Source organism: Staurois parvus, unplaced genomic scaffold (assembly GCF_062004578.1).
Source record: "Staurois parvus isolate SC_StPar_1 unplaced genomic scaffold, SC_StPar_1.0 ptg000195l, whole genome shotgun sequence".
In the NCBI taxonomy this organism is placed as follows: domain Eukaryota; kingdom Metazoa; phylum Chordata; class Amphibia; order Anura; family Ranidae; genus Staurois; species Staurois parvus.
In genome coordinates this window covers 2,066,529-2,195,332 of record NW_028317991.1, presented here as the reverse complement: position 1 = coordinate 2,195,332, position 128,804 = coordinate 2,066,529, and the positions used below count along the sequence as shown (strand labels likewise).

At 42.2% G+C, this 128,804-nt stretch overlaps 1 protein-coding gene across 4 annotated transcripts; it reads right to left on the bottom strand.

Annotated features, from left to right (window-relative positions):
* Window positions 1–7,840: 7,840 nt before the first annotated feature.
* Window positions 7,841–88,319, bottom strand: LOC149461656 (beta-1,3-galactosyltransferase 5-like). 4 transcript variants are annotated; one of them, XM_089677888.1, is made up of 3 exons: window positions 88,133–88,319; window positions 12,247–12,404; window positions 7,841–9,199 (listed from the first exon to the last, which is right to left on the bottom strand). In XM_089677888.1, the coding sequence occupies exons 1-3, from the start codon at window positions 88,197–88,199 to the stop codon at window positions 8,252–8,254; spliced, it is 1,173 nt and encodes a 390-aa protein (XP_089534014.1). In that variant the 5' UTR covers window positions 88,200–88,319; the 3' UTR covers window positions 7,841–8,251. The 4 variants fall into 4 exon arrangements, with proteins under 4 accessions (XP_089534014.1, XP_089534015.1, XP_089534017.1 ...); XM_089677889.1 differs by lacking the exon at window positions 88,133–88,319 and adding an exon at window positions 61,852–62,092; XM_089677891.1 differs by lacking the exon at window positions 12,247–12,404 and having other exon boundaries at window positions 88,133–88,267.
* Window positions 88,320–128,804: the final 40,485 nt, after the last annotated feature.

The window sequence follows — 128,804 nt, the reverse complement described above, 5'->3', positions numbered from 1 at the left end:
GTCTACAATTGGTTAATCCAGCCTGTCAGTATTGTGCAAGTGTGGAGCCTGTGATAAGTACATGGCAGGGCCCCATTCTGCTGGGAATGGTAGTGGAAAATGCTAGACAGGTGGTTGTGGGCAAGGCTCAGTGTGTCTCTCCTAATTGCAAATTACAGTGGGAAGATGTACATTTACACGGGGACATGAGAGTTAACTGGAGACAAGTTGTGCACGTGTACACTGTGAACATTCATCTCTGAGAGCAGAGGCCAGGCTTAAGGTTGAGTATTCCCTTGTTCCAGGGCATTGATGAAAATGGCACAAGAGTAAAGGTACCCCGTATGTGTAGTAGAGATCCTGTTACATGTGCCTAGCGTAGCTCATAAGAACCCGCACACTAGGGCAGCCCTGTTATGAGGAAGAGGGCATGCCCTCGAAATGCGTAAGCTAGCACGGATTCCCGGACGGCATTCACCTGGCGTATATACCTATCTCACCCACCATTACAATTGTTGATTAAACATTTTCAAATTAACTCAACACACAGCCATTAATGTTTAAACCGCTGGCAACAAAAATGAGTATACCCCTAAGTGAAAATGTCCAAATTGGGCCAAAAGTGTCAATATTTTGTGTGCCCACCATTATTTTCCAGCACTGCCTTAACCCTCTTAGGCATGGAGTTCACCAGAGCTTTACAGGTTGCCACTGGAGTCCTCTTCCACTCCTCCATGATGACATCATGGAGCTGGTGGATGTTAGAGACCTCTTCCATTTGAGGATGCCCCACAGATGCTCAATAGGGTTTAGGTCTGGAGACATTCTTGGCCAGTCCATCACCTTTACCCTCAGCTTCTTTAGTAAGGCAGTGGTCGTCTTGGAGGTGTGTTTGGGGTCATTATCATGTTGGAATACTGCCCTGCGGCCCAGTCTCCGAAGGGAGGGGATCATGCTCTGTTTCAATATGTCACAGTACATGTTGGCATTCATGGTTCCCTCAATGAACTGTAGCTCCCCAGTGCCGGCAGCACTCATGCAGCCCCAGACCATGACACTACCACCACCATGCTTGACTGTAGGCAAGACACACTTGTCTTTGTACTCCTCACCTGGTTGCCGACACACACGCTTGACACCATCTGAACCAAATCAGTTTAACTTGGTCCCATCAGACCACAGGACATGGTTCCAGCAATCCATGTCCTTAGTCTGCTTGTCTTCAGCAAACTGTTTGTTGGCTTTCTTGTGCATCATCTTTAGAAGAGGCTTCCTTCTGGGACAACAGCCATGCAGACCAATTTGATGCAGTGTGCGGCGTATGGTCTGAGCACTGACAGGCTGACCCCCCCACCCCTTCAACCTCTGCAGCAATGCTGGCAGCACTCATACGTCTATTTCCCAAAGCCAACCTCTGGATATGACGCTGAGCACGTGCACTCAACTTCTTTGGTCGACCAAGGCGAGGACTGTTCTAAGTGGAATCTGTCCTGTTAAACCGCTCTATAGTGTTGGCCACCATGCTGCAGCTCAGTTTCAGGGTCTTGACAATCTTCTTATAGCTTAGGCTATCTTTATGTAGAGCAACAATTCTTTTTTTCAGATCCTCAGAGAGTTCTTTGCCATGAGGTGCCATGTTGAACTTCCAGTGACCAGTATGAGAGAGTGAGAGCGATGACACCAAATTTAACACACCTGCTCCCCATTCACACCTGAGACCTTGTAACACTAACGAGTCATATGACACCAGGGAGGGAAAATGGCTAATTGGGCCCAATTTGGACATTTTCACTTAGGGGTGTACTCACTTTTGTTGCCAGCGGTTTAGACATCAATGGCTGTGTGCTGAGTTATTTTGAGGGGACAGCAAATTTACATGTTATACAAGCTGGACACTGAGTATGTCACATTGTAGCAAAGTGTCATTTCTTCAGTGTTGTCACATGAAAAGATAAGATAAATATTTACAAAAATGTGAGGGGCAGGAGCAAACTGACCATCTGGAAACTCAGGCACTGCCCAAGGGCCCGGGGTCAGTAGGGGGCCCCATGAGATGTCCCTGGTACCTTTTTCATAGGCTTTTTTGAGTTTGGGCAAGGACACAGGGGCCCCATGATCCCCTATTGCCTGGGGGCCCCATGAGTCGTCAGTCTGCCCCTGGTGAGGGGTGTCCTCACTTCCGGGAGATACTGTGTTTATATATATATATATATGTGTGTGTATGTATGTATGTGTGTGTGTATATATATATATATATATATATATATATATATATATACTGTATTCTTTTGGGCAGAGATCACTCTGCCAGATATTACAGGCTTTATTTTAGTGGCAGGTACTGGAATGGAGGCATTCTAGCACCCAGCAAGTTCAGGGCCACTTCACCACTATGACAGAGGTGTGCCTTCAAAATGATTCAAACCTGAATAAGAACCATCATTAACGCTATGGATAAATCTAAATTACAGTTCAGTAAAGGAAACACATTTTTGTTTTAATGCTTTACCATAATTGGCCACAAGGAGGCTATGAAACTGCAGTCTCGGATGTCTGTATCAAAGCTGTAAATGTAATTTCTGAACAATTCTTGCCAAATGTGCACATGTTCAGCAAACAAAAATAACTGTTTCCCTAACCTAGGGTGTACATGGGCTTTTTTGGGACAGTCAAGGACTGTTCAGTTTTTGCTTCACTTTTACTCCTCCATAAAAGTCAATGAGAATGCATAGTAAATACATAATAAATGCATTCTAAGTACCAATGTACTCTAATCCTTAAAGTGAATCTTGCACCTCAGTGACAAGGTTTGGCTATTTAAGGTGCCCCCTTCCCCTCTGTAAAACGCTTGATGAAAGTGCAAAAGAAAAAAAAGGAACATAGGGAATAGGGAAGAAAAAAGTTACTTAGCGAAGAGGAGGACCACATTGAAGGCCCAAAGTGTAAGGTTTGCTTTATGATTGCCACAAGTCATAGGGAGCAATAGCAGGTCTGAGTCCCCCCTGCCATTGACAGCTATGAGATGCTGAGTGGCCACACAGTAAGAGAAGGTCTCTGTTACATTGCAGCATGGAGGGCTCTCCAGACTCACTCAAGGGGATTTGGATTTTCATGCAAGCACATTTGGGAGTATCAATGATTTGAAGCAGAACTATGGATTATTCAAATATTAAACTTGGGTCAGTAGTGTTTATGGATGGTTAAATAAAAAGTAACAGAAGGGCAAAAATATTTACCTTTGCTGGAGAATATGCTGCTCAAGGCTCCCTCCAGTGCTGGTGACATGACCAAAACATTTGGCCGTTGGTCACATGTTCTCTGCTGCGGTCAGATTGGCTAACTCTCCCCACACACATTCACAGTGCAGGGAGGAAAAAGTATGTGAACCTTTGGACTTAATAACTGGTTGACCCTCCTTTGGCAGCAATAACCTCAACCAAATGTTTCCTGTAGTTGCAGATCAGACCTGCACAACGATCTGGAGTAATTTTGGACCACTCCTCTTCACAAAACAAAACTGTTTCAGTGTAGCAATATTCTTGGGATGTCTGGTGTGAATCGCTCTCTTAAGGTCATGCCACAGCATTTCAATCGGGTTGAGGTCAGGACTCTGACTGGGGTTCACATACTTTTTCTTGCAACTGTATGACCAGCATTAGAAGGAGCATGGATGGTTAAATAAAAAGTAACAGAAGGGCTAAAATATTTACCTTTTCTGAAGAATATGCTGCTCAGGGCTCCTTCCAGTGCTGGTGACATGACCAAATCCCTTGGTTGTTGGTCACATGTTCTCTGCTGCAGTCAGATTGGCTAATTCTCCCCTGCAGCAGAGATCACATAACCGAGCACCTAGGCCTTCGCACCTATGACCAGCAATAGAAGGAGCATGGATCAGCATTTCCTCCAGGAAAGGTGTTTACAACCTTCAGCTACCACATAAGTACCCAACAAAATTGTTAACATAGTAATTTCTCAGGCCCGCTCTAAAATGTTGACAGGTTTGCTGTAGGACTGAATCATTTGCTTTAAATGTTTGGAAAGGTTTTTGAAACAAAAAATGTTTAGTTTCGTGTCTCATGGCTTTGTCACAGCAGCCTTTTTGGGATGCAAAATGCATTTAGAAGAGCCTTCCTCTAAAGAGTTTTTATGGACAGAGGAGAGGGCCTTAACTATGTCTGATGGGGTCTCATAGCAAAACCAGACTCCAGTCTTCCATTGCAAAAGTAATTCCTCATAGTAATTGTATAGGGCAGGGGTGTCAAAATCAATTTCATTGAGAGCCAAATCAGCATTATGGATGCTCTCAAAGAGCCAGTTGTATCTGTAAGACTAGATGCCCAGAGCACCCCATCCTCTCCCTTACATCAGATGTCATGAGCCCCCCCCACCATCAGAAGTCAAGAGTTCCCCACCCTCCCTTACATCACAGACACCTTACCATGTGCAGCTGGCAAGTAGAAAGTGCAGGGTCTGGAGGAGGACCAGAGGAGAGCTGGGGTCAGCTGAATGCTGTGACCAGGGGAAGTGGAGACAAAGGGGCACTGTGGCTGCACAGAGAGGTGCAGAATCTGTAGGATAAGTCCTGTCCTGCTCTTTGCTGTCAACTGCTGAAATGGGGGGGGGGGGCAAGGTGGCAGAGATGAGACTTCCTGTGGCTGCATGGAGAACTACAGGATCTGGCAGGGGAGTTCTGTTGTCCTCTGTGCTGCCAACTGCTGAGACAAGATGGGGTTGGTGACGAGGAGGGCGCCGCAGTTGCAGGAGAGGTGCGAGGACCACATGAAATTGCCTGGCAGGCCAGATTTGGCCCATGGGCCTTGTGGTTGACAGGTGGTATATGTATTTGCCAAGTGCTGTTGCTAACTGCATAAATCACCATGTAAGCAGACAGCTCTGGCAGTTGCATGGTCTGCTTTGACATAGCTACGCCCTTGGAACAGGGAATCAAATATTTAAAAAGAGGAATTGCCCAAATCTGCACTAAAGTGCTATCTGAATAAAAAAAATAAAAACAAATTGCACACTATAGAGCAGGGTTTCTCAGCCAGGGATGCATGGAATCCTTGGATTCCTCCAGAGGTTGCTAGAGGTTCCATGAGCAGTTTCTGCCTCTCAGCTAAGTCCCCATTGATACCATTGATCTTTTTAGGGGGTAATTCTTCTCAATGACCACAAGAGTTAGAAACATCCTTCCCACTGACCATCACACTAATGTATCATGGCTTGTAGATATAGTAATTTTTATCAGGGGTTCCCTGAGATTGGAAAAGTATTTCAAGGGTCCCTCTGTGTTGAAAAGGTTGGTCTAGGGCAGGGGTAGGCAACCTGTGGCTCTCCAGCTGTTGCAGGACTACAAGTTCCATCATGCCTCTGCAAGTCATAGCTGTAACTGTCAGTTTTGTAATGTTGCAATGCCTCATGGGAAATGTAGTTCCACAACAGCTAGCGAGCCGCAGGTTGCCTACCCCTGGTCTAGAGTATAGTTTTACAATAACATGTCGGAGTGAGCTGCCTGAAAAATCTCAAAAACAGTCATAACAAAAACAAATGTAAATGCTAAATAAATGTTTCTGCTTTGACCAGAGCCACCAAAATCTCTAAACACTTTTTATACATTCTCTATATTTCCCAGTAGTTCAACAAGTATTTTGGTGTAAAAAGTCCTTTTATTGTCCCAGTAAATAGAAATAACTGCCCCTTGGTTGGACCTTTTATTTTTGTGCAGTAACAGAGGGTATGTCCATACTGCTCTCTTTTAAAACCGACCTTCACCCAAAAATGACATTTATCCCCATATTCCCCATACCCAGCCTGTAACTAAATTGCATTTTTGGGGGGGGGAGCAGGGGCAGCTGAACCGCCATTTTGGGTGCCTGTTGGTCTGCTGTAGGCCATGCCGGATAGCTAGGGCTCCTTTTCCAGACAATTTCTTTCCTAGATGGCTGTGTAACTCTTTCATATTTGTAAATTAATCTATAAATCTATTTGACTTTGGAGTGACCCTGTCTGGCCTTACCTACTGATTTTATGTTTGCTTCTTACACCTTCTTGTCTGGATGGTAATTGTGATGGTGTCTTTCTTGCTGGTATCCCATGTAAGGATACCCTGTACTATGATATAGATAGTTTTCTTCATATTTGTTACCACCGCTTATGCCATCTTATTTTGTGATCAGTTTCTTTACTGGTCATGCATTTGACACACAGTCAACTACCATCCTAAAACAAAGACAGAAAAGTGAAGCTCTTTCTGGGTGAAACGTGTCGATCCACCATGATTTAAAGCCTGTATATGTTTTTGCTGACTGAATGTAATTGAAGGATAATGGATATGGCTTTTATTGTACATAATGTATTAATAAAATTGCGTTTTTATTTATATCATTTTGGTATTTTGGCAAATTAATATAACCATTTTACAGTGTATTCCGTTGGGAAACACTGGGAATATATTTTGTTGCATTGTCCATATTTTAGGGACATTGATACATTGTAACATTGATGTTCTCCACCCACCAAAAGGGCAGGGGCAAGTACGCTTCTTCATGGTAACCGCTCCCACTTCCTCGTTCCTCTCCTTGGCACATCCTTCCCACCACCGCAACCTCCTTGATATAAAGTCACTCACCCGGGGAGGCTACAAGATCAAGTTCATGGCAGTCAACATTCTTGCACCAAGGAGACCAATTCAAAAGGAAGAGGAGAAAAATTTCACCAGCACACCGTGGATCACCAATGTCACACGCCTGGTGAAGGGGTCCTGCAAGCCTCCGAAACATTGCTCTTGCTGTAACAATGTGATCGCTTAATAAAGCTTTGGACCCACATCGGAGATCTATGGTGTGCTGGTGGCATTCTTCTCCTCTGACTGTTCTACAGCACCTGCTTACACATACAGCCATCTTTAAATGCAGGAATGTGAGCGCTGAGATTGTGCATTCAAGTCAAAAGGAAGCCATAACCATCTTCTAAAGCCAAGATGGCAGTGTAGAAGGATCTGAAGCCCTGAGAAGACTACTGGGAAGTCCTGGACTCCATAAACTGCTAAAGATTTCTCAAAAATCAGCAGCTGCAGTATTTATAGCTGCTGACTTTTAATTTTCACAGACCCAAGTGAAGTAGGTTGGCCAGAAATTAAAGTTGAACTATGGGTACAAATTAAAAATCGATACATTGCTGAGCACAAAGAAATTACCCTGTATGTGTATGATAATTTTGTTATTCCCCCACATATCCTACCAAATACCTGTTGATCCTGCCAGAGCTTTCTGTTGTATGTAATTTCCTGTTAGAGGGTAACAATGCTAGGTTGCCTCTTAAGAAACAGCAATGTTGCCTTTACATGAGCTGTGACTACAGCACAACATGCTAACGCTTAGGAGGAGGCATGAACAATACTGATGTCTCCTCTGATGGACAAGCTATTAGCATGTCCACTAGCCACAGGCTTCAACATTTGTTCTGCTCAAGCTGGCTCTGCACACCGTATTCCAAGCTCCCTGGTGCTATGGTTGGTTTCCAATCAGGGGCGGACTGACAACTCATGGGGCCCCCGGGCAATAGGGGATGATGGGGCCCCTGTGTCCTTGCCCAAACTTAAAAAAGCCTATGAAAAAGGTACCAGGGGCATCTCATGGGGCCCCCTACTGACCCCGGGCCCTCGGGCAGTGCCCGAGTTTCCAAATGGTCAGTCCGCCCCTGTTTCTAATAACATGCACCAAATTTGCATAAAGTGCAAGGAGGCTTGGGATTTGTAGTCTATACGTGGCGGAAGCATAAACTTGAATCACTTGTAAGCCACGGGATAGTCTCCTCCATCACTTGCTCTGTTATTGTAAAGAACAGACAGTCTGAAACAATGGATAGTGCAAAAATATGTTTATAGAAAGGCAGTTTTTTTTAACATAGGCAACTCTAAATGGCTTTAAATGTTCCCTAGGCAGTAAAAGATTGAGGACTGTCTGAGGTCCAACCTAAACCCAGCTACTGTAGGTTAACTAAGACTGGCTTTTATGGGAAGCATTGCCGTAGATATTCACCAAACTGAACTGGAACCCTTTTCCATTATCTTCCATAACAATAGGTCTGTCTCTTGACAGCTTATATTAAACAATGGGTCAAAGTTTCACACTACCCTTGACCCTAAGGTCAAAGTTCATGAGCTGCTGTATGTAAATCCTTCAACTGTCCACCTATTTAAATGGAAAGATTTCTCAGTTTTTCAGCAAAACATTTCAAGTATGGAATGTCTGGAAACATCACTGTAGGTTCCTCAACATTGTTCCTCTTGTGCTTTGTGTAATAATTCCCAGTAGAGGACAATTTCCTGCGGCTGGACTTCATGAGATGTCACAAGGTTCCGATAAGTGCACACGGAGAATGATGGTTTAGAAGCAAAAAATGTAGGCTGAGTGTGCAGTTCCTGCAATGAGATCTTCAACTTCTCTAGACACATTCCTATGTACACATCCTCAAGTTTAAAAAATGGTACAGATGATGAGATGTTGAAAATCTTTTGGGCAACATCTACCGAGAGCACGTAGCCTGTACCCGAGCAAAATGGGGGGTATTTATCACCACCATACTCCCTTCTACTTATGTACCACTTGCTAAAGATACTACGAATAGGGGAATCATCTGGCTTTAGGATCCCCGTGAAAAGATTTGAAGTCTGATTTTTACGCAAGAGAAGTTCAACAAGGTAATTCGTATTGACAAACATGTCTGTATCCGTTTTCATGATGTACTGTGTCTGAGGGCAGTGATTCACAATCCAATCTAAACCCAATAAAGTTTTTATGGTCAAGTTGTAATAAGTGTCTATAAAATCTTTTTGAATGATATCTTTGTAGGTGTTAAACTCTTCGGCTAAGCTGTCGGGTTTACCGTAGTTCATGCCAAGAAGAAAGAAGGTCACCACTCGCTTTCCCTGGATGAGTTGCTCTTTCCCCCATGTTTTGCGGATGGCCATACGTGCCGCTATCTGGTTGTGTGCTGTAGTCACCAGGAGCACCAAAAACGGAGGGTTTTGTTTGCAGTTTGACTCAGGCACCTTCATGAAGAGGTTCCTTTTATAGTCGGTTTTAATGGAAAAAAAATTTTCTGGTTTTTGGAAGCAATAAGGGCAAAAGTCAGGATCATAGATCGTGACGAAGAACCCAAACATACCCAAACAAGGAAAAAACAGGAGTGCCACAAAAACCGCTTTTTTCCGAGGCATCTGGAAAAAAAAATGGAAAGTGGTGTCAATAACAAGATTAATTATACAATAAAAAATAATTAATATAGTGTATAAATAAAAATAGAATCCAATACACATAGGGTTCATTTACACTTGCCTAGACATTAACACACATTAACCTCCCTGGAGGTATGATTATTTCAGATTTTTGGTGCTGAAAGCGGTACCATTATTTTGCATGGAAATTTGGCGTTTTATATTATATTATTGTAGGCCTGTAATTTTTAGGAATAACTCACTGAAATATGTCCGAACAAGAGTCTAGTAAACATCCCGGGTATGATAAAACTTGAAACACGAAATCATAAATTATAATTTAACCATTAGCCGCCCGGCCAATAGCCGTTTGGCGGCTTGAAAAGCGCTGCAGCTTTCCGGGTCCACGCCATTTGGCGTGCTCCCGCACATGCGCCGTTTGCGCTATTGCAGAGCGGCGCAGCAGCGGGATCTGTCACCGCCCGTGCACCTCGGACACGGCCGATGACAGATCCGAGTACCGGCTCCCGTTGCCGGTACCATGTGACCTGCCGCGACCAATCACAGCAGGTCACATGACAGTTGTATACAATGGATGGCTTCATTCATGATGCCATCCATTGTATACTAGTGCCTAGCTGTGAATGGTCATAGCTAATCACATGCACATGTCATGTGATTAGCTGTGACCAAATCACAGCTAAGCACAAAAAAAAAAAAAAAAAAAAAAAGCTGAATGAATCGATTTCATTCAGCTAAATGCTTGCTTATAGCAAAGTAATTCTTTGCTATAAGCAAATTGTGTAAAAAAAAAAAAAAAAAAAAATACTGATCACTTCCCCAAAGTAGTACAATGTTACTATGGTAACATTGTACTATTTTGGTCATAGTAAAATATGAAAAAAAATCTTTAAAAAAATAAAAAAAAATGTAATAAAAAATTAAATATAATAAAAAAATAAAAAAAAATTAAAAAAAAATATAATTTTTTTTTTTTTTCATACTGTCACCAGTCAGTGTCCCTGTTCACCGCCATGCCAGTTATATGATGACGCTGTACTGCACTGGTGACAGTATGTAAAAAAAAAAATAGTGAAAATAATATTTTTCATTTTTTCATTTTCGGAAAAATTATGACAAAAAAATACAACTTCAAAAAACTCGCCATGCCTCTTATGAAGTACGTCCGACTGTCTACTCAGCAAAAAGGGGTCATTTGGGGATATCTGTACTATTCTGACATTCTTGGACCTCAAGAAATTAGATTGGCTGTCAGTACTTCAGGATTGATCAATATTCAGATCTATACCATAGTTTGTGAACTCTATAACTTTCCTACAAACTAAATAATACATCCTAATTTGGGTTATTTTCACCAAAGACATGTAGCAGAATACATCTCGTCCTAAATTTATGAAGAACAATTATTTATTTGTAAACTTTTATAACAGAAACAAAGAAAAATGTGTTTTTTTTTCAAAATTTTTGGTCTTTTTTTGTTAATTTAGCAAAAAATAAAAACCCCAGCGGTGATTAAATACCACCAAAAGAAAGCTCTAGTTGTGTGAAGAAAATGATAAAATTTTAGTTTGGGTACAATGTTGTATGACTGCGCAATTGTCATTCAAAGTGTGAGAGCGCTGAAACCTGAAAAATGGCCTGGGCAGGAAGGTGTAAAATTGCACGGTATTGAAACGGTTAATAAATAATCATAAAAAATAATAATATAATAATAAATTTAACTCAATAATATAATCAAACCAAAAACACTGAAATTTGAAATATAGCGCCAAGTTCGCACATCACTGAGCAAAGTCGCAAAATCGCTTTCAGTGTCTGATGAGGAATTTCCCCCACGAATCATTATCACTCAATTCTGCAAGTGGTTCTGATTTACTATCGCTGTTCTCTAGCCGGTCTAAAACCGATTTTGACGTAAAGGGACGCTTTTTGGACGCCATGGACATTTCTCAGTTTCCAGGCAGAAAGAACAGACAAAATGCAGGCAGGGCACAGGACAAAGCACTCGGGACAAAATGTATGTGGAATGGTTTGATACAGTAATGTTTTACTATGTGATTTTAGTGATTTTTGTGAATGTCACTTTTTGTCATTTTCAAATTTCCCGCCGTTCCGTCCCCCGTACGGCCCGACGCTCACAGAGGACGGAACCCAGATGAGAGATGCCAGCATCTGCCAGATTACATTGCCGGGGACACTGCAGGAGGGACATCGCGGGAGCGCAGGACAAGGTAAGTGACCGAGTATTCGCGGAGCAGCACCGAATGGTATTCCCGAGTGTACCTCAGGGTTAACGCTTGTGGCACTGAAACTTTACCCCGAGCTACACTCGGGAATACCACCAGGGAGGCTACAGCGCCTACAACTTCAAAATGCTTTTTTGATGTTTCGTGAGGCTATTTTGAAGCTTTAATGAAGCTTTGCAAATGCCCTGTGTGTGTTGATTTTCTATTTGCTTTAAAGGGGCCCAGTAGAACCCCAGCTCAGTAGTACCACCTCTCAGCAGATCCCCAGCTCATTAGTACCTCTGTTCAGCAGATTCCCAGCTTATTAGTATTCTCATTCAGTGGATCCCCTGCTCAGTAGTACCCCCAGCTCTGCTGATGCCCCACTCAGTAATACCACCAGCTTTGCTGATTTCCCACTCAGTAGTATCCCCCAGCTCTGCTGTTCCTGGTTTACTGATCCTCCTCTCTCCAGGCCCCGCTCACCTCCTGCAATATTGCTCCCACACTATGCACCACATGTGACATCGCTGGTTTCTCCTGCTTCAGTCCCCCAGCTCTGCTGATCCTCTGGTTTACTGATCCTCCTCTCTCCAGGCCCCGCTCACCTCCCACTATATTGCTCCCACGCTACACACCACGTGTGACATTGCTGGTTTGCCCTGCTTCAGTCCCCCAGCTCTGCTGATTCTCTGCCGCTCAGTCCTCTCTCTCTCTGGTTCCCTTTCACCTTCTACTATAGCATTCCCATGTTGAACTCCATGTGTGCCATATGTTAGTTGCTCCACTTCAGACCCCACTCACCTTTCTGCTGCTCCATGCTGCACACCAGATGTGATGACTGAACCAAACACTTTTGCAATATATATACACATATGCATTGGAAATGACTGCTGCTGACATCTTTGCGGTTTGCTTGATGGTTTCCCAGTGCATCCTGGGATATCTCATACCTGCAATACCTGCAAAGCAAAGCAAAGCTAACTCTGAATAAAAGCCCCTCAAAAGCTGCAGGTGCTGTTAGTCAGCTTTATCTTAGACTTCTATGGAGGCTTTGGAGACAATTTGGAGCACCAAAATAGCATCATGGGGTATAATTTTTGAAGCAAAGCAAAACAAATGCAATGTATAAACAGGACAGCAAGCTTACCATTTTATTTAGTGGCAGGTGCTTTGATTGGCATTCAGAGTGGTCTATAAAAAGCGTGTCCAATGCCACATTTTGAAGCAAGTGTAAATGAGCCCTTAAAGTGTAAAGATTCAGCTTCAAATATTAAAAATATAAGTATGATTTTTATAGGTTTATGCCTAAAGCTTATCTAAACCCAAAAAAGAATAAGGAGGCTAAAGGACCAGGAACATGGAGTGTCCAGCACTGAACACCTTCCTCTCCAGTTGGTGGGAAGTCTAAACTCTGCTGTCTTCCAGCAATATACCCTCCAGCAGGGGCGGACTGACCATTTGGAAACTCGGGCACTGCCCGAGGGCCTGGGGTCAGTAGGGGGCCCCATAAGATGCCCCTGGTACCTTTTTCATAGGCTTTTTTGGGTTTGGGCAAGGACACAGGGGCCCCATGATCCCCTATTGCCCGGGGGCCCCATGAGTTGTCAGTCTGCCCCTGACCAGGAGGCAATAAGCCCAGCCTATGCTGATCTGCCTTGCAGCACAAAAAGCAAATAAGTCACTGGTCACACCATTGCAATTTAAAATTGTACGATTTATGTGCAATTTCAGTGTGATTTCTGAAGACTTTATTGCTACTTATGAAGATTTCCAACAATTTCTTGCAATTTGCAGTGCAATTTCCATTATATTCTATGTATGTGAAATCGCAACAAAACTGCTGAAAAACGAATGCATGACGTACTTTAGAAATTGAGCTGCGGCAAATCACAAATGATAAGACACTGACATTCACATTCATTAGATGCGATTCCAATTCGCAAATCGCACCGGTATCATTGGGCACTAAAAAAAATCAAAATACAGGCGTACCTCGGTTTACAAATGTCTTGATTAACGTAATTTTTGGTATACGAATGAAAATCCATTGAAAATAATCCCTCGGTTTACAAATTTTCTTGCAATACGAACAGATTACTTGGTTTTCAATGCCTTTACAAATTTTTTTTTAATCATATCCCTTTATGCTTTTAACCTCCCTGGCGGTATGATTATGTCAGGAATTTTGTACCAAAAGCGGTACCCTTTTTTTGCATGGAAATTTGGTGTTATGTATTGTAGGCCTGCAATTCTTAGTAATTACTTACTTAATAAATACTCATAAAAAATAATAATATAATAATAAATTTAATTCAATAATATAATCAAACCAAAAACCCTGAAATTTGAAATATAGCGCCAAGTTGGCACATCACTGAGCAAAGTCGCAAAATCGTTTTCAGTGTCTGATGATGAATTTCCCCCACGAATCATTATCACTCAATTCTGCAAGTGGTTCTGATTTACTATCGCTGTTCTCTAGCCGGTCTAAAACCGCTTTGGACCTAAAGGGACCCTTTTTGGATGCCATGGACGTTTCTCAGTTTCCAGGCAGAAAGAACAGACAAAATGTAGGCAGGGCACAGGACAAAGCACTCGGGACAAAATATATGTGAAATGCTTTGATACAGGAATGTTTTGCTATGAAATAATCATTTTTAAAAAAATGTCATTTTTTTTAAATTTTCAAATTTGCCGCCGGTTCCGGCACCCGTACGTCAAGACGTCACAGGGACCGGAACACGGAAGCAGGATGCCGGCATCAGCCGGAGGAGATGGCCGGGGACGCTGCAGGTACGCATCGCGGGAGCGAAGGACAAGGTAAGCGCTGTAAGGAATCCCAGAGCAATGCCGCATGATAAGCCCGAGTGTAGCTCGGGGTTACCGCTTTTGGTACTGAAACTTTACCCCGAGCTACACTCGGGAATACCGCTAGAGAGGTTAAAGTGCACTTTATAAAGAGTTTTGAACAGATAAAACTTTTTTTTACTTTTTTCTGACCTCCGGAACGGATTAATTGGTTTTCAATGCATTTCCAAATTAATTTTTAATCATGTCCCTGTACAGTATTTATGCTTTTAAAGTGCACTTTAGAAAGAGTTTTGAACAGATAAAAGACTCTTTTTTTTTTAACTTTTTCCTGACCTCTGGAACGGATTAATTGGTTTTCAATGCATTCCTATGCAAAACCTCTTTTCGGTTTACAAATTTTTCACAATATGAAAACGCATTAAATTCGTAAACCGAGGTACGCCTGTACGTTTTGTTAGCATTTGTGTAAAAGGGAGGGGGGTAGGGACAAAATAAGCAATAGTTGTTTGAGTGAGTTTAGCTCTGCTTTAATGACTATAAGGGATAATGCCCGACACCTCGGGGGCGGGATAAACTAATCAAGGGCTGCTGCATAAAAGGTAGAGGTGTCTCGCACTATTAGACAGTGACACCTAAAGGGGAACCAGGGGAGCTGCACTGACAATGCTTCTGCACTTCTCTACATAAGCATCAATAATGATTTTGTATTCTGATGTTTAATTAGTGATCGTAACTGCTTTAATCAGAACGGGAATTGAGAGTAAATCTCCTAACATAGCCCCAGAATGCAGTAAAATCCTGATAAAAGTTCTAATTTTTCCCCACTCTATTCAAAACAAGAAAACAAGTTTTCGGCTTGGCATGCAGTTTAACCCCTTGACACGGATGTAACACAAATATCTGGCCTCACAGAACTGGACTATTTTCCGTGGGGACGCATATATGCATACCTGTCTTTGCGCTGGGAGCGTGCCGCACAGCGCCCCCCCCCGCAAAAAGACTGCAGTGTCACTGAGAGCACCGGGTCCCGTTCTAATGATCGGGACCCAGGACACCCGATTCCGGGTTACAAGATTGCTGTGATAGCCTCTGATTGGCCCCGCCCCCTTGTTTTTTTCTCTCTCTATGAATGGAGGAGAGAGATATATTGTACATAGAAGGAAAAAAATGTTTGTAAAAAAAAAAAAAAAGATAAAGAAAAATATTACAAAATAAATACAAAAAATAAAGAAAAAATACCTAGGTCAAGGTTTGATCTAGTTCAGTGCCAGGGTTAGTGTTTGGGTCAAGGTCAGGGTCAAAGGTCAGGATTTTTTTTTTTCCAAACAAAATTGGTATCAGTGTCAGTTAGTGTCAATTTTTAGTGTGTTTTAGGTAAAAAAAAAAGACAAAAACAAAATGCACACTATTGTTTCTGGGCTGTACTACGGGTACAAACAACAAATAAAATACACATATATGGTATTGCTGCGATCGTCAAGAGCTGGAGAATTTATTTCGGGTTGTTTTTTGGTGGGCGGTAGCAGGGGCGGACTGACAACTCATGGGGCCCCCGGGCAATAGGGGATCATGGGGCCCCTGTGTCCTTGCCCAAACTCAAAAAAGCCTATGAAAAAGGTACCAGGGGCATATCATGGGGCCCCCTACTGACTCTGGGCCCTCGGGTAGTGCCCAAGTTTCCAAATGGTCAGTTCGCCCCTGGGTGTTAGGCTATGGTAGTAACAAGAAAAACACAGCTAAATGAAAAAAAAGATTTTTTTTTACTATTTTGTGACAGTTTTCCTTTGATAATAAAAAAATCAGGAGATATCCATTACCATTTACCACCAAATGAAAGCCCAATTTGTCCTGAAAAAAACAAGGTATAATTCACCTGGATAAAATAATAAAAGGAAAAAAGCGCCACTTTTAACAACAAACTATGTGTCAGCCGCAATTCCCACCAAAAAAATTAATTTGGCAAAAGTGAACAATTATATCATAAGGGTATGCGCTACTAATAAATTATATAAATATATCTATCACCATATATAAAGTGACCAAAACATAAATAAATAAATAAAATATCCAAAATCCATATAGTGTGTAAAATAAATATAGTGTCCAAAAACAATATATAAATATATCTATTAGTGTCCAAAAATAATTTATTTATTTTTTGGTCACTTTATATATGATGATAGATATATTTATGAAATACTTCACCTGGATGTACAAAGTAGTTGTGATGATATGGACGGTTTTACTAACATATGTCAACGTTGCAAAATTGTGCTTAGGCATTTAGATTTTAATTTAGATTTGATGGGTAATGTAAATTATGACTAGGAAATATAGACACATATAGAATGCTGTGCTTGCGAGAAGACGCTTTACACCCCTGCGGAGAGCTGCATTTCTCTGTAGCACCGAGCAAGAGGAACATTTTCCACTGGGCACCACAGATACTTCAAGAACGAGTGCACTCATGTCAGAGCAGAATACATAGTTTACATCCCCGTCACATCAAGTCGACTTTGAAATCGTGCGACTTACAGTAAAGTCGCATGATTTCAAGGTTAGGGGACGTGCCGATTTCAGGTGCGATTTGCAAGACATCTGAGACAGATGTCTATGCAAATAGCACCAAAAGTAGTTCATGTACTACTTTAGAAATCAGTGTGGACCAAGTCAGAACCGCACCGATATGACCGCTCCAATTGCGGACAATAGGGTATGACTTGGCATGCGATTTGCAAGTCGCAGGGCTTGCAAATCGCATGCCAAGTCACACCGGATGTGACCGGGGTCTTAAGGTCGAGTTCTAGGGTGGACTGACAACTCATGGGGCCCCCGGGCAATAGGGGATCATGGGGCCCCTCTGTCCTTGCCCAAACTCAAAAAGGCCTATGAAAAAGGTACCAGGGGCATCTCATGGGGCCCCCTACTGACCCCGGGCCCACGGGCAGTGCCCGAGTTTCCAAATGGTCAGTACTCCCCTGCTCGAGTTCATACATCAGTGGAGAGCTGCCAGAGTGCTTTAAAGTGTTACTAAACCCACAACAGTACAATCAGTCTGTATATGCAGTAAAGCATGCTTGTTATACTCACTGTGGGACCTAAGGGGTTAATCCTCTGCATTGTGTAAAAAGGCTGTTTGATCCTGACTTCCCTGATCCTCCCCTTCTTCCAGTGTTCCCCTCTTATCTCTTGATAAGACATATCATGTGGACATTTACTCTGATTTACTACCACAGCTAAACGCAGCCGCATGTAAATGCGCGTAATCGCAGATAAACGCAATGTACAAATGTGGGTGATCTCTGTGCCAGGAGTGTTGGAATTTCAAAATTAAAAAAAATGCATTTACAGGCGGCAGAACAGCCGCTTGAAAGAGGCCTAAAAGTTTTACATGAATAAATAAAAGCTGATCATTGTAAGCACTCCTGTTAGTGCTCAATGGGTTGTCTCAACACTCTTAAGTGATATATTTGCAGGGAAGCTTGTTCTGTTTAAAAAACAACAGTCCCAGTGGCTGAATCACCGGATGAAAATAAAGGAAAGAAAGCCTTAAAAAGAAAACTAATGCAGCCATCACATCGAAGAATTAGTAAGGTGCGATGTAATAAATGTTTGTTTTGCGGTTTTACATATTACTGAACCCACAACAGTAAACTCACCCTGTACAGTACAGGGTGACAAGTCTTCTGGTATCAAGGGGGTCATGCTCTGACTCCATCCTTAGCGATCAGTGCCCCTGGAGCAATCTGGACCAAACCCATGGTGCAGACACCTCACAGACCCAGCCGCAGGTACAGGTAAGGCCATTTTACCAAACGGGCACCCCTGGGCGCTTCCCAGAGGCCCCAGGTGCACATGGGGTCCCCTCAGGGCTGGCTCTGTCGCTCCAATGATTTACGGCATGGGTGTCAAACTGCCGGCCCTCCAGCTGTTGCCAAACTACAAGTCCCATGAGGCATTGCAAGATTGACAGTTACAAGCATGACTGCCAAAGGCAGAGGCATGATGGGACTTGTAGTTTCACAACAGCTGGAGGGCCGCCAGTTTGACACCCCTGATCTAGGGGGATGCAGCTGGCCAGCCGTGCTGAGGTCAGGTTCAAGGAAATATGGCAATTGCAGTCTGCACAACTTAGGACCAGGGGCGGACTGACCATTTGGAAACTCAGGCACTGCACGAGGGCCCGGGTCAATAGGGGGCCCCATGACATGCCTCTGGTACCTTTTTCATAGGCTTTTTTGAGTTTGGGCAAGGACACAGGGGCCCCATGATCCCCTATTGCCCGGGGGCCCCATGAGTTGTCAGTCCACCCCTGCTTAGGACTAGCAGTGGGGCTCAGGCTGAGCGGGTACCAGTGACATCTTCTGTTCCACCTGCCATCTCTGGGCTCAACCTGAGCCTCCCTGTGTCATCAATTCCAAATGTTGCCGGCTCCGCCTCCACCCGGTGCTCAGCCGGGACTCCTTGGCCGGGAGCGGCTGTACAGCAGACTGTGCTGTCTATGGCTGCCTGTGCCGATCCTGTCACTCAATATCGCACAAATCCTGCGAGTGAGATAGTGAGAGAGAGGATTCAGAGTGCTGAACAGTCCATCTGATGTAGCCAATCCCTGCTGTCCCTGCGCTTGTAGCCCCCCCCCCCTGATGTAGGCACACACACCGCGGTGCAAGAAGTATGGAAGGTATGTGCAGGGCTGCTGTTAGAAACCATGAGGCCCCATACAGCCAACCTGACAGGGCCCCCCAAAGAAAACAAAGTTTACTATGCTTCAGTTATGAATGAACACAGTGAGTGATCAGTACCAATCACTCATGTGTTCATTCGGGGAAAAATTAGAGGCTGGTAATTATGAGGGAAGCTGGAAGCACTGTGGCGGTGGGGGGCCTGGGCAGCAGGGGGAAAAGTCAGGTGCACAGAGAGGGTGATGGGGGGCAATTACTGGAAACTATCCCCTGTATGGCTCTTTCTACAGCAGCTGAAAGCCAGTGAAGGGAGTGGAGAAAAATCCAGCTCTCATCTGCTGCAGAGAAAGCCATACAGGGGATCGGTTCCAGTAATTTGCACACAGATTGCTCTTCAGAGCTGTTTGACAGGCGGTGAGGAGGTAATATGTCGCCACCCCACCAGCTGATTCAACCTCCTAAATGCAGCATCACTCCCACAACAACCACGTGTATTGCATGCAGTTGTGGGTAAGGTGCAGCACAGACCCATTTATCTGAATAGGTTGTGTTTGGTGAGCAGTAGTGCCTGCAAATGGCGATATAATTCTTGCTGCAGTCACAAAGCAAAGCATCGTAAATGCATCATGTGTACACCCCCACTCTGTGGTGTATTTCGGTTTTGTGCTGCCCTAGGCAAGACTAAAATTGCCCCCCCCCCCCCGCATCTAAATGGGTCCCACCCTTTCATCTGCAAACTCCACCCCTTCCTCTTTAGGCTTTCTATTAGAACTGACGATGGCCTGCTATTCCTCGCACTGACACCAATGATGGGATACTATTCCTCGCATGACACCAATGATGGGGCACTATTCCTTCCACTGACACCAATGATGGGGCACTATTCCTTCCACTGACACCAATGATGGGACACTATTCATCCCACTGATACCAATGAAGGGGCACTATTCATCCCACTGATACCAATGATGGGGCACTATTCATCCCACTGATACCAATGATGGGGCACTATTCCTCTCACTGACACCAATGATGGGGCACTATTTCTCCCACTGATACCAATGATGGGGCACTATTCCTCGCACTGACACCAATGATGAGGCACTATTCCTCCCACTGACACCAATGATTGGGCACTATTCCTCGCACTGACACCAATGATGAGGCACTATTCCTCCCACTGACATCAATGATGGGGCACTATTCCTCGCACTGACACCAATGATGAGGCACTATTCCTCCCACTGACACCAATGATTGGGCACTATTCATCACACTGACACCAATGATGGGACACTATTCCTTCCACTGACACCAATGATGGGGCACGATTCCTCACACTGACACCAATGATGGGGCACTATTCCCCCCACTGATACCAATGATGGGGAACTATTCCTCCCACTGATACCAATGATGGGGCACTATTCCTCCCACTGACACCAATGATGGGACACTATTCCTTCCACTGTCACCAATGATGGGGCACTATTCCTTCTACTGACACCGATGATGGGGCACCCCCCACTGACTCATTGGTGTCAGTGGGCGGTGGAATAGTGCCCCATCGTTGGTTTTAGTGGGGGGGAGGAATAGTGCCCCATTGTTGGTGTCATTGGGGGGAGGAATAGTGCCCCATCGTTAGTGTCAGTGGAGGGAGGAATAGTGCCCCATTCTTGGTGTCAGTGGGGGGAGGAATAGTGCCCCATCGTTGGTGTCAGTGGGAGGAATAATGCCCCATCATTAGTATCAGTGACACCAATGATGGGGCACTATTCCTCCCACTGACACCAATGACACTTAACTTGCTGACCCCTGTTCCAGCCTAGGTGCTGCTGCAGCCATCATACCTGGTTGCAGCAGCACCATATGCACGGCACGCTTACCGGGCGGTCAGCTGTCCTCCTTCATTCACTCCGGCCGCTCCCTCACTCGATGTTCGTGGGGGCGCTCGATTGGACGCCTGTGTGCCTTTCCTGAGCTACAGTTCTTGCGCCCAATCACCGGTGAGGAGGCGGAGCCAAGTGGCAGTGCAAACATCAAGTGAGGGAGCGGCTGGAGTGAATGAAGGAGCAGCGCTTCCTGGACTGGATCGTCGCGGGACTGGGACCAGAGCCAGGTAAGACACAGCAGCCCCATGCCCGCCCCTGTACTTAGTGTCCCTTCCGTTAGAAGGGGGGGGCCGCGGCAACACGCTGCCCCCCTAAAAAGTGCCGCTCTAGGCAAACGCCTTGTTTGCCTCGCGGCAAATACGCCCCTGCCCCCACTGATGCCTTGTCAGCTAAAGTACTCTTCAACACGGAGGCATGGAGGAGCTCAGCTATGAGGAAAGATTAGAGGAACTGAATTTATTCTCTCTTGAGAAGAGGAGATTAAGGGGGGATATGATCAACATGTATAATACATAAGGGGGGATATGATCTCCATGTATAATACATAAGGGGGGATATGATCTCCATGTATAATACATAAGGGGGGATATGATCTCCATGTATAATACATAAGGGGGGATATGATCTCCATGTATAATACATAGGGGGGGATATGATCTCCATGTATAATACATAAGGGGGAATATGATCTCCATGTATAATACATAAGGGGGGATATGATCTCCATGCATAATACATAAGGGGGGATATGATCTCCATGTATAATACATAAGGGGGGATATGATCTCCATGTATAATACATAAGGGGGGATATGATCTCCATGTATAATACATAAGGGGGGGATATTATCTCCATGTATAATACATAAGGGGGGATATGATCTCCATGTATAATACATAAGGGGGATATGATCTCCATGTATAATACATAAGGGGGGATATGATCTCCATGTATAATACATAAGGGGGGGATATGATCTCCATGTATAATACATAAGGGGGGATATGATCTCCATGTATAATACATAAGGGGGGGTATGATCACCATGTATAATACATAAGGGGGATATGATCTCCATGTATAATACATAAGGGGGGATATGATCTCCATGTATAATACATTAGGGGGGGAGGGATATGATCTCCATGTATAATACATAAGGGGGGATATGATCTCCATGTATAATACATAAGGGGGGGATATTATCTCCGTGTATAATACATAAGGGGGGATATGATCTCCATGTATAATACATAAGGGGGGATATGATCTCCATGTATAATACATAAGGGGGATATGATCTCCATGTATAATACATAAGGGGGGATATGATCTCCATGTTTAATACATAAGGGGGGATGTGATCTCCATGTATAATACATAAGGGGGGGATATGATCTCCATGTATAATACATAAGGGGGGGATATGATCTCCATGTATAATACATAAGGGGGGATATGATCACCATGTATAATACATACGGGGGGATATGATCTCCATGTATAATATATAAGGGGGATATGATCTCCATGTATAATACATAAGGGGGGATATGATCTCCATGTATAATACATAAGGGGGGATATGATCTCCATGTATAATACATAAGGGGGGATATGATCTCCATGTATAATACATAAGGGGGGATATGATCTCCATGTATAATACATAAGGGGGGGATATGATCTCCATGTATAATACATAAGGGGGGATATGATCTCCATGTATAATACATAAGGGGGGATATGATCTCCATGTATAAATACATAAGGGGGATATGATCTCCATGTATAATACATAAGGGGGATATGATCCCCATGTATAAATACATCAGTGGTTCATACAGTGAACTCATCACAGAGGACAAGGGGGCACTCTTTACGTCTGGAGGAAAATAAATTTAATCTCCAAACACGGAAAGGTTTCTTCACAGTAAGAGCTGTGAAAATGTGGAATAGACTCCCTCAAGAGTTGGTTCTGGCCAGCTCAGTGGATTGCTTTAAAAAAAGTCCTGGATTCTTTCTTGGATACACGGAATATAATTGGATACTAACATTTATAGGTAAATTTGATCCAGGGAATATCTGATTGTCTCTCGGAGGATCAGGAAGGAATTTTTCCCCCTGCAGGAGCAAATTGTGTTGTGCTTTGCTGGGTTCTTTTGCCTTCCTCTGGATCAACTGTGGGTATCAGATTGAAACTTTTTTTTAATGGTTGAACTGGATGGACTTTTGTCTTTTTTCAGCCAGACTAACTATGTAACTATGTAACCCAGCAGACCAAACGGATGTGTCTGTTTTTCAGGCGGACCCTATCAGACCATCCATTGGCCTCTCTGCAGCAGTGGATGTAAACTTACATGTCCATTTACGAACGCCTGCATCCGATCCGCTAAAAACAGACAGATGGGGGATTCGTTACCCATCCATCTAGCGGATCTGAGCAGATGACAGTTGAATGTAAACGGACAGGCAGTCTGTATACATCCCTCCACCCATACAGGAAAGAGGGCTATGTCCATGTCCTCTCTGCATAAACACTGCGGACACAGACCTGTTATCTGCCTGCTCGGCAAGGATCAGCGCTATCAACTATTTATACTTTAATTCTTGTTCACTTCTAAGTTGGTGTTCCACTCTAGTGTTGAATCACAGAAACGCAGCATTGCCTGGTCCCGGACGTTAGTCAGCGCATACACAAGAGGAGTACCCCCACAAGATCTTCTTGCTAAATTTCTATATCTGGCTGTGAAGTTATTGCCCTGCTCATCTTTGGGTGATCAGCAAACACTGAGTTTGAGCTATTTATTCCAAACTCTTTATCATTTATGAACAAGTTAAACAGGATTGGTCTCGGGACAGAGCCCTGGGTTGCCCCACTTACAACTTCAGTCTATTCTGGGGACATGTTTTGTATCACCACTCTTTGGACATGCCCCTGTAACCAGTTTTCTATTCAGGTACATGCCAACAAACCTTATTTTGTAAATTAGGCGATTCGCTGGGATCTCTTGAGAAACAATGGTCCATGCCAACAAACCTCATTTTGTAAATTAGGCGATTCCCTGGGATCTCTTGAAAAATAATGGTCCATACCAACAAACCTAATTTTGTAAATTAGGCGATTCCCTGGGATCTCTTAAGAAATAATGGTCCATGCCAACAAACCTAATTTTGTAAATTAGGCGATTCCCTGGGATCTCTTGAAAAATAATGGTCCATGCCAACAAACCTAATTTTGTAAATTAGGCGATTCCCTGGGATCTCTATAGAAATACTGGTCCATGCCAACGAACCTCATTTTCTAAATTAGGCAATTCCCTGGGATCTCTAGAGAAATACTGGTCCATGCCAACAAACCTAATTTTGTAAATTAGGCAATTCCCTGGGGTCTCTCAAGAAATAATGGTCCATGCCAACAAACCTAATTTTGTAATTTAGGCGATTCCCTGGGATCTCTAGAGAAATAATGGTCCATGCCAACAGACCTAATTTTGTAAATTAAGCGATTCCCTGGGATCTCTAGAGAAATAATGGTCCATGCCAACAAACCTAATTTTGTAAATTAGGCGATTCCCTGGGATCTCTCAAGAAATAATGGTCCATGCCAACAAACCTAATTTTGTAAATTAGGCGATTCCCTAGGATCTCTCAAGAAATAATGATCCATGCCAACAAACCTAATTTTGTAAATCAGGCGATTCCCTGGGATCTCTTGAAAAATAATGGTCCATGCCAACAAACCTAATTTTGTAAATTAGGCGATTCCCTGGGATCTCTCAAGAAATAATGATCCATGCCAACAAACCTAATTTTTTAAATTAGGCGATTCCCTGGGATCTCTCAAGAAATAATGGTCCATGCCAACAAACCTCATTTTCTAAATTTGGCGATTCCCTGGGATCTCTAGAGAAATACTGGTCCATGCCAACAAACCTCATTTTGTAAATTAGGCGATTCCCTGGGATCTCTCAAGAAATAATGGTCCATGCCAACAAACCTAATTTTGTAAATCAGGCAATTCCCTGGGATCTCTTGAGAAATAATGGTCCATGCCAACAAACCTCATTTTGTAAATTAAGTGATTCCCTGGGATCTCTCAAGAAATAATGGTCCATGCCAACAAACCTAATTTTGTAAATCAGGCAATTCCCTGGGATCTCTTGAGAAATAATGGTCCATGCCAACAAACCTCATTTTCTAAATTAGGCGATTCCAGGGGATCTCTCGAGAAATATTGGTCCATGCCAACAAACCTCATTTTCTAAAGTGGCGATTCCCTGGGATCTCTAGAGAAATAATGGTCCATGCCAACAAACCTCATTTTCTAAATTAGGTGATTCCCTGGGATCTCTGGAGAAATGATGGTCCATGCCAACAAACCTCATTTTCTAAATTAAGAGATTCCCTGGGATCTCTTGAGAAATAATGGTCCATGCCAACAAACCTAATTTTGTAAATTAGGCGATTCCCTGGGATCTCTCAAGAAATAATGATCCATGCCAACAAACCTAATTTTGTAAATTAGGCGATTCCCTGGGATCTCTCAAGAAATAATGGTCCATGCCAACAAACCTCATTTTCTAAATTTGGCGATTCCCTGGGATCTCTAGAGAAATACTGGTCCATGCCAACAAACCTCATTTTGTAAATTAGGCGATTCCTTTGGATCTCTCAAGAAATAATGGTCCATGCCAACAAACCTCATTTTCTAAATTAGGCGATTCCAGGGGATCTCTCGAGAAATATTGGTCCATGCCAACAAACCTCATTTTCTAAAGTGGCGATTCCCTGGGATCTCTAGAGAAATAATGGTCCATGCCAACAAACCTCATTTTCTAAATTAGGTGATTCCCTGGGATCTCTGGAGAAATAATGGTCCATGCCAACAAACCTCATTTTCTAAATTAAGAGATTCCCTGGGATCTCTTGAGAAATAATGGTCCATGCCAACAAACCTAATTTTGTAAATTAGGCGATTCCCTGGGATCTCTCAAGAAATAATGATCCATGCCAACAAACCTAATTTTGTAAATTAGGCGATTCCCTGGGATCTCTCAAGAAATAATGGTCCATGCCAACAAACCTCATTTTCTAAATTTGGCGATTCCCTGGGATCTCTAGAGAAATACTGGTCCATGCCAACAAACCTCATTTTGTAAATTAGGCGATTAATTTGGATCTCTCAAGAAATAATGGTCCATGCCAACAAACCTAATTTTCTAAATTTGGCGATTCCCTGGGATCTCTAGAGAAATACTGGTCCATGCCAACAAACCTCATTTTGTAAATTAGGCGATTCCCTTGGATCTCTCAAGAAATAATGGTCCATGCCAACAAACCTAATTTTGTAAATCAGGCGATTCCCTGGGATCTCTAGAGAAATAATGGTCCATGCCAACAAACCTCATTTTGTAAATTAGGCGATTCACTGGGACCTCTAGAGAAATAATGGTCCATGCCAACAAACCTCATTTTGTAAATTAGGCGATTCCCTGGGATCTCTTGAAAAATAATGGTCCATGCCAACAAACCTAATTTTGTAAATTAGGCGATTCCCTAGGATCTCTCAAGAAATAATGGTTCATGCCAACAAACCTAATTTTGTAAATCAGGCGATTCCCTGGGATCTCTTGAAAAATAATTGTCCATGCCAACAAACCTAATTTTGTAAATTAGGCGATTCTCTGGGATTTCTCAAGAAATAATGATCCATGCCAACAAACCTAATTTTGTAAATTAGGCGATTCCCTGGGATCTCTCAAGAAATAATGGTCCATGCCAACAAACCTCATTTTGTAAATTAGGCGATTCCCTGGGATCTCTCAAGAAATAATGGTCCATGCCAACAAACCTCATTTTGTAAATCAGGCGATTCCCTGGGATCTCTCAAGAAATAATGGTCCATGCCAACAAACCTCATTTTGTAAATTAGGCGATTCCCTGGGATCTCTCAAGAAATAATGGTCCATGCCAACAAACCTAATTTTGTAAATTAGGCGATTCCCTGGGATCTCTCAAGAAATAATGGTCCATGCCAACAAACCTCATTTTGTAAATCTGGCGATTCCCTGGGATCTCTCAAGAAATAACGGTCCATGCCAACAAACCTCATTTTGTAAATTAGGCGATTCCCTGGGATCTCTCAAGAAATAATGGTCCATGCCAACAAACCTAATTTTGTAAATTAGACGATTCCCTGGAATCTCTCAAGAAATAATGGTCCATGCCAACAAACCTAATTTTGTAAATCTGGCGATTCCCTGGGATCTCTCAAGAAATAATGGTCCATGCCAACAAACCTCATTTTCTAAATTAGGCGATTCCGTGGGATCTCTAGAGAAATACTGGTCCATGCCAACAAACCTCATTTTGTAAATTAGGCGCTTCCCTGGGATCTCTCAAGAAATAATGGTCCATGCCAAGAAACCTCATTTTCTAAATTCGGCGATTCCCTGGGATCTCTAGAGAAATAATGGTCCATGCCAACAAACCTCATTTTCTAAATTAGGCGATTCCCTGGGATCTCTAGAGAAATACTGGTCCATGCCACCAAACCTAATTTTGTATAATTAGGCGATTCCCTGGGATCTCTCGAGAAATAATGGTCCATGCCACCAAACCTAATTTTCTAAATTAGGCGTTTCCCTGGAATCTCTCAAGAAATAATGGTGGTGTGATTCTTGCTTGGGCTCCGCAGATAGAAGCCAGGGTAAAGTAAGTATACTAACTTATTTCCACATAGGATTTATTTTTTATTTTACTATAGCAATTTGTGTTGGAGGAAGGGAGTGGGCATGAAACAAAAAAGGTCGACTTTAGAAACATTCTAATAATTGCAAGCAAAATCAAGAGCAGTGCGTGCAAATATTAGGCATGCTCTAACCATCTATAGACAGACATACAGGACTGCGATTCCACTTTTGCTAGTAAATAATTGTTCAGCAGAATAGATTTTGGTCGTTCAGAGCCTTTGGCTCCTAGTCATGGACTGACCACCTACATTCAAAGCTAACCATAACAAACACAAAAAAGATTCTTTTTCTTTTTGTTTGCTCTCCTCGTTATCGTTGGTCGCCGTACCCTTTGTGTTACCATCGTTAATGGACTTTGGCAAGGAACCAGGGGGCAGCCTGTTAAAAATGAATTCATTGTCAGTCCAAGCGCCCCCTCCCCTGTTCCTCTACAGTTCACGTCCTGAATGCCATCAACTTCATTTACATGCAAATCATTTCCATGAAAGATCGTTATGGACAATGATTTGCCAACAGTGAAGTCTATCCTCAGGACACTTGTACAGTTAGAGGACGCTTACGCACATACAAGACCATTTTATATTTAATGTCTAACTAAAGTTCTTTATAAAATTGTGAGCAGGCAGATTATTGTAGAAGAAACACTGGGGTCGACTTACTATAGGCAAATAGGCTGTGCACTTTGCAAGTGCAGTTGCTCCAGAGCTTAGTAAATAAGCAGAAGCTCTGCTGACTTCTATCATCCAATCATGCGCAAGCAAAAATGCTGTTTTTTTTTATTTTCCTTGCACGTGATTGGGTATTCTTTGTACAGTGAAGCTTTACCTCATTTACCAAGCACCATAAGTCTTGCCACATGACTGGTTCTCTCCAATCACAGAGCTCTGTTTGCTGCATTGGGAAGGCAACTCAGGTTACACATTACAGCCTGCATTTTATGAATGAGCTGTCAAATGCCGGGAGCAGTGTGCCTCGCCTAGCAGAATATAACAAAATCCTGCTCTCCGTTATACTTCAACACATTATCCTTTAGGGCGCATTCACACTTTACCCACTTGCCCTCCAGAGGATTTACCCTCCTTCCTGACCAGGACATTTTTTGCGATACGGCGCTGCGTTACTTTAACTGACAATTGCGCAGTCATGCAACGCTGCACTCAAATTAAATTTACATCCTTATTTTCCCCCATGAATAGAGCTTTCTTTCGGTGGTATTTGATCGCCTCTGTGCTTTTTATTTTTTGTGCTATAAACAGACTGACAATTTTGAAAAAAAAACAAAACATATTTTTGACTTTTTGCTATGAACCACTTCCCGTCCAGCCGTTGTATATAAACGGCCGGACGGTGGCAGTGCAGGGTTGGGTGGCCATTTATAAATAGCCTCCCCACCCCCTGCTTGTGTGCGCTCCCTGGGAGCGTGCAGCACCGTGATCCGGTGCCCGCTGTGTCCTCTGGGCACAGTGGAACACCAATCGCTGTACGGGACCTCTGTGCGAGGTCCAGATCATGTGATCACTGATTGGCCAATCAGTGATCACATGAAGAGTAGTAATCCAGATGTCACTTCTGACATCATTGCTTACTACGTGTGAAATCTGTGAATGATCACAACAGCCTTGTACCATGTGACAAGCTGTGACCAATCACAGCTCACACAGTATTTCTCAATGGCTGCAAGAATGCAGCTAGAGAGGAGAAATGATTGATTTTACAGCCTTTATGGGTGTAAAAGCAATCAGTGTAAAAAAAAAAAAAAAAAAAGCTTCATAACCCCCCACAAGTAGTACAGTGTCACCATGGTGACAAGATTATATATTTGCAAAATTTTATAAGAAAAACACTTTTTTTCAAAATTTTTGGACTTTTTCATTTATATAGCAAAAAAAAATAAAAATCCCAATGGTGAATAAATACCACCAAAATAAAGCTGCATCTGTCTCAAAAAATGCTAAAAAATTCATAAGGGTACAGTGTTGCATGACTGCGCAATTGTCATTCAAAGTGTGATAGCGCTGAAAGCTGAAAATTGGCCTGGACAGGAAGGGGGTAAAAGTGTCCAGTGAAAAAATTTCAATAATCAAATTTCGTCATCAATTTAGGCCAAAATGTATTCTGCTCCATGTTTTTTCTAAAAAAAATCCCAATACGTGTAACCTAATTGGTTCACATGAAAGTTCTAGCGTCTACAAATGGCGGTATAGATACTGTTTTTTTTTATACTAGTAATGGCGGTGATCAGTGACTTATAGCGGGACTGCGGTGGGCATTCTGACACTGGGGGGGGGGGGGCTGACTAACTGCCACTGACATCCCCAGTGACACTAATACAGTGATCAGTGCTAATTAAAAGCCCTGACACTGTACTAATGGCACTGGGCAGGAAGGGGTTAACATCTGGGGCAATCAAAGGGTTAACTGTGTGCTGTGTGTGTTTTACTTGGGAAACATGCTGCTGTGTATTTGTCTGCTGTACTTTATCCAGAGCACCGCTTCTTAGTGACAATGAGCTGGATTTGGCCAAACCCAGAAGTTAACTGTCATTTCTTGGCCAATGAGCTATGGCAGGGCATTCTCTGACTTGTAATTGCATGTAAAGAAAGGGGCAGGGATACGTGTGACATCATTAATACTAATATGGCGTCACATGAGCATGAAATCGCACCGGTGTGACAGCTGACTAACCCCCCATTCACATTAAGCCCGACTTTGAAATCTTGCGACTTACAGTAAAGTCGCACGATTTCAAACTCGGGTGACCTGCCGATTTAATTGCAATTTGCAAGACATCAGATGTCTATGCAAATCGCAACAAAAGTAGTGCATGTGCTACTTTTGAAATCGGTGCAGCTCCAACCAAGTCAGAACCGCACCGATATGACCGCTCCAATTGCGGACAATAGGGTGCGACTTGGCATTAGATTTTCAAGTCTCGGGGCATGCAAATCGCTTGCCAAGTCGCACTAATCTGAATGGGATGTTAGTCACCGGTCACACTGCTGCGATTTAAAATTGCGCAATTTGTGCGCAACTTCAGTGTGATTTCAGGTCCAATTTCTGAAGACTTTATTGCTACTTGTGAAGATTTTCAACGATTTCTTGCAATTTGCAGTGCGATCTCCATTCTATTCTATGTATGTGAAATTGCAACAAAACTGCAGAAAAAGTAGTGCAGGACCTACTTTAGAAATTGCGCTGCAGCAAACCGCACATGTTAATGCACTGACATTCAAATTTATTAGATGCGATTTCAGATGCGAGTTAAATTCGCAAATCGCACCGGTGTGACCGATAACTAACCCTCCGTTCACATCAAGCCCAACTTTGAAATCATGCGACTTACAGTGAAGTCGCACGATTTCAAAATCGAGTGACCTGCCAATTTCATTGCGATTTGCAGGACATCTGACACAGATATCTATGCAAATTGCAATAAAAGTAGTGCATGTACTGCTTTTGAAATCGGTGCCAAGTCGGAACCGCAATGATATGACCGGACAATAGGGAGCGACTTGGCATGTGATTCGCAAGTCGCAGGCACCTGAAATCGCACTGGTATGACAGGGCACATTTTCTGCAGTTTTGTTGCGATTTCACATACATAGAATAGAATGGAAATCGCACTGCAAATTGCAAGAGATCATTGAAAAAGTAGCAATAAAGTCTTCAGAAATTGCACCTGGAATCATGCTGAAATTACACACAGATTGCAGGAATTTAAATCGCAGCAATGTGACCGGCGACTTGGGGATCATGAGTCTTACCAACCGCGGAACAAACTGAATGAACCCAGGCTAGATCTCGGGATGGTTCCCTCATTTTCAGAGCTGAGCTCCTCAGTCTATCGCTGGCGGCTTTTGGCTGAGATAGAAGAAACAATGGCTGGTTTTTGGTCCCTGTGGTGGTTCTCCTGATACTGCTCATCCTCAACTCCTAGGTGACAACTCTCTGCACCTGAAATGAACTTTCCATACAAACTCCCAGGAGCCTTTTTCACTATTAACCACTCGCCCTCCAGAGGATTTACCCCCCTTCCTGACCAGGCCATTTTTTGCGATACGGCGCTGCATTACTCTAACTGACAATTGCGCGGTCATGCAATGCTGCACCCAAATGAAGTTTACGTCCTTTTTTTCCCATACAAATAGAGATTTCTTTCCGTGGTATTTGATCACCTCTGTGGTTTTTAATTTGTTTACGCTATAAACAAACACCGACAATTTTGAAAAAAAACCCAATATTTTTGACTTTCCTATTAACATGTCCAGTAAAAAAATGTAAAAAAATCAAATTTCGTAACAAATTTAGGCCAAAATGTATTCTTCAAAATGTCTTTGCTAAAAAAACAAAAAACCAATACGTGTAAATGAATTAGTTTATGTGAAAGTTATAGTGTTTACAAATTGCGGTATAGAAATTGGGATTTTTTTTTTTAATACTATTAATGGCGGCAGTCTGCGAATTATAGCGGGACTGTAGCGTGCAAACTTTCACTTGGGGGGGGGGGGGACTGACTAACTACCACTGACATCCATTTAACTCCTTCCTCCCCAGTGTCAGTACAGTGTCAGTGCTTTTTATTAGCACTGATCACTGTATTAGTGCAGCATCATCAGTGTCCATCAGTGCAGTCTTATCAGTGCCTATCAGTGCAGCCTCATCAGTGCCCATTGGTGCAGCCTATCAGTGCCCATCAGTGCAGCCTCATCAGTGCCCATCAGTGCAGCCTCATCAGTGCCCATTGGTGCAGCCAGGGGCAGACTGACCATTTGGAAACTTGGGCACTGCCCGAGGGCCCGGGGTCAGTATGGGGCCCCATGAGATGCCCCTGGTTCCTTGTTCATAGGCTTTTTTGAGTTTGGGCAAGGACACAGGGGCCCCATGATTCCCTATTGCCCGGGGGTCCCATGAGTTGTCAGTCTGCCCCTGGGTGCAGCCTATCAGTGCCCATCAGTGCAGCCTCATCAGTGCCCATCAGTGCAGCCTCATCAGTGCCTATCAGTGCAGCCTCATCAGTGCCCATCAGCGCAGCCTCATCAGTGCCCATTGGTGCAGCCTATCAGTGCCGATCAGTGCAGCCTCATCAGTGTCTATCAGTGCAGCCTATCAGTGCCCATCAGTGAAGCCTCATCAGTGCCCATCGGTGCAACCTATTAGTGCCCATCGGTGCAGCCTATCAGTGCCCATCAGTGCAGCCTCATCAGTGCCTATCAGTGCAGCCTATCGGTGTCCATCAGTGCAGCCTCATCAGTGCCCATCAGTGCAGCCTATCAGTGCCCATCAGTGAAGCCTCATCAGTGCAGCCTATCAGTGCCCATTGGTGCAGCCTATCAGTACCCATCAGTGCAGCCTCATCAGTGCCCATCAGTGCAGCCTCATCAGTGCCTATCAGTGCAGCCTATCGGTGTCTATCAGTGCAGCCTCATCAGTGCCTATCAGTGCAGCCTATCAGTGCCCATCAGTGAAGCCTCATCAGTGCAGCCTATCAGTGCCCATCGGTGCAGCCTATCAGTGCCCACCGGTGCAGCCTATCAGTGCCCACTGGAGCAACCTCATCAGTGTCTATCAGTGCAGCCTATCAATGCCCATCGGTGCAGCCTATCAGTGTCCACCGGTGCAGCCTCATCAGTGTCTATCAGTGCAGCCTATCAGTGCCCATCGGTGCAGCCTATCAGTGCCCACCGGTGCAGCCTCATCAGTGTCTATCAGTGCAGCCTATCAGTGCCCATCGGTGCAGCCTATCAGTGCCCACCGGTGCAGCCTCATCAGTGTCTATCAGTGCAGCCTATCAGTGCCCACCAGTGCAGCCTCATCAGTGTCTATCAGTGCAGCCTCATCAGTGTCTATCAGTGCAGCCTATCAGTGCCCATTGGTGCAGCCTCATCAGTGTCTATCAGTGCAGCCTATCAGTGCCCATCGGTGCAGCCTCATCAGCGCACATCAGTGAAGAAGAAAAATTATTTATTTGCTAAATATTATAACAGAAATGAGGAAAAGGGGGTGAAGGTGTCCGGCATTGAAGTGGTTAAGTACCTGCAGTAACACCTCCAGAGACCTGTTGATCTCACCAGAAACACTGAGTCCTATCACTGCTGTGTGCTGAACTAAAAGCACAAACAATCTTATCTTGCTTTTGTAAACTACTAATCTCCCCACCCCCCATGTCAGGGAGATGAACAAAGGCAGTCCCAATGAAAGAAATAGCCAGCACTCCTAATACAATATAGGGTGCATAAAAAAAAATCACATTGCTCTGTTTTTAATACATAGGTGTGCATTTGTAAACAGATTACATAGCTGTCCATCCATAGAAACTGGATGTAAATTTGTTCTGTATGAATGAGGTAAAACGGAATGCTCTTGGGCTATATTCCTTGCAGATTGATTGTGTGAATGCAGAAAATACTGCATTATGGCCAGTAGAGGGTGCTAACAATCAGTGGAAATAAGTATGCTCCTCAGCTACATCTAGTGGCCGTAATGCTGAATTTTCAACATTCACACATTCGAACTGAAAAGAATATAGCCTGGGAACATTCGATTTTGCCCATTCTCACAGAACAAATTTCTATGCAGTTTTGAGGAATGAGCAGCAAGGCCTCTGTGTTGGATTGCTCCCTACTCCGATCCAACAAAGACTCCTTCCTGGGACATAAATAGCATTACATAGATTTAGGGCCAGTTCACACTACAAAAATGCACTCCGGATACGTTTTTGCTTACAGTTCACACCACACGCCGTTCCAGTGCAGTTTCGATGAAGTTTGCCATGTTTCAGTATGGTTCTGTGCAGAAAAAATGCAGCAGGTTCTGCTTTTTTTTCTGCACCGGAAACTGACTGGAACTGACTGCACTGGTGTGAACTAGGGCCATTGGAATACATGGAAAACACTGTGCATGCATTTTTGAGGCAGAAAAAAACGCACTGGACTGCATCTAATGTGAACTATCCCTAAAGGTAAGTACGCCTGGAGGTAACTAATTTCCCTTGGAGTCCTGCTTCACACATGTGCGTTATGGGATGCGTTTTGAACTTGCGAATTTGCATGACAATTAGACATGTGTAGAACAAAAAAAAATAGCTTCATTATGCTTTGATTCGTTATTTAAATAATTTTGTTTAGTTAAATTTGTTCATTTATTTTAATTCATTTTCAGAATATGTTTAGTTTCATTTACTCGTTTTCAAATTCGGTCGAATTTGATTCAATTCGACTGAATCAAAAGTTTTGAATCAGCATTCAAAATCAAATTTATTCTATCCAAAATTTAATTTTCAAAGGTGGTTATATTCTTCCTATTTTATTCAATTCTATTCTAGTCTCACATTTTTTTCTATTCTATTCTGTTCTTTTATTTTCTATTCTATTATTTTCTGTGCTAATCTATTGTGTTCTTTTCTATTCTATTCCCTTATTTCTATTCTATTTTATTCTATTTTTTGTATTTTCTATTCTGTTTTGTTTTACTCTATTCCTTTCTATTCTTTTATATTCTATTCCTTTATTTTCTATTGTATTCAATTCTTTTATTTTCTTTTGTTTTATTTTCTATTCCTTTCTATTCGATTCTTTTATATTCTAGACCTTTATTTTCTATTTTATTTTATGCTATTCTTTTATTCTCTATTCTATTATTTCCTCTTTGTTAATCGTACATGTGCCAGTTAGCACAGCTATGACTTGTGTGAGACATCTGGTTCTTGATGTGGTGAATTTTATGTTATTTATGTACACTTTACTGTTTATTTTTTTCCACCAGCAACTTCCTTTGCAGCTGTGTGCATTGACTTTCCTCTGCTAAGCAGTGAAGGAAATAAGTATTTGATCCCCTGCTGATTTTGAATGATTTCCCACTCACAAAGAAATGATCAGTCTAAAAATTGAATGTTCGGTGTATTGTAACACAGAGAGACAGAAAAACAACAAAAAATTCAGCAGAAATGCATGTCTAACAAATGATGCACTGATTTGCATGTTCATGGGTGAAATAAGTATTTGATCCCCTATCATTCAGCAGGATTTCTGGCTACCAGGTGTCTTTCATACAGGTAACAAGCTGAGATTAGAAGCAGTCTCTTAAAGGGAGTGCAGCTAATCTCATTTTGTTACCTGTATAAAAGACACCTGTCCACAGGAGCAATCAAACAATCAGATTCCAAACTCTCCACCATGGCAAAGACCAAAGCGCTGTCCAAGTATGTCAGGGACAAGATTGTAGACCTACACAAGGCTGGACTGGGCTACCAAACTATCACCCAGCAGTTTAGTGAGAAGGTGACAACAGTCAAACATGGTGGTGGAAACATTCTGCTTTGGGGGTGTTTTTCTGCTAAGGGGACATGACAACTGCACCGCATCAAAGGGACAATGGATGGAGAAATGTACCATCAAATCTTGGGTGAGAACCTTCTTCCCTCAGCCAGGGAAATGGGTCGTGGATGGGTGTTCCAGCATGACAATGACCCAAAACACAAGGCCAAGGCAACAAAGGAGTGGCTCAAGAAGAAGCACATTAATGTCCTGGAGTGGCCTAGCCAGTCTCCAGACCTTAATCCGATAGAAAAACTGTGGAGGGAACTCAAAGTTCAAACATCAGCCACCAAACCTTAATGACTTGGAGAGGATCTGCCAAGAGGAGTGGGCCAAAATCCCTCCTGAGATGTGTGCAAACCTGGTGGCCAACTACAGGAAACGTCTGACCTCTGTAATTGCCAACCAGGGATTTGCCACCAAGTACTAAGTCATGTTTTGTGAAGAGGATCAAATACTTATTTCCCTCATGAACATGCAAATCAGAGCATCATTTATTAGACATGCATTTCTGCTGAATGTTTTGTTGCTATTCTGTCTCTCAGTGTTACAATATACCTACCATTCGATTTTTAGACTGATCATTTCATTGTGAGTGGGCAAACATTCAAAATCAGCAGGGGATCAAATACTTATTTCCTTCACTGTAGGTGTGAACAGGAAGCAGGTAGCTATTTAAAGTGATAATAAACCTAAGCCCCAAAATGTCATATACTGGATGTGGTGGCTGCATTAGTTTTCTTTTTTGTAGTCTATTTCAGCCTAGTGCTTGGCTGGACAGTGATAGAAGTCACAAGACAGCTATATACTGCTGATGAGAAAAGGTATTTATCAGTTTATATTTACTAAAATATGTTCACTTCCATGTTCTGTATACCAATGATGGGGCACTATTCCTCCCACTGACACCAATGATGGGGCACTATTCCTCTCACTGACACCAATGATGGGGCACTATTCCTCCTACTGATACCAATTATGGGGCACTATTCCTCTCACCGATACCAATGATGGGGCACTATTCCTCCCACTGACACCAATGATGGGGCACTATTCCTCCTACTGATACCAATTATGGGGCACTATTCCTCTCACCGATACCAATGATGGGGCACTATTCCTCCCACTGACACCAATGATGGGGCACTATTCCTCCCACTGACACCAATGATAGGGCACTATTCCTCCCACTGATACCAATTATGGGGCACTATTCCTCTCACCAATACCAATGATGGGGCACTATTCCTCTCACTGATACTAATGATGGGGAACTATTCCGCCCACTGACACCAATGATGGGGCACTATTCCTCTCACTGATACCAATGATGGGGCACCATTCCTCCCACTGATACCAATGATGGGGCACTATACCTCTCACTGATACCAATGATGGGGCACTATTCCTCCCACTGACACCAATGATGGGGCACTATTCCTCTCACTGATACCAATGATGGGGCACTATTCCTCCCACCGATACCAATGATGGAACACTATTCCTCCCACTAACACCAATGATGGGGCAGTATTCCTCCCACTAATTCCAATGATGGGGCACTATTCCTCCCACTAATACCAATGATGGGGCAGTATTCCTCCCACTGATACCAATGATGGGGCACTATTCCGCCCAATAATTCCAATGATGGGGCACTATTCCTCCTACTGACGCCAATGATGGGGCACTATTACTTCCACTAATACCAATGATGGGGCACTATTCCTCCTACTGACACCAATGATGGGGCACTATTCCTCCCACTAATACCAATGATGTGGCACCATTTTGCCCACTAATACCAATGATGGGGCACTATTCCATCCACTAATACCAATGATGGGGCACTATTCCGCCCACTAATACCAATGATGGGGCACTATTCGTCCTACTGACACCAATGATGGGGCACTATTCCTCCTACTGACATCAATGATGGGACACTATTCCTCCCACTAATACCAATGATGGGACACTATTCCTCCCACTAATACCAATGATGGGACACTCTTCCTCCTACTGACACCAATGATGATGCACTATTCCTCCTACTGACACCAATGATGGGACACTATTCCGCCCACTAATACCAATGATGGGGCACTAATCTGCCCACTAATACCAATCATGGGGCACTATTCCTCCCACTGATACCAATGATGGGGCACTATACCTCTCACTGATACCAATGATGGGGCACTATTCCTCCCACTGACACCAATGATGGGGCACTATTCCTCTCACTGATACCAATGATGGGGCACTATTCCTCCCACCGATACCAATGATGGAACACTATTCCTCCCACTAACACCAATGATGGGGCAGTATTCCTCCCACTAATTCCAATGATGGGGCACTATTCCTCCCACTAATACCAATGATGGGGCAGTATTCCTCCCACTGATACCAATGATGGGGCACTATTCCGCCCAATAATTCCAATGATGGGGCACTATTCCTCCCACTGACACCAATGATGGGGCACTATTCCTCCCACTGACACCAATGATAGGGCACTATTCCTCCCACTGATACCAATTATGGGGCACTATTCCTCTCACCAATACCAATGATGGGGCACTATTCCTCTCACTGATACTAATGATGGGGAACTATTCCGCCCACTGACACCAATGATGGGGCACTATTCCTCTCACTGATACCAATGATGGGGCACCATTCCTCCCACTGATACCAATGATGGGGCACTATACCTCTCACTGATACCAATGATGGGGCACTATTCCTCCCACTGACACCAATGATGGGGCACTATTCCTCTCACTGATACCAATGATGGGGCACTATTCCTCCCACCGATACCAATGATGGAACACTATTCCTCCCACTAACACCAATGATGGGGCAGTATTCCTCCCACTAATTCCAATGATGGGGCACTATTCCTCCCACTAATACCAATGATGGGGCAGTATTCCTCCCACTGATACCAATGATGGGGCACTATTCCGCCCAATAATTCCAATGATGGGGCACTATTCCTCCTACTGACGCCAATGATGGGGCACTATTACTTCCACTAATACCAATGATGGGGCACTATTCCTCCTACTGACACCAATGATGGGGCACTATTCCTCCCACTAATACCAATGATGTGGCACCATTTTGCCCACTAATACCAATGATGGGGCACTATTCCATCCACTAATACCAATGATGGGGCACTATTCCGCCCACTAATACCAATGATGGGGCACTATTCGTCCTACTGACACCAATGATGGGGCACTATTCCTCCTACTGACATCAATGATGGGACACTATTCCTCCCACTAATACCAATGATGGGACACTATTCCTCCCACTAATACCAATGATGGGACACTCTTCCTCCTACTGACACCAATGATGATGCACTATTCCTCCTACTGACACCAATGATGGGACACTATTCCGCCCACTAATACCAATGATGGGGCACTAATCTGCCCACTAATACCAATCATGGGGCACTATTCCTCCCACTGATACCAATGATGGGGCACTATACCTCTCACTGATACCAATGATGGGGCACTATTCCTCCCACTGACACCAATGATGGGGCACTATTCCTCTCACTGATACCAATGATGGGGCACTATTCCTCCCACCGATACCAATGATGGAACACTATTCCTCCCACTAACACCAATGATGGGGCAGTATTCCTCCCACTAATTCCAATGATGGGGCACTATTCCTCCCACTAATACCAATGATGGGGCAGTATTCCTCCCACTGATACCAATGATGGGGCACTATTCCGCCCAATAATTCCAATGATGGGGCACTATTCCTCCTACTGACGCCAATGATGGGGCACTATTACTTCCACTAATACCAATGATGGGGCACTATTCCTCCTACTGACACCAATGATGGGGCACTATTCCTCCCACTAATACCAATGATGTGGCACCATTTTGCCCACTAATACCAATGATGGGGCACTATTCCATCCACTAATACCAATGATGGGGCACTATTCCGCCCACTAATACCAATGATGGGGCACTATTCGTCCTACTGACACCAATGATGGGGCACTATTCCTCCTACTGACATCAATGATGGGACACTATTCCTCCCACTAATACCAATGATGGGACACTATTCCTCCCACTAATACCAATGATGGGACACTCTTCCTCCTACTGACACCAATGATGATGCACTATTCCTCCTACTGACACCAATGATGGGACACTATTCCGCCCACTAATACCAATGATGGGGCACTAATCTGCCCACTAATACCAATCATGGGGCACTATTTCACCAACTAATACCAATGATGGGGCACTATTCATCATACTGACGACAATGATGGGGCACTATTACTCCTACTGACACCAATGATGGGGCACTATTCCGCCCACTACTATCAATGATGGGGCACTATTCCATCCACTAATACCAATGATGGGGCACTATTCCGCCCACTAATACCAATGATGGGGCACTATTCGTCTTACTGACACCAATGATGGGGCACTATTCCTCCTACTGACATCAATGATGGGACACTATTCCTCCCACTAATACCAATGATGGGACACTATTCCTCCCACTAATACCAATGATGGGGCACTATTCCGCCCACTAATACCAATGATGGGGCACTATTCGTCCTACTGACACCAATGATGGGGCACTATTCCTCCTACTGACATCAATGATGGGACACTATTCCTCCCACTAATACCAATGATGGGACACTATTCCTCCTACTGACACCAATGATGGTGCACTATTTCTCCCACTGATACCAATGATGGGGCACTATTCCTCCCACTGACACCAATAATGGGACACTATTCCGCCCACTAATACCAATGATGGGGCACTAATCTGCCCACTAATACCAATGATGGGGCACTATTCGTCCTACTGACACCAATGATGGGGAACTATTCCTCCTACTGACATCAATGATGGGACACTATTCCTCCCACTAATACCAATGATGGGACACTATTCCTCCTACTGACACCAATGATGGTGCACTATTCCTCCCACTGACACCAATAATGGGACACTATTCCGCCCACTAATACCAATGATGGGGCACTAATCTGCCCACTAATACCAATGTCTTTTTAATAAAGATTTTTCATCTACCACTGCAGCCATTTTAGCTTCCTGAAGAACACCAGTGAAGGTCTCCTCCATTTTCCCTTAGATACACATATGCCTGTAAGTTCATTCATTGTGTTTATAAAGTCACATACAGTCATGGCCAAGAACTTTGGCATCCCTGCATTTCTGATAAATAATGCACCACTTCGCCCAGAAATTGTTCCAATTACAAATGTTTAAGCATTCTCATGTTTATTTCTTTTGTTTGTATTGGTAGGACAGAAAAAAGTGGGGAAACAAAATTCCAAATCTGACACATTCCACACAAAACTCCAAAAATGGACTGGACAAAATTATTGGCACCTTCTCAAAATTGTAAGAAATAATTGCATTCCAAGTTTTCATGCGCCTGTAATTTGCAATTAAACTCACCTGTATCAATTAACAGGTGCTGCCAATATAGTAATCACATCGGCAACCAGTTGAAATGGTGAAAAATTTACTCATCCTTTCTGTTGTGTGTCTCTGTGTGCCACATAGAGCGTGGGGAAGAGAAAGAGAAGCAAAGAATTGTCTGAGGATTTGCGAACAAAAATTGTGGAAAAGCACGGACAACCTCAAGGTTACAAGTCCATTTCCAGAGATCTTAATGTTCCTGTGTCCACTGTGCGCAACATTGTCAAGATGTTTACAGCCCATGGCACTGTAGCTAATCTCCCTGGATGTGGATGAAAGAGAAAAATTGATCAAAGATTGCAAGGACTGTTCAAATGGTGGATTAAGAACCTCGATCAACTTCCAGACAAATTCAAGCTGACCTTCAGCACAGGGTACATCTGTGTCAGCTCACACTATACATTGCCATCTGAATGAAAAAGGACGTTATGGTAGGAGACCCAGGAGGACCCCACTGCTGACACAGAAACATAAAAAAGCCAGATTGTAGTTTGCCAAAACTTACCAGAGGAAGCCTAAATCCTTTTGGGAGAAAGTGCTGTGGACAGACGAAACTAAATGACAGCTTTTTGGTAAAGCCCATCATTCTATTGTTTTCAGAAAAAGCAATGAGGCCTTTAAAAAAAGGAATATAGTCCCTACAGTCAAACATTGTGGAGAGTCACTGATGTTTTGGGTTGCTTTGCTGTTTCAAGCACTGGATGTCTTGACCGTGTGCATGGCATTAGGAAATCTGAAGACTACCAAATAATTCTGGGGTGCAATGTAGGACCCAGTGTCAGAAACTTGGGTATCCATCAGGGGTCATGGGTCTTACAGCAGGACAATGACCCAAAGTATAAAAGCACCCAGAAATGGTTTCAGCACTGGAGAGGACTGAACTGGTTAGCAATGAGTCCAGATCTCAATCCCATGGAGCACCTGTGGAGAGACCTCAAAACAGCAGTTGGGAAAAAGAACCCTTCCGATCTGAGAGACCTAGAGCAGTTGGCGAAAGAAGAGCGATCCAAAATTCCAGTAGAGAGGTGGAAGAAACTCATTGATGGTTACAGAAAGTGATTTCAGTTTGATTTCAGTTATTTTTTTCAAGGGATGTGCTACCAAATATTAAATTAAGGGTGCCCATAATTTTGTCCAGTCCATTTTTGGGGTTTTGCATGGAATGTGTCAGATTTGGCTTTTTGTTTCTCCACTTTTTGTGTCATACTAATACAAACAAAAGAAATAAACATGAGAATGCCGAAACATTTGCAATTGAAACAATTTTCTAGGCACAGTGGTGCATTATCGGACAGAAGGGGTGCCAATATTTTTGGCCATGACTCTATATATATATATATATATATATATATATATATATATATATCGCACTTCAATACCTAATGTGATTTGTAGGTGTTCATTGCATGCATTTGTGATAGACATGTCCACAAGCATATTGTAACTTCAGTTTATGTGATTATATTGCAGCTTTACTGAACTATTCATAGAAGTAAATTCAGTTTTGGAATGATACACAACACTGTTTCCGTCAGTTCTGTTAGCTAGCTAGCTGTTGGCTAATCGTTAGTAGAACAGCACAACCACTTAAAGTCATTGCAAACGTGAACGCTTCCGTCCTTTTGAACATAGACTATTCAATGTTGGTATGTACAGACATATCAGATACAGACAAGGTGGGGAGGCAGTAAAGTTATATGAAAAGCTTCACAACACATGATTTTATGTAAAATGGCTTTTTCTGCCCATTTACAATTCACTATAAAAACATAGTGTGAAAAGATTTTTATGACTTTACAAATTTATTTGTGTGTGGCTTCTTAAAAAGTCATATTTAATTTTTTTGTTATTTAGTGCCAATAGTTACTCTGGTTGAAAAAAAATGCAAGTCCATCCAGTCCAAACAACAGAGAAAAAAAACACACACATACAAATAGAAAACCTCCCTATACACTATCCAATACCCACAGTTGTATCCAGAGGAAGGAAACCCCCCTCTCCAGCAAAGCATGATCCAATTTGCTCCAGCGGGGGAAACAAGTTCCTTCCTGATCCTCTGAGAGACAATCGGATATTCCCTGGATTACCTATAAATGTTAGTATCCAGTTATATTCTGTGTATCTAGGAAAGAATCCAGGACTTTTTTTAAAGCAATCCACTGAGCTAACCAACTCTTGAGAGAGTCTATTCCACATTTGCACAGCTTTTACAGTTATGAAGGCTTTCTGTATTAGGAGATTAATTCTCCTTTTCCTCCAGACATAAGGAGTGCCCCCTTGTCCTCTGTGATGACCTCAGGGTGAATAACTACACCGAGTTCACTATATGAAAAACTGATGTATTTATACATGGAGATCATATCCCCCCTTATGTATTATACATGGAGATCATATCCCTCCTTATGTATTATACATGGAGATCATATCCCCCCTTATGTATTATACATGGAGATCATATCCCCCCTTATGTATTATACATGGAGATCATATCCCCCCTTATGTATTATACATGGAGATCATATCCCCCCCTTATGTATTATACATGGAGATCATATCCCCCTTATGTATTATACATGGAGATCATATCCCCCCCTTATGTATTATACATGGAGATCATATCCCCCCTTATGTATTATACATGGAGATCATATCCCCCTTATGTATTATACATGGAGATCATATCCCCCCTTATGTATTATACATGGAGATCATATCCCCCATTATGTATTATACATGGAGATCATATCCCCCCTTATGTATTAAACATGGAGATCATATCCCCCCTTATGTATTATACATGGTGATCATACCCCCCCCTTATGTATTATACATGGAGATCACATCCCCCCTTATGTATTATACATGGAGATCACATCCCCCCTTATGTATTATACATGGTGATCATATCACCCTTATGTATTATACATGGAGATCATATCCCCCCTTATGTATTATACATGGAGATCATATCCCCCCTTATGTATTATACATGGAGATCATATCCCCCTTATGTATTATACATGGAGATCATATCCCCCTTATGTATTATACATGGAGATCATATCCCCCTTATGTATTATACATGGAGATCATATCCCCCCTTATGTATTATACATGGAGATCATATCCCCCCTTATGTATTATACATGGAGATCATATCCCCCCTTATGTATTATACATGGAGATCATATCCCCCTTATGTATTATACATGGAGATCATATCCCCCCTTATGTATTATACATGGAGATCATATCCCCCCTTATGTATTATACATGGAGATCATATCCCCCCTTATGTATTATACATGTTGATCATATCCCCCCTTATGTATTATATATGGAGATCATATCCCCCCTTATGTATTATACATGGAGATCATATCCCCCCTTATGTATTATACATGGTGATCATATCCCCCTTATGTATTATACATGGTGGTCATATCCCCTCTTATGTATTATACATGGAGATCATATCCCCTCTTAATCTCCTCTTGTCAAGAGAGAATGAATTCAGTTCCTCTAATCTTTCCTCATAGCTGAGCTCCTCCATGCCTCTTATCATGTTTGGTTGCCCTTCTCTGTACTTTCTCCAGTTCCCCAATGTTCTTTTTGTGAATTGGTGCCCAAAACTGAACTGCATATTCCAGATGAGGTCTTACTAATGATTTGTACCGGGGAAATGATATCTCTCTCTCTGGAGTCTATACCTCTTTTAATACAAGAGAGGATTTTGCTCGCTTTAGAAACCGCAGCTTGGCATTGCATGTTATTATTAAGCTTGTGATCTACCAGAACCCCCAGATCCTTCTCCACCATTGATTCCCCCAGTTATACCCCCCCTAGTATGTATGATGCATGCATATTCTTAGCTCCCAAGTGCAGAACCTTACATTTATCAACATTAAACCTCATTTGCCACATAGTTGCCCAATTAAACAGAGCATTGAGGTCGGCTTGTAAATTGAAGACATCCTGTAAGGACGTTATTCCACTGCACAGCTTGGTGTCATCTGCAAAGACTGAAATGGCACTTATAATCCCAGTCCCAATATATCAATTATAAATATAATAAAAAAGGTCCCAACACTGAACCTTGGGGTACACCACTGACAACCCTAGACCATTCAAAATATGAATCATTAACCACTACTCTTTGAATACGATCTTTAATCCAGTTTTCTATCCATTTACATACAGATTTTTCCAAGCCTGTAGAGTTTACCTTACACATTAGCCGTGTCTGGGGAACTGTGTCAAAAGCTTTTGTAAAAGCCAAGTATACCACGTCCACAGCCACTCCTTTGTGTAAGGTTTTGCTCACCTCCTCATAAAAAGAAATCAGATTTGTTTGACAACTTCTGTCTTTCATGAATCCACGCTGTTTAAAATGTTTTTTTTTCTACCAAGAACTCATCTATGTGGTCTTTTATTAAACTCTCCAGTATCCTCCCAACTATTGAAGTTAGACTAACAGGTCTATAATTAATTGGTAAAGATTTTGATCCCTCTTTAAATATTGGTACCACATTGGCCTTGCGCCAATCCAGTGTCACTATGCCACTATGCTCCTTTTGTTTGTTTACCTTTTTATCAAAAGATATTTATTTCCGACTCTCTTCTGTCATTCGCCTAGGCCACAGATGTCAAACTGGTGGCCCGCCAGCTGTTGCCAACCTACAAGTCCCATGAGGCGTTGCAAGATTGACAGTTACAAGCATGACTCTCAAAGGAAAAGGCATGAGGGAACTTGTAGTTTAGCAACAGCTGGAGTTTGACACCCCTGGCCTAGGCGAATGAAGTCAGCGCCTCTCAGGATATCCATGTCACATATCACAAGAGGCATCCATTCACTAAAGCAGAAGAAGGTGGGCCTAGTGGCACATCATTGGGAGGTGTGCCTGTGCCTCCCAATGACATCCCAGAAGAGGATGGTGATGTGGGACCCGAGTGCTGGCTACAGAGAAGGGGATCTCAGCAGGACAACAATGGATCCACTGGGTAGGTGAGTATCCTTCCTGTGCAGAAAACTGCATCAGGTAGGCAGGGAAAACATTTTTTTTAGGTGGATAGGGTAAAGTTCCGCTTTCAGGTCCCATTACTCACTCTTAAAGAGCCTCCCCCTTTTGTCCTGGCGAATACAGTAGTTTTCTTATCTTCCTATAACTGCTGTTAAAATCAGTAGCGAATGTAAAATCAAACATCACATAATCAAAATTTTAGTCAGTTAGTGAACTCCTATCCAAACTGGCCACCTTGGCCCTCGCCAAGTCTAAACCGTTCCTATGATAACCTTTCTGTATAAATTGCTTTATAAGAACATCTGTCAGTCTAATCCTAGCCATCTGCCCCTTGGGAAAATCATTGATTGATTTTGGATGGTGACAACTGGAGACGGGTAAAAAAACTATTTCTATCTGTATTTTTAAAGTATGTCTTAGTACAATTTTTGCCCAAATCTTTATAAATCATTAAATCAAACAAATGTATAGACTTCTTATTCCATTCTCCAGAAAATCTATCATCCAAAAAAATGTTTATTGTTCTCGGTGGCCCCCTCCAAATAATGAAAATATCATCAAAGAAATGACAATCAAAAAACTAGATTTGGCCAAATTCCCAAACTAATGCACTTTTTCTCCCACTTGGCCATAAAACATTGGCCACCTTGAGAGCATACTTGGCATACTTAGCAAATTTTAGTCAGTTAGTGAACTCCTATCTAAACTGGCCACCTTGGCCCTCGCCAAGTCTAAACCGTTCCTATGATAACCTTTCTGTATAAATTGCTTTATAAGAACATCTGTCAGTCTAATCCTAGCCATCTGCCCCTTGGGAAAATTATCGATTGATTTTGGATGGTGACAACTTTAGTCTGTAAATACAATGTTTTACAGTACCAATTGTGCGGATAGCGTTCAAGTCAAAAACGGTACAAAGGAGTGGAAACTGCATTTATTTTTCAACATACTCACCTGCTACATTTATACACTTATACTAGCGTTTAACTAATGCCTGGAAAGCTTTGGCATAGAAAGATCTGAACCATCCTAAGACAGCCGGTTTCACTTCATCAACATTGTGTTCACCGTTCCCACAGAAAGAACTTGGCACTTGTATTAGAGGATTTATATGATCACTAGGAAGATTGTTGCAACAAAATAATGTTTTAACGCAAAATGCATTTTTTGTTGGTCAACTGAGTGTGCCATATCCACAGCAAGGTCTGTGTAGGATAGAATTATATTAGAAATGATGTAAAAATAGATTATCAGTGTAATTTAGAATTTGAGCACTAATGCACTGACCAGAATTTTATGTGACAGATGGACACCAGCAGATCATTCTAAGGACCCGTTACTGGGTAATCCTGCCATTTACAGCTGTGTTATTATAAACCTTTAACCCTTTCACTGCCAGACCTACAGTTTGCATTGTTTTGCACTTAAAATGCACATTTTAAGCCTGAAGATTATTTAACCCCCCCTCCCCCTTTCTCCCCGGTCATTATATATTTATTGAAAGCATAAAGAGAGGGAGTTGCTATGTTCTACAATATTAGCTCAATTGTTTCTCAAATGCAAATTTTTCTGTTACAAAAATTATACTATGAACGGTGCACAGGTTTAATTGTATAAGATATTGTAGAGAGGTTTTCTCTTCTCCTGGTGATGTATATTGTATGATACCTACTGTACTGACCACAGGTTTAGTTTCCTTTCTTATGTTAGTTCTATACAAGATTGCAGATTGCGTGTGTTCATGCAGTCGTAATTTTCTGTTCTGTTGTATATATATGAAAATGTACAATAAAAAGACATTTCCAAAATATATAAATAAATAAATTATATACACACACACACACACACATATATATATATATATATATATATATATATACACATAGTAAATTAAATTAAATTAAAACTTTGCGCCAAATAAATAACAATTCATCAAAATAAATGTTGCTGTTAAATAAATGGCTAAACATCAAACAAGACTCATAAAGTGACACGTCGCAAATAATAAAAAAAGTTTGAATTTATAATATATAAGTTTAAAAACAAAGTCCCAAATTAAAGTCCAGTCCCAAAAAATGTGACAAAATACAGTATTATACTTTTGGCATTTTCTTTTATATTTTATATCGCCCTATGTGCAATCGTTTTGGAAGGAGATTCAATAAGAAATCATTAAAGGGATAAAACATCTGGGAAAACTACACTCCACCTCTAAGCCTGTTTTTGACTCTCAAAGCCATATCAGCTTGAGAATCCACATTATCTGGTGAGTGTGGGGGAAATGATTTACCACTGATGATGTGAGCACGCTGGAAATTTTATGAAGCTGTTTTTTATTTCTATTTTGTCACATTTTTTGGGACACTGGACCTTAAATGGGGACTTTGTTTTTGGACATATATATATATATATATATATATATATATTAAAGGTACTTTTGCTACAAACATACATAATATATTACCCATTTTTTGTAACATATACAAAGATGAGGTTGCATCAAGTAAATAGATACCCAACATGTCAATCCTTAAAATAGAGGTAACCATGAATGATGGCTCTAGAATTTGTTTAGTTTCCTACTGCACATGCGCAAATTATGCTCCACTTTGTGAATGGGTCGAAGCCTTTTGGGACCTGTGAAATGTCCCAGAACGCTGCGGGGGGAAGGAGGGGGGGTGAACTTCTGGTTCAGTTTGCCTTGGCAGACCTACACTGGAGGTATGTGCATCCATGTAGGTAGGTATGTGCATCCATGTATATGGGATGCCTGTGTGCAGGTCCAAGGTGGATTCAGATGCAGGTATGTGCATCCATGTATTAGGGGTGCCTGTGTGCAGTTACAAGGTGGATTCAGATGCAAGTATGTGCATCCATGTATATGGGATGCCTGTGCGCAGCTCCAAGGTGGATTCAGATGCAGGTATGTGCATCCATGTATATAGGATGCCTGTGCGCAGCTCCAAGGTGGATTCAGATGCAGGTATGTGCATCCATGTATTTGGGGTGCCTGTGCGCAGTTACAAGGTGGATTCAGATGCAGGTATGTGCATCCATGTATTTGGGGTGCCTGTGCGCAGTTACAAGGTGGATTCAGATGCAGGTATGTGCATCCATGTATTTGGGGTGCCTGTGCGCAGTTACAAGGTGGATTCAGATGCAGGTATGTGCATCCATGTATTTGGGGTGCCTGTGTGCAGTTACAAGGTCGATTCAGATGCAGGTATGTGCATCCATGTACAGTATGTGGGATGCCTGTGTGCAGCTCTAAGGTGAATTCAGATGCAGCAGACAGCATCTGAGATCGGAGGTCGGGCCTGACCACCTGTCTAAATGAGCTCTTAAAGGCCAACCTGTATCAAAGTACAAGTCTGCCTTCTAGACTATTGAACCTCCTGAAGATGTCCAATCAGGACGAAACCGGTTGAGGTGTGGTCTACGAGCTGACATAATTTCTGGCAACGTCATGTCCTGCTGTTGAAGAACACAATGGTTCTCTACACATGCACAGCCACGGGCATCTTTTCCTCCCAATGCAAACCATACATACCCAGTGCTGGTGCTTATAAGCAACTTTTTTACAATACTTCTGTGTGTTTTAATAAAATCAAACTGGTTTATGCTATGAGATCCTCCCTGGTATTTTATTTTCATGCATGACGGCACACCATCTGAGAAGGACCTTTAGGAACAAGCCATTGGAGACTCAGGGGTATATTCCCAAACACAAGCGCTACCGACCTGACTAGCAATAGTAGGTCAACAATTGCGGTAAGATTCTGTCTGTATGGGAACACTGGAGGCATTGAGAACTGGAGAACCTGCTTTGTTTATGCCTACAGGAGCACTTTTTTATCTAGGACTTTTCACTTGGATTTATTCACTGTTTATATGATTACTTAGCTTTAGACTGGGTTCACACTGATGTGGTGTGGGCCACTGTATGTAATTTGCACAGGAATCGCACTGCATTCCTGTGTGAATTGCATGCAATGTCTGTGCGGTGTGATTTGAGCCATATATTTTGGCATTTTGTATACATTTTTGGCATTTTTGTATTTGTACAGAATTTCACATCTATTCTTTGTTCTAACTTGCTGTCTATGATGAAATAGCAGTGGTAACGCACGTGATCAAAATAGTACCAGTTGCACAGCTCTCGATGTACACAGGATGATGTCTTGTGCCACACTGACTTATGAAAGTCGGTGCTCTCTGTGACTGTGAATGCAGCCTTGTGCTGCCATCTGTTGGCATGTTACAAAACTAGTCTTGAAACGTTTTGATATACTACCTCGTATGTGTCAGGGGAGATCTCCCTTAGGCCAGCAAGCACAAAGAGTTGATGCTACTTTTTTCATTTGGATATTATACTCCATTTTTAGGGGTAAGAGAATGTTTTATAATGTATCCTGGATGTTATATCAGAAGTTCTGCTTACCACTATATTGATTATGACTGATCTTTCTAATATTACACAGACAAGGTACTATTTGATATATGTGTATTTTTGAATGTTAGATATTGTTTATGTTTCCCCTTTTCTATATATAGAGTACATTTTATATAACATACACAACTGTTCATCCTCCAAATTAACCATTTGAGCCCTGAAGAAGTGGGACCCGCAAAACGCGTAGACCTATCTTATAGGATACACAATGGATTCAGGAAAGATGATTTTGTATATACCAGTTTTTAATCTTTGTATGTGACCAATAACATAAATACTTTTGTGAGATATATATATATATATATATATATTCACTCTATATTGCCAAACGTATTAGGACGCCTGTCATTAAACGAACATGAGCTTTAATGGCATCCCAGTCTTAAGGTTCAATATTGAGTTGCCCATCCTTTGCAGCCGTAACAGCTTCAACTTTTTTTAAAAGTCTGTCCACAAGGTTTAGGAGTGTGTCTATGGGAAGGTTTGACCATTCTTCCAGAAGCACATTTGTGAGGTCAGGCACTGATGTCGGACGAGAAGGTCTGGCTCGCAGTCTCTTCTCTAATTCATCCCAAAGGTGTTCTATGGGGTTGAGGTCAGGACTCTGTGCAGGCCAGTCACGTTCCTCCACCCCAAACTGGCTCAGCCATGTCTTTATGGACCTTGCTTTGTGCACTGGTGTGCAGTCATGTTGGAACAGGAAGGGGCCATCCCCAAACTGTTCCCACAAAGTTGGGAGCATGAAATTGTCCAAAATGTCTTGGTATGCTGACAACCTAAAAGTTCCCTTCACTGGAACTAAGGGGCCAAGCCCAACCCCTGAAAACCAACCCCACACCATAATCCCCCCTCCACCAAATGTTACACTTGGCAAAATGCAGTCAGGCAAGTAACATTCTCCTGGCAACCGCCAAACCCAGGCACGTCCATTGGATTGCCAGACAGAGAAACGTGAGTAATCACTCCAGATAACATGTCTCCACTGCTCTAGAGTTCAGTGGCGGCGTTCTTTACACCACTGCATCTGACACTTTGCATTGCACTTGGTGATGTAAGGCTTGGATGCAGCTGCTCAGCCATGGAACCCATTCCATGAAGTTCTCTACACACTGTTGTTCTGCTAATCTGAAGGCCACACCAAGTTTGGAGGTCTTTAGCTATTGACTCTGCAGACAGTTGGTGACTTCTGCGCACTGTGTGCTTCAGCATGCATTGACCCCGAACTGTCATTTTACGTGGCCTACCATTTGGTGGCTGAGTTGCTGTTGTTCCCAATTGCTTCCACTTTATTATAATCCCACTAACAGTTGGCCCTGGAATATTTAGTAGCCAGGAAATGTCATGGATGGACTTATTGCACAGGTGGCAACCTATCACGAGACCACGCTTGGAGTCACTGAGCTCCTGAGAGTGACCCATTCTTTCACAAATATTTGTAGAAGCAGTCTGCATGCCTAGGTGCTTAATTTTATACACCTGTGGCCATGGAGGGGATTGGAACACCCAAATCCAATGATTTGAAGGGGTGTCCCAATACTATTGGCAATGTAGTGTGTGTATATATATATATATATATATATATATATATATATATATATATATATATACACACAGGGGCGGACTGACCATTTGGAAACTCGGGCACTGCCCGAGGGCCCAGGGTCAGTAGGGGGCCCCATGAGGTGCCCCTGGTACCTTTTTCATAGGCTTTTTTGAGTTTGGGCAAGGACACAGGGTCCCCATGATCCCCTATTGCCCGGGGGCCCCATGAGTTGTCAGTCCGCCCCTGTATATATATATATATATATACATATATATACATATTTCGTTTATGTTGATTTATTTGTGAACACCAGATGTATATCTAAATTTCCAATCAAAAGTTACACCAAAAATGAAAATAATCTTCAATGTTTTCGGATAAAACCTTTATAGTGTGGTATTCTGAGGGTATTGATCAAGTGTAGCAGCACTTTTTAATGTGTTCACACTAGCTGGGAAGTACTTTTTTAAGGCTTGTTGGTCCACTTTCATTTACAAAGAAAGAAAAAGGCCGACACAAACAATTTCCCTTGAATTTCAATTTCCCCCATAACATGGAAATAAATGATAAACAGCCTCCTGGCTCTCTCTTGCAGTACTACTGCTCATGCCTTCAAGCCTAGGCCTTTGGCCTGGTTCTAAAGACCAGCTCCCAATACCATTTTGTTCTTGTGCAACCTCTGCACCTTACTCTCTGCTCTCGCTGTACTCTCAGCTTCCTGCTGACCTGGCCCACTGCCTAGAACCTCTGCCTGTTCCCTCACAGACTATGCCTGGCCTGTGCCAACATGCACAGCACTGATTGCCCACTTGCAGCCTCACGGACTCCTGCGAGGAGAGGAGGCTTGAACCACTGACATGTCCTTGTCTATATCTGTTGTGCACACCGGCCTGCAGGTCTCCAGTAAGACCTGGATACACAATTAGAGGCCCAAAACTCTTCTGAGCCTCTAGACTCCAGACCCTGATCCAGGAATTACAAAACCCGGAGAAATAAGAAAAAAAAAACTTTTTCTGCTCAGAATCTACATTCTGGATCTCCTCTCTTTGCATAAATGTGTACTTTTTACCTATTTTTACAGCATGTCAGAGCTTAGTACTATCATGATATATATAGATCCATTCATGCTATATTTGCATACTCTATTTCACCTCTAGCAGCAGAACTTCTCACTTCCTTAAAGCAATTCTAAAGGTTAATTTTTTTTTGAGAAAATAACAAATATGTTTATACTTACCTGCTGTGTGTAGTGGTTTTGCACAGAGCAGCCTGGATCCTCCTCTTCTCGGGTCCCCCACAGGCTCTCCTGGCCTCTCCCTCCTGTCGAGTGCCTCCACAGCAAGCAGCTTGCTATGGGGGCTCCCGCTGCTTCCATTAACACACGGAGTCAGGCTTGGTCCCGCCCCCTCTCTCTCCTCATTGGCTGACTGGTTGTGATTGACAGCAGTGGGAGCCTATTGCTGTCTCAGCCAATGAGGAGGCAGAGACCTGGGAGAGCCGAGGCTGTCATGCACATTGCTGGATCTCAATGGGGCTCAGGTAAGTATTGAGGGGGCTGGGGAAGCTGCTGCTCATAGAAAGTTTTTTACCTGCATACATAGAATGCATGCAGGTAAAAAACCTTGAGCCTTTGCAACCTCTTCAAAATGGCTAGATGAACCTGATGACTCACATTTGATACATTCATTGTCGTCAACAAGGGACTAGACACACGCATGTGGGAAATTTTTATTTAGTTTTGACTCAGATGCATTCATTTATTGAAACTTTTTACTTAGTCATACTTGTTATGTTGAGCCACTTCATTTTCAGAATCTGTTTCAAATCTTCGGCATTCGTTTGGTTTGGGTGAGTTTGAAAAATTTTGCAGTTTTTCCAGAATATTGCTATATATTTGACAGACAGATTTGAAACTGAAGGATTCAGTATTTTTAGATGCTGGTCCAACCCACCAAGAGAACTGGCAGGAGCTGGTTGGACAATACCAACTGATATCACGTGCATTCAAATTAATGAATTAAGTGAAATTCGAGTCCATTTGTTATTCAAATCCGAATGATCAAACAAATTTAAAGGTTGAATTCATTTCCCCATAGACCTGAACTACTGTTGCATCATGTGATGTCATCTGAATGAAATGAATGCATTTGTTAACTTTATTATATCTTTTTTCCCCTGTTGGTTGACATTTGTTACAATATCCATTTGGAGATTAATATACAGCCCAATCTCCGAAAATGAAATTTTCGTTTGAAAAAACTAAATGCACATGTCAAGGGAAGTCATAGAAGAAGCATGTGAGTTATCCAGCAAAAACTGTGATCTAAGTTTTGAGTGGCTCGAGCATTTAGAGGAAACACGTATTTTCAGGAACTGAATAATTGGAGTTATTATTGCAGGAATAACTCCAGTAACCTGTTTCCCTTGAAATAGTCAGTACACATATAACTGAGGTTTTGGTGTTTGGCTGGATGTTGCAGTACTGGAACACTTACAGGCTTTTTACGTGGCATCTCTCAGGGATAGCAATGGCCATAATTGCCAGAGTTTATCACTTAAAAGAGCAGTGTGGGCAAATTGTTTTTGCCATACTTTTCTTGTGGGTCACAAGAGTGCACCTACTTTTTCTCTCATGTGACCTAAAATCAGCTGACAGTGAGCTAAAGCCCGCCGCCAGCTGACATCACAGAGTCGCTCCAGGCTCTGGAAGGATCCTGACCATATTGTCAGGATCCACCCAGCTGCCTGATTGACAGCTGCACCCCCTCCCCTTTCCAGCATGGCGCTCCTATAAGGAGTCACTGCTCTCTGTTCTGGAAAAACTGAGAACAAATCAATCAGCGACCACGTGATAATTCAACTCATAGCCGGCGTGGGATAGCTGCAGCATCTGATCGATGCTGCAGCAATAATTTATCATTTTTAAACAAGATATATATATATATATATATATACTGTATATAAAGAGCTACATTTAAGATAAGGACTTTTCTTTTGTTTTGGAGGGCTTGTTCTAATGCAGTGGTCTCCAAACTGAGGCCTGGGGGCTGGGTGCAACCCTGTGTTTGCTTATACCTGACCCTTGGGGCATTATTCCCACCACTGTCAGCAACAGTGGGGCATAGTTCCTGCCAATGACACCGACAATGGGGCAGTGGTCTTCTCACTGATACAAACAATGGGACACTATTCCCCCCTCTGACACCAATGATGGGGCACTATTACCCCACTTATACCAATGATGGGGCACTATTCCTCCCACTGACACCATTGATGGGGCACTATTCCTCCCACTGATTCAAATGATGGGGCATTAATCCTCCCACTGACTCCAATGATCGGGCACTATTCCCCCCACTGACACTGATGATGGGGCACTATTCCTCCCACTGACACAAATGATGGAGCATTAATCCTCCCACTGACACCAATGATGAGGCACTATTCCTTCCACTGACACAAATGATGGAGCATTAATCCTCCCACTGACTCCAATGATGGGGCACTATTCCTCCAACCCAATGATGGGGCACTATAATATTCCTGCCACTGACACCAATGACGGGGCCCTATTGCTCCCACTGACACTAATGATGGGGCACTATTGCTCCCACTGACACCAATGACGGGCCCTATTGCTCCCACTGACACCAATGACGGGGCCCTATTGCTCCCACTGACACTAATGATGGGGCAGTATTCCTCCCACTAATACGAATGATGTCATAACTATTGCTCCCACAGACACCAAGGAACCATTCCTCCTACTGATACCAATGAAGAGGCAACATTTTTTCACATGGACACCAATGATGGAACACTATTCCTCCCACTGACACCAATGGTGAGAACTATTCCTACCACTGACACCAATGGTGGGAACCATTTTTCCTATTGATACCAACAAAGGAGCACTATTACTCCCCCTAATACCAATAATGGGGTATTGTTTACTCCCACTGACACCAGGACACTTTCTTCTCCCACTGGCCACAGTCTGGCCCCCCTAAAGTTTGAAGGACAGTAAACTGGCCCTTTGTTTAGAGAGTTTGGAGACCCCTGTTCTACTGTATCAGCATTGGTACAAAAGTTTCAGATAGTACCCTTGTGAATGTTTTTCATTATTGCAAAATGTTTTGTTCTGAAACTTTTCAGGGTTAATGTAACATTAACTTAGTCAAACCCTGTTTTTTCCCATTGCCAAAGTTGCCAAATCGAATATAATTAGAATTTGTTAATTATTATACAGTACATGTTATTGTATAGATTTCTGTGGCCAATATAAGCAATACTGAATGCTAATGAATCAAAGAATATTCAATCCTAAGAGAAAATACCCTACGAACATTCAATCCTAAAACAATACCCTAATAACATTCAATTCTATCAGAAAATACCATAAGAATAACCAATCAGAAGAGAAACATTCAGTCCTAATGGAGAATACCCTAAGAACATTAATATCAGAAGAGAAAATACCCTACAAACATTCAATCCTAGGAGAGGAGAAAATACCCTAAAACATTTGATCCCAAGAAAAAATAGCCTAAGAACATTCGATCCTAAGAGAACATACTCTAAAGGTATTCTGCCCTATTTACACAACAGCCACAATTTTCTCCTCTATATAAAAAATCCCGAAAACGAATGAGCAATTGCTGGTCAATTCACACAGAACAAATACACATGAAGTTTCCATGGAAAATTAATTTGGCAAATCCAGTTTGTTCCAATGTTGCCAAACTGAATATATTTAGAATGCGTTTATTATTATAGGCCATTGTATGAATTTCACTAGCAAATATAAGCAGTACTGGGTGCAAAATATTCTTAGAACATACCCTATTCTTAGTAAATACACTAAGAACATTCGATCAGAACAGAAAAAACCCTAAGTATAATCAATCAGAAGACAAAAAACCCTAAGAACACTCAACCTTATGACAAGTACTCTAAGAACTTTCACTCCTAGGAAAAAGTACCCTAAGAGCATTTGATCCTAAGAAAATTTTTTTAGTATATTCAATCAGAAGAGAAAACACCCTAAAAACATTCAAGCTCAAGACACAATACCCAAGGAACCTTCAATCCTAATAAAAAGTACCCAAGGAACATTTGATCCTAAGCCAAAATACGCAAAGAACATTAGATCAGAAGGGAAAAAAAACCCAAGTATATTCAATCAGAAGAGACAATACCCTAAGAACATTCAACCCTATGACAAAGTACCCTAAGAAATTTTTATTCTAAGATAAAAAACCTTAATATTTTTCATCAGAAGAGAAAATACTCTAAGAGCATTCAACCCTATGGCAAAGTACCCTAAGAAACTTCAATCCTAATAAAAAAAATACCCTAAGAACATTTTATTCTAAGAGAAAATATGCTAAGAACATTGAAGCCTAAGACACAGTACCCTAAGAACATTCAATTCTAACAAAAATTACCCTTAGAACATTTGAATATACGAGAAAATACACTCAGAACATTCAATCCTATGACAATCCTATGATCTTAAGAGAAAACCCCCTTAGTATATTCGATCAAAAGAGAAAATACCCTAGGAACATTCAACCCTAAGACATAGTACCCTAAGAAACCTCAATCCTAATAAAAAAAATACCATAAGAATATTTGCTCCTAGGAGAAAATACACTCAGAACATTCAATCCTATGACAAAGTACCCTAAGAATCTTCAATCCTAAGAACAAGTACCCTAAGAACATTTGATTCTAAGAAAAAAACCTTAGTATTTTTCATCAGAAGAGAAAATACCCTAAGAACATTCAACCCTAAAACAAAGTACCCTAATAAACTTCAATCCTAATAAAAAAATACCCTAAGAACATTTGATTCTAAGAGAAAATATACTAAGAACATTCAAGCCTAAGACAAAGTACCCTAAGAACTTTCAATCCTAATAAAAGTACCCTAAGAACATTTGATCCTAAGAGAAAATACCCTCAGAACATTCGATCAGAAGAGAAAAAAGTATAAGTATATTCAATCAGAAGAGAAAATACGCTAAGAATATTCACCCCTTTGACAATGTACCCTAAGAACCTTCAATCCCAAGAAAAAGTACCCTAAGAACATATGATCCTAAGAGAAAAACCCCTTAGTGTATTTGGTCAAAAGAGAAAATACGATAGGAACATTCAGTCCTAAGACAAAGTACCGTAAGAAACTTCAATCCTGATAAAAAAAATACCCTAAGAATATTTGATCCTAAGAGAAAATATACTAAGAGCATTCAAGCCTAAGACAATGAACCCTAAGAACCTTCAATCCTAATAAAAAGTACCCTAAGAACATTTGAATCTAAGAGAAAATACACTGAGAACATTCAACCCATTGACAAAGTACCCTAAGAACTTTCAATCGTAAGAAAAAGTACCCTAAGAACATTTGAAAAAAAATATAATTATATTCGATTAGAAGAGAAAATACCCTAAGAACATTCAAGCTCAAGACACAGTACCCAAGGAACCTTCAATCCTAATAAAACGTGCCCTGAGAACATTTGATCCTAAGACAAAATGGGGTTTATTTACTAAAGTTGGAGAGTCCAAAATCAGACTCCCTTCTGCATAGAAACCAATCAGCTTCCAGGTTTCATTGCCAAAGCTTCATTGAACAAGCTGAGGTTAGAAGCTGATTGGTTTCTATGCAGAAGGGAGTCTGATATTGGACTCTCCAGCTTTAGTAAATAAACCCCAATATGTCAACAACATGCAATCAGAAGGGAAAAAAAAACAAGTATTTTTGATCAGAAGAGAAAATGCCCTAAGAATATTCAGCCCTAAGACAAAGTACCCTAAGAAATTTCAATCATAATAAAAAAAACCCCTAAGAACATTTGATCTCTAAGAGAAAATATACTAAGAACATACAAGCCTAAGGCATAGTGTCCTAATAAAAAGTTCCCTAAGAACATTCGATCAGAAGAGAAAAAAAGTATAAGTATATTCAATTAGAAGAGAAAATACCCTAAGAATATTCAACCCTATGACAATGTACCCTAAGAACCAGCAATTCTAAGAAAAAGTACCCTAAGATCCTTCAATCCTAACAAAAAGTACCCTAAGAACCTTCAATCCTAATAAAAAATACCCTAAGAACCTTAAATCCTAATAAAAAGTACCCTAAGAAACTTCAATCCTAAAAAAAGTACCCTAAGGACATTTGATTCTAAGAAAACAAATCTTAGTATATTAGATCAGTAGAGAAAATACCCTAAGAACATTCAAGCCCAAGACACAGTACCCAAGGAACCTTCAATCCTAATAAAAAGTATCCAAGGAACATTTGATCCTAAGACAAAATACGTAATGAACATTCCAAAGGAAAAAAGCCCCAAGTATATTGGATCAGAAGGGAAAATACCGTTCAGCCCTAAGACAAAGTACCCTAAGAAACTTCAATCATAAAAAAAAAAATACCCTAAGAACATTTGATCCTAAGAGAAATTATACTAAGAACCTTCAATCCTAAGGAAAAGTAACCTAAGAAACTTCAATCCTAATAAAAAAAAAGAAAAGAAAATACCCTAAGAACATTTGATCCTAAGAGAAAATATACTAAGAACATACAAGCCTAAGACATAGTACCCTAAGAACCTTCAATCCTAATAAAAAGTACCCTAAGAACATTTGATCCTAAGAGAAAATACCCCATGAACATTCGATCAGAAGAGAAAAAAAGCATAAGTATATTCAATTAGAAGAGTAAATACCCTAAGAATATTCAACCCTATGACAATGTACTCTACAAACCTTCAATCCTAAGAAAATGTACCCTAAGATCCTTCAATCCTAAGAAAAAGTACCCTAAGAACCTTCAATCCTAAGGAAAAGTACCCTAAGAACCTTCAATCCTAAGAAAACGTACCCTAAGATCCTTCAATCCTAAGAAAAAGAATCCTAAGAACCTTCAATCCTAAGAAAACGTACCCTAAGAACCTTCAATCCTAAGAAAAAGTACCCTAAGAACCTTCAATCCTAAGAAAAAGTACCCTAAGAACCTTCAATCCTAAGAAAATGTACCCTAAGAACCTTCAATCTTAAGAAAAAGTAACCTAAGAACATTTGATTCTAAGAAAAAAAATGTTTAGTATATTCAGTCAGAGAACAAACTACCTTAGGAACATGGAACTGTAAGACAAAGTACCCTAAGAACCTTCAATCCTAAGAAAAAGTACCCTAGAAACATTCAATAATAGGAGAAAATAACCTACGAGCGTTTCATCCTAGGAGAATATACACTAAGAACATTAGACCAAAAGAAAAAACAAAGAATATTTGATCCTAAGAGAAAATACCAGGAGAACTTTTGCTCCAGTTCATACCTGAGCAAAGCCTAAACACGGCATATTCCTTGTTTTTTTGAAGAGCGTTTTTCAGGTATATTATCAGTGATTTTGCATGTGTATCAAGCTTCAGGAGGAATTTTTTCCTGGGCTTGGCAATCGGAGAAGAACAGTTCTTTAGGAAGAGAGGAATTCTTCAAGCAGAACAATGAGTACAAAACATGCATACCATGCGTTTACAGAAGTTCCAACTGCGGTCTATGGGATCAAAAACACCTGAATATGCTAAAAAAAGGAGCTTGTGTCCTTTTTTTGAGCATAGGGTTCCTTAGCGTACAAGTGTGAACAAGAATAATTTGAAAGAATGGCTTCTGCGTTTTCAGGTCGAAGTTAAATGTAGGGAAATGACCAGAAAGAGAACATTCAATTTCAGCCACACCTTTATAACAATACAGGTTCATTTACGCAGTACAAACATACATGCAGTTTCAAAGGACGAATAGCTATTTTTTTTGTTTTTTTTTTAATAAATTGAGCCCCTAAAGTTCCCAGGTTCCCCTACCCATCCCAATGGGGTTTTATAGTCATCGCATTATACTTTATTTGTTTCATCAATGTAGCAAGAAGACAGCAGGTCGGGGGATCAAAGTACGGAATGGAAGTAAGACTACAATGAGATCTCAACCACTCTATAGTTTTTCGGATGAAAACTGCTGTTTGGTGAGTTAATGTTCTTCCGTTGTGCTTGCAATGCTCATGTTTCCTCCCATCACTGCATTAAACGGATTCCAACCAACACCAGTATTATGGTGCCTCTGGGCACCATAATACAAATTAAATTGTAAGCGTGTCCAGACAGGGACTCATTTGAATTCTTCGGTGTAAAGCATTGCAGAATATGCCAGTGCCTTATATAAGTGGCAAACAAGTAAAGCAAATATCAGTTTGGATGGATCGAGCATTTTGTCGGTGCTCTATAAATCCTATATAATAATACCATTTAATACCACCTTTACGTCACTGCATGCTGAACACAAAAAAAAGAGAAGAGGATGAATCCAGTGGTATGGCAGCACCTACCTTCCAGCCAGAACGCAGCTTCATTCCCATTGACGCCTGTTCCTTCATGTGTTTGCCATCAACAAATAGCTCAAATCTGCAGACAGTCCTGTCCCTCCGGGGGCACAGTATAGTCTTTAGGCAACTGCTGTGATATCAAGGGAGGCGAGTAAGGGAGTGTGTCTAAACTGCTCCACATTGTGAAAGGCAAGGGAGTGGGAGAGGCATGCTCAAGTGGGCTGATGACAATAGATATATTTCCTGCTGTATGCATTCCCACCATTCAGACGCGTGCAAGAACAGATCTCAGGCTGTGGATTAACCATTTTAATATCAGGGCAAGCCATGGCAGGCTGAACTGGGTAATGGCGTCATTAAAAAATAGAAGAAGCAAGATAAATAAAATAAAAAGACAAACATATAATGAAAAAAATTATATTAAGTAAAAATAATCAAATAATAACATTGATAATAATAAATAACAAAATTAAAATAAAATAATAATAATAACAATAATAATAATAATAATGAGATAAATAGATAAATAAAAATATAATTAAAAAATAAATAAAAATATAATAAAAAAATAAATAATATTAATAATATTAAACAAAATAATAATAATGAGATACATAAAAATTTAAATATACTTAAAAATAAATAAATAATATTAATAATATTAAACAAAGTAATAGTAATAATTATTATTATTATATAAAAATAATAATACATAAAAATAATGATAATAATAATAAGTTTTAAAAAATAATAATAATAATAAAAAAAAAGAATCGTGTTATGGCGTCATTAAAAAAAAGAAGAAGCAAGATAAATAAAAGCTAAATTAAAAAAAGACAAACGTATGATGAAAAAAATAATAAGTAAAAATAATCAAATAATAATATTGATAATAATAAATAATAAAATGAAAATAATAATAATAACAACAATGCAATGTTACATTTTTTGCTTTGGGTTTAATATCACTTTAAATGGTGCCTGCTCACCCAGGTGTATAGGAGTCATTTGTCTGCTGATAAAGAAAAGGCCTTTGATCAGGTGGACTGGCAATTCCTGTGCTCCCCCCTTCCCTACAGTAGGTGGGGCATCACATGGCTGCAATGAGGGTGAATGAAGCCCAATCTGATTATTTCCCCCTGTCCAATTGGAACCAACAGGGATGCCGCTATCCCTAATAATTTTTATCTTCACCCTTGAGCGACTCCTTTGTAAAGTGAGATCTGACCCAAATATTCATGGACTACCCCTGGCTATTACAGAACAAAAGATCGCTGCTTATGCTGACACACTTTTCCATTCTGAGTCCTCCCTGCCACGTCATTAACCTCCCTGGCGGTCTGATTATTTCAGATTTTTGGTGCTGAAATATGTAGTTTTTTTATTGTAGGCCTGTAATTTTTAGGAATAACTCGAACAAGAGTCTAGTAAACATCCCGGGTATGATAAAATTTGAAACATGAAACCATAAATTATAATTTAATAAATAATCATAAAAAATAATAATATAATTATACATTTAATTCAATAATATAATCAAACCAAAAACACTGAAATTTGAAATATAGCGCCAAGTTCGCACATCGCTGAGCAAAGTCGCAAAATCATTTTCAGTGTCTGATGACGAATTTCCCCCACGAATCATTATCACTCAATTCTGCAAGTGGTTCTGATTTACTATCGCTGTTCTCTAGCTGGTCTAAAACCGCTTTTGACCTAAAGGGACACTTTTTGGACGCCATGGACGTTTCTCAGTTTCCAGGCAGAAAGAACAGTAAAAATGCAGGCAGGGCGCCGGACAAAGCACTCGGGACAAAATGTATGTGAAATGGGTTGAAACAGCAATGTTTTGCTATGTAAAATTTTTTTTGAAAAAAATGACATTTTTTAAAATTTTTAAATTTCCCGCCGCCGGTGGCGCCCGTACGTCCCGACGTCACAGGGACCGGAACACAGAAGCCGGATGCCAGCATCGGCCGGAGGAGATGGCCGGGGACGCTGCAGGGGACACATCGTGGGAGCGCAGGACAAGGTAAGCTCTGCAGGGAATCCCTGAGCAACGCCGCATGGTAAGCCCGTGTGTAGCTCGGGGTTACCGCTTTTGGTACAAACATCTTACCCCGAGCTACACTCGGGAATACCGCCAGGGAGGTTAACATTGTTCACTCTGTATGGTGAACTTTCACATTTATCCATTAATTATTTGAGATCGGAGGCCCTGAATATCACTCTTCCGAATGACGGAGTTGGCAGCATAAAATAATCTTCCCCGTTCCATTGGGCCTCCTTGGATTTGAAGGCACTAACATTTTTCCGAACCCATCCACACTGTACGAGGCCACATTTACCCAGCAGAAATCAGACTGGACCTTCAGAAAGTGGCACGTGTGAACACATAGTTCGGCAGGTGCAGCACCAAGATTGCCCCAGATTTTATATTTAATCAAGCGCTGGCCATTCAAATCCATCAATCCCTTTTTTGCCTCTCTGCGCACCTTGCTAACTACCATATTTTTTGCTCTATAAGACGCACCTGACCATAAGATGCACCTAGGTTTTAGAGGAGGAAAACAAGAAAAAAAATATTCTGAACCAATGGACTGCATACATAGTACAGGAAATGACCAGAGACTGCGGACATAGTACAGGAGATGACCAGAGACTGTGGACACAGTACAGCAGATGACCAGAGACTGCGGACACAGTACAGGAGATGACCAGAGACAGCAGACATAGTACAGGAGATGACCAGAGACTGCGGACACAGTACAGGAGATGACCAGAGACTGCGGATATAGTACAGGAGATGACCAGAGACAGCAGACATAGTACAGGAGATGACCAGAGACTGTGGACACAGTACAGGAGATGACCAGAGACTGCGGACACAGTACAGGAGATGACCAGAGACTGCGGACATAGTACATGAGATGACCAGAGACTGCGGACACAGTACAAGAGATGACCAGAGACTGCGGATAGTACAGGGGATGACCAAGAGACTGCGGACACAGTACAGGAGATGACCAGAGACTGCGGACACAGTACAGGAGATGATCAGAGACTGCGGACACTGTACAGGAGATGACCAGAGACTGCGGACACAGTACAGGAGATGACCAGAGACTGCGGACACAGTACAGGAGATGACCAGAGACTGCGGACATAGTACAGGAGATGACCAGAGACTGCGGACATAGTACAAGAGATGACCGTAGACTGCGGACACAGTACAGGAGATGACCAGAGACTGCGGACATAGTACAGGAGATGACCAGAGACTGGGAACATAGTACAGGAGATGACCAGAGACTGCGGACATAGTACAAGAGATGACCATAGACTGCGGACACTGTACAGGAGATGACCAGAGACTGCGGACATAGTACAGGAGATGTTCAGAGACTGCGGACATAGTACAGGAGATGACCAGAGTCTGTAGACACAGTACAGGAGATGACCAGAGACTGCGGATAGTACAGGGGATGACCAAGAGACTGCGGACACAGTACAGGAGATGACCAGAGATTGCGGACATAGTACAGGAGATGACCAGAGACTGTAGACACAGTACAGGAGATGACCAGAGATTGCGGACATAGTACAGGAGATGACCAGAGTCTGTAGACACAGTACAGGAGATGACCAGAGACTGCGGATAGTACAGGGGATGACCAAGAGACTGCGGACACAGTACAGGAGATGACCAGAAACTGGGGACACAGTACAGGAGATGACCAGAGACTGCGGACACAGTACAGGAGATGACCAGAGACTGTGGACACAGTACAGGAGATGACCAGAGACTGCGGACACAGTACAGGAGATGACCAGAGACTGCGGACATAGTACAGGAGATGACCAGAGACTGGGGACATAGTACAGGAGATGACCAGAGACTGCGGACACAGTGCAGGAGATGACCAGAGACTGCGGACACAGTACAGGAGATGGTCAGAGACTGCGGACATAGTACAAGAGATGACCAGAGTCTGTAGACACAGTACAGGAGATGACCAGAGACTGCGGATAGTACAGGGGATGACCAAGAGACTGCGGACACAGTACAGGAGATGACCAGAGTCTGTAGACACAGTACAGGAGATGACCAGAGACTGCGGATAGTACAGGGGATGACCAAGAGACTGCGGACACAGTACAGGAGCTGACCAGAGACTGCGGACACAGTACATGAGATGACCAGAGACTGCGGACACAGTACAGGAGATGACCAGAGACTGCGGACACAGTACAGGAGATGACCAGAGACTGCGGACACAGTGCAGGAGATGACCAGAGACTGCGGACATAGTACAGGAGATGACCAGAGACTGCGGACATAGTACAGGAGATGACATTATCTGTTTTGTCATGAGGCAAACAATCAAGCATCTGGAGTGTTAGCACAAAAACATGGAGACAAGTACAAACTGGTAGGTTACTATTCCCAGCCACTGGACCCTGTCATCTGTGCAGCAGCGCCATGTGTGAAAGCCACGGCTGCTGCAGCAGTGATGGTGGAAAAAACTGCTGAAATAGTGTTGGAAAACACTTTGATTTTAACCTCCCTGGCGGTCTGATTATTTCAGATTTTTGGTGCTGAAAGCGGTACCATTATTTTGCATGGAAATATGTAGTTTTTTTATTGTAGGCTGTAATTTTTAGGAATAACTCACTGAAATCTGTCCAAACAAGAGTCTATTAAACATCCCGAGTATGATAAAATTTGAAACACGAAATCATAAATTATGATTTAATAAATAATCATAAAAAATAATAATATAATAATAATACATTTAATTCAATAATGTAATCAAACCAAAAACACTGAAATTTTAAATATAGCACCAAGTTCGCACATCACTGAGCAAAGTCACAAAATCATTTTCAGTGTCTGATGACGAATTTCCCCACAAATCATTATCACTCAATTCTGCAAGTGGTTCTGATTTACTATCGCTGTTCTCTAGCTGGTCTAAAACCGCTTTTGACCTAAAGGGACACTTTTTGGACCCCATGGACGTTTCTCAGTTTCCAGGCAGAAAGAACAGTCAAAATGCAGACAGGGCACAGGACAAAGCACTCGGGACAAAATGTATGTGAAATGGTTTGAAACAGCAATGTTTTACTATGTAAAATCGTTTTGAAAAAAATGACATTTTTAAAAAATTTTCAAATTTCCCGCCGCCGGCGGCGCCCATACGTCCCGGCGTCACAGGGACCGGAACACAGGAGCCGGATGCTGGCATCAGCCGGAGGAGATGGCCGGGGATGCTGCAGGGGATACATCGCGGGAGCGAAGGACAAGGTAAGCTCTGCAGGGAATCCCTATGCAGCGCCGCATAGTAAGCCCGAGTGTAGCTCGGGGTTACCGCTTTTGGTACAGACATTTTACCCCGAGCTACACTCGGGAATACCGTTAGGGAGGTTAATGGTTGCTCATGCAGTAGAACAAGTGTTGAATCATATCAATACCAAACATCTGTCTGCTGCCAGATTGACCAGGTATGACCTGGCATTACTCACACCAAGTAACATAATAATTAAAAGGAGTAATGTGCTGAATCCGGCAACACTGTTACCTGTCATGCCTGACCCACTAGAGGAGTGGGAGCATGTCAAGGTCCTACCTTTTCCCAGAGGTTATGTTACTCCATGTGCTAGCATCCATCTTGGATTTCTGCTGAGCATGATGGGAATCTTTTATGCCTTCAGGTCTCTGAGGTCCATCCCCCAGAGGGGTGTGGCTGAGTACATATAAGCCTGGGATCTGCACATGCTCTTTGCACTTGTGTCTTGTGTCTTTGTCTTGCTACAGCTCTGTGTATACGCTCGTGACTCTTCTGGTATTCTGACTCGGCTTGTGACTAAGACCATTCTCTGCGTTTCCCTTTGATCTGACCTTCTGTTGCTGAACCCGGCCCGTGACCTGTGATTCTCTGTCTACTGTTCTGTACTGTTTTGTCCCGTTGTTATTGACCCGGCTTGTCTGACTACGCTATTGTCATTCTCACCAACTACACGCCATTGGCGGCGGCCATTACCGCAGCTGGGGTGTCTCGGGGGCCGCGACCTGGTCCCTGGTTGCGTCAAGTCCATCCCCACCATCAGGGGCCCTGGTGAAGGGCAGCCTGGGACTTAGACTCCGCGCCCTGAGGGACTTCAGTCTGTTGGTGGTGGTTGTCGTCAGCCAGTGCGTTACCCTGCCACTAGGCCTACCTGTCCGTTCCACGGCCCTGCCCTGACAGAGCATGACTGTAATAGTGAAACAGAGGCCTACTATGAGTTACCAGGAACAGTGACAGATGTAGCCCTGGAAAACCCAGATATGGAACTTGTTGGTTATGTGTTAGAGAAGACACTGGTAGCAATGAGGCAGAACTCTGACTTTACTTGTGTGGCTTAAGTTGCAAGCATACAAAACACATTTCAGCAGACATCTTGGTTTTAGAAGAGAGGAAGAGAAGAGGAGAGAGAACCAACAAGTTTTACACATATGCACAACTGGTAACCTTAGTGTACAGTGCCATCTACTGGTCAAGTGATATTAACACACAATACTATTTAGTACATGCTGTTGTATCTCCAACAGAACTATGGGTAGATGGTTCCCGATACTATACAGAAAAAGGTTCACCTGTGACAGGAATGGCCAGAGTGGACCAGGAAAAGGTGATATTCCAGGAAGCCTTACCAAACCATTGTTCAGCTCAAGTGGCTGAATTGGAAGCTTTGGTAAAAGCATGCCAATTAGCAGAAGGTAAATCGGTCAACATGTATACTGATTCACGTTATGCTTTTGGAGTAGTCCATGATTATGCAGCATTGTGGAAATGTAGGATTTACTTAACCTCTCAAGGTAAGCCAATTAAAAATGCTGCTCAGGTAATGGCCTTGTTGGAAGCTATCACCTTACCAGTTGCTGTTGCTATAATAAAGGTTCACACAAGGGGAGATGATCCCATCACTATGGGAAACCAGAGAGCAGATAAAGCTGCTAAAGAAGCTGCTCTGGTTCCTTTGAGTGAAAGGAAAAGTGACAGAGTGTGTTTTTTGAAAGACACACCTGATGAGGAAACATTAGGCAAGCTGCAAAATGCAGCATCTCAAAAAGAGATAAGTACAGGTGAAACTCAAAAAATTAGAATATCGTGCAAAAGTTCATTTATTTCAGTAATGCAACTTAAAAGGTGAAACTAATATATGAGATAGACTCATTACATGCAAAGCAAGATAGTTCAAGCCGTGATTTGTCATAATTGTGATGATTATGGCTTACAGCTCATGAAAACCCCAAATCCACAATCTCAGAAAATGAGAATATTGTGAAAAGGTGCAATATTCTCGGCTCAAAGTGTCCCACTCTAAGCAGCTAATTAAGCCATAACATCTGCAAAGGGTTCCTGAGCCTTTAAATGGTCTCTCAGTCTGGTTCAGTAGGAATCACAATCATGGGAAAGACTGCTGACCTGACAGTTGTGCAGAAAACCATCATTGACACCCTCCATAAGGAGGGAAAGCCTCAAAAGGTAATTGCAAAAGAAGTTGGATGTTTCCAAAGCGCTGTATCAAAGCACATTAATAGAAAGTTATGTGGAAGGGAAAAGTGTGGAAGAAAAAGGTGCACAAGCAGCAGGGATGACCGCAGCCTGGAGAGGATTGTCAGGAAAAGGCCATTCAAAAGTGTTGGGGACTTTCACAAGGAGTGTACTGAGGTTGGAGTCAGTGCATCAAGAGCCACCACACACAGACGGATCCTGGACATGGGCTTCAAATGTCGTATTCCTCTTGTCAAGCTGCTCCTGAACAACAAACAACGTCAGAAGCGTCTTACCCGGGCTAAAGAAAAACAGACCTGGTCTGTTGCTCAGTGGTACAAAGTCCTCTCTGATGAAAGCAACTTTTGCATCTCATTTGGAAACCAAGGACCCAGAGTATGGAGGAAGAATGGAGAGGCACACATGGAATGTGCAAGAATGGAGATGCTTGAAGTCCAGTGTGAAGTTTCCACAGTCTGTGTTGATTTGGGGAGCCATGTCATCTGCTGGTGTTGGTCTACTGTACTTCATTAAGTCCAGGGTCAACGCAGCCGTCTACCAGGAGTTTTTGGAGCACTTCATGCTTCCTTCCGCAGACGAGCTTTATGGGGATGCTGACTTCATTTTGCAGCAGGACTTGGCACCTGTCCACACTGCCAAAAGCACCAAAACCTGGTTCAATGACCGTGGGATTACTGTGCTTGACTGGCCAGCAAACTCACCTGACCTCAACCCCAAAGAGAAAGATGAGAGACATGAGACCGAACAATGCAGAAGAGCTGAAGGCCGCTATTGAAGCATCCTGGTCTTCCATAACACCTCAGCAGTGCCACAGGCTGATAGCTTCCATGCCACGCCGCATTAAGTTAGTAATTGCTGCAAAAGGGGCCCAAACCAAGTACTGAGTACATATGCATGCTTATACTTTTCAGAGGTCCAATATTGTTCTATGTACAATCCTTTTTTTATTGATTGCCTGTAATATTCTAATTTTCTGAGATTGTGGATTTGGGGTTTTCATGAGCTGTAAGCCATAATCATCACAATTATGACAAATCACGGCTTGAACTATCTTGCTTTGCATGTAATGAGTCTATCTCATATATTAGTTTCACCTTTTAAGTTGCATTACTGAAATAAATGAACTTTTGCACGATATTCTAATTTTTTTAGTTTCACATGTAAATGGCTTCTCAGCCGTTCCATGGCCAGGTGTGTGTTATTCCCTCATTATCCCAATTACAATGAGCAGATAAAAGGTCCAGAGTTAATTTCAAGTGTGCTATTTGCATTTGGAATCTGTTGCTGTCAACTCTCAAGATGAGATCCAAAGAGCTGTCGCTATCAGTGAAGCAAGCCATCATTAGGCTGAAAAAACAAAACAAACCCATCAGAGAGATAGCAAAAACATTAGGCGTGGCCAAAACAACTGTTTGGAACATTCTTAAAAAGAAGGAACGCATCGGTGAGCTCAGCAACACCAAAAGACCCGAAAGACCACGGAAAACAACTGTGGTGGATGACCGAAGAATTCTTTCCCTGGTGAAGAAAACACCCTTCACAACAGTTGGCCAGATCAAGAACACTCTCCAGGAGGTAGGTGTATGTGTGTCAAAGTCAACAATCAAGAGAAGACTGCACCAGAGTGAATACAGAGGGTTCACCACAAGATGTAAACCATTGGTGAGCCTCAAAAACAGAAAGGCCAGATTGGAGTTTGCCAAACGACATCTAAAAAAGCCTTCACAGTTCTGGAACAACATCCTATGGACAGATGAGACCAAGATCAACTTGTACCAGAGTGATGGGAAGAGAAGAGTATGGAGAAGGAAAGGAACTGCTCATGATCCTAAGCATACCACCTCATCAGTGAAGCATGGTGGTGGTAGTGTCATGGCGTGGGCATGTATGGCTGCCAATGGAACTGGTTCTCCTGTATTTATTGATGATGTGACTGCTGACAAAAGCAGCAGGATGAATTCTGAAGTGTTTCGGGCAATATTATCTGCTCATATTCAGCCAAATGCTTCACAACTCATTGGACGCCGCTTCACTGTGCAGATGGACAATGACCCAAAGCATACTGCAAGAGGAACCAAAGAGTTTTTTAACCACTTGAGCTCCTGAGGATTTACCCCCCTTAATGACCAGGCCTCTTTTTGCTACTTGGCGCTGCACTAATTCAACTGATAATTGCGCGGTCATGCAATGCTGCACCCAAACAAAATTTACGTCCTTTTTTTCATACAAATAGAGCTTTCTTTTGGTGGTATTTGATCATCTGTGCGCTTTTTATTTTTCACGCTATAAACAAAAAAATGCCAAACATTTTGAAGAAAAACAATATTTTTTATTTTCAGCTATAAAAAATATATAGTAAACTCAAAGTTGGTTATAAATTTAGGCCAAAATGTATTCTGCTCCATGTTTTTGGTAAAAAAATCCCAATAAGTGTATATTGATTGCTTTTTGTGGAAGTTATAGCGTCTACAAACTATGGTATAAATACTGCAATTTACGCCATTTTTCTGCTATACAGCGCAGCGCTAGTTTAACGGACAATTGCACGGTCTTGCAATATGGTACATTAATTAAATTTGCATCCTTTTTTTCCCCACAAATTGAGCTTTCTTTTGGTGGTATTTGATCGCCTGTGCGGTTTTTATTTTTTGCGCTATAAAAAAAAAGGCTGACAATTTTGAGGAAAAAAAAACAATATTTTGGACTTTTTGCTATAAAACCTGTCCAGTAAAAAAAAAATGCAAAAATCAAATTTAGTCATAAATTTCTGCCAAAATCTATTCTGCGACATGTCTTTGCTAAAAAAAAACCCAATACGTGTAAATTAATTGGTTTACGTGAAAGTTACAGCGTTTACAAATGGCGGGAAAGATACTGGGATTTTTAGTGTTTTTTTTATACTGATAATGGCGGCGATCAGCGAATTATGGCGGCGATCAGGGACTTATGGCAGCAACCAGCGACTTATGTCGGGACTGTGGCGGACATTTTGACATTGGGGGGTACTGACTTGGGGTCACTGACATCCCCAAAAACACTAATACAGTGATCAGTGCAAAAAAAAAAAAACTGACACTGTACTAATGGCAATGGGGAGGAAGGGGTTAACTTTATTTAGCAGGGAAGGGTTATAGGAGTGAGGGGAGTGTTTTACTAGGGGGCGGGGGTGTGTGCTGGGCGGGACAAGGCTGATCGAGAAAGAAAAACTGTTCTTTCTCGATCAGCTCATCCTCGAGCTGTCAGGGAAGTGACAGACAGCACAGCTACTGCAGCTGTGCTCTCTGTCACTGTTTGCCGCCGATCACCGGGACATAGCCGCTAAGGAGCGGCTGTGACCCGGCGACTGACATCTGCGGCAGAGAACCGCGGGACAAATAGGGCGGCGGTTTTGTCTGTGAGTGCCGTCCTGCCGCCGTATATGTACAGTGGCTGGGCGGCATGCGGTTGAGGGAAAGAAGTGGAATGTTATGCAATGGCCAAGTCAATCACCTGACCTGAATCCGATTGAGCATGCATTTCACTTGCTGAAGACAAAACTGAAGGGAAAATGCCCCAAGAACAAGCAGGAACTGAAGACAGTTGCAGTAGAGGCCTGGCAGAGCATCACCAGGGATGAAACCCAGCGTCTGGTGATGTCTATGCGTTCCAGACTTCAGGCTGTAATTGACTGCAAAGGATTTGCAACCAAGTATTAAAAAGTGAAAGTTTGATTTATGATGATTATTATTCTGTCCCATTACTTTTCGTCCCTTAACAAGTGGGAGGCACATATGCAAACTGTGGTAATTCCTACACCGTTCACCTGATTTGGATGTAAATACCCTCAAATTAAAGCTGACAGTCTGCAATTAAAGCACATCTTGTTCGTTTCATTTTAAATCCATTGTGGTGGTGTATAGAAACAAAAATTTTAGAATTGTGTTGATGTCCCAATATTTATGGACCTGACTGTAGATTACATGCAGCTGCCAAAGGTAGGAATGTATGGATTCTGTTTAACAGAATAGATGTTTTTTCAGGATGGTTGGAAGCTTTCCCAGTAGGAAAAGCCACAGCAACAGCAACAGCCAAGAAACTGATACAGGAAGTAGTATGTAGGTATGGAATCCCAGAAACAATAGAGAGTGACAGAGGGAAACACTTTACAGGTCAGGTAATGAAGGAAATACTGACAGCTTTTAACATTGAACAACGCTTGCATACACCATACAACCCTGCTGCAAGTGGTAAAATAGAAAAATATAATGTGTTATTAAATGCAAAGCTGGGAAAAATTAAAGCAGAGAGAGGATTGAATTGGTTACAAGGATTGCCAATTGCATTATTCTCCCTCCGAACTACTCATAAACAGAGGGGAAAGTTATCTCCTTATGAGATACCTTTTGGATCAGTGCCAAAGACAGGTTTGTATTACCCACAGACATCAAACAAATCCTATGGTACACTCACAGAGTATGTAATAGGATTACAGAAACACCTTAATCAGTTGCATAACAAAATCTATGCCTCACTTCCAGATCCAGATCATCTTGAAGGGACACATAAGTTGCAACCAGGTGACTGGGTGATGCACCAGAGGAGAGGTCTTGAGCCCAGGTGGACAGGACCCCATCAAGTGGTACTGGTGACCCCAACAGCTGTAAAGTTTGAGGGGAAGGAGGCTTGGGTGCATGCATCAATCACACTGCAAACACGTGCATAAGGCCGTGGTACCTGAGCAACCAGGCTAGCTTAAGGGATGAGGCCTCGGAGGGGGCCCCTAATCTTGGCAGACGGTGCTTAGGAAAAATATATATTTAAGTGTTCTTGCATGGCAAGACCACTTCCTGTTATCTCACATATATATTCTTATTATTATAGCCAAATTTACCACCCTAACTCCTCCCACAGTTTTTATACTACATAGACAGTAATATACTGAAACGTGCGGATTGTTCCCGATTGGTGTGCTAATACTTTGTGGAATGTTTCGCCGAATGGTTCACGAAATATCGGCGTTTTTGTGGTGAAATTGGTTCCATAGGAATGAATGGTGGAATGTTCAAAACTAGAGTGGGAGCTGACAAAAGCTAGAGTGTGAGGTGAAAAATCCAGACATGATTTCTAAACTGCCATCACTCCTTCATTTTCAAGCCCACCTACACAAATCTTATATCAAAACGTTATCCCTGCTGCCACTAAAATGTTCACGGCTAAGCCATAGTCCTTATAGTTTTCACAATATGACCCTTTGTTTGCAACTCACGCCGCCCATTGACATTCATTGAAACTGCACTCTAGCCACCTCAAATTTGAAGGGCAATTTCTAAACTGCGACTGTGCCTTCATTTTTAATATTTCAGAGACATACTATGCATCAAAATGTAGGTCTGGGTCTTGTGATTCTCACAATATAAAGCTCTTCGCTGTAGGATTTATGGTTTTTAAAACTACGACCATTTGATGACGCCAGTGAAGTGAGCAATTTGGAGCAGTTTGTTTTTAACCACTCTTCTCTGCCCTATTTGAAATCTAATTTTGAATTGGTGACAGTTTGGCCGGCTTCTGGTTAAAGGTTTGGAAATAAGTTTTCTACAGTAGAGAGTATTTGAGGTGATAATGCTGCTAATGTTTTTATAAATGTATGTTTTAATGTAACTGTGAAGCCCTTTGGGCAACAACATTCCAATTAAATGTGCTATATAAATAATTAAAAGTTGAAATGTATTTCTCACTCTATCAAGCTTGCCATGTGCACTTTTTAAATTTGATCAATCAATTTGTTAGTGTAATGTTTACTAGCTTTACTCACTCCAAACACTCCAAACAGTTACTCTGCCCACTCCATAAAGTTACTCTGTTCAGTCCAACCTTTTCACAGTTACTCCAGACACTCCAACCACACAACAGTTACTCCGCCCACTCCAACCACACAACAGTTACTCCAGCCACTCCAACCACACAACAGTTACTCCGCCCACTCCAACCACACAACAGTTACTCTGCCCACTCCAACCACACAACAGTTACTCCAGCCACTCCAACCACACAACAGTTACTCCGCCCACTCCAACCACACAACAGTTACTCTGCCCACTCCAACCATACAACAGTTACTCCAGCCACTCCAACCACACAACAGTTACTCCAGCCACTCCAACCACACAACAGTTACTCCAGCCACTCCAACCACACAACAGTTACTCCAGCCACTCCAACCACACAACAGTTACTCTAGCCACTCCAACCACACAACAGTTACTCCAGCCACTCCAACCACACAACAGTTACTCCAGCCACTCCAACCACACAACAGTTAATCCAGCCACTCCAACCACACAACAGTTACTCCAGCCACTCCAACCACACAACAGTTACTCCAGCCACTCCAACCACACAACAGTTACTCCGCCCACTCCAACCACACAACAGTTACTCTGCCCACTCCAACCACACAACAGTTACTCCAGCCACTCCAACCACACAACAGTTACTCCAGCCACTCCAACCACACAACAGTTACTCTGCCCACTCCAACCACACAACAGTTACTCCAGCCACTCCAACCACACAACAGTTACTCCGCCCACTCCAACCACACAACAGTTACTCTGCCCACTCCAACCACACAACAGTTACTCCAGCCACTCCAACCACACAACAGTTACTCCAGCCACTCCAACCACACAACAGTTACTCCAGCCATTCCAACCACACAACAGTTACTCCAGCCACTCCAACCACACAACAGTTAATCCAGCCACTCCAACCACACAACAGTTACTCCAGCCACTCCAACCACACAACAGTTACTCCAGCCACTCCAACCACACAACAGTTACTCTAGCCACTCCACCCAGTTACTCCGCCCACTCCAGTTGTAGACTACTGGTGGAGGCAAGAACAATTCACACAATTTCCCCAGAAATTGTAGCTTTTCTAGTTAATTGTGTCCCTTTTCAGTTTCAGAATAAAGTCATCTGTGGAGAAGGAAGATGAGAGCATGGCAGGGTGTCCTGATGGTACTAGGCCTAGGCCTGATGAATGTGGAGAGCCAAACCTTTCTGAATAGGATGATTCAAATGCATGAGGTGATCTCTAACCAATTTAATTTCTCGGACTGTTGGATATGTACTATGATTCTCCCTAGCGTACGTCACAAGCCCATAATTGCTATGGCAGTGACAAGTCCTGATTTATATCATGCTTTGTTAGTATTTGTCTACAAATAGTTTATTGAGTACACAGCAAGGGAGAGCATTGAAGGAAGACCTGTTAGTGCAGGGGATATCAGGAAAAGGGATAGGTATTACTGTAAATGGAACAATAAGAGTAAGTATCACAGATTATTATCAAGAGCCAGGTGAGGTCTGAGTTGTACTAAATGGGTGTTGTAGTATATTGAATCAGACTATGTGTCGGTGTAAGAATGATTGCTCCAATTGTTTTAATAAAACCTTGAAGCAATCATTAAAGGCTTTGGATTTACCACACGAGTGTAATGAAACATATATAGATACTGATGTAAATAAATACAATAGATCCTTAAAGGAATTAGTGATGTCAGAATTGAAAAATGTTGGGGCAAGAGTCCTACCTAACCCATATTATTTTGTGTGTGGACGGAAGGCAAGGAAGAGTTTGCCCCTAAAAGCTAATGGTACCGTTGTCATAGCAGAGCTGATTTATGCCACAAGACCAGTGAATATGTCTGATTTGTTAAAGGAACAAAAAGGACATAGACAGAAGAGATCTACAGAAAGTAAGGTCTATTCTATAGAAGCTGCTTCAGACGCTATGACTAACATTGCACAAAAATATAACATATCAGTATTTGGGGATGCATTTAAGGCATGGACCTATGCTCCATCCTGGACAGGGTGGGGACAGGAGATGGTAACTAGCAGGGGCGGACTGACCATTTGGGAACTCGGGCAGTGCGGGCTCAGTAGGGGGCACCATGAGATGCCCCTGGTACCTTTCATAGGTTTTTTGGGTGTTGTTTGAGTGTGGGTGAGGACACAGGGGCCTCATGATCCCCTATTGCCCGGGGGCCCCATGAGTTGTCAGTCCGCCCCTGGTAACTAGAATAAATAGTTATGCAAATGTAACAAATATTATGCTGGGTCATGTTTTAGCAGCACTAAAGGATGAGGCAGAAGAATTAATAGAAATGAGAAGACAGGTAATTGCCAACCATATGGGTCTAGACATTCTTATTGCATCTCAAGGAGGATTGTGTGTAGCCATAAAACAGGAATGTTGCACCTATATGGTTGACAAAACCTATGACACAAATGCCCACTTGGCTGCAGCAGAAGAATTGCAGGATAATGTCCATGATATCCTAAATCATAACTTAGATTTATCTGAGTGGGGAGGAGGAGTGTTGTCATCATGGACATCATGGTTGAACCCCTTGAATTGGTTCAAGGGGATTGGTATATTGTTCAAGACATTTTTAATAGGATTATTAAAAATAGGTGGGATAATACTGGGAGCTTATTCCTGTGTTATAAACTAAGTATATGAACTTGCAAAAAGGTGTATAAGCAATTGAAATTTAAGAAAAATTCAGATTTGTTTATTGCTCCCATTCAAAGAACAATGGACAGCGACATAGAAGAAATTAAGATGCCTGATGCAGGCCATAGACGGGGAGAAAACCAACCGTTTTTTAACACAAAAAATGAAAAATTGGTCATTCAATAGGCCAACGTTACCACCAACAGTAAAAAAAAATCGGCCGATTTTCTTCCCATCTACGGCCGGCATTTAATTACTTCTGTGCCTGCAGAAAGCTCCGCTATTATATTTGACATTAAAAAGTATTGTGGTTGCAACATTGTATCTATTTGTATCCATTTCAGATACAGATGGTTTTTTCAGATACAAATAGATACATTGTTGCAACCGCAATACTTTTTCATGTCAAATATACTAGCGGAGTGGAATTCTTCTTTCTCTTCTTCTTCTTTCTATTCTTCTTCTTCTTTCTCTTTTTCTTCTTCTTCTTTCTCTTCTTTTTCTTTCTCTTCTTCTTTCTCTTCTTTTTTCTCTTCTTCTTCTTCTTTCTCTTCTTCTACTTCTTTCTCTTCTTCTACTTCTTTCTCTTTTTCTTCTTCTTTCTCTTTTTCTCTTCTTTTTTTCTCTTTTTCTTCTTCTTTCTCTTCTTCTTTTTCTTCTTCTTCTTCTTTCTCTTTTTCTTCTTCTTTCTCTTCTTCTTCTTCTTTCTCTTTTTCTGCTTCTTCTTCTTTTTCTTGCAGGTCACGGCTCATGCGCAGATTTTTTTTTTGCCCATCTTTGCCGCAAAAATCGGCTGATCGGCAAAATCAGCCGATTTTTTTCACCTTTACGATCAAAAAAATCTGACAAAATCCAGAAAAATGGCCGACCAATTAACCCATTAACGGTGCGAAAATCGGCCGATTTTTTTTTCGGCTGAAAAATTGGCCGATTTTCAACCCATCTATGGCCTGCATGAGTTGTGACCCATCTATGAGCCAGGCCCTGACCAGCCAATCGGTACACTCCTCAAATTACCTGTTCTGACACCAGTATCCTCTAATATGAGAAGGGAAGGAGCCAACTCTGAATATAACGAAATGGAGATCGAACATCCTCAGGCTGACGGTGCCCAAGGACCTCCAATCACAGCACCTCACCAGATGTATATGGAATGGAGGCAATCTGCATCAACTAATCTACCAGCAATTAGCGATGGATGGAGCCAGAACCCTGATCTATGACCTCAGAGACCACAAGGAAATGAAAAGACTATTTTAATTGTCGGACATTCATATGTTAATAGAGCATATTCTAGGGCTCTTTGGGTAGGCCAAGAAAACTTGTGGTGTGAACAGGAAGGAGTTAAAATAAAGTGGGAAGGGAGGCCAGGGTTACTGTGGGGAGGATTACTTGATCTCATTAATGGAGCAGTACCTCAACATGAACCACACCCCTATGCTGTGATTATTCACCTGGGGGGTAATGATTTAAGAGATGGCCGAGTTCCAGTGTCGGGACTTGTGAGGAGAATGATGGAGGATATGTATTGGCTAAGGAGGAGACTCCCTGAGGCCCACCTAGTAATGTCATTGATTATTATCAGACCCATGTGGAGAAAAGTTCGAACTGAGAAAGCTCATGTATTTAATGGGGAGTGTACCAGGGCAATGAATATGATTGGAGGACATGCCATACTCGCCATAGGAGGTGAACAAGACTGACGTCTGTTCGGGTTTGACAGAGTACACCTGAAGAGCGCGGGTAATGATATCTTTCTGCAGGAGTTGTATAAGGTAGTGGTCATGTGCCTGAGAAAGGAGGGGTGACCTAAGGAAATAAAAAGTTTTGAAATGTTCTTTTAAGCTAGCAGGAGATGACCAGAGACTGCGGACACAGTACAGGAGATGACCAGAGACTGCGGACATAGTACAGGAGATGACCAGAGACTGCGGACACAGTACAGGGATAACCAGAGACTGCGGACACAGTACAGGAGATGACCAGAGACTGCGGACATAGTACAGGGATAACCAGAGACTGCGGACACAGTACAGGAGATGACCAGAGACTGCATACATAGTACAGGAGATAAAAAGCATAAATATGAGCGCTATCAGAAATTGAATGTAGCGGCCAGGACACAAATGGTAACCAAACGACACCTTCAGTATAACATATAAAACAAGAAGTGCAGCGCTAAAACCAAGTGACAAACTGGGTAAAACAAATATTAAGTGGATAATACAATGTATATAAAATAGATATACTATGAAGTTCCTGTCACTATTAGTGACTAACTGAATAGATAATAGTCCCAAAATACGTAAAGCCCACGTGAGGGTCAAATGTGATCATATAAATGCGTGGGGGACTTGATCCTTAGTGGTAGAAACAGGTAGAGTGAATGAATGAATTGCGCACTCACCAGAAGTACGTAAGTATTACGCCTTTGAGATTTGCCTGTCTCACCAGGTGTGCACGGGGTCATCAGTAAACGTACAAGGGTCAGGATCCTATATGCCTTCTGGTCACGTCTCAGGAATGGCACTTAGATGCGTAACACGTTGGAAGATCCCTTTAGGATGCAGGTTCTGCGGGTGAAGGCTCTCTATAAAGAGAGCCAAGTAAGGGACACCACATAGCGTGATACCGTAGGGCTACAGCTGGACGTTTAACCACCGCAGGTGGCCGCCCTGAATTGTATTTTATATGGTCAGTGTTTTTTACCTTTTGTAACACATTTGACCGATCTGTATGCACTTATTTGTGAATAAAATATCCGTACAGTGTCACGCTATGTGGTGTCCCTTACTTGGCTCTCTATACACGATTTGCGCAATAATCAGGCCATCACCATCAAACCAGCGGATAAAGGGGGAGCAGTTGTTATGATGGATACAAACAAATACAAACAAGAAGGCCAGAGCCAGCTGGAAAATGCCATCTACTATAAGAAACTGGAATATTATCTGACCCAGGACTTTACAAAGCAATTAAAAGGTCTCATTAACTTCCAGCCCACCTACATTCAGAACTTATAAATGCGATTCCAGATCATCCGGAAATCGGGGACTTCTACATGCTGCCCAAAGTCCACAAGCCAGGAAATCCAGGCAGACCCATCATAACAGGTATGAATACACTCACTGAACAAATCTCAGGCTTTGCAGAAATTTTTTTTAAAACCGTTAGTCATGAATACTGCTAGTTTCCTACAAGACACAACTGACTTTCTGAACAAGATCAACAACATCCAGCAATTACCATCTAATACACTTCTAGTGACTATGGATGTAGTATCCCTGTATAGTAATATCCCTCACAAGGATAGATTAGCTGCATGTCACAGATCCTTATCATCCTCACCAAACCACAAATACACTGCTGAGGATGTTACACAGCTCATTGAATTCATACTTACACACAACTACTTTACTTTCAATAAAGACATCTATCTTCAATGTATGGGTACTGCGATGGGAAGTAAAATGGCACCCCAACATGCCAATTTATTTATGGCTGACCTGTAAGAAAAAGTCCTGAACAGCATGGAACAAAAACCATACAGATACTATCGCTATATTGATGATATTTTCATCACATGGACAGAAGGTGAGGAATGCCTAAAACAATTTTACTCATTGAAGTAAAATGGCACCCCAATATGCCAATTTATTTATGGCTGACCTGGAGGAAAATTCCTGAACAGCATGGAACAAAAACCATACAGATACTATCGCTATATTGATGATATTTTCATCATATGGACAGAAGGTGAGGAATACCTAAAACAATTTTACTCATTGATCAACACTTTTCATCCATCAATCAAACTAAAAATGGAATACTCAAACAGACGCGTCAACTTCCTAGACACCACAGTACACATCAGGGATGATACGCTTCACACCTCAATATACAGGAAACCCACTGACAGATGCAACTACCTCCACAGTTCCAGCTTCCACCCCCAACACACGAAAAGGGCCATCATACACAGTAAGGCCATTAGATACCACCGAATATGTTCTGACCCAAGAGACAGAGATAAACATCTCGGGACACTAGCAGATGCCTTCCATAAGAAAGGTTACAAGGACAAAAGTATCAACACCGGCATAAACACAGCTTTGAGAACCCGAAGGGAAAACCTACTTCAGTACAAAGAGAAAAAAACAAACAACTGTGTACCTCTAGTAACCACATACAGCCCAGCACTAGAAGGAATAAGAAAAATAATCAAAGATTTACAACCCATCATAACAGAGGATGGAACTCTGAAAGAAATATTCCAGCAACCCCCAATACTGGCCTTCAGACAACCCCCCAACCTCAGAAATAAACTAATCAGTAGGAAACTTCCTTCTGATCAAGATGTCACAAATAATGGAAGCAAACCCTGCAATAAAAAAACTCTGCAAACTGTGCAACCAAATCAATCCATCAAAAAGTGTCAGACACTCAAAAGGGATCTTCTATATCTCCGGATCATACAGCTGCACCTCCAGTAATGTTGTGTATCTTATCCAGTGCAGAAAACGCAGCAAAGGAACTTATGTTGGCGAAACAGGACAGAAGTTGCACACAAGGATGAATTTGCACAGACATACCATCAAGGAACATGAAGAAGATGACCTCTGCACACCTGTAGGACACAATTTCGCACAACCAGACCACACAATGGGAGACCTCAATATTTTACTTCTTAAAGGAAATTTCAAATCCATTCAGGAAAAAAAAACTTTTGAACTAAGAATGATAATTCTATTTGACACAAGAGATAACGGCCTTAATTTCGACATGGGATTCCTCACTCATTATCCAACAGTTTTATGACTATTAGCTCAAGCTTCACTCCCTCTGTGTGAGTGTAGTATCCCTCCCCCCTCGCTTTTGTTGTATCTTACCTCTAGCCTCTTTTTTTTTTTTTCATCTCTTCTAACATTCTGCTGAAACTTTATGATTTGTATAGTACTGCTTGGACCTTGAAGAAGGGGACATACCCTGAAAGCTTGTCCTCAAAATTGTATGTTATTGCAAATAAAAAAAGTATCATGGACAGTACTCAATTGTTTCTGTCTCAAATGTCTGAAATAGTTATTTTTTTACTATTTTTCAGTGCATTCTGGGCATTTTGGAAGGTCTCCAGAGGTTATCTTTTAAAAAAACGCTTCTAAACGCAAACGCTCATAAACGTGCATAAACGCGATATGCAAACGCGGCTAAACAGACTTTTTTAATCTACGTTTTCCAGCAGTCAGTTTCCATCGTTCAGAAGTGTCATGTGTACATGGAGCTTTAGTAAATCAATCCCTTTGTGTATCGGGCCTTTGAAAAGCATCAACTTTATCAGAGCATCAATGTAAACAGTGAGATTGATTTACTAAAGGCACTTTGCAAGGGAAGTTGCTGCAAATTACATATTAACATCTCTGAGAAGTTGCTCCTCCATCATAGGATGACTTCCTTTTTGTTTCAATCAGAGGGTACAGTGAAATATAGCAGCTGCATCAGGTTTGATTATAAACAGGTTTTTGGCTGCCGCTGTCACCAAACCTTGCACAGAGAGAGTCATAGTGACAGTTGAGGCCACCAGGCTGCAACTGTCACTGAGCAAAAGAGTGGATAAACTGATAAATAAATGAATACATTCCTTCAAAAGTTGTTATGTGCCAAATAACAAAAAATACAATTTGTAATATCAAGTCATCAAGTTAACTGACGGCTACTGTTAAAGTGTATCTATGGATAAAATGTTCATTTTTACATTGTATTTCAATTCTTTCTACCCTACTGCTATTAACCACTTGACCTCCGGAAGGTTCTACCCTCTTCATGACCAGGGCATTGTTTGCTATTCAGCACTGCGCTCGGTCATGCAATGCTGTACCCAAATAAATATTTATATTTTTTTTCCACACAAATAGAGCTTTCTCTTGGTAGTATTTGATCACCAATGTTTTTTTTTGTTTTTCTATTATAGAATTTAAAATTTTGAAAAAAAATATTTAACTTTCTTTAAAAAAACATATCCAATAAAAAAATTAAATAAATATTTTTTTTTTATTAAAGTGGTTGTAAAGGCTAAAGGTTTTTTTAAAAAACCTGTGTGTAGTAGTGCCCCCAGCCCCCTCAATACTTACTTGAGCCCCATCATGATCCATCGATGTGCACAACAGCCTTCAGGTCTCTGCCTCCTCACTGACTAAGCAGCAAGCATGAGCCATTGGCTAACGCTGATGTCAGTCCCAGCCAGTCAGCCAATGAGGAGATGAGGGGGGCAAGCCGTGGCTCCATATGTGAATGGACACACAGAGCAGCGGCTCGGGAACACGCCTACTTGGGTGCCCCCATAGCAAGCTACTTGCTATGGGGGCACCTGACAGAAAGGAGGGGCCAGGAGCACCAGCAGGGGGCCCAAGAAGAGGAGGATCCGGTCTGCTCTGTGCAAATCCACTGCACACAACAGGTAAGTATGATATGTTTGTTATTTTACAAAAATAAAATAACTTTTTGTATCATTTTAAACTAAGCCATTCAGCTACATGTGTTTGTTAAAAAAAGTCCCAATAAGTGTATATTAATTGGTTGGTGTAAAAGTTATGGCATCTACAGACTGTGGTATATATAATATATATATTATTATACAGCATTTGAACAGCGCCAACAGTTTGCACAGCACTTTACAACATGAGGGCAGACAGTACAGTTACAATATAATTCAATAGAGGAGGAATCAGAGGGCCCTGGTCACTGAAGCTTACAATCAGGGAGGGAGGGTCAAGTGATACAAAATGTAATAGCTGTAGGGGATGAGCTGATGGAGAAAATAAAACTCCAGTTGTTAGGTGGCAGCAGAATAGGCTTCTCTGAAGAGGAGGGTTTTCAGAGATCGTCGAAAAGCAAACACAGTAGGAGATAGTCAGACAAATTGGGGTAGAGAGTTCCATAGGAAAGGAGAGGCTCGGGAAAAGTCATGGAGGCGAGCATGGGAGGAAGTGGCAAGGGAGCTAGAGAGCAGGATGTCTTGGGAGGAACAAGGAGAACAATTAGGTCGGTATATATTGGAATTTACACAGCTATAGATGCTATACTTAGATGCTATGCGGTGATCAGTGACCAGGGGTGGACTGATAACTGATGGGGCCCCCGGGCAATAGGGGATCATGGGGCCCCTGTGTCCTTGCCCAAACTCAAAAAAGCCTATGAAAAAGGTACCAGGGGCATCTCATGGGGCCCCCTACTGACCCCGGGCCCTCGAGCAGTGCCCGAGTTTCCAAATGGTCAGTCCGCCCCTGTCAGTGACTAGTGTGGCTTGCAATCTGGCATCAACAGATACTGGCTGGGAGATACACTAACTGATATCACTAGTGACACTAATACAGTAATCAGATATAATACTGTACAATGTACTAATGACACTGGCTGGGTAGGGGTAACTGTGTTAACTGTGTGCCTAACAAGTGTAATGTGTGTAACGTGCTGCTTTTACTTACAGATCTGGCTGTTTTTTATCCCTGCTTTTCAGGGAGAAGAAACAGCTGGATCACAGTTCTGTTTACACATATGTTTTTGTGTGTGGAAACACAGAATTCTCTGTTGTGATTGGACACACAACAAGGGTCAGCAAGGGTGCATATGTAGAGCTGGTGGGGGCAGGTGGATGACAATTTCTTCCTCGTTGGGCGCCAAGTGTTGGCCACAAGAGAGGCCTACCCAGGGTGGGTACTTCTGGGCTATCCTAGGCACCTAAGATGGGTCACTGCTTTACACTTATTGGGGTATCTTTTAAGAAATTTGATTTTTTAAATGTTTTATTGGATATGTTTTATAGCAGAAAGAAAAAAATGTTTTTGTTTTTTTTTTTCAAAATTTGCTGTCTTTTTTCATTTATATCACAAAATATTAAAAACCCAGCAGTGATCAAACACCACCAAAAGGAAGCCCTATTTGTGTGGAAAAAAAATGATACAAATTTTGTTTGAGTACAGCGTTGCATGACTGCACAGTTACCAGTTAAAGCAGCGTAGTGCGGTATAGCAAAAAATGGTCATGAAGGGGGTAAAACCTTCCGGGGCTGAAGCGGTTATTCTAAACAATCTTGAAGTTTGTAGACTTACTTTGTAAAGATCCTCACACACTCACTTCCTTGAATTCCGTGACATATTCACTATGCCTCTACTGGGTCACACATTTCACAGATAAAGGGATGGACGCTGCTCAACCGACCCCAGGAGTCCAATGATGAGGATTGGCCTCAGCCGCCGTACTGGCTACACCCACTGATGCGTTTCGCCCCCCGGGTGGGGCGAAATGCATCTGTCAGGAACGAGTCAGCACAGGTGGTGCTGGGGCTCACCTGCCTTGTGGGCTGCAGTACCAGTGCTGGCCAGCGGGTGCTCTCAGCAGCCAGAATCTCACTCCTGCAATCAAGCCATCACCTGAGGCTGATTGCAGGAGGTGTATTTAAGCAATGGCCAGGCCTGCAGTCAGTGCCTTGGTGTTCCCATGAACCCCAGCTATTCCTGACCACTCTCCTGTCTGCTCCTTTGTACCTTGTCTGCCCGATAGTTACCGACCCGGCCTGCCTGACTACATTTGTGTTCCCGCACATACTGGGATCTGTTGGAGGTTTGGTTCTTGCACTGTGTGTTTGGGTGTACTGTGTAGCTTTTAATAAATTATATTGTTTTACACCATACTTGAAGCCTGCGTTTCCCTGTGTCAGTCCACACATCTCTGGTCATACCTGGAGCCCTGACAGCATCAGTGGTTGTGGCCAGTATGGCGGCTGAGGCCATTCCATAACATTGGACTCCTGGGGTCGGTTGAGCAGTGTCCATCCCTTCACTTGCATTGGCTGACATTGGAATCGCTCGGACTCATGCTCCCCTCTTTTCACTTGCCGGTGGGGTGGTTCTTTTCCTTCCATCCATAGCTAGGAGCGGCGCCATAAGGTATACTTTTCACTATACACATTTCACAGAGCCTGCCTTCTGAACTGCAGAAGTGCTGAGAGGAGGAGTTTCGGGAGGCGGAGTCAGTGCAGGCATCACTGCTTTAAGGCTGTGAAGCATCATGGGATATGTAGTCCTTAGATATCAGAATTTAAATCAAAGAGATGAGCAGAGAAGCTTGCAAAGCATGCAGGGAATCCAGTGGTGTATTTAGGTTTTGTGCTGCCCTAGGCAACAAAAAAATCAGACGCCCCCTCCCTGACCTGACACGACCAACAGCAGACCCCCCCCCCTCCCCCGAAGAGACAGTATGACAGTGACCAACAACACTACTGTCCCATTCCCACCCAAGAGAGCCTTCCACTAACACCCACCTCACCCTAACCCAACCAAAGAGAGAAAGACACACCTTCACAGCTCTGGACATCCCCGGGAATGACAACCGGGCTCTGCATACACCATCAAGCAGCCCGCAGCCTCTCAGATCCCACCTGGTCCGAATGCTGCATATGTACCTTCATCCAGGTGGCAGTGCTGCCCCCCTAAAAAATGCAGCCCTAGGCAAATGCCTTGTTTGCCTTGTGATAAATACACCCCTGAGGGAATCCAGGAGGCAGGCATGTGTAGGCATATGTTGGATTGTTATTATTGTTAGTTATGCTGATGTTGTAAAATAAAAGTGTATAACCATGAGTGCTGTGACCATAGATCCCATTTAAATGTAGTCTGCATATCTAGGCTTCACTGACCACTGGGTTAAGTCTCCGGTCACACTGGGTGCAACTTGGCATGCGATTTGCATACCATACGACTTGCAAATCGCATGGCAAGTCGCACCCTATTGTCCGCAATTACAGCGGTTATATCGGTGTGGTTCCGACTTGGTCTTGGTCGGATTTCTAAAGCAGTGCACTTTTGGTGCGATTTGCATAAACATCTGTGTCAGATGTCTTGCAAATCACACATCAGATCAGCATGTCATCCGACTTTGAAATTGTGCGACTTCACTGTAAGTCGCACGATTTCAAAGTTGGGTTCGATGTGACCAGGGTGTAAACTACAAAGGTGTGTCTGTCCTCTAAATGATAGAAACGTTGAAGGTGAAATGGAGAGGATGTTGTGTGCAGTTTATTTCCATCATCAGCAAACTGAAAGGGATATTTCTACAGTAAAAATTCCATGTGAAGGAAATCTGTCAAAGCTAAAAAAATATTCTATTCACTAGTAAAAACAATTGAGTATATAGGTGTTTAAAATGATATTTGAGTTATTTGTACTCACTTCTTTCCTCTATCCACTGATGAATAAGGCTGACATCTCCGGGTACTGTTCCGCACTCCTTGCACATACGTCCAGGTCCTATTCTCAATGTTACACCACATATATAGAATATGAATGGGCTGTGCCCAAATAATAAATATAAAAATAAACCAAATCCTTGTGTGTGAAGAATGCCGCACTCCCAGCCTGACAGAAGAACCTCTGTCTATTGTGTCACCTAAGCCTCAGTGCCTGGGGGCGAAACGCATCAGTAGGGCGTGGTTTGTAGAGAAGAGCTGTCTGAGACCATTCCCCATTAACACACATAAGCCAGTCAGGCCAGGAGGGCGACATTCTTCACACACAAGAATTCGTCATTACTGGAGAAGTTACCGTAACTCATATGTCAGCACCGCCATCTCTGAGGACAAGAGATGTCAGCTCTCCCATTGTCAAGTCATAGTGAATAAAAAAAACAAAAAAAAACGAATAATTAAAGATAAATCGGCAGCTACCACATAAATAATATGCCAAATACAGAAGTAAAGAAGCGCCTACCTAAACCTAGGAAAATATAAACATGTGAATATTATACTAGGAAATAAAGAAAACATTCATCATAAATAAAATATAGTCCATATCCTTTTGCACATGAGAGTAAATAAACATTTTTTTAACTGATCTGAACACAGGTGCACTTTTTTCTTGTAAGTGACCAATCAGAAATTTTTTTTAAAGGTCTCCAAATTGCGCAAGATACCACTAAACAAACCATTCTATTATATTATATTGCTGCCACTTATCTTCCAGTATAAAACATAAATGATATAGTATCACCCCTACTTTAGTTATTAATAGCGGCACATGACGTGTGTGATATATTAAACTCTACTTAACATTTATGTGTTTCATTTTCTGCCTTCATTAATAATCCAGAACAAATCCTTTAATTAGCCAGATCATAAAAGTATCCAATGTTGAGATCAAGAGGTTCCTCCAAGAATCACCCTTATCATGGATGGTTGCCAGGATCATAGTAGATACTCCAATCCGTCATTACATAGAAAGAGAAAAAATTTCGCTCCAATCGTGTATTACCCAAAGTAAACATCTTTAAAAATATTGCACTTACAGCAATTTAAAAAAATCAATAAGCCTTTTAAAAAATTCAATTCAGTGACTCAGATGCCGCATGGTGCTCTCACCATCTGTGGATCTGCCGGACAGATCGCCGTCACGTCAATTCCGGTTACGGATCTGTGCCACTTCCGGTCCGCAGCACCGTCACACGGTCATCGTGGGGACCGGAAGTGACACAGATCTGTAACCGGAAGTGACATGATGGCGTTCTGTCCGGCAGTTCTGGAGGTGGTGAGAGCACCATGTGGCATCTGAGTCACTGAATTGAATGTTTTAAAAGGCTTATTGATTTTTTAACCACTAGCCTACAGGGCCCTTATACCCCCTTCCTGTCCAGGCCAATTTCCAGCTTTCAGCGCTGTCACAATTTGAATGACAATTGCGTGGTCATGCAACACTGTACCCATATGAAATTTTTATCATTTTTTTGAGACTAATAGAGCTTTCTTTTGGTGGTATTTAACCATTAGCCGCCCGGCCAATGGCCTTTTGGCAGCTTCAAATGTGTCCCTGCATTCCGGGTGCACGCCATTTGGCGTGCTCCCGCACATGCGCCGTTTGTGCTAATGCAGAGCGGCACAGCAGTGCGGACACGACCGATGACAAATACGAGTACCGGCTCCCGTTGCTGGTACCATGTGACCTGCTGTGACCAATCACAGCAGGTCACATGACAGTTGTATACAATGGATGGCTTCATTCATGATGCCATCCATTGTATACTAGTGCCTAGCTGTGAATGGTCACAGCTAATCACATGCACATGTCATGTGATTAGCTGTGACCAAATCACAGCTAAGCACAAAAAAAAAAAAAAAAAAAAAAGCTGAATGAATCGATGTCATTCAGGTAAATGCTTGCTTATAGCAAAGTAATTCTTTGCTATAAGCAAATTGTGTAAAAAAAAAAAAAAAATACTGATCACTTCCCCAAAGTAGTACAATGTTACTATGGTAACATTGTACTACTTTGGTCATAGTAAAATATGAAAAAAAAATGTAATAAAAAATTAAATATAATAAAAAAATAAAAAAAAATTAAAAATATATATATATTTTTTTTCATACTGTCACCAGTCAGTGTCCCTGTTCACCGCCATGCCAGTTATATGATGATGCTGTACTGCACTGGTGACAGTATGTAAAAAAAAAAATAGTGAAAATAATTTTTTTAATTTTTTCATTTTCCGAAAAATTATGACAAAAAAATACAACTTCAAAAAACTCGCCATGCCTCTTATGAAGTACGTCAGATGGTCTACTCTGCAAAAAGGGGTCATTTGGGGATATCTGTACTATTCTGACATTCTTGGACCTCAAGAAATTAGATTGGCCGTCAGTACTTCAGGATTGATCAATATTCAGATCTATACCATAGTTTGTGAACTCTATAACTTTCCTACAAACTAAATAATACATCCTAATTTGGGTTATTTTCACCAAAGACATGTAGCAGAATACATCTCGGCCTAAATTTATGAAGAACAATTATTTATTTGTAAACTTTTATAACAGAAACAAAGAAAAATGTGTTTTTTTTTTCAAAATTTTTGGTCTTTTTTTGTTAATTTAGCAAAAAATAAAAACCCCAGCGGTGATTAAATACCACCAAAAGAAAGCTCTAGTTGTGTGAAGAAAATGATAAAATTTTAGTTTGGGTACAATGTTGTATGACCGCGCAATTGTCATTCAAAGTGTGAGAGCGCTGAAACCTGAAAAATGGCCTGGACAGGAAGGTGTAAAATTGCACGGTATTGAAACGGTTAATTACCAATGAAAATTTTGAAAAAAAAATGTTTTTTCTTAGTTTTTGTTATACAATTTTGTAAGTAAGTGATTTTTCTCCTTCACTGATGTGCGCTAATGAGGCTGCAGTGATGGGCACTGATAGGCTGCACTGATGGACACTGATAGGTGGCACTGAAGGGCACTGATGAGGAGGCACTGGTAGGTTGCACTGATGGCCATTGACAGGCATCACTGATGGGCACTGAAAGGAAGCACTGATACATTACACTGATAGGCGGCACTGATAGGCAGCACTGACTGGCACTGTTAGGCAGCACTGACTGGCACTGACAGGCGGCACTGACTGGCACTGATAGGCGACATTGACTGGCACTGATTGGCAGCACTGATAGGTGGCACTGATTGGCATTGATAGGTGGCACTAACTGGCACTGATGGGTGACATTGAAAGGCAGCTCAGATGGGCACTGATATGTGGCATTGATGTGTACTGGTATGCACTGATATGTGGCATTGATGTGGCACTGATGGGCACTGGCATGTGGCACTGATGAGCACTGACAGGTGGCACTTCTGGGGCCACACTGATCATCAGGGCACACTGATCATCAGTGCCCTGATAATCAGTGTACATGTCCCCTCCGCGGAAAGCCGATTACCGGCTCTCCTCTTGAGCTGTCAGCGTGACAGCTCGAGAGGAGAGAAATGCCGATAACCGGCATTTCCGTGTTTACATGTGAACAGCTGTGATTGGACACAGCTGATCACATGTCCGAGGGACACAGCGCTCCCTGAGCCGCGCATGCGCAGTGAGAATGGGAGGATGTCATATGACGTCCTATCAGAACGAGAGAACCACCTTGCGCCCGTCATTGTACTATAGGGCGGGTGGAAGGTGGTTAATTGCTGTAAGTGCAATATTTGGCTTATTAAAGTTGTTTACTTTGGGTAATACACGATTGGAGCGAAATGTTTTCTCTGTCTATGTAATGACGGATTGGAGTGTTTACTATGATCCTGGCAACCATTCATGATAAGGGTGATTCTTGGAGGAACCTCTTGATCTCAACATTGGATACTTTTATGATCAGGCTAATTAAAGGCTTTGTTCTGGATTAATAATGAAGACAGAAAATGACACACATGAATGTTAAGTAGAGTTTAATATATATCACACATGTCATGTGCTGCTATTAATCACTAAAGTAGGGGTGATACCATATAACAAATGCATTGTTGTCTATGGAACAATGCACACAGATGTGTAAAGATCAGTAAGGTTTGGTTCACACCTATGCAGTTTGCGTTTGATCCATTTCTGCAGTGTGTTTTTTGTGTTGCGTTTTGCTTTTTAAGCACATGCGTTTTTTTGCATTTTGCATTTTTTTTCTTTTTTCTTGTTGCTAAGCAGATTAAAAACGCAAACCGCAAAAAAAAAATGCAGCAAAAACACACTAAATGCTTTTCTGCAGCGTTCCATTGAAGTCTATAGAACAAAAAATGCAACGTTTTGCGTGTAAAAAAGTCCCTGACCCTTTCCAAACGCACTGGGTGAAAACACGGAGATGTGAACGTGTCCCATAGGAAATAATGTTAAATGGACTGTAGTGCGTTTCTGAAAAACACTGAAGAAAACACTTAGATGTGAACATAGGGTAATGCAGCAATGAGCTGACACTTTTTTTTACACATCTTTAAAATGGATGTATTATTGTTTATGACATAATGCACACTGCTGTGTAAAGATCAGTACACCAGCATTGTGTACAGAGCTGAAAAAAAAATAAAAATGTCAATGTGACTATAGTAATTTATATCTACACTCACTGGCCACTTTATTCGGTACACCTGTTCAATTGCTTGGTAACACAATTTGCTAATCAGCCAATCACATGACAGCAACTCATTGTATTTAGGCATCTAGATGTGGTGAAGATGACTTGCTGAAGTTCAAACCGAGAATCAGAATGGGGAAGAAAGGGGATTTAAGTGCCTTTGAATGTGGCATTGTTGTTGGTGCCAGGCGGGCTGGTCTGAGTATTTCAAAAACTGCTGATCTACTGGGATTTTCACGCACAACCATCTCTAGGGTTTCCAGAGAATGGTTCAAAAAAGAGAAAATATCCAGTGAGCAGCAGTTGTGCGGATGAAAATGCCTTGTTGATGTCAGAGGTCAGAGGAGAATGGGCAGACTGGTTGCTGAGACATTCAGATGGTAGGGTCAGGATTTGGCGTAAACAACATGAAAGCATGGATCCATCCTGCCTTGTATCAATCGTTCAGACTGGTGGTGTAATGGTGTGGGGGAGATTTGCTTGGCACTAGCAAGGTGTACCTAATAAAGTTGCCACTAATGCAGGCCATAGATGGGTCGAAAATCGGCCGATTTTCGGATCGTTAGTGGGTTAATTGTTCGGCTGTTTTTTCTGTATTTTGGCAGATTTTTTTATCGGTAAAGTTGGAAAAAGATCGGCCAATTTTGCCGATTGGCCGATTTTCGCTGCAATTATGGGCAAATCGGTCGATCTTTTTACCAATAAAAAATCTGTGCATGAGCAGTGAGCAAGAGGAAGACAAAAAGAAGAAGAAAAAGAAGAAGAAGAGGATGAAGAATAAGAAGAGGATGAAGAAGCAGAAGAAGAGGAAGAAGAGGATGAAGAAGAAGAGGAATGAAGGATGAAGAAGAAGAATAGGATGATGAAGAAGAAGAAGAGGATGAAGAAGAAGAAGAAGAGGAAGAAGAAGAGGAAGAAGAGGATGAAGAGGATGATGAAGAAGAAGAGGATGAAGAAGAAAAAGAAGAGGATGAAGAAGAAGAGGATGAAGAAGAAGAGGAAGAAGAAGAGGATGAAGAAGAAGAGGATGAAGAAGAAGAAGAAGAGGATGAAGAAGAGGATGAAGAAGAAGAAGAGGATGAAGAAGAAGAGGATGATGAAGAAGAAGAGGATGATGAAGAAGAAGAGGATGAAGAAGAAGAGGATGAAGAAGAAGAGGATGAAGAAGAAGAAGAGGATGAAGAAGAAGAAGAGGAAGAAGAAGAGGATGAAGAAGAAGAAGAGGAAGAAGAGGATGAAGAGGAAGAAGAGGAAGAAGAGGAAGAAGAGGATGAAGAAGAATAATAGGATGATGAAGAAGAAGAGGATGAAGAAGAAGAAGAGGAAGAAGAAGAGGATGAAGAAAAGGATGAAGAAGAAGAAGAGGATGAAGAAGCAGAATAGGAGGATGAAGAAGAAGAGGATGAAGAAGAAGAGGAATAAGAGGATGAAGAAGAAGAGGAAGAAGAGGAAGAAGAAGAGGAAGAAGAGGATGAAGAAGAAGAAGAAGAAGAGGAAGAAGAGGATGAAGGAGAGGATGAAGAAGAAGAGGAAGAAGAAGAGGCTGAAGAAGAGGAAGAAGAAGAAGACGAGGATGAAGAAGAAGAGGAAGAAGAAGAAGAAGAAGAGGATGAAGAAGTAGAAGAGGAAGAAGAGGATGAAGAAGAAGAAGAATTCCAGTCCGGCAAAAAGTGTCCCTGCAGAGAGCTCCGCTATTTCTTTGACAGTGCTTTGACATTTATACTGGTTGCAACAATGTATCTATTTGTAAGGGTGGATCTTTGCCTATGACCACATGTGTAAGGAGCATTCTCCCCATTGACCATCATTCTCCCCATTGACCATCATTCTCCCCATTGACCATCATTCTCCCCATTGACCATCAATCTTCGTACTGCAAGCTGTAGATATAGTAATTATTAGCATGACTGCTCCGAGATTGAAAGGTTATTTTAGGGGTTGAGAAATACTTCTTTACAGGGATGGAGAGAGGCTTAGGAGAAAACTGGTCAGAAATAGATTTTAAAGGCCACCTAAAACTTCTTCTATTTTTCAAGATATATCTTTTGGTTAGCAGTATAGCACCCTGCAGAAGAATAGAGCCGCACACTTTTTTTAGATTGAAGGGTCTTTGTGAAATTAGATTGTGAAAATGCAAAGTTGTAACTTCCCAGGCAGTCGTTTTGCTTTGTACTTCACCTGTGTACACAGTAGTGTTTTGTGTTTATAACATGGACACTGATATGTGTTTTTGTCGAAATGTTACCCGAGCTTTTCATTAAAAGAAGGTATGCAGGGGAGAGATCTAGATCTGCTTTGTGCGTTTATTGCAGATGCATTTATCATTGTTTAGAAGAGATTAGAATGGTAAATAAAAATAAATCCTCCCTTCTGAATGAACACAAAAATAAAAAAAAACAGCTTAACCCTTCTTACCTAGACCCCTGCATACCTTCTTTTAATGAAAAGCTCGGAACCGCACCAATATGACCGATGTAATTGCGGACAGTAGGGTGCGACCTGACGTGATTTTCAAGTCGCAAGGCATGCATTTCGCATGCCAAGTTGCATCCAGTGTGAGCGGGGTGTAAAGCATAGAACATTTAATTAAAAAAAATAGTCTAACCCCCGATTCACATATATGTGGCCGTGCGGGCCGCGTGTTTAACAGGCATGAGAGCCCATTCATTTCAATGGACTCCCGTGCCTGTGAAACGCAGGGAAAGAAGACCCTGCACTTCTTCCGTAAACGCAGCCCCCAGTACAGTTGCGTTTTCCAGTGCAGGCGGCGTGCCATTAGAATTAATGGCACCGGCCCACGGGTCCGCATTTCTCTGTGTGGGTGGTGCAGCTGCACGGATTTTCGTGCGGATCCACAGCGGCACCACCCACACTGATGTGAGCCTAGGGTTAAGGCTTCACTGATGTTCATTCATTTCTAGTGTTTGAGAAGCTCAAACTCTTTACTATGTAGCGCTACCCCCACAGGGGCCACTTGATAATGCTTGTCCCCAGTGGTTGCCCTGACCTTGCAAGTCTCCCGACGCCTCTGACACTCTGGGTTCAGACATATTTCAACAGTATATAATAATAATGCAAGAGGCACAATTCTTTACCCTATGTTCACACTTAAGCGTTTTCCGCAGCGTTTTGCACTACAGTCCATTAAACATGATTTCCTATGGGACAGGTTCACATCTCTGCGTTTTCACCCAGTGCCTTTTTTGGAAAGGGCAGGGACTTAATGACACGCAAAACGTTGTGCTTTGGGTTCTATAGAATTCAATGGAAACACTGCAGAACAGCATGTAGTGCGTTGTTGCTGTGTTTTTGCTGTGTTTTGCATTTTAATCTGCCTAGCAACAAGAAAAAAACCGCAAAGAGCATAAACGCATCAAAAACACATTTGCAAAAACAGAAAACAAAACCAAAACGGATCAAACACAAACTGCGAAGGTGTGAATCTAGCCTTATTAACACCTCTATATTAGATTTGTTCAAAAGAGTAGGCTAAAGGAGTAATGGGGTTAGGATATACAACCCCAGTTAACACATAAAAGCAGAACACTGGTAAAATAGGAATAATCAATTAGCAACGTTTAACAGGTTATACAGTCAAGAGTAGTAAGCTTCAACTACTTAACTGCAACCCAGCACCATGAGGAGGAAGAAATTGCTTGTTGACTTATTAGCTCCCTCCACCAGCGCTGCAATGGGCATGCAGACAATTGTGTAAATGTATACTATATAGATATAAGTACCCCAAGTTGAATACTAATGGCCTTAGAAGAGAAAAGGTCCCTTTAAGTAGAGATTGCAACTTGAGTCCTGCAATGTTTAAAGCTCCTGATATAGTGATGTCCGTTGTCCTCTGCTAGCAATGGTGGGGCCCATAGGAATTAGTGAATACTTGTAATTTAATGAAGTTAAACAGAGAAGCCATGGTACTGCTCAAAGGTAACTGAGGTGTAAAGGTGTGTGCATGCAGTTTCTCTAGAGGGATGACAGAAAGAGGATGGGCATCTGCCCGGTCACTAATCCCATGGATAGCACAGCCTCCTAAGCACAAAAGTTCCTGCCCAGGCTCTTGGCTGTTTGCTGAGATGTGTAGAGTCACTGCCTGACCGCCTGTTAGCGTGGTGAGCAGAGATGTCTGTGTGAAGACCGGACAGTGACAGTTCTGATGCATAGAAGCTGATGCAATGCCAGTGTGGCAATCTGTGTCACTGCTGTACTGATATATGGTATGCAGAATCCTGCAGCAGTAGGCAAACAATCTGTCTCTGGAGGAGAACGGCAGTCCCCCTGTGTTCAGCTCTTAATCCTGCACCGAGAGAGAGAGCCAGTCCCTTGCTATATTATATATATGCTTTCTCAGCTTCCTTCTTGTTCCCCAGCTCTATGGTAGTTGTACTTCAGTCAGCAATACAGTAAGTATTGGCTATAGGACTACAGGTCCCAAGATCCTCTACTGTCATAAACACTGAATCCACTCTGCTAACAGGAAGTGATGTAGCAGTTCCAGTACTGAACACTAGGGGGAAAATCATTCATCATAGTCTCATCTGTCAGTGTCCCTGAGTGGCATAATGATATACTAGGCACCTGGCTACATGTATTTCCAAGAAACTTATTCAGCCCCAAACACTAAGCTCTATCAATATATGCAACTCTGCCACTTTGTCTCTTCCTTATTTAAACATGCACTGGTCAATGCCACCTTGACAACTTTTGAACACCGTTGCTGCTTGGACCCCTACTCCCCAGGTCAAATTACAATAATACTAGCTACAATCTGCTCCTTCATGACAGATACATAGTTACATAGTTAGTTATATAGTTAGGTTCGCTGAAAAAAGACAAAATTCCATCCAGTTCAACCATATTATAAAAAAAAAGTTATAATCCTATCCCCACAGTTGATCCAGAGGAAGGCAAAAAAACAAGCAAAGCATGATCCAATTTGCTCCTGCAGGGAAAAAAATTCCTTTCTGATCCCCTGAGAGGCAATCGGATATTCCCTGGATCAACTTTACCTATAAATGTTAGTATCCAGTTATATTCTGTCAAAATAAAGCAAGGTGCAGCGCTAAAATGTTGTTTAGGACATATTATGTTACATAACATTTTAGCGCTGCACCTTGCTTTATTTTGATTACTCTGGAGGTTTATATGGTGCCTTTTTGGTGTTCAGCTGATGTTTTCTCCTTCCACTTATTTATCATTTTACCTTAGCGCTCACTTACCCTGCGACTTAGTTATATTCTGTGTATCCAAGAAAGAATCCAGGACTTTTTTAAAGCAATCCACTGAGCTGGCCAGAACCAACTCTTGAGGGAGTCTATTGAACATTTTCACAACTCTTACTGTTAAGAAACCTTTCCGTGTTTGGAGATTACATTTCTTTCCCTAAAGACGTAAGAAGTGCCCCCTTGTCCTCTGTGATGACCTCAGTGTGACTAGCTCTACACCGAGTTCACTATATGAACCACTGATGTATTTATACATGGAGATCATATCCCCCCTTATGTATTATACATGGAGATCATATCCCCCTTATGTATTATACATGGAGATCATATCCCCCCTTATGTATTATACATGGAGATCATATCCCCCTTATGTATTATACATGGAGATCATATCCCCCTTATGTATTATACATGGAGATCATATCCCCCCTTATGTATTATACATGGAGATCATATCCCCCCTTATGTATTATACATGGAGATCATATCCCCCCTTATGTATTATACATGGAGATCATATCCCCCCTTATGTATTATACATAGAGATCATATCCCCCCTTATGTATTATACATGGTGATCATATCCCCCCTTATGTATTATACATGGTGATCATATCCCCCCTTATGTATTATACATTATTATTATTATACAGTATTTATAAAGCGCCAATAGTTCGCTCAGCGCTGTACATTACAAAGGGGGACAGAACATGTGACAGAACAATACTAATACAATGCAAAACATGAGGGGATCGAGGGCCCTGCTCTTTCGAGCTTACAATCTAGGAGGGAGGGGATGGTGGCACAGGAGGAGATAGCTGTGGGGGATGGAGTGGTAGGAAGAGTGGAGGAGGTCGGCAAGTTAGCAAGGGGTGGGGTAGGCTTCCCTGAAGAGATGGGTTTTCAGGGTGCGCCTAAAGGAGAGGAGAGCAGGTGATAATCTGATGGGTTGGGGCAGGGAGTTCCAGAGGATGGGTGACACCCTAGAGAAGTCCTTGAGGCGGGCATGGGAGGAGGAGACCAGGGAACTAGAGAGAAGGAGGTCTTGTGAGGAGCGGAGTGTGCGTGCTGGGCGGTACTTGGATATTAGGTCAGTGATGTAGTACGGGGCAGTATGGTGGACGGCTTTGTACGTCAGTGTTAGGATTTTGAATTTGATCCGTTGCGCAATCGGAAGCCAGTGGAGGGATTGGCAGAGGGGGGTGGCGGAGACGGAGCGGTTGGAAAGGTGAATGAGTCTGGCAGCCGTATTCAGGATCGACTGAAGCGGGGATAGCCTGTGGCGAGGCAGGCCAGTGAGGAGGGAGTTGCAGTAGTCGAGTCGTGATATGATGAGGGAGTGGATGAGCTGTTTAGTGGTTACATGGAGATCATATCCCCCCTTATGTATTATACATGGAGATCATATCCCCCCTTATGTATTATACATGGAGATCATACCCCCCCCTTATGTATTATACATGGTGATCATATCCCCCCTTATGTATTATACATGGAGATCATATCCCCCCTTATGTATTATACATGGAGATCATATCCCCCTTATGTATTATACATGGAGATCATATCCCCCCCTTATGTATTATACATGGAGATCATATCCCCCCTTATGTATTATACATGGAGATCATATCCCCCCTTATGTATTATACATGGAGATCATATCCCCCCTTATGTATTATACATGGTGATCATATCCCCCCTTATGTATTATACATGGACATCATATCCCCCCTTATGTATTATACATGGAGATCATATCCCCCCTTATGTATTATACATGGAGATCATATCCCCCTTATGTATTATACATGGAGATCATATCCCCCCTTATGTATTATACATGGAGATCATATCCCCCTTATGTATTATACATGGAGATCATATCCCCCCTTATGTATTATACATGGAGATCATATCCCCCTTATGTATTATACATGGAGATCATATCCCCCCTTATGTATTATACATGGAGATCATATCCCCCCTTATGTATTATACATGGAGATCATGTCCCCCCTTATGTATTATACATGGAGATCATATCCCCCCCTTATGTATTATACATGGAGATCATATCCCCCCTTATGTATTATACATGGTAATCATATCCCCCCTTAATCTCCTCTTCTCAAGAGAGAATAAATTGAGTTCCTCTAATCTTTCCTCATAGCTGAGCTCCTCCATGCCTCTCATCAGTTTGGTTGCCCTTCTCTGTACTGTTTCCAGTTCCCCAATGTTCTTTTTGTGAATTGGTGCCCAAAACTGAACTGCATATTCCAGATGAGGTCTTACTAATGATTTGTACCGGGGGAATGATATCTCTCTCTCTCTGGAGTCTATACCTCGTTTAATACAAGAGAGGATTTTGCTCGCTTTAGAAGCCGCAGCTTGGCATTGCATGCCATTATTAAGCTTGTGATCTACCAGAACTCCCAGATCCTTCTCCACCATTGACAGACCCAAAAACATGATATACTGTATGCTCTGATGGAAGGAAGACCTTGGCAAACCCTTCTCTGATGAAGACTGGGAGGCTGTCTGAGAGGCCATAGCAAAAACTTCCTGCAACATATTAGCCATAGAAAATTTGTACAAATTTCTATTTAGGTGGAACCTCACCTTCGCTCAAATTGCTGCCTTTGCCTCCCAGTAGCCCCCAACCTGTTGCTGGATTTGTGGCTAGGAAGACATGATGCTACAAATTTCATGGACCTGCCCAAAAGTACCTAGGCTATGGATCTGAACATACAATGCTCAATACTGTTTTGGGCTGCAACCTGCATAAAGACCCAACCGAAGCATTGTTACACAAATCCTTTGAGGGAGTTTCTTGTTCATTTGGCCAGTACTACATTTTTTCTGAAGAAGCTAACGGCCATCTCCTCTTATGAAAAGTTTTGGAAAATATGGACACCTTGGATCCTATATACCCAACCAAAAGCAGATGCTTTAAGCTCTTAACTATCTCTTCCCCCTACCCCCCCATCCTCCCCTCCCCCACTCTGCCTCTTTTTTCCCTGTTCTCATACATTCTTTGCTCTCTTTTCTCCTTCTCTATCCTTTTTCACTTGTGCCACAAAAACATACTTCAGTTACGCTGACTGTTTGCACTGCACAGCTCTGTATGCCAGAATTCTTATGTCGTGTTGGTTTCTTCCCATGGTACATGTCAGTTCACCTTGAGTAATCGTCATTTTTTTTTTTTTTTTGTATACCCTTTTTTTATTATATGGATGATTTCATTAATTCTTACACAACCTTCTGCTACGCAGTTTAACAGAAATATTTCTTATTTTGCCTGAATGTGGAGTTTAATAGCCTTTGTTCTTAATTTTGTAACAATTTTGCTGTGAGGCTGTTTCCCCGCTTTTTTCCTATTGTATTGCTTAACCACTTGCCCTTCTGAGGATTTCACCCCCCTCCTCACTTGACCAGGCCATTTTTTGTGTTATGGCGCTACATTATTTTAACTGACAATTGCGCGGTCATGCAATGCTGCACCAAAATTAAATTTAAGCCCTTTTTCTTCCCACTAGTTGAGCTTTCTTTTGGCAGTATTTGATCGCCTGTCCATTTTTTATTTTTTGCGCTATAAAAAAAAGACAAAATGACAATTTTGAGAAAAAACAATATTTTTGACTTTTTGCTATTAAACATGTCCACTAAAAAAATTTTAAAATAAAATTTCGTCATAAATTTAGGCCAAAATGTATTCTGTTCCATGTCTTTGCTAAACAAAATCCCAATACATGTAAATTAATTGGTTTACGTGAAAGTTATAGCATTTACAAATGGCAGTATATATACTGGAATTTTTTTTTTTTTTACTAGTAATGACGGCGATCAGCGACTTAAAGCGGGACTGCGGTGGACATTCTGACACTGGGAGGAACTGACGGCAATACAGTGACACCAATACAGAGATCAGTGCTAATAAAAAGCAATGACACTGCACTAATGGCACTGGGCAGGAAAGGGTTAACATGAAGGGCGATCAAAGGGTTAACTGTGTGCAAGGAGTGTTTTTCTGGGGGGGCGGTGTCTGTGGGCTTCACTGTAATCATGGCCATCCAGAGCAGTGTGTCCAAGCTGACAGTGAGCAGGACTGTTAGTAAACAAAACAGTCCTCCTCCCCATCAGAGATGCTCGGTAACCATCGGGCAATGGCGGGTAATCACCAGCCGGAACCCAGTGATTGAGGGCCACGAATGGCAGTGCGGGAAAGGGCATTCGCCCCCTACCCAGAAATGCAAAATCACGTACTGTGTATATATACATGATTTTGCACACCTCTGCCGCCTTGTAGCAGTATATCTGCTATAGGACGGCAGGAAAGTGGTTAAAGCATTTCATAAAAACAATTGATTAAGAAAGAGTCCTAACACCTGTCAAAACCATTAACTAGTTGCTGACCACAGATAGCCGAATGACAGCTGCACTGCGGCCGGCCAGTTCTGGGTGGACATCATATGAGGTCCTCCCAGAACGCGCTCTCCTGCGTGCCCCCGGCGATCCCCATGATCGCTGTGTCCTACTGACACAGCTGATCACATGATGTGGTAAAAGGCCAATCACAACGTCCTTTTACCACGTGATCAGCCGTGTCCAATGACATGTTGATCACCGGGTAATGCAATTGCTGCTTCTCTGCTGCACTTTCCTCACGCTGTCAGAGCGTGAGGAAAGTACTGCCAAGAACCAACAGTTGTCAGAGGAGGGACCGGCACCAATCATCAGGGCACTGATGATCAGTGAGAACAATATAGCAGCTGACTAGTGCATACCTGCCAAAAAGTGGTTTATAATAAATATTATGCAGAGTAATAATCACTGAATTAGTGAATGCAAAATTGTATTTATTAGATCACATAGATCATGAAAAAGGTAGACATTTTATCATGGTGAACAGTGTGCAATCATAAAAATAAAAACAAAAAACAAAAAACTTTCTGCGTCTTCCACTTAGCTGCATGTGTAATAGTGAATCAGATAAAGCAGACAAAGACTTCTTCTGTATTCATCAGATGAAAAGCTCACATAAAGAATCCAGATATAAGTACAAATTCTTCTTTGTCAGTTCCCTATAATTAGTAGTCAAAGTATGTATAATGAACTTCCTGGAAATTGAGTAAATTCACAATGAATACATGAAGATATGAAATAGGCTATGTCATAATTATTTAACCTTTTACTGTGTGGATGCTTGAGTAGAGACCAATAAACTAACAAAACAGCATCTTGTTACCTTCTTTGTGGCTGTTCAGCATCATGTGAGTAATTAACTGTGGTTCCCCAGTATCTGGCCAAGACCAGTGGGCCAGTATCCAAAAAATTACAGTGGTTAGGCTTCTACAATGAATAAAATTAATTAGTTAAGTGATAATTGAAAATTATCAATATGATTGATGATTGAAATATAATTACCATAATAGAAACCAAGGTTTTCCCACTGATGAAAAAATTGGCATAAGTATGCATGTAGCAGTTGAATCAAGAGATAACTTCTCCTTTAAATCTAAAAATTGTTGTTTATGAGTGTCAGGAATGGACTTGCCAATAATGGTGGGACTCACCTGCCTTGTGGGCTGCAGTACCAGGGCTGGCCAGCGGGTGCTCTCAGCAATCAGTGACTCACCCCTGCAGTCAGCCAAGCACCTGAAGCTTATTGCAAGGGTTGTATTTAAGGAATGGCCAGACTCACAGTCAGGGCCTTGGTGTGTGTTTTTCCATGGGCCCCTGTATCTTGTATCCTGTGTTCCTGTTCCTGTTTCTGCCTGACTTGTTGCCGACCCTGCCTGATCCTGACCTCTGCTGACTTCTCCTGTTTGATTCCCTGGCTTGTGACCCTGACCATTCTCTGCCTGACCCTCTGCACCGCGCTGCCCGTGAGTTACTGAACCCAGCTTGTGACCCCGACCACTCTCCCGCCTGTTCCTGGTACTCCGTTTGCCCGTTTGCTACTGACCCGGCCTGCCTGACTACTCTTTGTATTGTATGTATTGTTATCGGTGGGTGGTTTGGTTTGTTTGCACTGTGTTTGTTTAGTTTTGCACTGCGTTTTGTATTGTTAGTCTTAATAAATCATATTGTTTATACCATATCTGAAGCCTGCGTTTCCCTGTGTCAGTCCACACACCTCTGGTCATACCCGGAGCTCTAACAATGAGTCTCTAATTATGCATTCAAGCACTCAAGCTTCCTTATAATGTGCCTAAATATAGGTTCCAATTCCTCTTAAAATTAGAGCAAGTGCGGTTCCTTTAGGGATTCATGGGACAAATGTCCCGTATATCGTAAAACTACTGATGAGATTGTTCTCAATACACCTAAATAGGCCCAAAAATTTCTCTCAGAGAGAGCACTAAATACCCAATTGCGTCATAGGATATATTAATCCTGTATCAAAAATATCGGTAGAATATGACTTGGCTCTATTCAAAAGGTACTTGCCACCGGTGGAAGTAAACTAAGCCACTTAAGATTTCCAAAAAACTCCAGGGAGTAATTACATAGTGGTTTTCCATCTTGCCTCATGTTTATCCAAGATGGAGGCGCATTATGGAGGGACGCAGAGCATGATGATGTCACTATGTTTACGCGTTTCGTCCACCAATCATCGCGGACTTCGTCAGAACTGGGAGGGGACAACTCATCCATTGCCTTATATAGTGCGTTAATTGCATCCTTTTATCATTATGTTGCCCTCTTGTGTTGAGATGTCATCACTACATTGTCAGTCCAAAATTAATATGATTCATCAAGAACTTCAGAAAAATGGCCAAAAATTTTAAATAAATTTCAGATAGTGTTCTTATTTACTCAATAGCATCAGATAACAATATAAATATATTAAATTATATTTATAATTATCCATTTTTCAAAAAATACTATAATTTATCAAATCCTATTTGGAATAACCCATTAAAGATTTAATTAAAAAATACTATAAAATGTAATTCAGTATTTAATTCATGTGGTAACAAAGTACCTAGTGTATATATCCAAAACTTTTCTTTTTGTAAAAGTATCTTATCAAAATCTCCTCTCCTTGATGAGATATTCAAGAGGAAAATTCCCTTTACTTTTATACGTCAATATTTTTTTTGAAAAATTGGTATACAAAAGAATACAAAAATATAGCAGCAATTGCCACCTACATGGTGAAATGGAGTGCACAATCGTAGTCAGAGAACAGTTAAGTATATGAAAGAAAAACGTTATTAGACATTGGTGATATGTAAAAAGAACACCATCTCAACCATGTAGCAAACTGCCCATTAATCAATGAACCCAGATAATGCAACAGAAATGCACCAAAAGTATACAAACAATTCAAGAGAAGAGAAAAAGGAATCAAGAAGAAAGAAAACAAAATGACAAAAAAAAAAAAAGGGGAGGGGGGGGAATAACAAAGGGGGAGAGGAGATGGGGAGTGTCAGCTGCAGTACTGTTAAGATATAGAAATATAATTGATCCACGGTTGCCATGTCACCTCAAATCTAGAGACATCATTATTGACAATACTTGTAAATTTATCGTTTACCATTATCCAATTAAGTTTTTGTTTAACCCCATCTAGCGGGATCAGTGATTGTCTCCAACTTTTAGCTATGCTAATGCGTGCTGCCAGTAAGAGGTATAAAATTAATTTAGTGGGGTTTTTTTTTGGGAATGTCAGCGGGTAGCAAATGAAATAACGCCACTTCCGGAGATTTACGAATATTAATTACTGAATAGATAAAATTAAAGGCTCAGATCCAGAACCAGTTCACTACCGGGCATTTCCACCAGATATGGAACATAGTTCCCTCTTGCCCACAGCGTCAGAAGGTGATACAGAAGGGTACATTTTAGCAAGATGCGTAGGAACCAGATACCAGCGAAGTAGCGTTTTATAGTTGGATTCGATAAGAACCGTATTGATCGAAATATTTGATAAAGTATGTGCCGCCAAGTATCCAGGTCCAACGAGCGATTCAAATCCCCCTCCCATTGAGTCATATAAGATAATTTCGTGAGTGGGTCAACAAGGGAAGCATAAAGAATGAACAAACGACCCCTCATCATTCCAGTTGCCCCACAGGAGACCTCTAAGGGAGTGAGTGAGCAAGGTTTTGAAAGTAATTTGAGTTTGCTAGTGATAAAAGAGATAAGTTGGTAGTATCGAAACAATTCCCCGGGAGGCATCTGATACTTTATCAAAAAGCACTGAAGGGAATGAGGACGAAGCCCATCCAGGTAGTCTCCGATACGTAGCAAGCCCTTATTCATCCACCATTGGAACACAGAAGGCGATAAGCCAGGAATAAACTAAGGCGATAGTCGGAGCTAAAGGGGTATGTGGGGAGAAGAATGGTTTGCGGGCTCGCCATCTATCCCAAACCATCAACGAATAGGACAACGTAGGACACAGAATAGGAGGACGCAAATGACTGGGAACCACATGAGAGCACCAATAGCATAGGGATGACAAGATAAGGCCTCAATCCCAACCCACTGGGGGATGTACCCCCTGGCCGTAGTGCAAGATAACTGTGCTATTTGTCCGCCTGAAAATAGGCCAAGAGATTAGGAAGTCCCAAACCGCCATGCTCCTTTAACGAAAACAAGGTTGACCTGTTAACCCTAGGACGTTTTCCCCTCCAGATAAATCTGGAGACTGCTGCTTGTAATAATAGCAATTCCCTCTTGGGAACCATGATCGGTAACGTCCTAAAATAATATAACAGTCTCGGTAGAAAGGTCATTTTAATAGAATTAATTCTACCAAACCAGGAGAATGAGAGATCCTGCCACTCTAGTAAGTCAGATTTGAGTCGTTTGAAGAGCGGGAGATAATTGGTCTTATACAACGTTGAAATAGATTTTGTGAGGTGAACCCCCAAATAGGTTAGAGAACTAGAGGCCCACTGGAAGTCAAAATTGTCCTGGAGGTAATGGACCTCCGAATCAGGTAACGAGATATTTAAGGCAATCGTTTTAGAGGAATTAAGCGTTAAACCAGAGGCCTCAGAGAAACAATGAAACAAGTGGAGGAGACCAGGTAAAGAAGCTCGAGGGTTAGATATATACTTAAGGACATCATCAGCAAATAGGGCGCATTTATGGTCCCTCTGACCGCAGCGGATGCCCGAGATGGCGGGATCAGAACGGATAGCAATAGCAAGAGGTTCCATAGCCAAGGCAAATAGTAGTGGAGAAAGAGGACAGCCCTGTCTAGTTCCTCGCTCTATCGAAAGGGAGGCTGATTTATGTCCGCGAATAGAAACTTGAGCTGACGGATTAGAATATAGGGCCCGCAATAATGTCGTGAAATAAGGACCAAACCCAAACTTGTCCAACATCCTAAATAAATAGTCCCAAGATAGACTGTCAAATGCCTTATGAATATCCAATGATAATAATAGGATTTCCCTCTGTGAGGATTGGTCCCAATTGGATTGTACAGCTGACAAGAGGGCTAAAGTCCGGCGAATTTGATCTGATGTTTGTCGACCGCTGATGAATCCTGACTGATCATCATGAATATACAGAGCCAAAAATTCAGGGAGGCGTAAGGCAAGGATTTTAAATCACAATTGATTAAGGAGATAGGCCGATAATTAGAAACTATAGAAGCATCCTTAAGAGGTTTGGGGATGACACTGATAAATGCCTTGTTTTCGTCAGGGGGCACCCACCCCCCCTTCCCGTAAATAGTTAAAGTAGAGAGCCATATGGGGAATCAGGACATCAGGAAAAACTTTATAATAGTTATGAGGAAGACCATCTGGTCCTGGGGCTTTATGAGGGGCAAGGGATTTCATAGCACTCCCAATTTCTTTGCACGAGATAGGCCTTTCCATCACCTCCCTATGAGCATCCTGGAGAGAGGGAAGCAGAAGAGAGCTCAAAAAAGGCGTTGAGAGATGAAGAAGCATCTCCCTGAGGCGAGCTATATAGTTTAGTGTAGAAATAATGAAATTTGTGGAGGATCTTACCAGGGTCTTGAGATAACATTCCATTATCCAATCTGAGTTTAGGGAGAGTCGTCTGAGAATGTCTGGGAGTCAACTTACGTGCCAATAAGGTGCCGGGTCTTTCTCTCCAAGTAAAAAAATTATGGTTAGACCATCGTAACTGTTTGTTAGCCGTAGTAGTAAGGCAGAGATTTAGTTCCAATCGGGCCTGGTCGAGTTTAAGCAACAGGTCCGGACTGGGATTTCGCTTATGCTGGGCAACCAAGTCTGTATAGGATTGGGTTTTGGTGGCTAGTAGGTCGTTGCGGGCTCTTTAATTCATGAGGAGAGTTGAATAATAAACCCCCTAACTGAGGCCTTATGGGCTGCCCAGTTAATTGCCGGGTTCGTATCCTCCGCTTTATTAAGTTCAAAGTACGCTTGTAAGTGTGAGGAGATGTCCCAACAATAGGGGGGGTTACCTAAAATGGAGTCATTAAGACGCCAGCAATAAGCCGGATTACCCAGTGTCCAGGAGGACAATTGAAAAGAAATTGGGTCGTGGTCAGACCAAAGCGTGGAGAGAATTTTAGCAGTGAGGAGTCTGGGGAGTGAATGTGTATGAAGAAATATATGGTCAATGCGAGAATAACAATAATGGGCCCTAGAATAATGGGAGTAATCTCGAGAAGTCGGGTTAGCTTCTCTCCAAGCATCGACAAAGTCGTAACGATACAATAGTTGGGCCAGCCTACGGCTCTGCCTAGAATGGGGCCAAAGCATGGCGGTTTGATCTGATCCAATGCTAAATTAGAATCGCCGGCCAAAATAACATCTTCAAATTCCTTAGCCATAGAGCTTAATAAGGACTGAAAAAATTCTACCTGGTTGGTATTCGGAGTGTAGTAGATTAGAAAAGTGAGTAAGGGTCCCCCCAAGTGGCCTTTCACCAGAAGATACCACCCCTCCCTGTCCCGGATAATTTTAGATTCAGTAAAGGACAAATGGCAAGACAAGCAAAGGGCAACCCCCCTTTTCTTTTCCATAGCGTTAGCAAAATAACAGACAGTATAATCCTTATGAACATATCGTGGGGACAATGAAGGGGGAAAATGTGTCTCCTGCAAAGCAACTATGTCCGCCCCAAAAGAGCGATATGAGTTAAAGGCCTTTATATGTTTGGAGGGGGAATTGAGCCCCTGAATGTTGTGGGAAAGCAGACGAATAGCTCGGCTAGTTGACCGTAGGGAAGACATAATCGAAAATCAGGGAACTATACAAAATTGGAACCAACTGCTCTGGGAGCATGAAAATGGTCCGAGGAGTCCATATACCCAGCCAGCTGACCCTGGGGAGGAGAGGGGAGGGAAAAAAAAAGGGGGGGGGGGAAGAGGGAAAAAGAGACATTCGGAATATAAAAATTCTCATGTCAAATGAACCAATGGTGGTACACACAACAATATAATAAAGACAAATCAAACAGTGTACCAATAGTAACAGAGCTATAGCCCTGTAGTGGAATGGATCTACCCAGAGATAATAACTCAGGGAAGAGTCTTCCAAATGAGGAGGGCGCATAGACACACCCCGGCACCAACAATAACAGTAGCCCATCAATAATATATCAAAACTTAGTACAGACAAAACAACCGAACCCTCTGTTACCGCTATCAACAGGCAGATGTGGGGTAACCCCAAGGTCCTCTCCCCACCCCTCCCCCCGCCAATCCTCCCACAATAACGGAGCAGCGGTGGCCAATGATCCCAAGGAGCCACGGAGAAGCCACCACTAATCAGGAATCACACAAAAAAAAAACCCAAAGAAGATGCGAATTCAAGAAGTCTTCTCAAGCGATTTCCGTGACCCCCTCTGCTTAGAAGTTGGAGTAGTCCACAATGGTGAAAGCAGAGGAGGACAAGAAGCCAATCGTGCTGAAGAAGGAGATGTAGGACTACGGGAGATAATGCCCAATTGAAATAACAAGTCCCTCGCCATCCTGGAATGTAGAGAACCCATAGGGCTTTCCATTAAATGTGAATTGTAGGCGAAAGGGGTAGGCCCAATGATACCGGAATTCCCTCTGCACTAAGTGGAAAAGCAGCGGCTTAAGAGAGCGCCGTTTCTGGATGGTGGTTGGAGACACATCCGCAAAGATTTGAATCTTATGTCCTGCAAACTCCAGGTCTGGAGTCTCCCTACCATACTTCATTACCGCTCCTTTGACCTGGAAAAAGTGAGGCTTTACGATGACATCCCTAGGAGGCCCACCTTGTCTAGGGGGGATCAATTCTCTATGAATTTGATCAATCTCAGTGTGAAGATCATCGACATCGGGCAATGCAGAGCGCATAAGCTAGTGAGATCTTTAACAGACTCTGAGTCCTCGAATGCGGAAATTGTAGCATCTATCAGTGCTGACTATCAGTACCTATCATCAGTGCCACCTCATTAGTGCCGCCCATCAGTGCTGCCTATCAGTGCCCATCAGTGCCGCCTATCAGTGCTTATCAGTGCTGCCTCATCAACGCACATCAGTGAAGGAGAAAAATTACCTGTTTGCAAAATTTTTTTTTTTTAAATGTTTTGCACTTTTTTTATTAGCGCAAAAAGTAAAACACCCAGCTGCGATTAAATACCACCAAAATAAAGCTCTATTTATGAGAAAAAAATGATGTCATATGGTTACAATGGTAATGGTTGCATGACTGCGCAATTGTCATTCAAAGTGTGACAGCGTTGAAAGCTGAAAATTGGCATGTTAAGGAATGGGGTATAAGTGCCCGGTAGCCAAGTGGTTAAGACCTGATTCACATATATGAAGTGTGGGAAACGTAGCTAATCCTGAGCAGTTTCCCACACTGCTTTGAAATCGCACTTTGTTCATGCAATCTGCCATCGGTGTCAATGTTAAATGAATGACACCCCAAAACAGATTGCAAAAGGCAGTGTGATTGCAAGAATTGGATCACACGGGTTGTTATGCCTTCAGCATATGCTTATGTCATGTTCTTTGTTAGTCTATTATGCTATGGAATGTAAGGTAAATTATAATATCGGCATCTAGTGGCCCTTTTGTATAATTAGTTTTTTTTTATAGATTATTTTCTGGAGTTACACATATTGTTGCTTAAAAGCCACCGTAGTTTTCCCATCATCCTATGGTCTTCACCATGAGGTCTTAGAGACATTTCCTAGCAGCCGTCTTACATCTCCTCCAGAGGACTCCATACTTATCCAGCTGCAGTTCTCCGGTATGTTTAAAACCCTTTCTCTAGTTAGACTAGTGTATCAAGACCATATCTTTTGTATTTTGTATACACTGATTGAATGTTATTTCTTTCATTTGTAGTTTTACTCTAACTCCCCTGCAATAAAAGTTGAAAAAAGGACCTAGCGCCTGCATCAATGAGTTGTTGAGGGAGGAGGGTTAGCTGTCTGTCTAATTATACCTCAGTCACGTATAGTGAGGGCAGAACAATAAAACGGCGGCTCCAAACAGGCTTGGACACAGAAGGCCAGCAAAACAGTGGCTCCAAACAGGCTTACATACTGAAAGCCAGTGAAACAACAGCCTTTAGCAGGCTTCTACATTGCAAGACATCATGTCAGAAAAAAAGTCACAGCCATTAGAGACAAGGTCCCAAGTCTCGGTTATCTCCAGGAGCTCAAAGAGGTCACTGAGCAGTGACATGGTCGCTATTGCAGAAGCTGCAAAGGTAAAGGCTGCTTTGCTGAAAAAGAGATGCAAATGAAACTAGAGAAGCTGCGTATAGAAGCTGTGTTAGAGAAATTGGCTATAAATATATATATTTATATCAATGTCTACATTGTGTTTCATGGGAGTTAGTCTTCATCTCATAAATCCACCTCTTTTCTAACTGGGAGACAAGTCTACATTTATTAGATCCTCTCCAATGGTTTTGGACTAAATCTATCCCCGTGTACGTTAAGGTGGAAGGGTGTCTGTTGTGATGGTACCTGTAGTGTTTTGAGAGCGAATGCTCTTTGAAACCCCTTTTAATATTATACACATGTTCCCATAACCTATCTCTGAGTCTTCTGGTGGTGTGGCCTATGTATTGTTTCTGACATGGACACTCCAGTAGGTATACTGCATAGCGACTATTACAAGTCATAAACGTAGATGTCTTAAGATTTACCTGTAGAAGAGGATGTGAAGGGTTCCACCTTTCTTTTCTTAATCTTATTACATTGGCAAATGATGCATTTATTGCATAGAAAAAATATTTCATATTGGAGAAGAGAATAGTTTTTGTTGGAGAGTCTATTACATTTGGGGCTATTCTATTTCTGAGTGTAGTTGCCTTCCAGAATGTGATCTCTGGTTTTTCAGGTAGAATTCTAAGTAAGACAGGGTCAGCTTTAAGAATTCCCCAATTTTTATTATGATTTTGCTAATGGTTTTATGTTGGATGGAAAAAGAGGTTACAAAGGGGCAGAACTTAGTTTGTCTTTGGTTAGTGTATTTCACTAACATGGCTTCACGGTCCATATTGGCTACGTGTTCCATCTCCTGATTTAATTTGTTTTTTTCATAGCCCTTTTCCAAAAATCTCTGTTTTAATATGGCTGCTTTAGTGTGATATGTGTTAATGTCTGCACAAGTCCTTCTCACTCTCATGAATTTGCCTTTAGGGATGTTCGTCATCCAGGAAGGGTGGTGACAACTATCAATTGGAATGTAGCTGTTCCTGTCAATACTTTTTAAAATATGATTCAGTGATATGACCAGTTTGGTTGTTCAAAGTCAGATCCAGGAAATTAATTTCTGTGGTACTATATGTAAAAGTGAGTTGGATATTCAAGTTATTATTATTAAGAGTTCCGAAAAAATTCAAGTGTATCACCAACAGAGAACCCAAGCTCTCTGAGAGTGTCCCTTTCACAAGAATCCCCACCCGTTTCTAAAGTGCAGAGGTTTCAGAGAAAAAACTCTCCAAGATCTCAAAACCTTCCTCAAAGAAAACAGATTTTGCTACATGTGCTGTGCATCAAATTTGCACCTTGCACAGAACTGCAAAGAAGGCATAAACTGTTTAGAGTGTGACAGCACAGAGCACAATATGGCTCTACATCCAGGGCCAGCGCCATGGACTCTTACCCCCTCAAACCAGGCTGAAGAGCACAGCGGGGAGCAGCGAGACACAGTACCTCCTGTAGTGACACCCCAGTGCACCCAAGTCTGCGGAGAAGGTCTCTTTGGCAAATCCTGCTCCAAGATTTGTCTTGTAATAGTTTACCCCATAGGTCACAGACAAAAAGCAGTAAAGCTGTATGCAATCTTGGATGATCAAAGCAACAGATCACTTGCTACTTCAGCTTTCTTCGACCGTTTTAAAATTGAGGGAGCCAGCTCTTCATACTCACTCAAGGCTTGTACGGGCACGAGTGAAGAAACTCGGAGAAGGGCCATTGGTTACCAGATCGAATCTACGGATGGCCAAACATCCCTGCCTTTACCGACTTTAATCGAGTGCAATCAGTTCCCAACTGAAAGAGCGGAGATCCCTACTCCTGAGGTGACATTTCACCACAGACATCTTAAGGGCATAGCACATCCCATCCTAAGCTTGATCCCCAGGCTCAGATAGCGCTCCTGCTTGGGAGAGATATCATCAGTGTTCACAAGGTGAGAAAACAAATCAATGGCCCCCACAACTCCCCTTACGCTCAGAAGCTGGACCTAGGATGGGTCATTATAGGCATTGTTTGCCTAGGAAATTCTCACAAACCAACCAGCGTGAACTCTTTTTACAAAGACATTGGAGAATGGGCGTCCATCCCTTTTCCAACCTTGCCCTAACAGATTCCTTGTAAAAGAGAAACCTGCAAGTGTCATACATTCCAATCTTTACACTAGCAATTTTCCCTGCGATGAAGACAACAATCAGTTAGGATGCTCCGTTTTCCAAAAGACAAAAGAAGACCACAAAATTGCCCCATCTATTGAGGATCAGATCTTCTTGTGGAACAAGGATTCCACAAAATGACGTAAACAGCTGGGTAGCTCCCCTGCCTTTCAAAAACAGAGACCATGCCTTCCTAACAGACTACAGGCTCTAAAATGCTTTTCTGCTCTCAGGCACAATTTTGAAAGGAAACAAGAAATGAAAGAGCATTTCTTCTCGTTCATGAGCAAGATGTTTGAATACAGCCATGGAGAGGTGGCCCCACCTTTGAAAGAGAGAGAGAAGAGTGATGGTACCTACCTATTTTCGTTGTGTTTACTACCCCAAGAAGCCATGGAAAATCCGAGTAGTATTTGACTCCAGCTCCCAGTATGAAGGAATCTCTCTCAATGATGTCCTCTTAAAAGGACCAGATCTTAACAACACACTTCTTGGCGTTCTCATCAGATTCCGCAAAGAAGCCATGGCCATAGTTACTGACATACAACAAATGTTTCACAGTTTTCAAGTCAAGGAAGAACACAGGAACTTTCTGAGATTCTTCTGGTTTAGGGATAGCAACCCCACTAAAGACATTATAGAATACTGCATGAAAGTGCACGTTTTTGGCAACAGCCCATCATCTGCTGTTGCAATCTATGCACTTAAGCTATCTGCCCAGGATGGTGAAAAAGAGTATGGGCAAGATGTTAGACCAGCAATGGGCAAACTACGGCCCGCGGGCCATATACGGCCCGGCGGACCTTTTAATCCGGCCCGCAGCCAGGGCAGGCAAACATGGGCTGTCAGCCAGGGCTGTCAGGATGTGTGTAGGCGGGGCAGCGTGATGAACGTGAGAGGAGCTAGGCTCCTCTCACAGTCCGCCCTGAAGACCGGAACGGCGCGGGAACACGGCGAGAGGAACGCGCGGAGCAAAGGTAAGTGAATTGACACAGGGGGGACTTGGCTTACTACTTGGGGGGGAATAGTACTGTGAGGGATGAAATACTGTATGAGGGATGAATTAATATGGGGGATGAATTAATATGGGGAATGAATTACTATAGGGGGGATGAATTACTATAGGGGGGATGGATTACTATATGGGGGATGAATTACTATGGGGGATGAATTACTATGGGGGATGAATTACTATATGGGGGATTAATTACTATGGGGGATTAATTACTATGGGGGATGAATTACTATATGGGGGATGAATTACTATGGGGGATGAATTACTATATGGGGGATGAATTACTATATGGGGGATGAATTACTATGGGGGATGAATTACTATATGGGGAATGAATTACTATGGGGGGTGAATTACTATATGGGGGATTAATTACTATGCTTACTATGGGGGAATATTACTATACTTACTATGGATGACACATACACATCATTCATCTACTCTTGGTCCGGCCCCCGGGTCCAATATATGAACCAATTGCGGCCCTCAAGTCAAAAAGTTTGCCCACCCCTGGCATAGCACATCCCATCCTAAGCTTGATCCCCAGGCTCAGATAGCGCTCCTGCTTGGGAGAGATATCATCAGTGTTCACAAGGTGAGAAAACAAATCAATGGCCCCCACAACTCCCCTTACGCTCAGAAGCTGGACCTAGAATGGGTCATTATAGGCATTGTTTGCCTAGGAAATTCTCACAAACCAACCAGCGTGAACTCTTTTTACAAAGACATTGGAGAATGGGCATCCATCCCTTTTCTAACCTTGCCCTAACAGATTCCTTGTAAAAGAGAAACCTGCAAGTGTCATACATTCCAATCTTTACACTAGCAATTTTCCCTGCGATGAAGACAACGATCAGTTAGGATGCTCCGTTTTCCAAAAGACAAAAGAAGACCACAAAATTGCCCCATCTATTGAGGATCAGATCTTCTTGAAGATAATGGAACAAGGATTCCACAAAATGATGTAAACAGCTGGGTAGCTCCCCTGCCTTTCAAAAACAGAGACCATGCCTTCCTAACAGACTACAGGCTCTAAAATGCTTTTCTGCTCTCAGGCACAATTTTGAAAGGAAACAAGAAATGAAAGAGCATTTCTTCTCGTTCATGAGCAAGATGTTTGAAGACAGCCATGCAGAGGTGGCCCCACCTTTGAAAAAGAGAGAGAAGAGTGATGGTACCTACCTATTTTCGGTGTTTACTACCCCAAGAAGCCATGGAAAATCCGAGTAGTATTTGACTCCAGCTCCCAGTATGAAGGAATCTCTCTCAATGATGTCCTCTTAAAAGGACCAGATCTTAACAACACACTTCTTGGCGTTTTCATCAGATTCCGCAAAGAAGCCATGGCCATAGTTGCTGACATACAACAAATGTTTAACAGTTTTCAAGTCAAGGAAGAACACAGGAACTTTCTGAGATTCTTCTGGTTTAGGGATAGCAACCCCACTAAAGACATTATAGATTACTGCATGAAAGTGCACGTTTTTGGCAACAGCCCATCACCTGCTGTTGCAATCTATGCACTTAAGCTATCTGCCCAGGATGGTGAAAAAGAGTATGGGCAAGATGTTAGACAGTTCATTGAGAGAGACTTTTATGTAGATGATGGCCTGAAGTCACTTCCATCGCCTGTGGCTGCAATCGGTCTACTTAAAAGTACCCAAAGCACACTTGCCTGTTCAAACCTTAGGTTGCATAAGATCGCTTCAAACAGCAAGGCTGTTATGGAGGCCTTTCCTTCTCAAGAACTGAAACCTCTGTCTCTTGGCTTCCAGCTGGGTCCTCTGACCCCTCAATAAGACCTTCTGTCTCCCCAGTGGGAGCGGTCTCCAACTGGGATCCCTGAGCTATTCTCAGACCTGAGTATATAACGACACCTCACACCTGTGTACTCCAGATTGCAGATGTCTAGCAAAACCCAGACACAGAATTGAATGTTCTGATCCAGAGCTGCAGAATCCAGAGAGAGCCCACACACACCTGTGCTGTTGGTGTGCTTGCCTCTTACAAAATCTGGCGTAAACTGCCTAATCACACAGTGGCATATCCTCGCACTGCCACCGTGTGAATTGAACCCATACAAAATTATTGGGCTCAAATCGCACCGCAAAGAATCGCATGTGATTTGAACAGGAGTCCAGTGCAATTCCTGTCTGAATCGCATGCGATTTCCCTCTCCGCTACAGTGTGAATCCACTCTAAAGGCAGCTTGGATAACATCCTCTCACTAGGATGCAACCATAGTTGCATAGTTAGTCTGGCTGAAAAAAGACAAAGTCCATCCAGTTCAACCATTAAAAAAAAAAGTTTTAACCCTACACCCACAGTTGAAACCGAGGAAGGCAAAAAAAAAACCCAGCAAAGCACGATCCAATTTGCTTCTGCAGGGGAAAAAAATTCCTTCCTGATCCTCTTAGAGGCAATCGGATATTCCCTGGATCACCTTTACCTATAAATGTTAGTATCCAGTTATATTCTGTGTATCTAGGAAATAATCCAGGACTTTTTAAAAGCAATCCACTGAGCTGGCCAGAACCAACTCTTGAGGGAGTCTATTCCACATTTTCACAGCTCTCACTGTGAAGAAACCTTTCTGTGTTTTGGAGATTAAATTTCTTTTCCTCCAGATGTAAAGAGTGCCCCCTTGTCCTCTGTGATGACCTCAGGGTGAATAACTCTACACCGAGTTTACTATATGAACCACTGATGTATTTATACATGGAGATCATATCCCCCCTTATGTATTATACATGGAGATCATATCCCCCCCTATGTATTATACATGGAGATCATATCCCCCTTATGTATTATACATGGAGATCATATCCCCCGTTATGTATTATACATGGAGATCATATCCCCCCTTATGTATTATACATGGAGATCATATCCCCCCCTATGTATTATACATGGAGATCATATCCCCCTTATGTATTATACATGGAGATCATATCCCCCGTTATGTATTATACATGGAGATCATATCCCCCTTATGTATTATACATGGAGATCATATCCCCCCTTATGTATTATACATGGAGATCATATCCCCCCTATGTATTATACATGGTGATCATATCCCCCATTATGTATTATACATGGAGATCATATCCCCCCCTTATGTATTATACAAGGAGATCACATCCCCCCTTATGAATTATACATGGACATCATATCCCCCTTATGTATTATACATGGTGCTCATATCCCCCCTTATGTATTATACATGGAGATCATATCCCCCCTTATGTATTATACATGGAGATCACATCCCCCCTTATGTATTATACATGGACATCATATCCCCCCTTATGTATTATACATGGAGATCATATCCCCCCTTATGTATTATACATGGAGATCTTATCCCCCCTTATGTATTATACATGTTGATCATATCCCCCTTATGTATTATACATGGAGATCATATCCCCCTTATGTATTATACATGGTGATCATATCCCCCCTTATGTATTATACATGGTGATCATATCCCCCCTTATGTATTATACATGGAGATCATATCCCCCCTTATGTATTATACATGGAGATCATATCCCCCCCTTATGTATTATACATGGAGATCATATCCCCCTTATGTATTATACATGGAGATCATATCCCCCCTTATGTATTATACATGTTGATCATATCCCCCTTATGTATTATACATGGAGATCATATCCCCCCTTATGTATTATACATGGAAATCATATCCCCCCTTATGTATTATACATGGAGATCATATCCCCCCTTATGTATTATACATGGAGATCATATCCCCTCTCATGTATTATACATGGAGATCATATCCCCCTTATGTATTATACATGGTGATCATATCCCCCCTTATGTATTATACATGGAGATCATATCCTCCCCTTATGTATTATACATGGAGATCATATCCCCCCTTATGTATTATACATGGAGATCATATCCCCCCTTAATCACCTCTTCTCAAGAGAGAATACATTCAGTTCCTCTAATCTTTCCTCATAGCTGAGCTCATCCATGCCTCTTATCAGTTTGGTTGCCCTTCTCTGTACTTTCTCCAGTTCCCCAATGTTCTTTTTGTGAATTGGTGCCCAAAACTGAACTGCATACTCCAGATCTTACTAATGATTTGTACCGGGGTAATGTCTCTGTCTCTGTCTGTCTCTCTCTCTCTCTCGTCTATACCTCTTTTAATACAAGAGAGGATTTTGCTCACTTTATAAACTGCAGCTTGGCATTGCATGCCATTATTAAGCTTGTGATCTACCAGAACTCCCAGATCCTTCTCCACCATTGATTCCCCCAGTTGCCCCCCCCCCCAGTATGTATGATGCATGCATATTCTTAGCCCCCAAGTGCAGAACCTTACATTTATCAACATTAAACCTCATTTGCCACATAGTTGCCCAATTACAGAGAGCATTGAGGTCGGCTTGTAAGTTGAACCATGTTCACCAATAAACGAGTTTCATATCTACAGGTCATATGAAGGTCTCAAAGGAACATTATAACCAGGTAAAATGTAAAGAAATTTAATTAAAAGAGAAAAGGGGGGGAGACCAGTCTCATAGTGTAGTAAACTTTGTGTAGCCAAAGATAAAAACAATAATAAGCACACATAAGTAAGCAGAGTAAGCATAAAACAGAGAAATGACCATCCCATGTTACAGAGCCTCAGATCATCAAGCTGCAGATAGAACCACCATGCACAGAGATCACTGGAGTCGAGATGGATACCTCCGCATTGGATGAATGGCCAAGCCAATGACAAAAGATCATGGGAAATGCGTATCGAGGAGTAGGATCTCCTCTTCAGCAGTCTCTATTTAATTCAAGGCAACATGGACAACAACCTTCCACCAATGGAGAATTATTTCTAGAAAACACTCCAGATCATATGAAGGCCTTCTCGTGTCAAGATATGCATCACTTTCTCCAAGAATAAGGCCACCTTTGGCATAAGAACTTTGGGTCCAATGATGCCTTTCAACTTCCCCTACTTCTAGCTTCTTGCAGGAGATTGTGGCAGTGCCTTACAGGTCTTCTACTTCTACCTTGACGTCAACTGGAGCAATCCTCTTTGAGCCTGAGGCCTTATGCACACTGGGCGTTTCCATCAAGCACTTGGCCGTTCAGCGATTTCAAATATTCTTTTGTACTGGCCTTTGGAATTGAATTAACACTCAATCGCTAAATGAGCCTAGCATTTCAGTGTGTTTAATGTGTTTAGATGCCTTTACAGGTATTTAGACATGTCAAGTGTTTTTTCTGCTTTCTCCTGAACATGCAGGTAAGGATTTTTTTCTGCCTCTTAACACCTGTAAGTGCCATTGTGTGCCTGGACACATGGGCTAACATACAGGGGCGTTTAGAAGGCAGAAAAAAAATGCCAAACCCCTGTAAAAGTAGTGTTTTTGACCCCCAGTGTGCCTGAACATTAATACACAAATGCAAATTATCTTCTCTTCACTTTTCTTCTTTACTGAAGCACAGATAACAAGTAGAATGATCCATCTGGGTTGATTTAATAAAGGCAAATAGACTTTATTTTTCAAGGGAAGTTGCACTTTTCAAGAGGATTTGACCCAGAACTTAGTAAATGAGGTGAAGCTCTGATGATGTCCTTCATCCAATCCATTTGCAAGCAAAAATACAGTTTTCTTCCTTGGATATTGAGTATGCTTTGCAAAGTGAAACTTTGCCACATTCACTAAACTCTTGAGAAAACTGCAGCTTTGCCTTGCAAAGTGCAAAACCTATTTGCCTTTAGTAAATTTAAAGTGTTACTAAACCCACAACAGTAAAATCAGTCTGTATATGCAGTAAAGCATGCTTGATATACTCACAGGGGTTAATTCTCTGCATTGTGTAAAAAGGCTGTTTGATCCTGACTTCTCTGATCCTCCCCTTCTTCCTGTGTCCCCCTCTTATAACCTGATAAGACATATCGTGTGGAGATACTCAGCTCATGCTCAGTTTGGTGTGTATTACAAGAGAGGGCCAATCAGCGCTGTACAGACAGTCAGGGGTTCTGCATCCTCCTATAGCAGTAAAAACCCCTTCTACAAGCTTTAACCAGTGCTCTGCTGGACACTGATAGAAGTCACAAGACTGCTCTAACTGCTGATGAGAAAAGGTATTTAGCAGTTTATATTTGCTAAAATAGTTGCATTTCCAGGTTCTGTGTACTGTGGGAGACTAAATATAGTGGATGCGATACATACCAAACTGAGCATGTGCAGTGTGTCCACACTATATGTCTTATCAGGAGATAAGAGGGGGACACTGGAAGAAGGGGAGGATCAGAGAAGACAAGATCAAATGGCCTTTTTACACAATGCAGAGGATTAACCCCTTAGGTTCCACAGTGAGTATAACAAGCATGCTTTACTACATATACAGACTGATTTTACTGTTGTGGGTTTAGTAACACTTTAATCCTTCTTTTTTTTAAGAGTGATTCCATTAGTGTCACTTCTACAGATAGTAACTTGTTAATGCAATTATAGAATGACATACCAGGTGTGTATCATCGGTGACAAGTAGGCCTCAAACACAAGTTAGCATACTTTGTTCACAATTTTAAAAATGTTAATTTCAGATGTCATATTACCTCTTTATTAGGGACATGAAAAACTGTCCAAAGTTCATAATGAACTGTATTCTCCTAAAAAAAAAAACAAAAAAAAAAACTATCCTTACAAATTATTTCTGCAGTCAATATTGCCATAGTTACACTGGATTTGAATTTAAAGGCATAGTCCACATTATGAGTAGGGCCAGCCATACACGGGTCAAATTTCAAAGATTCTTCTTTCAAAAATTTTAATTTTGGGTTATCGTTCGAATTTCGACCATTAGTGGGGCCGCAGCAATGGCCAATTATCGTACGGCCATCAAATTTGAGTGATTGGACATGTTGAAAATTTTCTGGAAAACAAATGAATTTCTAATCAATGATTGGAGAATCGTGTGAGGAATATAATTGATAAACAAATGCGCATGAGCTGTGACCTGGAAAGAAAAGAAGATTCCCGGCCACAAAATTAATTTTCTCTAACTTGAGGTGAACACATGCACAGCGCACGCTCTTCTTCCCTGGCACATGCACAGCGCACACTCTTCTTCTTCCCTGGCACATGCACAGCGCACACTCTACTTCCCTGACACATGCACAGTGCACGCTCTTCTTCTTCCCTGACACATGCGCAGCGCACGCTCTTCTTCTTCCCTGGCACATGCACAGCGCACGCTCTTCTTCTTCCCTGGCACATGCACAGCGCACGCTCTTCTTCTTCCCTGGCACATGCACAGCGCACGCTCTTCTTCTTTCCTGGCACATGCATAGCGCATGCTTTTTTTCCCTGGCACATGCATAGCGCATGCTTTTTTTCCCTGACACATGCACAGCGCACGCTCTTCTTCCCCGACACATGCACAGTGCATGCTCTTCTTCCCCGACACATGCACAGTGCACGCTCTTCTTCCCCGGCACATGCACAGCCCACGCTCTTCTTCCCCGGCACATGCACAGCCCACGCTCTTCTTCCCCAGCACATGCACAGCCCACGCTCTTCTTCACCGGCACATGCACAGCCCGCGCTCTTCTTCCCCGGCACATGCACAGCCCACGCTCTTCTTCCCCGGCACATGCACAGCCCACGCTCTTCTTCCCCGGCACATGCACAGCCCACGCTCTTTTTCCCCAGAGATAGTGACCAGGCCATGAAATTGGTTTTGTTGTTTTTTTTAGGGGAATTCAGCTTGGATAGGGAAATAGGGATTATGGGATGCCCAATTCAACTTGAAACAATGGAAAGGGGACACTTCCCTTCTATGTACAAAGCGGATCCTGTACTGTTCTTTTCCTGAAAGCCTATCAGTCATTGCGGATCAGTAGCAGCTGGCCCTTACGGGTGAGGAAATAGCAGCCCTTCATAAATCACTTTCTGTATGCAGCTACAGAAAGCAGACGTCACTATTCTAGTACCACACCAGGGCTACACCTGCACAGCACATGCTGTTTTTTCCTGGCTCATGCATAATGCACACTCTTCTCTCCTCTTCCCCGGCACGTGCACAACGCATGATCCTCTTCCCCGGCACGTGCACAGCGCTCTTCTCTCCTGATACATGCACAGTGCATACTCTTTTTCCTTGGCACATGCACAGTGCATGTTCTTCCCTGGCACGTGCACAGCGCACACTCTTCTTCCCCGGCACGTGCACAGCGCACGCTCTTCTTCCCCGGCTCGTGCACAGCGCACGCTCTTCTTCCCCGGCACATGCACAGCGCACGCTCCTCTTTCCCGGCACGTGCACAACGCACGCTCCTCTTCCCCGGCACGTGCACAGCGCACGCTTTTCTTCCTTGGCACATGCACAGTGTACATTATCCAGCACCTCACTTTTTTTAAAAAAAAAGGGCAATGCTGTGTCCAGGAAGCTAATAGGAACAAACAAAAGTAAACAATATAGGAGCATATCAGGCGGGCATCGGGGCGCTACCAGAGGCCTACAATTGTGCCAATTACATTACTGTATTTGGCAAAAAGGAACAGTGCACTGTAATATACTGGGGCCCCTTGTCTGCATGGGCCCATTCATTCATAAAGTAGACTATGCCTTTAAATTACAGGCCAGCAAAAACCCCATATCCTCACATATTCGCACATATTCAAGCAGCTGAATGTAATCTTATCTTTGGCCTCTGAAAAGAGTCTGAGAACTTCAACAGATGTTTACCTAACTAAACCCACATAATACATATCATTGATAAATAGGGGAAAACCTGGTGTGTTGTACTGTATTAATTGTCAGAATGTTTCCTCATTTGAAAACATGAAATGGACAGGTGCAGGGGCGGACTGACCATTTGGAAACTCGGGCACTGCCCGAGGGCCCGGGGTCAGTAGGGGGCCCCATGAGATGCCCCGGTACCTTTTTCATAGGCTTTTTTGAGTTTGGACAAGGACACAGGGGCCCCATGATCCCCTATTGCCCGGGGGCCCCGTGAGTTGTCAGTCCGCCCCTGGACAGGTGCATTATATTTAACTACATCTAAATCACAGACATTTCTAGAAGCTTATCTGAAATCAACATAAATATTAAAGTGGTTGTAAACCTCCAGACATGAAATATGAACAAAGCACATCCCTCTTTAGTATAAACTGGTCTCAATCCAGAGCAGTAAGTGTCATTTCTGTCTGCTGCATCATTCATCTGCTATCAGCATGAATTGCTTATGACAAGTTTTCCTGACACCAACAGAGAAAAGGCGACATGGGAGGGAGCTCCAGCACACAGCATGTGATTGAGAGCCTGAGCTCTGGTCCTGTGTTCTGTGTGGAGGGGGTGTGTCCCTTCCCTCCAATCAGCTCTCACAGCTCTCCTCACTGAGATCTGCAGTGTGTAATTTCAGCCCTTTGCCTTCTATTTTCTGACAGTTTAGGCAAGTTTTATAAATTCTGCACTTTAAATGGCTGCAGATAGACAGGTACAACTTATGTAGGAGGATTTGTTTCATCTCTGTGTATCACTTGAGGCCAATCACTTCATTGGGTATATGTGAAGGTTTACAACCACTTAAAAGAAGAACTAAGGTAAAACTTTTTTTTTTTTTAATTTTGGATAGAGTAAGAGCTGGTTCACAGTCCAAGGGCGGACTGACAACTCATGGGGCCCCTGGGCAATAGGGGATCATGGGGCCCCTGTGTCCTTGCCCAAACTCAAAAAAGCCTATGAAAAAGGTACCAGGGGCATTTCATGGGGCCCCCTACTGACCCCAGGCCCTCGAGCAGTGCCCGAGTTTCCAAATGGTCAGTCCGCCCCTGGTTCACACCAGTCACTGAGCTACTGTGCAGAGGCTGGGGTGCAGTGTGATCTGGCTGAGCCCAGCGCAGGGATGAGGTGCTGAGTTTTACAGATCACACTTTTTAATAAGTTAACTTTATTGAGATATCACGGGATATCTCAAAATATTCAATTGCTGGCCGCACAGTGTAAGGCAGTGAATTGCCTCTCACTGTAATTAACCAGTTCAATACCAGGCACTTATACCCCCTTCCTGTCCAGGCCAATTTTCAGCTTTCAGCGCTGTCGCACTTTGAATGACAATTGCGCGGTCATGCAACACTGTACCCATATGAATTTTTATAATTTTTTTTCACACAATTTAGAGCTTTCTTTTGGTGGTATTTAATCACCCCTGAGTTTATTTGTTGCTAAATAAAACAAAAACCCCTGAACCTTTTGAAAAACAAAAACGCACTTTTCTTCTTTTTTTTTTTTGAATAAAATTTTGCAAATAACATTTCTTCATAAATTTAGGCTTATGTCATAATATAACTAAGGACCTTAATCACAAGCTGAGGATGATGGGAACTGTTTTAGGTATAGGTATATAAAATTTTGCAAATAAATAACATTTCTTCATAAATTTAGGTCAAAATGTATTCTGCTACATTTCTTTGGTGAAAATAATAATAATTGAATTTGTATTTTTTTTTCAAATGTTTCTATTTTTTTTTCTTTTTTTTACTTTTTTATTTTTCAGCACACTGTGACCAAAGCAATACAATGTTACGATAGTAACATTGAACTACTCTGGGCAAGTGATCAGGATTTTTTTTCAACACATTATGGTTGCTAATACCAATGTATTTAATTGATATTTGCAATCATTGTTACTAAACGAAACTGATTCATTTAATCTTTTGTTGTGATTAGCTGTGATTGGGCAAAGCTGATCACATGATACAGATGGGCTGTGAATGGCCCAGTCTGTATCATGTGACTGCCTTGACCAGTGGCAGCTAACAACATAATTGTATACAATGGATGGCATGAATGGAAGCCATCCATTTATTGATTTATTTATTTCAGGTACTTATATAGCGCTGTTAATTTACGCAGCACTTTACACATTTATATTGAACATTCACATCAGTCCCTAACCCTCAAGGAGTGTACAATCTAAGATTGCATACAATTGACATGTGATCTGCTGTGATTGGCCACATTGACTACAGTGTAGTGAAATCATCGCCGGAGTCTCGTGGACACAGCCAGTGACAGATTGCGTGGCCATATGAGCCATCAGGATGTCATATGATGCCCGTCACAATGGCGAGTGTCCCACCCGGCCGTCAATCTGCTTTAGGCCGGGGGGAGAATGTGTTAACCTCCCTAGCGGTATGATTCTTTCCGATTTTTTTTGTGCTGAAAGCGGTACCATTTTTTTGCATGGAAATATGTAGTTTTTTATTGTTGGCCTGTAATTTTTAGGAATAACTCACTGAAATCTGTACGAACAAGAGTCTAGTAAACATTCCGGGTATGATAAAATTTGAAACACGAAATCATAAATTATAATTTAACCACTTCCCGACCGGCCGTTGCATATAAACGGCCAGACGGTGGCAGTACAGGGTCGGGTGGCCGTTTATGAACGGCCTCCCCGCACCCTGCTTGTGCGCCCTCCCTGGGAGCGCGCAGCACCGCGATCCGGTGCCCGCTGTGTCCTCCAGACACAATGAAACACCGATCGTCGGACGGGACCTCTGTACGAGGTCCCGATCATGTGATCACTGATTGGCCAATCAGTGATCACATGCAAAGTAGTAAGCAAGATGTCACTTGTGACATCATTGCTTACTACGTGTGAAATCTGTGAATGATCACAGAGGTCACATGGTACAAGGCTATTCACAACAGCCTTGTACCATGTGACAAGCTGTGACCAATCACAGCTCACTCTGTATTTCTCAATGAGTGCAGGAATGCACACAGAGAGAAAGAGAAATGATTGCTTTTACATCCTATATGGGTGTAAAAGCAATCATTGTAGAAAAAAAAAAAAATCTTCATCACCCCCCACAAGTAGTACAGTGTCACCATGGTGACACTGTACTGCTAGGGTGACAGTATGTAAAAAAAAAAAATAAAATAAAAAATAATAATATAACAATGTAAAAAGAAATGTTTAAAAATTATAATTTTTGGTTATAAACTAATTTGTTTTTTTTTTACTAAAAAGATAACGAAATACATTTTAGCAAAGATTTATGATGAAATATTATTTATTTGCAAAATTGTATAAAAAAAAACACTTTTGTTCAAAATTTTTGGACTTTTTCATTTACATAGCAAAAAAAATAAAAATCCCAGCAGTGAATAAATACCACCAAAATAAAGCTTTATCTGTCGCAACAAAATGGTAAAAAATTAATTTGGGTACAGTGTTGCATGACTGCGCAATTGTCATTCAAAGTGCGATAGCGCTGAAAGCTGAAAATTGCCCTGGTCAGGAAGGGGGTAAAAGTGTCCGGACAGGAAGTGGTTAATAAATAATCATAAAAATAATAATATAATAATAATAAATTTAATTCAATAATATAATCAAACCAAAAACACTGAAATTTGAAATACAGAGGCAAATTCGCACATCGCTGAGCAAAGTCGCAAAATCGTTTTCAGTGTCTGATGACGAATTTCCCCACCAATCATTATCACTCAATTCTGCAAGTGGTTCTGATTTACTATCGCTGCTCTAAAACCGCTTTTGACGTAAAGGGACGCTTTTTGGACACCATGGACTTTTCTAAGTTTCCAGGCAGAAAGAACATTCAAAACGCAGGCAGGGCGCCGGACAAAGCACTCGGGACAAAATGTATGTGAAATGCATTGAAACAGCAATGACAGCAAAAATGACATTTTTAAAAAATTTCAAATTTCCCGCCGTACGTCCCGACGTCACAGGGACCGGAACACAGAAGCCGGATGCCGGCATCGGCTGGAGGAGATGGCCGGGGACTCTGCAGGGGACACATCGTGGGAGCGAAGGACAAGGTAAGTGCTGCAGGGACCCCCAGAGCAGCGCCGCATGGTAAGCCCGAGTGTAGCTCGGGGTTACCGCTTTTGGTACTGACATTTTACCCCGAGCTACACTCGGGAATACCGCTAGGGAGGTTAATGCAGTACTCAGGGGTGGACTGACAACTCATGAAGCCCCCAGGCAATAGGGGATCATGAGGCCCCTGTGTCCTTGCCCAAACTCAAAAAAGCCTATGAAAAAGGTACCAGGGGCATCTCATGGGGCCCCCTACTGACCCCGGGCCCTCGGGCAGTGCCCGAGTTTCAAAATGGTCAGTCCGCCCCTGGCAGTTACTTTTTTTTTTTTTTTTGCGCATTGTGCCTGCACATCACTGCACCACAGGGTGTGATCTGAGCACAAAGGAGATAAAACATTTTGCCTTGTTCATGTGTTGAGACTGCAATAAAATAGCAGTCCAATATAGTCCCACCACATATGGCATGAACCAGCCCTAAAAAAGGGTTATAAACACTGTCATTTTTTTTTTTAATGCAACCTGTGTCCCATTGAGGAAACTTCCCTTCAATTTCGATCTCATAGTCAAAATGGGAAGTGGTAGGAAATCCCCTCAAAAGGAGAGAATCCCTGGTTGTCACCATTGGAAGATTGTCCTGTTCTGGTGGCAACACAAAATTTGGGATTTTCTTTCACTTTCAGTCTCAGTGATAACGATCACTGGGACAAACAGAGAGGGTGAATTTTCCTAATGGGGGCACAAACAGGAATAACAACCTGATAGGTGTGTAAAGGACTTGGATTGGACACCTTTCTTCTTCTCCAGATAGGATACTCGCATGTCTGTCTTTTGGGAGAAACTGCCATATTGTGTCACTCAGGCTCCTGGCCTGTGGCCCATCTTCTGACATATTTCTGGCCGGAGGCCTGTTTCCTGAAATAAAGAATGTGTACTCAAGAGGCTTTGTAATATTTTACTGTAACAACTTACATAACTGGTATTCGCCCCCTGTGCAGAGATTGGTGTCATAACTTCATTATACTGACACCACATAATACATCAGTTCAGATACACACCTTACAAAA

Excerpts from the sequence above, each read along its gene's own strand:
- LOC149461656 (XM_089677888.1), bottom strand. The coding sequence starts at position 88,199 with ATGTGCAAGGAGTGCGGAACAGTACCCGGAGATGTCAGCCTTATTCAT. Across the intron at positions 12,405-88,132 it reads TCAGTGGATAGAGGAAAGAA|GTATTGCAGGTATGAGATAT; the intron begins GTGAGTACAAAT and ends TTTGCTTTGCAG. Across the intron at positions 9,200-12,246 it reads CAGCATGGAGCAGCAGAAAG|ATGCCTCGGAAAAAAGCGGT; the intron begins GTGAGTGGGGTC and ends TTTTTTTTCCAG.